Source organism: Tripterygium wilfordii, chromosome 18 (assembly GCF_013401445.1).
Source record: "Tripterygium wilfordii isolate XIE 37 chromosome 18, ASM1340144v1, whole genome shotgun sequence".
Lineage (NCBI taxonomy): Eukaryota > Viridiplantae > Streptophyta > Magnoliopsida > Celastrales > Celastraceae > Tripterygium > Tripterygium wilfordii.
In genome coordinates, this window is record NC_052249.1 from 2,463,237 (window position 1) to 2,569,597 (window position 106,361).

At 36.2% G+C, this 106,361-nt stretch overlaps 9 protein-coding genes and 2 long non-coding RNA genes across 47 annotated transcripts; 4 read left to right on the top strand and 7 right to left on the bottom strand.

Moving 5' to 3' along the window:
• Positions 1-1,385: 1,385 nt before the first annotated feature.
• On the bottom strand, positions 1,386-3,783 carry LOC119983290 (LOB domain-containing protein 19). Its single transcript, XM_038826951.1, has 2 exons — positions 3,466-3,783; positions 1,386-1,875 (listed from the first exon to the last, which is right to left on the bottom strand). The coding sequence occupies exons 1-2, from the start codon at positions 3,781-3,783 to the stop codon at positions 1,510-1,512; spliced, it is 684 nt and encodes a 227-aa protein (XP_038682879.1). The 3' UTR covers positions 1,386-1,509.
• A 1,582-nt stretch (positions 3,784-5,365) lies between these two features.
• Positions 5,366-8,618, bottom strand: LOC119983847. Of its 23 annotated transcripts, none has more exons than XR_005464745.1 (7): positions 8,259-8,618; positions 8,076-8,141; positions 7,132-7,244; positions 6,662-6,682; positions 6,323-6,382; positions 5,738-5,822; positions 5,366-5,660 (listed from the first exon to the last, which is right to left on the bottom strand). XR_005464745.1 is itself a non-coding variant. In XM_038827576.1 (6 exons), the coding sequence occupies exons 1-5, from the start codon at positions 8,337-8,339 to the stop codon at positions 5,738-5,740; spliced, it is 366 nt and encodes a 121-aa protein (XP_038683504.1). In that variant the 5' UTR covers positions 8,340-8,618; the 3' UTR covers positions 5,366-5,660. The 23 variants fall into 23 exon arrangements, 7 of the variants coding, with proteins under 7 accessions (XP_038683504.1, XP_038683505.1, XP_038683507.1 ...); XR_005464758.1 differs by having other exon boundaries at positions 6,662-6,824; XR_005464755.1 differs by having other exon boundaries at positions 6,662-6,824; positions 7,797-8,141.
• Positions 8,619-9,022: 404 nt separating this feature from the next.
• On the top strand, positions 9,023-11,799 carry LOC119983849. 4 transcript variants are annotated; one of them, XR_005464763.1, is made up of 6 exons: positions 9,023-9,231; positions 9,297-9,400; positions 9,685-9,790; positions 9,956-10,081; positions 10,479-10,728; positions 10,984-11,799. It is a non-coding gene; the product is annotated as an uncharacterized LOC119983849 (long non-coding RNA). The 4 variants fall into 4 exon arrangements; XR_005464761.1 differs by having other exon boundaries at positions 9,297-9,790; XR_005464762.1 differs by having other exon boundaries at positions 9,024-9,790; positions 10,984-11,020; positions 11,097-11,799.
• Positions 11,800-21,689: 9,890 nt separating this feature from the next.
• On the top strand, positions 21,690-24,793 carry LOC119984270 (LOB domain-containing protein 18-like). The gene is made up of 2 exons (XM_038828133.1): positions 21,690-22,203; positions 24,277-24,793. The coding sequence occupies exons 1-2, from the start codon at positions 21,862-21,864 to the stop codon at positions 24,640-24,642; spliced, it is 708 nt and encodes a 235-aa protein (XP_038684061.1). The 5' UTR covers positions 21,690-21,861; the 3' UTR covers positions 24,643-24,793.
• Positions 24,794-24,940: 147 nt separating this feature from the next.
• On the bottom strand, positions 24,941-28,251 carry LOC119984271. Of its 4 annotated transcripts, none has more exons than XR_005464845.1 (3): positions 27,697-28,251; positions 27,370-27,427; positions 26,864-27,232 (listed from the first exon to the last, which is right to left on the bottom strand). XR_005464845.1 is itself a non-coding variant. In XM_038828135.1 (2 exons), the coding sequence occupies exon 1, from the start codon at positions 28,178-28,180 to the stop codon at positions 27,710-27,712; it is 471 nt and encodes a 156-aa protein (XP_038684063.1). In that variant the 5' UTR covers positions 28,181-28,251; the 3' UTR covers positions 24,941-25,645; positions 27,697-27,709. The 4 variants fall into 4 exon arrangements, 2 of the variants coding, with proteins under 2 accessions (XP_038684063.1, XP_038684062.1); XR_005464846.1 differs by having other exon boundaries at positions 26,864-27,283; XM_038828135.1 differs by lacking the exons at positions 26,864-27,232; positions 27,370-27,427 and adding an exon at positions 24,941-25,645.
• Positions 28,252-35,380: 7,129 nt separating this feature from the next.
• Positions 35,381-36,792, top strand: LOC119984268 (AT-hook motif nuclear-localized protein 22-like). Its single transcript, XM_038828132.1, has one exon. It carries the CDS (start codon positions 35,788-35,790, stop codon positions 36,715-36,717), a length of 930 nt encoding a protein of 309 aa, XP_038684060.1. The 5' UTR covers positions 35,381-35,787; the 3' UTR covers positions 36,718-36,792.
• A 3,221-nt stretch (positions 36,793-40,013) lies between these two features.
• On the top strand, positions 40,014-44,384 carry LOC119984497 (4-hydroxy-tetrahydrodipicolinate synthase, chloroplastic-like). The gene is made up of 3 exons (XM_038828483.1): positions 40,014-40,400; positions 41,645-41,728; positions 43,153-44,384. The coding sequence occupies exons 1-3, from the start codon at positions 40,315-40,317 to the stop codon at positions 44,078-44,080; spliced, it is 1,098 nt and encodes a 365-aa protein (XP_038684411.1). The 5' UTR covers positions 40,014-40,314; the 3' UTR covers positions 44,081-44,384.
• A 4,876-nt stretch (positions 44,385-49,260) lies between these two features.
• Positions 49,261-58,947, bottom strand: LOC119984130 (myosin heavy chain, non-muscle). Of its 2 annotated transcripts, none has more exons than XM_038827941.1 (13): positions 58,561-58,947; positions 57,828-58,012; positions 57,620-57,723; positions 56,836-56,916; positions 55,671-55,774; positions 55,479-55,565; positions 54,970-55,172; positions 54,346-54,547; positions 54,196-54,246; positions 53,994-54,092; positions 53,803-53,862; positions 52,085-52,209; positions 49,261-51,359 (listed from the first exon to the last, which is right to left on the bottom strand). In XM_038827941.1, exons 1-13 carry the CDS (start codon positions 58,849-58,851, stop codon positions 50,201-50,203), a joined length of 2,751 nt encoding a protein of 916 aa, XP_038683869.1. In that variant the 5' UTR covers positions 58,852-58,947; the 3' UTR covers positions 49,261-50,200. The 2 variants fall into 2 exon arrangements, with proteins under 2 accessions (XP_038683869.1, XP_038683870.1); XM_038827942.1 differs by having other exon boundaries at positions 52,085-52,206; positions 58,561-58,946.
• Positions 58,948-61,590: 2,643 nt separating this feature from the next.
• Positions 61,591-67,395, bottom strand: LOC119984814 (ankyrin repeat and zinc finger domain-containing protein 1). The gene is made up of 7 exons (XM_038828930.1): positions 67,033-67,395; positions 65,903-66,363; positions 64,892-65,006; positions 63,854-64,522; positions 62,963-63,040; positions 62,310-62,423; positions 61,591-62,091 (listed from the first exon to the last, which is right to left on the bottom strand). The coding sequence occupies exons 1-7, from the start codon at positions 67,354-67,356 to the stop codon at positions 61,825-61,827; spliced, it is 2,028 nt and encodes a 675-aa protein (XP_038684858.1). The 5' UTR covers positions 67,357-67,395; the 3' UTR covers positions 61,591-61,824.
• A 1,093-nt stretch (positions 67,396-68,488) lies between these two features.
• LOC119983967 lies at positions 68,489-72,710 on the bottom strand. Of its 7 annotated transcripts, XR_005464812.1 has the most exons (8): positions 72,558-72,710; positions 71,421-72,107; positions 70,831-71,297; positions 70,603-70,676; positions 70,287-70,468; positions 69,267-69,351; positions 69,120-69,141; positions 68,748-69,031 (listed from the first exon to the last, which is right to left on the bottom strand). It is a non-coding gene; the product is annotated as an uncharacterized LOC119983967 (long non-coding RNA). The 7 variants fall into 7 exon arrangements; XR_005464810.1 differs by having other exon boundaries at positions 68,748-69,351; positions 71,421-71,476; positions 71,889-72,107; XR_005464809.1 differs by having other exon boundaries at positions 68,748-69,351; positions 70,831-70,955; positions 71,106-71,297.
• Positions 72,711-79,834: 7,124 nt separating this feature from the next.
• LOC119984122 (BEACH domain-containing protein C2) lies at positions 79,835-105,779 on the bottom strand. 2 transcript variants are annotated; one of them, XM_038827924.1, is made up of 32 exons: positions 105,625-105,779; positions 102,551-104,676; positions 101,347-102,134; positions 98,850-99,563; positions 98,158-98,292; positions 97,192-97,296; positions 96,956-97,054; positions 96,453-96,529; positions 93,267-93,348; positions 92,549-92,851; positions 91,603-92,225; positions 89,758-89,842; positions 89,357-89,551; positions 87,768-88,313; positions 87,525-87,668; positions 86,731-87,204; positions 85,678-85,817; positions 85,459-85,528; positions 85,242-85,325; positions 85,062-85,118; positions 84,872-84,940; positions 84,700-84,786; positions 84,503-84,619; positions 84,105-84,254; positions 83,850-83,934; positions 83,642-83,762; positions 83,345-83,441; positions 83,134-83,247; positions 82,651-83,020; positions 80,765-81,555; positions 80,430-80,552; positions 79,835-80,277 (listed from the first exon to the last, which is right to left on the bottom strand). In XM_038827924.1, the coding sequence occupies exons 2-32, from the start codon at positions 104,619-104,621 to the stop codon at positions 80,200-80,202; spliced, it is 8,994 nt and encodes a 2,997-aa protein (XP_038683852.1). In that variant the 5' UTR covers positions 104,622-104,676; positions 105,625-105,779; the 3' UTR covers positions 79,835-80,199. The 2 variants fall into 2 exon arrangements, with proteins under 2 accessions (XP_038683852.1, XP_038683851.1); XM_038827923.1 differs by having other exon boundaries at positions 92,549-92,854.
• Positions 105,780-106,361: the final 582 nt, after the last annotated feature.

Here is a 106,361-nt window from a genome sequence, read left to right on the forward strand (position 1 = left end):
GTTAAGTCTCAATGGTGGAGAACAGATAAAATATTGCCATGCCTTTAATTTTTTGTTATTCTTACTGATGTTATAATTTTTTTTTAGGTAAGTTTGTTAAGTTTGGTTATGGGGGGAAGTCGAGCCCCGCACCATAAGTGCTGGCAGTGAGGTGCCCAACCCCTCAACCGAAGGGGCTCCTCATTATTGATGTTATGATTACTAGTATTTGTAATATGTTCTGAAGCAGCAGATCATGGTGTGCTAATTTCTGAAGTATTCTTCTGACCGAAGAGTAGTACTAACCGTAAATGTCTGAACTACTCTGATCTGCCATGCAATTAAAAACCCTAGTAGAATGAGTTTTGTTTGTATTAAGGTATATCAATGATTAATTATGTGTATTATGCATCTGTCAGTTATCTATGAGCAAAGTCTCATTAATATTCTAAAATGTCTGAGCTCAGTCACAAGAAACTAGGTTTAGAAAAGAGTTTCAAGATGGTAAAGGTTGGTACTACTGTTTTGCTTAGGAGCATACGTTATTGGGTTTGTACCAAGCATTGCTTTGATTAGATAGACCGACTTTAGGGGATCTAGGGACTCCGCAATTCGTTTAAAATTGTAGAGTATACAATTTTAATCTAATGGTTTAGCAGATTTGACATATCACATCATATTTTTGTTTTTTTATTTTTAAAACTTGTCCAACTTTTTCTAAATCATTAGATGTGAATTGTAGACTCTCGGAAATTACGCAGTCACCAAATCCGACTTTAGGGAATATAGTTCAGTGATGCTAATGATCTGTCTTGTGTGGTGTCATGGCTTTCTGATTCAATCCTAGTAACTGCTTTTATGGTAAATGATGGTTTCTGATTAGGTGCTTGAGGATGACAGACTAATGAAAATGCTTGTCAAGTTTTTGAAGTTATGGGATCATCTGTTCATTGTATATACTTATATGTTCTGGGCGTGGTATACTTTTCTTTAACATACCTGGATGTGTGCAGCCATGGATAGACAGAGTCGTCAGGAGAATATTATTAAGGTTGTGTTTAGTATGTTTGTTTTTCATGTATTTTCTGTTTTCATTTTTCGGAAAACAGACAATAACCAAAAAAATCCTAAGATTTTTGAGTTTATTCTTTTATGCTCTATCTGAAATTGGATTAATTTTTTTAGTCGATTTTTCATGGTTTTTTGCAAGTTCAGATTTGACTGGATAGTGTCTTAGCTAGCAGGATGGGCTTGTTTCAACAAATTGTGGGGGTATGTAGAGTCTGGTTTTCTTAGTTTATATCCGCAAGGCCGAAATTGAAGAAGAGTCGGCCCCAACTCTATTGATGTTGAAAACACAATAACATAGATCAAATGCCTTGGCCTTGATATATATACTTGTTTGGTTAGACTGAAACAGAGAGAAAGGGTGCAGTTCCATTAGACTTGAGCAGAGCAATGCAAAATGAACTCTTAAGGATTCATAGAAATCAACAATTAATAGTTAAGTTAGGCATTAATCTAACTAAATTAGTGCGAACTAGAAGGCTTGAACATTACTCCTGGCAAGTACCTAGAGACGAATTGACGAGCCAAGGCTCGGAAATCTCCATCCACGAGTTCTTGATCTTCCATTAATGGCACTGTGCTACAAAAACTTGGTGCAGCTAGTTGTGTGGATGGTAGTTGGTGCTGTAGTAGTACTGGTGAAGGATCAAAATGCATAGGTATGCTAGAATTCAAGTCCGAAGTAGTAGATGCTGCTGTCTCTGAAGAAGTAACTGAATGAAGACTTGGTGGTGATGGTGTTTGATGATGCGGTGTTGGTGATGGGAGGCGTTGCAATGTTGAGAGCCGTGCCTGAACATAGGCGAATTCTGCCTGCAAACTCACCACCTAAAAAGGGTCCAATTACGCCTTTAATCTAGAGTTTAAGATTGTGACTAACAAATCCAATTCGCAGGTGGCAGATTATGTTTCATAAACTTAATCATAACATGCTTAATTAAGCTAGATTAAGCATGCATATGAATAATACAAGAAGTAATGACCACAAATCGTGCAAAGAGCTCATGCCGAGGTGGTTAAGGTATATATTCGAATCGAACTTACTCCCACTCACCTACCCAAAAAGAAAGTGCAAAGAGCCATGCATGTTTTAAATATATTGGAAAAAAAAGACCAAAAACTAGACTGACCGATTTTCATTAAATATAAATTACACCAAGATATCTAAGATCCATATGAGTTTCATTAATAAACATATAATGTTCCATACAATATTCATCCAACACATGGTAGGGAGTAGGGACACCCATTTTCCATTCAATGGAAGCGTCCATCGTTGGTCATATATATATATATGTATGTATGTACACACACATATACATACATGTGTGTGTGTGTCAAGATCATTACCAATGTTGCCTACTTGAGCACATTAGATAATAATACTCGGGAAGTAAAAAAAAAAAAAAAAGCCTTAGCATGTAATTTGCCAATAAAAATAGAGACTTATTCACTTAAACTGGTCAAACAAGCAACTCTATATAAATGTGGAAGGCTTGACCAACTAGACTTTTACGGTCACGAAAAAAGAAGGAAAGAAGAAGACTAAAAAAAATAAGTAACGTATTGCATACCAGGCGCATGTTAGCATCCCTTCATCATCAACTCCAGCTAGCTCACTCATTTATTTATTTGGATAATATTTAAAATAATTGTAAAAAACCCAGAAATTAAGCTCAACTTGATCTTAATTTGTTGAATGTGTCTTCTACACTTTCTCATACACATCATCAACACATTAATACAGTACTTCGCTTCGTACACAATTAATTGAAGCAAACATCTATATTCATATACTTTTCAAGTTTCATTTAATTTTTGTTTCGAACAAAAAATATATCGTTGAGTTCATAAAATTGATCAAAATACAAATATAAATTTTAAAAAATTTAAAAAAAATATTTGAACCCTAAAAGTGAATTCTAAAAGTTAGGACGCCATTTTAAGACCTCATAGGAGAATATATATATATATATATTCTTACATAAGGGTTTAATGTAAGGGTGTAAAATAAGGATTAGTTTTTAATGGTGTGGATGAATGAGATGACAAATGGGGTTCACTGTTTTGAGTCCCACATGTTTCAAATTAATGGTGTAAACATAGACCCTTATTTTATATCATTACATTAGACCCTTATGTAAGAAGATATTGTAATTTTTTTTTTTGATAAATCAGAGAAGATATTGTAATGATAAGTGATTATCCAACTTATCTGTTTCTTATTTACCCTAGACACCAAAAATAGGAAGTTCAAACCCACTTGAGATAGAAATTAACCAAAAAGAAAAGGCATACATGCACCAAAAAGGGGAAAAAAAGAAGAAGAAAGAAACCCTAAAAATGAGAACAACATCTCCCAGTTGCAGCACAAAACCCTTGAGAAGCAAACCCTAAACATTGGAATTAATTAATTACCTGTTGCTGGAGAGTGAAGATGTGACCAACACAACCATAAACAGGGTCTCGAACCCTAGCCAGAGCCTCATAACAAAGCGTGAGAACCGCATCGAGCCGCTTATGCGCGGGTATCCTCATCAGAAGCTTCGAAGCATTGCTTGCACCGAACACTTTGTGCACCGCGGCGAAGTGTGCCGTGCCTTGCTCCGCGTCAAAATACGGTGCAAATATGCATCCCTTCACACACTTCCTCCTTAAAAACTTGCACGCACCACAAGGCCCACCACCACCTCCACCTCCACCTCCACCTCCACCTCCGTTATTGTTGCTACTCATCTCTCTCTAAATCCCACTTCTCTCTGCTGCAGCGCAGGGTCTCGAGAGGAAAGAGAAGGATAAGCAATAGACACACATATGTATGCCTATTTATTTAGAGACTACTTCCAATGTCTTTGCAATTTATTTTTATTTTTCGTTTCTATTAGTTAATAATGTTGTTGAAAGAAAAAATTTATGCGTCAGCTATATAATCTACAATGATGTAAAATTTTGAGTGTTAGCCTACTAAGTGTTACATATCCAAAAAATTGCATATAGTACAAATATGAATGTTTCTTTGGATGTGTGGTCACACGAGAGAAAATAAAATGAGGAATGAGATATAATTGAAATTAAGGTAGCGGTAGCACCAATTGAAAATAAGTTATAAGAAAATCGTTTAAGTTATTATAAGCATGTACACCGTAGAGATAGCGGTGCACATGAAAATAATCAAGAGAAACGAATACACGTAATAGATTCATGTTTATTTTCTGGTACTGTTTCGTAGCTTATCCTAATTTGATTAACTAATAATGTTGGTACAAACTTCAAAGTCACGGCGGAGGAAGCAAGTAGCGTGAAGCAAACATACGTGCGGGTAAGTGACGGGCATGTTAATGTTTTATTAACTTCCAACGGTGGCAGTTGGAGCAAGCCCACGTGCGAACCTCCCCCCACGTGGGACAAACATCCTCAAACGTCAAAACCATTTTTTTCATTCATTCACGTCCCCCTACTATTTCACTCACCAGTGTATGTATCGTTCTCTGTTGGATTATTTAGAGTACCACACTAGTACTTGTGCTGCACCCTTTTACTGCCATTTTCCCCCTTAGTTTGTCGTTTTTGCAATTAATTCTACTTCTCTACCTTGCAACACGGTCATGTTAATTAGGATTAACTTTTGCCAATTAAAAGTTGTTTTTAAGTTCAACTTACACGTTAAATAAATTTCTTTCAAACCACCTCATGGGCCAAATGTAATGTAATTGTCTGGTGTGTGGGTGAAGCATTCACATTGGTATCAATTTGAAATACTACTTGAGATGATATTTTCTTTTATAAATTCAATATTAAATATTCACAATGGACACATTTTGACACTTTATAACATTTGAAAAATTTACAACTACTCCATATTTGGAGTATTTCTTACTTCATGAATAGTGAATATTGCGGGACCCGCACAACTAATAGGAGAAGTGAGAGATGACGAAAGGGATAGAGAGATGATGGAAAATAAAAGAGAATATGAAGGAAAATAATATGGAGTGTTGGTTCAAGTGTGTCTATTATGAGTGTATTGAAATGTATTACTTGTTAAATAAATATTTACACAAGAATTGAGGTGTTTGAAGTGTGGGTACTTGTGTGATCATTCTGGATGTTCACGTGTCTGGAGTTTATCACATAGGATGAAGTCCAATGTGAATGTGTCTTGCAGGAGTTATTTCTTGCTAAAAAAAAATAGAAAATAAAATTAGGTGATGATCAAATACCTTGATATTGATCACTTAGAAGATACATCTATATATATATACTAGTTACGGTGCCCGCGCGTTGCAGCGGGACTTATATTGTTATGGTTGGATAATAATTCATGTAAACTTCATATCTTTAGTTTATTCCACTCTGTTTATAACATATCATTATCTTTGTACTTGTACAATAATCGTAGTGAAAAATCTTTTAGAGTTTGTAAAGGATAACAATAATAAAAATGGAGGACTTAAACAATACCACAAAATGCGCTTTGAAATAGAGAACAAATAGAGAGGGAACTTATATTGAACTTTATCCTAGCCCCTTGTCAATTGGAAAATTGGTCAAACCATTCGGTTGTGTCCTGTAGTGGCCATTGAAAAGTTAACCTAGTCCTCAACGCAAGCCCCCTGTCAATTGAAGAACGACATCGTCAAAGTAAGAGCTTCAATATAAAACACAAACCGAGACATTGAACAGGGCAAACCTAAAATGTCAAAGGAAATGATAATTCAATTATGTGAGAGAAACCGATACGCCGCACTTGGTTGAATGAGAAGCTGCTGAGTTTCCTGTTGCACCACAAAAGAAACAGAGAACAGAAAATCAAATCAAGGGTTCATGAGCATCAATATAGACCAATTGTTGTGTAATTTTATTTGTTGGGTTCATGCCATAACTGGGCAACATGTCCTGACCTATAACTGCTACAATCCATCACCAGCATCAAGTGGCAGAAAATAAGCAGGAAAAAATCACCCAGTTTAGTATTTTTAAAATTTTTTGCTTCTATTTTCATCAATGACCGTTGCAAAGGAAAATAAAAGCACATCAACAATAAAGAACAAAGATGGAACCCAACGACAAACATATGAGAGAAAAGAAAATGTGATTAATAAGCACAAAAAAGAGTGTTTATTGGTAAGGTAATCACATACCTTCACACAAACCAAAAAGGAGAACAAAAAGAACACCATATGAATCTATACATCTGAAATAGCATCCTAATTACTGGCTTACAACTAAATTCAAGAAATGAGATCTAAATGAAATTAAGTTTCAACAGCATTACCACCACCAACATGAAAGCATAATGATCTTTGGAGATATTAGTTAGAGCTCTACTCCTTACCTGCGAAGAGTTTGAGAACCATAAGCCTGAACTCAAATGACCAAATATGCATGCCTTGAAACATCGCATTGACCAAACCATCAAAAAAGTGTAGAAAAAAAGTTCTTCCAAAGTCTTAGGACTCTTTGATCAAAGGCCATTAAAACCAATACTTGAAACAAAGAATTATCACATAATGATTTAAAGCTAACTGATGATTTAACACACCTAAGACAAACGAAGTTAAAGAACTCACAGTTGCAACCACATGATATTGAATTTTTCAAGTGTTAGGCTAACCTTCCTTTTCCCGACTGTATTCTGCTTCACAAATAGAAAGAGCATGATTGATAGTGCTATATTATAACTCTCTTCAGATAGTAATCCTTCTTCACTCAGTTGAATAGATCGTTTACATAAATCAGTGTAGCGTTGCACCCTTCTTCACTCCTCTTATTCACTTCTAACCAATCCAAGTATACAAACTATTAAATATTTACTGGTAGATTTAAAAATTGTGGAAAAATTACTGAAATTAGGAAGACAAAGTTGCAATACTAACCGAATGAGAAAGGTCTGTTTGCAGTCATATGAATTGAGAATAATAAGAAATGACCACTTCAATTGACCCAACTCAATGAATAGACAAAAATGGAAAAGCAAAATAATCAAACCTTAGAACCAATTAGATCCAGAGATTTCGGTAAGCTTTACATGAAATCTAATTCCCAAAAATTTAAAAATCAGGAAATTAAAGAGTGAGAAGAAACCTTGACAACGGACGAAATCGAAGGTACAATTCCATGGAACGCGGGAGAATCGACGGAGATCCGAGATATGCCTGAGTCAAATCAAGCTCGCATGTGCCCATGTAATCGATGACCTAGGAAAAAACCACAGAAACGCACCAGATGAGTGGATCTAATCACCCAACATGAAAAGAGCAAAGAATTGCAAAGATGAACGATGAACCCAAGAAGATCAACGATGGGTCGCTGAGTTGTATTGGGAGGGGAGAAGAAAGCAAGACTCCAATCCCCATGCATGAACCCAAGAAAAGCAAGGCCTCAGGCGAAGTAAAAGCAGGTGCATGCACCAGATTTCAGATGTTTACTACCCTTGCGTTGACACGTGCACAAACTGGGACCAAAAAAGACAAAACTATATAAACAAACAAATGAAAAGCAACTGCCCATCATAGCCATCTATTAGAAGAAAGAAAGCAATCCAACGGTACATTTGAAGATATATACATCCACACGCGAGAGTACAAAGTGAGGAGGGAACTTGCCACACGTGAGAGTACAAAGTGAGGAGGGAACTCGCCGCCAAATCACGCCTACACTTACAATTTTATAGATAGTAATAGATAGATAGATAGATAATAGATAATAGAAAGATAGATAGATAAGGGCAGAGTGTATCAAAGTTTTACTGAGGCAACGAAAGTTTGAAGCTCAGCAACAGCTTGGAAAGCCTTGTCGTTTTCAATCTTCTTCCTAGGCTTATTCTTATTGGCACCAACCATCGTAAATCACAAATAAAGAATTTCCAGATCATTCCTTCTGTTTTGCTCTGAAAGCAAAATAAAAGGACATTCAATAGTACACGATAAAACTGACTCCGGTCTCATTTACCAATTACTGAGAACTTGCCCTAACAAAGAAATAGATAACTGAAAAAGGTAGCAATCTATTGTGACTATAAACATAACTGAGCAAGTCGAAGATGAGTGTTGACACTTGTGTAGCGAGGTGTGGCTGTAAGGTTCTTGTTTTCCCTGCAATGGAAAATAAGATGAGTTTTCACACCAATTAGATGAAAGGCTGGCACCAAAAAGAAGTAATTAAGCCGCAGCTAATTTATATGTAAAACTCCACTATTAAGCTTAGGTCACCTTCCAATAAATGTCCCTCAATGCTGTGTGGAGCTCCGACATGTACTGGTGGTCCTCTTCTAGCCATCTTGCATATTCCATGTCAAATATTGCAGCCCCTACAAAATACTTAATAATAGTTTATAAAAATCATTGGAAAACATAAATGTATATATGTTATGCCAAAGATGTTGCTTTTTTGTATGGCAAAGCCCAACATACGTACTTCTAATATGTATTTGATCAGGGAAAACAACAAAAACCAACATTATTGTTAAATCATTGACAAATTATAGAAATCTCAAAATGTCAAAAAGTTTGTTAATTCAAGAAGCTGAAAGTGGGCTCTTAGGAGGTCTTGCTACAGCTGTGAAAGTCTATTTCAAAGCGCATTTTGTGGTATTGTTTAAGTCCTCCATTTTTATTATTGTTATCCTTTACAAACTCTAAAAGATTTTTCACTACGATTATTGTACAAGTACAAAGATAATGATATGTTATAAACAGAGTGGAATAAACTAAAGATATGAAGTTTACATGAATTATTATCCAACCATAACAATATAAGTCCCGCTGCAACGCGCGGGCACCGTAACTAGTATACTCTAAAACTGGAAAATTTGACGGAATTCCACGGCGAGTCCCAACGGTTTTTTCCTACTCGCGCGGCTGCGCTTTGTTGGTTCACTAACTATTGGCGCAAAACGACATCGTTTTGTGCTGTTTTCGACATCCTGCTGCACGTAAGAACGACGACAAAACGAGAAGCGGACAAAACGGAGGCTTCAAGTTCACGAGAAATCCATCTCTGGACAATTAGGTGCATGTACATGCTTTTTGATGTATCTCTACGGGTGATCGGCGTCGCTTCCAGAGAAATCCATCTCTGTACAATTAGGTGCATGTACCTGCCTTTTGATGTATCTCTATGGGTCATCAGTTTTTGTTCAAGCTCTCTCCTCTCTGTTCCCGTCTCTCTGTCTCTTTCGCTCAGGTAATCTCTCTGTCTCTACGCTCTCTTCTCTCCTTTCCTCTCACTTTCTTCTTTGGTCAGATCAGATCGTCAATTTTGAGGGTTGATGCACGAGTGTACGGTGGAGCTGGGCTTCATCATCGCGTCGGCTTCTCTCCTTCAAAGTGCAAAGAATGCTTTAAAAGCTATTGTGAGTTTGTGTCCAAATTATGGTGGTTCTTTTTTAATTAATTGAGAGGGAACCGTAGTGTAAGATAGAATAGCAGATCATGAAAACCCATAAATAAACTTCTTCGATTAAATCAATTTCTTTGATTATTTGATATTTTTCTTCGGTTTCTTTGATTATTTGATATTATGTTCTTGCTAATTTCCTGAGCTGGTGGAGCATCCTTCGTGCATCTTGCAAATCTGATGCTTTGAATTCTTTCTTCTTTTCCTTTCCACGATTGTGCTTTGAACGTACTTTGGCAGATCTCATGTACCGGCCTCTGAACATGAAGATCTGTTCAATTGAAAGCCCCAATTCAGATTTGGGTCTTTGAACATAAATATTTGAGGATCAAAGGCGCGATTCATTGTAAGTTTCTTACACCTTACATCTCTTTATTTAACTTTCTCTTTGATTTCATGATTAACGTTAAAATTTTCGTTTCACATGTGTTGGGATCAATCATGTTTAATGGCAACTATCTCGAATTCAGAGAAAGCTTCTTAATTGTTCTACTATTTTATTGTTGAACAGGTGGTTCTATATCATACCCAACTGAGTTCTATTCATACTTCCATTATCCTCGGTCGTTCAGTTTTGAAGATACACCAGACTATTCATATCTGAAAAGACTCTTTAGAGGTCTATTTATTCAAGAAGGTAATGATTTTTTTTTTCGTATGTAGATTTTATTGATGAATTTCACTGCTTATCAAAATTTTAAGTTAAAGTCATGCAGTTACAATTGTCTTAAATATTTCTTGATCAATGTTGTGTAGAGACATTATAATGATAGTGTTTCACTATCATATCAATGCTGCACAGGTACTTGAATAATTCATGTAAAAACTGTTCCATTTTTGTTCATCTTTCATTTTAGGCTTTGGATCTCAATTTTGAAAGCCAATCTCATTTCAGTATGTCTTTGATGTTCTTTAATCTTTACTTTGTTTTGCATCCTTAATGATGGTTCTTATTTGGTTTGATTGTGATCATAGATGGTGGTAAAAATCTCACATTCCATGAGAGATTTTAATTTTAATCACGCTGATTGCAGGGCTCAAAGTGCTGAATATTATGGCTTCGAACAGCAACATCGTCACTTTTGATGATTTCATTGGCAGTGGAAAGGAATTGTTTTCACCATTCTTTATTTGGATTGCGATCTTCTCGAGAAGAAGTTTATTGTCTAATTTGTATTGGTCTGTTCTTTGTGTTGCTGCTGCTGTTTGTAGGATTCGATTGCAAAAGGTACTTTCACAGGGCTATGATGACAGTGCTTCGCCAATTCAGAGTAGAACTGGCAGGTAAACTTGACTGCTACATATTTCTTGATGAGATTGTTATGAATGACAATAGCTTCAACTGTCTAGGTGCTTACCTATCTTCCATTACCGATTGACTTGAATCATGGAAAGTGAGAACCCTTCTGTTAGCATTCAGAACCTTCAGCCAATTCATTTAAAGTAGAAATTCGAACTACGACTCTTTTTGTATTCTTGCTCTGCCTAGACTTCATGCCTTCCGTTCTTCAATTAAATTTTCTTTCCTATTTGTTGCAGTAAAGCCTTGTAGGACTATTGTTTTGTTGGGATACAGGTATCATCATTTGATATGATTAATTCTTTGTTAATTGGAATATCTTTTTGTTGGCTAATTTGTTCTTTCTGATTAGGTGAAACCTCCTAAGTGAGATGTACGTGAGTTGTGAACTTCAAATTTGATAACATATAAGTTATGTTTCTGATTAGTTGGTTCCTGTAAGTCAGTTATGAACTTCATTACTTCTGTGATTGTCTCACATCTTTTCAGTAAGCTCTTTTGGTTTGTTTTTCATCTTTTTAGTAAGTTTTGGGGAGATGGCATATATGATGGATATGGTTTAAATTTGTTTTCCTCATTCACAATATGATGCTCATGTGAATATAATTGTATCTTTGAAATTCCCTTTATTAATGTTTCCATTTTTCTTCAGGCATATGTACAACAGCTACAGAACAGTTGACCAAAGCTGACCCAACTTGATCAAGAGATCCTGTGAGCTCGCTAGCAGGTTTTGTTTGGAATTATCTGTTCCATAATATTGCAGATGAGTGGACGTAGTCTTGCATTGTATTAATGTGCTTCCTTAAATTATATGATTTTCCATCCATGAGTGACCTTTTTTTCCTTGATTTCTTTTGAGCGAATGACGAGATTGAAAAGCTGCAGAAGAAGACCATGATTGGAGTCTTGGCGAGGATCAAACATGGACTACTACACATCATGTAGCTTTACATTGCTACCCTTTCTGTTTTCTAATTGCACGCTGCTTTTTAACATGTCATAATCTTATGTGCATTATATTTATTTAATCTTCCTTTATATCTAAGGTATAATCTGCTTTACCATACTGAAATTGATGAAGTGCCTTCCTACCCGAAATACAATTCAACACTTAACCCCAAACACAGTTCCCCACCCACAAAAACAAGCCCGCCGCAACGCGCGGGTACCATCTAGTATATATATATATGACCAACGATGGATGCTTCCATTGAATGGAAAATGGGTGTCCCTACCCCCTACCATGTGTTGGATGAATATTGTATTGAACATTATATGTTTAATGAAACTCATATGGATCTTAGATATCTTGGTGTAATTTATATTTAATGAAAATCAGTCGGTCTAGTTTTTGGTCTTTTTTTTTTTCCAATACATTTAAAACATGCGGCCTCTTTGCACTTTCTTTTTGGGTTGATAAGCAGGAGTGAGGCTTGAACTTGGATACCATCCAATTCGAGTATATTCCTTAACCACCTCGGCATTACCTCTTTGCAATTAGATTTAAAGGCCTAATTGGACCCTTTTTAGGTGGTGAGTTTGCAAGCAGAGTTCAAGTTTGTGTGCCTAATAAGACTAACATATGGCCTCCACCAAAATAAAACTTCATTCCCAATCTCCTGTTCTCCTGGATAGTTGAAGGAAACATAATTAAAAAGCATTTCAATTACAATCCAATAGAGGGTCACAGACATCCACAAAAAGAAATATGTAATACGAAGTTATAAGACTATTTGGAGCTCGTCTCAGATGCATGGCACTCATCTCAACAAAAAGCTTCCATTTATAATAGATTGGTGATTATAGATCCTAAAATTTGCTATCAATTTGTTATCGTCCATACAAGATCAAAGAAAGTCTTGACCGTGAAGCTTGGGCACCGGTGGGGTACCAACTGGGGAAGCTCGGACGGTCAAGTCAGTCAACGGGTGGGAAATATTTGTGAGAGAAGTGGATAGTTTTTAGAGAGAGGAAAAGAGATACCAGATAGTTCAGAGAGCCTCAATGAGGAGGAGGTCCTCCTCTATTTATAGCTTTCAACTCACGTGACTAACATGTGCTGACTGTATGGACGGGTTACGACATTTGGGCTTTGGTTGAGCCTCCGACCCAAAATGGGGCTTCCTTAGCATTATAGGCCTTGGGCCAGCTGTGTATATTCCTGCGCTTGCTCCAGTTACAAGCCTTTGTCCCATTTGGGCTTGAGTTCGCCCATCGTCGGCTTATCTTAGGACGGATGTCTGGTCCTACTTGACCCACGCCTTAGAGAGCCTTCATCGTGGGCTTAAGTATTTCGGGCAAATGATTTTTGGCCCATATGACATGCTTGTGTAGTTACCAACACCTGAACAATGGTTAATGAAAATATTTTTGAGAATTTCAGAAAAATAGATTTTTTGAAAGAACTCCGTCTACACGTGACATAATCCCTTGAAGAAGGAGTACGCAAGCTTGTGACAAGATATTTTTGATCTTTTGGAAATGAGTGATTTTTTAGAAACAACTCCTTGTACACGGTGACAGAATCTCTCGAAAAAAGAATATGCGAGTTTATGTAATTTTATTGAAAAAAAATCATCATAATTTTTTTTAGAAGAGAGTCAAAAATAATATTCGCAAAGTAATAAATGAAATGGATGTCCCACTTTTGAATTTTACGATAACCATTTCATGGGTTTAAGTCATTTTTTGCGAGTGGATGGTAAAGAAAGTCTTTATCTCGGGCCAACAACTCTCCCGATTTTTGAAATTAAAGAATACAATAAAATGAATGTTGGCCAAAAAACAATAAAAGTCCAAAATTTGAAGTTGGCTCAAAATGTGAAAGCCTAAAAAAATTATATGCTGGCCCAAAGGGAGAGAAAAAAAAATGTTGGATTACAACCTAAATATTGGCACAAAAGAAAGCATAAAAGCCCAAAAAAATACAAGTGATCAAAAAAAAATTTAGACCCAAACGTTGGAATTGGTCTAAAAAGTAAAGAAATCCAAGAATATAACTGGCCCCAAAAAAAAAAAGATTAAATCTCAAAAATTAGAAAAATGGTCCAAAAAGAATTAAACCTCAAAAATAAAAATGATCCAAATGGAAGTTAAATCCAATAACCAAAACGGGTCCCGAGCCCATGAGCCACAAACAAAGTCCATAACAGAAAAATAAGTTAAGCCCATGAACAAAAAAAATTCTAGCCCATGAACATAAAAAAAAATCCAGCCCATGAACCAAAACAGGTTTAGCTCATGAACAAAAACAAAGTCCAGGACAAAAAATAAGTCAAGCCCATGAACCAAAATAAGTTAAGCCCATGAGCAAAAATAAATTCAGCCCATGAGCCAAAACAGGTTTAGCCCATGAAAAAAAAGGGAATTTTATCTATACACTACAAAAACACTATCTTTACATCACTTTTTGAACATGATAACTACACCCTTGATTTGTAAAATATTATATTTTTTCTCTCTCCAGACCAGCAGCTCTTCTTCTTCCCTGCAATGGTGCAGTTCTGCTGGACCAATAAAAATGTTGGTTGGGTCCCACCTTTATTAAATAAAAAGTCAAGCCAAATATTTTTCTCAATATAATTAAATCAATAAAACACGTCTTTCAATACTGCCACATCAACAAAACATAAATTTCTATACATTATCCCCTCTCACCCAACATGGAGGCCAACAATGTTCCATGTCTCCATGTTGTCCACAACAAAACTACATCAAAACACAAAATCCCAATATAACCACATCAACAAAATACATTCCCCAAAATAGTCATATCAACAAAACATGTCTTCCTATACAATCACATTAACAAACATCTTTGTTGGCCCAACAACACTTTACCATTGCAAGTGCCCTTGCCTCGACATTGGGAGTCCAACAGCAACGACAGCGTCAGATTATCGAAACGATGCATGAATCAGTCGGATCGAAGATATTTTCCATTGGGTGGCTAGCATGCGTCGGTTTCTACTCCGATTTTTTATTTTAGAGTGTATTGATGCTGCTGGCAGGGGGTAATATCATAATACACGAAGTGGTTTAATCCGACTTAGCTAACCCTACCCAATCAGTATGAAACTAACCCAACTCAACCCAATCAGTGACGAATCCAGGAAATAGATTGAGAGGGGGTTTGGTTAGTGGTAAGGCTAAAACATTATAGGAGATGTGTAAAGGTTGACGAGGCTGCCCCCGAAATTTTTTTTGAAGACTATTTATTGAAAAATGACCCAGAATAAATAAATATCTATATAGTTATTAAAAAAATATCATGATAATAAAAAATAATCATTTAATTTGTGCTAGACAATTTTTCTTTGAATATAAATGATCTATCATCATGTACGAGTGTATATCAATTAATAATTATAATTTATATGTTAACCATTTATGTTATCAGAAAATATAAGTGTTTTTTTGTAATATATGCATTTTATATATAATGTATATAGAAAATTTTCAAAAACTTAAGTGACTAGTGACTTGTTAGGAGAAATGCATGTTTTTTTAGAAAGATGTATAGCTAATATCACATTATAAATATGGTATATACATTTCTATGTAGATTAAAGTTTTTTTTTTTAAAAAAAATTCCGTGCACCTTGAACTAGTGTGACTCTATTATTGTGTGTATATATATATATTAAGTAAAATTTTTCTAAAATTTTAGGGTGGGCTCTTGATGATAGTGTGGCTCCGCCACTAGACCCAACCCTACATAAATATGGTCAATTAAGGGTTGAAGAATCTTTACTTCAAACCTATGTAGGTCGGATGAGGTATTAGTCCAAAACCGACCCAATTTCATCCCTACTATGTTCCTAAACAACCAATCAGACGGCTACCAAGCAACAGTACATATACATACTTACTGCTAGTGCAGTGATAGGTATATAGCATGTATTCCCTTAATAATCAGTGTTTGAATTCCATAAGTGTTGGAATTTTCTTACTCCTTGCCTTGTAACCACGACCCAATGTTCAAAGATCCCAAATATATGTAAGGGATTCTTCATTCTTTATAAAGACAATTAAACAAGCACATCTTTAAAATAATCGATTGGGCCTTTTTCTAAGCTTAGTGACTTGAGCCTTCGCTCAGTTGTTTGCTGTTCGCTGAGGGTACTCCGATATATCCACGGGAATCGAAAATCGCAAAAAAAAATATAGTTGGTTGTTTGAGTATGGATTTCTGATACCTATATAGGAAAAAACAACATTGCACACAACTATAATTAATAAAAATAAAGTCAAATTTATTAGATATAAATTAAATCCTTTAAAGTCAAATTTGTTATCTAATTTATTGAAAGATGAATTGCATGCATATGCATCGAGTTTTAAACACTTGGAAAACTGAACATGTCCAACTGCTCACTCAATTAATAAATGGTCACATTGTAAAGACCATATAGATAAGTACTAAAGTAGCATTTGATCAAAGAAATAAATATTAAGTGATCAAAATACGTTAATTAATGCTACAAATTGATTTTTGGGTTTTTAAAATAGGCTCATAAGACCAACAATAAAGAACCAGCTTCCTGTTTGATATTGCTTTGAAGGAATTTGTTGATCATGTTGTCATGATTTGTCTTAAAATTCTTTGTGCATGGTTCATATTGATTGCTGAAAGTGTACCAGAGTTGAATTGAATGCTGGCTGATCATTTTTCATAGACTGATCCGTGTTTGGTTCTCAAGAAAATAGCGACAGAAAATCTCTCTCCCCTTTTTTCTTTTTTGCCCTTATAAGTAATTTTAGCGGGAAAACAATGCCCGATTGGAGTAACCAAGTAACGAGCATCTCACGTGATAAGCACGTGACATTAAATAAACTCACACACTCTACTGCCTTTGATAGATTAATTCCAACAAGTTTTAAACACTTGGAAAACTGCCTTTGATAGATTAATTCCAACAAGAGCTAATTTAATAATTTATGTGATCGATTTGACCGGGGTGCCAACAACACCTCAGTTGAGCTGGTGGTTAAGACATATATTCGATTTGGTCGTGTACAAATTCAAGTACCTCTCCCCATTTATTTAACAAAAAAAATTCAAACAATTTGACTAGCAACTTCAACTTGACTAACAATATATGTTATTCTATTAAAAAAAAAAAAATTTGAAGCTGGATTCTTTGAGGTCATGATTAGCCCAGTCCAAACCCATATCTTTGAATTCTATTATTTGTAAATAAGTTCTACCAAAGTACATATATACATTATTTCCTTGTGTTTCCTTAACTGATAAAATTAAGTTCTATCCTAGTTGGCTAGTCTTCCTACCTTAAGAACCACACATGATCAGACCTTGAGATCATAACTCATTTCTAGGGTTTGATCACACGAGCGGGGGGACTTGTGAGCTCAACATTAATTAAGATAATTAATTAATTAATTGGGTTGAAAGTATAGGGAAGCTTAACTAGGTTTTTAGGACACACACTTGCATATTAAGAGACAGTCCAAGTAAACAGACCATTTTTTTTAATCTTGTAGGGACATTTTTGTTGCTTAAGCGGCCAACAAGATGAACCCTAATTGTACAAAACTGTGTTATTCCATATTAATATATGCATTGAGTTCTTGTCCTTAGCAACATTGTTAAGAATTGATAGAGAATGATAGTGGGAGTGAAGAATTCCTGCTGGGATTGGCCTAACACACATCAAAAGGAAATTTTAAGGAATAGATTAGCTAATTAAATACTGAAAAGAAACTCCAACAAAGTGAGACCTATAGAGATGGAGAATGATTATTGTTTTGTTATTGTAATGGCAAAAAATAGCACAGGCCCAACAATTGTGAAAGCCCATCAAGGACCCAAGTCGGAATCAAACGGAGCAACTTGAGTTGAAGACTCGTGTCTTTGATTGTTGATGTCGGAGTCGGTTGCGACGTAATTTCTTCTTTTAAGAATTCCGTTGCCTTGGTCCCCTATCCTTCAATCTCTATAAATCCTTAGGGGTTTGCGACGAAGCAGCCAAATCAACCCATCTCTGACACAGGAAGATATCCTTTGTCTTTTCCCCTGACACGCAGTGGCAGAATAGAGGTAACCCCTGACACATGAAGCTATTTCACGTCCCATCACAGAGTGGCGTCAGAAAGGTTAGAGTGGATTTGAAGGAAAAGGTAATCTGTCTCTAATGGTAACCTGGCCCAAGATCCGACGGTCCCCACAGTTACACATATCCCAAAGATTGTAGAATAAATAGCAGAATCTCTCCAAAGGGAGGAATCTTTTTTCCTCGGGCTTGAACTCTCTCTATAGAACTATTCCCAACAGGCTCTCTTCAACAAAAGCTCTTCGACGCAGTCATTAACCTGACTATTCACTTCAACTCTGGATCATTACGACTTGTCACTTCAGTATTCGATTACTTACCATTAAAAGTCTTCGATTATCGTACTAACTTGAGCGTTGGAGTGCCTTTGACAGGTACCACACCGGTACTTGAATTTTACCCTAGTTCCTCTGTCCAGATCACAGGTTGCTGGTGACCCAATGATACAAATCTTTGATTGTAGATTTTACCCTCTATAGTTATCTATTCAATTGTATTGATTTGTTGTTAATTTGTATAAACGTGGCCTCAAACTTAAAAACGATGAGGTATTTACACAACCAAACTGGATTCATTTGCGGAGTCGGTTGGGAGATTCAAATTCAATTCAACTTTTCACATTAATTAAGGTGTGAGTGAAATTATCCAAGTATTTGAAACTTAACCCTAATTGTGTTGTATGGTTCAACTTGCAAGTACAACTCTCATGTCCAATAGTTTCGATATTATTTCTCACACGGGTTTCGGTCTAGTCTTTCTTGGAGCTAACTGGGTTGGCGGTCTGAGATCAAAGTTGATCTAACTGTCTGGTAGACATGTTGGTCTGGGGAATCTTGATTACCAAAAAAGATGTTGCATGTTGATTACCATTTACCCCTAATTAAAGAGTAGAAGAAGAATGAACTTAAGCTTGTTTTATTTTATAATCATCAAAGTACATATGATAAACTAGTATTCATCAGAGATCATGCGACCAAAAGGGATTTGTGCACTCCACCATTGCTTCCTCTTCACTACACATGGATTGGACAGGAGCCGGACGGCGCGGTGACTGGCCATTACTGTTTTTCTTTTAGGAGGTTGGTTGTGTTTTCTTTTAGGAGGTTGGGTTTGGGAACAGAAAGTGAGACTTTTCAACTTTCATGTGAGACGGAAGGGCCGTTACGTTCGGAAAAGGCCAACGACACACGTGGCAGCCACCTAGCTCTTGCTACTGCTCTGAACGTCAAACTTGGAGTCTTTGACCTTTTTCATTGGCCACGGCATGACCACTAGCTAAAGCTACCTAGCTGTTCCATTGCTTCCTCATTTAATCAAATCTCTTCTTTATTTCTTCGTCATCCCCTTCATTTTCGAAGATCAATCTCTTATATTGCACTCCTGAGATTCCGTGACATAGGTTTGAAAAAAGAAGCAGCTATATTTGGGATGATTAAGAGGTTTTCTTTTGTTTATAATTAATTTACATGAACATATACATTTTTTATGAACATAAATTTATTTCAATGTTTCTTAATAATTTTAGTGTGTGAGAAAATTCGAACCTTCAACTTGTTTAAAATCTTAAGCAGTGACTATCATCATTAGACCAAAAACGTTTTTTTTACATATACATACATACATACAATTGTGTGTTTAGCATGCTGTATACATTACATGCACATATACATACACACACAAGTGCTTGTTTAGTATATATTGCTTGGACGAGTAATATTGTGTGTGGATTTTGGGAAAGGAGAACTATTTTCGAGATAGAAAAAAACATATATCATATATATACACACACACACACAGTTAATTGATTTATAATATATATGTGACGAATTTGTGGTCAACTAACCGATCAATTTATTGTGGATTAATTACACAAGCAAGAAGAAAAAGAGGAGCAATGATTACTTCAATCATGCAGTGTCATTGTTGGTCTTAATCAACATCATATTCATCGTTCATAGGTAATTTCTTACAAGTTACTCAAAAGTAGTATTAATTTGATCGATAATTAGTGATGTATAAGTAAGAATTTAATTTTCTTGCTAGGTAGCTAGGTCAAAGTATATATGTCTAGCTTTACAACAGAAGAAGTAGATCTAGATTTGATATTTGCCTTTCTGTTGCAAAAAGTTGACATGAATGCTATAAAGAAGAGACAAATCCAATTTTCCCTACTTTTCACACCCCCTCTTGCTTTGAGGATTATTTCATGAGTTTGGCTGCTAATTTTGCACTACTAAATATGGACATATATATATATGTATTAATGTGAATAAAAACCAAAACAAAAGCTGTGGTCACTCATGTCATTCTCACTGGTTTTTTTTTTTGGCTTATTATATGTGTGTGTGTATATATATATATATATATATATATATATATATATATATAGAGAGAGAGAGAGAGAGAGAGAGAGAGAGAGATGGCGTCTTTTGGCATCTACGCAGCTTAAAACACGCATTGGCACCCCTTGACACGTTTCAAATCCCATTCTTGTATTCGCAAGCCAGAAGTGAACTTGTACAACAAATATTAATTAAAATATAATTAAAAGAGAAAGAGAAAGAGAACTACCCACTCATGATTGTTGCAATAAACATCCAATCTATTGTCATCTAAATCAGAGTTTATACAAAATCAAGAGAAAGCACCAAAAACAATAAAGAAAACTTAGAGAGAGAAACTAGATATACACTACTCCTATGGTGGCTTCATGTTGGAGAAGTTGAATTAATAATTCATTAAATCTCAACCTTGCAATATGTAGCCGTTGCACTTGCATTATTTTCCAAGTCTAGCTTTGCAAGATTTGAGTTGTCATGTGCACTTGCAGCCATCTTTGACCATTTGATTAAATTTGCACCAAATCTTGACCTTGGTATCTCCAACAATTTTGTCATCTTTGACCATTTGATCAAACTTGCACCAAATCTTGGCATTGGTATCTCCAACAATTTCCTTTTAAATGTGTAGCAACTTGCAGCCATCTTTGACTCCAAAAATCAAGTAAGATCTTCTTTTAAGTCAAAAATTGCAAGCAAGAATGTTGTCTTATGCACAACCATTGGATTCACCTTTAAATGATCATCTTAACCCTTCAAGTCTTGTTGTAATCTAATCCATTCATAATTCAAAACAATTCAATCTCGGCCATAGATTAGTGTACCGTTGGAGCTTGTAGTCTTCAAGAATATCTTCATAATCTAAGTCCCGACACCTCACAGCAAAAAGTGCCCAAAAAGTGCTCCAACTTGCCCAATTCAGTCATTTAAGCCCGATTTCCTGCAGAACCAACGGGAAACATGTATAAGGGTAAAATTACTTTATTTAAACACAAATGAATTACTATAAGCACTAGAACCTCCTAATTAGATAGTATTAGGACCTCAAAATAGAGGTCCAGTCAGTCACTCATGTCATTCTCACTGGTTTTTTTTTTTGGCTTATTATATGTGTGTGTGTGTATATATATATATATATATATATATATATATATATATATATAGAGAGAGAGAGAGAGAGAGAGAGAGAGAGAGAGAGATGGCGTCTTTTGGCATCTACGCAGCTTAAAACACGCATTGGCACCCCTTGACACGTTTCAAATCCCATTCTTGTATTCGCAAGCCAGAAGTGAACTTGTACAACAAATATTAATTAAAATATAATTAAAAGAGAAAGAGAAAGAGAGAGAAGAAGGAGTTGAAGCTTTTAGAGGTAGAAAGAGAAGCAAGAGCATGTGTTTTGTGTAATAGCTAGGCTTATCGCATGTTTGCTTCACGCAAGCAGCTTAGCTTAAATGGTGTTTTTTTTTTTTGTGGTTTGCTCTCTCTCGTGGCTTTATTGTCTCCATCTCAACCCTTTATAAAAAAAAACCCCCAAACCCAAAAGAAAAAAAGCAAAAAAGAAAAAGAAAATCCAACACACCCACCAAATTAAACCCTACACCATCCTCTCTCCCTCCCTCTCCTTGATCATCAACTATATACAAGCTTTCTACAAACAAACCCTAATTATGTCATATACCAAATTCAAAACCATCAATAAATGATGAGTAGTGGTGCAAACCCTAGCTGTAGCGGCAGCGGAGGAGGAGGAGGAGGAAGTGGTGGTGGTGGTGGAGCAGGGCCGTGTGGCGCGTGCAAGTTCTTGAGGAGGAAGTGTGTGGCTGGTTGCATATTTGCACCTTATTTTGATTCGGAACAAGGCGCGGCTCATTTTGCGGCGGTGCACAAAGTGTTTGGGGCAAGTAATGTGTCGAAGCTTCTTCTACACATTCCGGTTCACAAGAGGCTCGATGCGGTGGTCACTATTTGTTATGAGGCTCAGGCACGGCTGAGAGACCCCGTCTACGGTTGTGTTGCTCACATCTTTGCCCTCCAACAACAGGTAATTAAATAGTCAATTCCTTCTCGATCACCATATCGTCTGTGACACCCACCCTTAGAATTATTGATGATGGTTCTTACAATCTTGGCTGTTCAAGTAGAAATTCAGTTTTTGTTTGTTTGTTAGTGCTACATATTAGTCGGTCTGGTAATTACCTAGTGGTGCGTGTGGGAACAGAAGAAAAATTGGGAATTAATGGGGACAAATCTTGGACTACTTTTGTTTGAAAAAAAAAATGTTGTGGGTTGTATGAATTGTTGTTCTTGGAAATGTTTTCTTTCGTGTCTCTTCCACTGTATGATCTATTCAAAGGGTATGCCTACTAATCGTTGTTTTTGATTATCAAAAGAAAGACTATTTATTAATCTTGCTGATTGATTAAATCAATTAGGATGCGACCGTACACCTGAGCAACTAGTTGAAGTAGTAAGAATGATGTGTATCATCCTGATGATCAGGGTTCGAATCCTCCCTCCCTGTTTAAAAGAAAAAAGAAAAAAAGATGCGACCATGAAGAGAATGAAAGTACATAACTTGGTTAATCGATCATACCTCTTTGTTGTCAAATTAAATTATAAGCTTTGTAGAGAATGGAAAACAAGAAACATGGGTTATGCTTAGCTGTTTAGGGGGAAATGCAGTTCTTGGTTTGTGTTTTACTGAAATCCATCCAGAACTTTTGTTTTGTTTTAATTATTGGTTAATTTTAGTTCATTAATGAGATGGTCGGCGGTTACTACAATGGCATGAGCCTAACTTTATAGTCCAAATCGTGAATTTTGCTGTTATTAAGGAGATGGTCGGTTTTTCTTGATTATGTCTAAATTACCCAATATTTCACACACTCTATAACGGCTCACAGGGACAGTCTTGTCATTTCATGGTTCTTTAATAGACGTTTTTATTAAGCTAATTTGAGGAGTTGAACTCCATAAAATGATAAATAGAGCAGGACTTCTCTTTAACAGGGATTTTGTCTGCTTAATGACCACATTATTGGGTTCATAACTCATCGTAGGTTTCTTGTTCTTAAAAAAAATGATAAAAAATAAAAACACCACCCTTTTCTTCCTCTATTTTCTTTGTTATCCTCCTTAAATTCCTAACGGTGCTAGGTTGTTAGGTTATGTACTATTGATTGTACGTACGTGTCAAGCCTTCACTCATTTTTTAATTTCTTCAAATTATTGTAAGACTCATATCGCCATATGATTTTTTTTACCGAGAATGAAATCAAATAAATTCGTCATTTGAACAGTTAACATGGACCTAAACTCGAGTCGTCAGGCCCGTGCATACAAAAGTTTTTCATCTCATGAATAAGCTTGGCCACAAGGATATTGCTCATAGTGAGAATCGAACCAAATACCTCTTGAGTCCATATGATTTAGCTCTAGATAGATGAACCAACCATATGATTCCCTCTTATTGTTATTATCATTTATAAAATATAAACATGTTAGTGTTGAAATTCGCATTGATTTAAGTTAATTATAATTATTTTAATATATACATGTTACTAATTATTGAAATTTGGTCGTGACTAACTCTTTTGATCAATCAATAGCTTGATTCCAAACTTTACTTGCAATAATTAACGTAGAAGAAATTAGGTTTAACAAAGTTAGCAGCTAGTCAACATAAGTCGTGATTAAGAAAACTTTATTCATCCGTAACCCCCATGTTCTGATGCACACAGTTTTAGAACCCTTTCAGTATAAACAAAGACATATATATATATACAAGCCTTAAACTTGTCCAAAACATGTGTGTGTGTGTGTATATGTATACATACAAACGTATACATATATATAGACACACGCACACCTTGTAACGCATTTCTTGTTTGGTGTAAATTGTCTTGTTTGATCACTCCATGTTATATTAAGTTTGCTTGTTTTGTTGTTCTTGGTATTCCTCCTTTTTTATACAAATAAACATTGGATCAATGTCCAATAATGGGCATGTACTAACGTCAATTATATAACATTCGTAAGTGACATTAATATTGAGGCTTTAATCTTAAATTGTTAAGAAACCAAATTCTCTATTTTTGTCAAATTATGTGCATAGGTGGTGAATTTACAGGCGGAGGTCTCATACTTGCAAGCACATCTAGCAACACTGGAGCTGCCATCACCACCACCACCTCCAACGCTAATGATTCCACAACCTCTATCCATATCTGACCTCCCACAGATCTCCTCCATGCCCACCTCGTATGATCTATCCTTCCTTTTTGATCCATTAACGGTGCAACCTTCATGGACCATGCAGCAAAGGCAAATGGATTCACGTCAATATGGTGGCAGTGGTGGTGACGGCGGCGGTGGGGATTTACAAGCATTGGCTCGTGAACTCCTCCATAGACATAGTGGATCTCCTCCACATCATGCATGCAATGACCCTTCAACATCACCTTCTACTATGTCTAGATGAGTCTGCTGACCTGAAGTTTCGTATTGACATTGAGTACTTGCTTGGATGGATATGCTATGAAGGGAGCTTAATTATTTTTTATTTACGTTGTTTTAGTGAGCAAGTAATTTTAATTCCTGACTTTATTATCCTGCAATTATTGTTTCTTTTATACGTGTTTTATTCTTTTATTATCATCTTGTTAATCTATTTTAACTTGATCGTTGGAAGAATATTGGCTAGTACCCCACCGGTGTCCCAATTCACTGATAATCCTTTTGTGTTTACTTCGCAAATCATTAGTAGTCCTTCGAGATAATCTTGGATTGTGGAATTAGCCCCGACAATTTGTATGTATGAGAATATTAATATCGACTTACATGGTTTGTAATTAGCGCGAGGCAACGAGACGAAGTAACCAGAATACCTAGCTAGGAAGCAGGAACTCAACAAAAAATCCCCCCTGCAGCATATTCTCTCAAAACAAGCTCCACTTCCTTCACCTTTCCAAGTCTGCCAAACCATCTAGCCAGTACTTCTGAAGCTTCTTTTCCTACAATAATTTCCACTTCTCTCCAAAACCATTAGAAAGTCCAAGGCCCTGATCAGGAAGATATCGAAGCTAGAAAGATTCTGTACATTGGTTTCGAGCCAGCACTTCTGAAGCTTCTTTTCCTACAATAATTCCACATCTCCCCAAAACCATTAGAAAGTAGAAAGTCCAACGCACTTTTTGAAGGGGCTTCAATTGGTCCTTTGGTTCATTTGGCCATTGAAATTGACCCAAGCATTCTGATTACTGCGTTTGTGGGAACTGGGTTAGCCTCTGGTTGTTTCACAGTGGCAACCATGTTGGCAAAGCGTAGAGAGTACCTTTACCTTGGCACCTTGCTTTCATCGGGCCTATCGATGCTTTTGTGGTTGCACTTTGCCTCCTCTCTCTTTGGAGGTTCCGCAGCCATCTTTAATTTTGATCTTTACTTTGAACTCCATCCCCCAAACTTTGTCCATAAAATTTACAAAACTAGAGCAAGAAATCAAAGTAAGTCAGTACTAAAGCGAAAGAAGTATCAGCAAATATTTGAATTTGGAAAGAGATGCAATACCTCAAAATAACGAGGATGCTCCAACTTATTTACTTCCATAAGAAGAACCACAAGCCAATCTGCTCTTCTAGGCTTCATATATCTCACCCACGCAGCTAACAAATCCAGAAAAGTGCATTTCCAAGAATCGTAGCAGATGATCTGTATCATGAATGCCTAGCATCGCTTGGTCATATTTGGTGGGAGTTGAGATATGGCCTGCTTTTAGGCTTCTGTTGTAGAAGGGCCGACCTCAAGCCACCTATACCTTGGTTCATCTTTCCCTATTTCTGTCACCTCTCTTTCCTCTACATTATTCAAAACAGCTAGTGCAGGTATAAATTTTAGTTTACTGTTGAAAATATTGACTTTCCATGAATTAAAAATTAGTTCCCCCCAAAACTCATGGCAACCGAACCTTCCATTGTCAAAGGTTGATGGGGATAGTGAGTGTGAAAAAGAGAGAGCCACAACCATGGTCAGAAATCAAAATGCATAAACGACTTCCACTGGAAAAACGAATCAGGATTCATCTTTCTTCAGAAAATTAAACAAAATGTTACAAACACTTCAATAGTCGAAGAAACAAAGATTACTTCAATTCATCCAAATTGGGCATTAACTTGATTGAAATCCTACCTTGCACCATGTTCCATGCCATGTCTTGCATTGCCCTTCGGGGACCCAACTCTCAAACACCTCACAAAGTACTTCCACGTGCGAGGGATCCCTATGTTGGTCATCTTAGTCCAACTAGACCAAATTGCTACGATATTATGTCAAAAATCCACACCCCAAACAACCAATCATATTGTCCGCTCTAGGGTTTCAGTTCCCGTTGATACATCAAATTATCCTTACATGTTTGTTTCTCCTAAGCCCAGCAACTCAACCGAATCCCAAATCACTAAGCCCAAGAAAAGGTCTAGTTAATTGTTTGAAGGTGGGCTTTACATGTATACCACTCGGCATATAAGTGTCTTGCCGATGTGGAATTATATGTCCTAACAAAGAGGCCTCTTCAATTCCAATGATTAACAATAGTGATGCTTGCGACCTTCAAGTACTAGAGAGAATTCATGAAGGATGTTGCTTTGTTTGCAACAATGCAAGTAGACAGCCTACTATAATGCACTTAACCATGACAGTCCATCAGAGGAGGGCAAAACTTATCAAAATAAAGAGGAGAAAGGAACAGAGTCAAAACACATTATCTTTGCAGAGAACTCGTCCCATTTGTGGGAAGGACTACAAGTACCAATCAAGCCTTAGAATCTAACACATAAACATGTATTCTAATATACATTAAACAAAAAGAACCTGAAAGCAGAGCGCAGTTTAAGATTGAGTAATGGAGAACATGTATTCCGTTTTTCTTCTAAGTCATATATTCAGCCTCTTGAGGTGCCTGATTTTGAAGGGGAAGACACTATTCCTCCAGAATCATCCTCACTCAGACCTTGTTTCTTCTCTTGCAACATAAAGGAATAGTTGAAAGTCCTTGAAGCTTCACAAACAAATGCCAGCTGCGATGGGTATGGAATCATCGTTAAAAACATAAGTTTTGCCCCATGTATCTACACACCTAGTTTAGCATTAGAAAATCCTAATCCCTCTGCTTTCAATCTTATTAATATTATGGAACTTGGCACAATAGCACTACCTGGATTACACTAATTAGAATTTGAGCTTCTGTGCTAAGGTCTCTGGTTTGCAGGGATCTATATCAGAACAATCATACAACACAACAGAGTCATGCCATGAATTTATGTATCAAACCAATTAAAAATGTAAATCCGCAGTCTTATGTAACCCCCCGACCTTGTTTTACAAGCAACAAATTGACCTTATCTTACAAGCAACAATTTTGATCAATTTCCATGTACACTATCTATTCCTGAATTCATATGCAACAAAGCACAACCATTTGTAAGCAATTATCAGAAATTAAGAACAACCATAGAAAGAAGAAGAAAAATGACAAAATTACCCAAATCAGTCTATCAACGTTGATCTCCACCACCACGTTCCTTCTCAATCTGCTGCCTCTGCTTCTCGACGAGCTTATCTACGGCCGATTGCACTGCCTCACGACCTCCGATGAGTAACCGGGTCACGATCTCCGGATCCGTCTCGAACCGGGAATCCTCGAACTCCTTCCTCGCGTTCTCTCTCAATATATCTCGCCACAACACACCTCGCGAATCTGGCCACATAAAGAATCGGGTTGCTCGGAGGATATCTCGATAAAGACTCAGTGCCTCTCTTCGGCTGCTGGTGAGTTGTCGCCGTCTAAGCAACTCTTCCTCGTCGTCGTCCAAGGATTTCTCTTTCTTCACTACGTGGCGGTCTAATAACTCCTCTAAAGTGTCTGGGCCGTTGTGCAACAGGCGCAGAATAACTCCGGCGTGGTCTTTGACAACACGATTCGAAAGGATCGCCATATTTCGCCATTTTTGCAGGCTAGTGCTCATTTCAGTGGGTCTTCGTTTCTTCGAAGAGGGTCGCTTGAGTTACAGAAGCAGATGCAGACACGAAACTGACGATTGAGGAGGATAGATTTTATGCTTAATTGACATGGGCTTGAGTTAGGCTTGGTCCATGCTTCCAGCCCAATAAAAAAGTTGTTGGGCTTTAAGTTTGAATATCACTTCAGTTCATCCTAACGGATTCTCTGCATTATTGAGTTTTTAGAGCAACCACAATGACTTATTTTTTAGGGGGCATAGATGTATTTTGACTTTTGTTGTCTCTTTTAAGTTTTAACAGGCCATGGGAATAAAATAGCTCCATTGATGGTAATTTGTTAGTTTGTTGTGGACAACATAAGGGCATGAGATATGGTTGGTCTCCAAACATGAGCTTCACTTACACCACATTCACAATTATGTCAAAAATCAATACCGGACCTCACCTCTATTACACCAAAAACTAAGCCAATAGATTTACGTCATTATATCAATACATGTAACATTTCATTCTCATTCATATCCATCTCAGCAAAACACATCTCCCAAAATATTGACAAATACCACTATTTTTTATTTTACAAATTCTCTATCCAATCAACACTACATTAAATTATCTATCATATTCTCTTTTTTATTAAAATAATATTTTTTTTTCCCTTTCTTTGTTATTCTAACGTAAATTATATATTCTGAGTCTGGGTCCTAAGAAATAAGACTTTTTCCGTACGGGTCTTCTGCATAATTTTAAATAGCACAATAAGTCTTTCTCAAAATTATTTACCATCATGGCATTTGATGTTGTTTGCAATAGCGTCATTGAAATAAATTTTCACTAATGACACTGTTTGAAACGACGTTAATAACTAGAAATAAAAAAAAACACTAATGACGCTATTTAACACAGCGTCACTGTAAATCATACAATATTTTGCATAGCATCGTTGATATATTGAATTATTAGAAAAACAAAATAATAAAATTAAGAAAACAAAATCAGATTCATGCCGACGCTGTCTGGTTTTGATGGTTATCGTCAATGTAGATCTTCTTGCCTCGCAAAATCCTTAGCAAAGCGCCATGGCACCCTTCAAAAAAGTCTAACAGAGCTGTCAAAATTCCTCAAAAAGAGGATTTTCATCTCTATTTCTCCATGCCTTCTTCGAAATTAGGTCCTTCATCTCTCCCAATTCCTCAAAAAGAGGTGTCAAAATCCTCAATCTCCAACTCAGACGATTTCCTCGGTGTAGCGTCATTCAATTTTCTTAGAAAGCGTTGGTGACGTTGTTTGAAAAAACTTCAATGTAGATGACGTTTATTGTGGTATTTAAAATTGTACAGAAGACCCGTATGAAAAAAAAACTCAAGAAATAATGCAATCTTGCATCCCCTATAAATTTCATAATAAGAGCAACTCAAAAAGAGTATGCAAAGGAGATGCTCCACAAAAAATTCATTCCAACAAATATTCATTACAACAAAGTATATAAATGGGGATGTAAATTTATCCTCACATTCCGTTCCCAAATTTATGAACTAGAACTCAAGAGAGAGGATGTAAAAATTTTGGAGGGAACTAAACCACTGTTACATCAACAGAGAGCTTCACGAACTCAGAACATCATCATCTCCACCATTTTCTCTAAACGAGCCTCCTCCTTCGTATTGGATCCTCGGTTCCGATGTCACCATTGTAGTACGACATATTTTTATGGTCTTCAACTTGATTTTCCACCCTGTAGGTATCTGAGAAAAAAAATACTTTGGTAGATGTGATGTAATTTAGGGTCAATGGAGCCAAAGACATGAGCCGGATTCAGCGAGGAATGTCATGTGGTGACGCAATTCCGTTGATTAAGGGTCGATTTGGTAAAACATTTTTACCAACCTGTACCTAATATAAATGTTTTTCACATGCCAAACAATCATTTCGTGGTGCGAATTCTCAAACATTTTTGCTAGCATTTTAGTGTCAAATGCTATCTCGTGAGACTGATATGAGGCTGAAATTATGGTCTTAACTGTTCCTTTGCTAACTGATAGTCCTTAAAAGTAAAACAGGCCCACAATTGTCCGGCATAAAATATTGGGCTTTTTCTGGATCCATAGGCCCAAATCTGTGCAGCATAACAGATTGGGCCTTCGCTTGATCTGTTAAAGTTTAAAGTGGGAGAAATCTATAAATATATAAAAGTAAGCTTTATCATACCAAAAAAAAAAAAAGCTAGGGGCAATCCATAGACCATAGTGCAATAGATTGTCACAGTTCAAAAGATACAATATTAACTAGTGTTTCAAAGTTATCATGATTACAAGATCCTCGATACATTGTCCTTGGAAATTAACAATTCTAAGTACTAGACATATAAAAGTAGTAATGAGTGTTAACTACTTAACTACTATATTTTAAAACTAACTTGCTACTTTAAATTAATTATATATGTTTCTGTTGCTCCCAAATTCATAAAATTCTTTTGAAAGCCAAAAGAATCTAATAAATTAATTATGAGCACTCCCAAATATGTAGGAACACAATATATAATTAAAGTTATCTATGACTTACCAAAAAAATAAAAGTTTATCTATGAATATCAGCTGTACTTTGCCCGATATAAAACCTTATTTTGCTTGGATAGTGCTTTCCAATTGATTGATATAATTTAGTATCTAAAAAATATGAATTTCTAGAGGGTTAAATCGTATGATTTGTAAAGTCTTGAATTCGATTTTCACAGGAAGTAATATCCTTATAACCAAATATTGGTTTTTGACCCAACTTATCATTAGTTGTAAAATTTATGAGTTGAGTTTAGATCCACGTCGGATATTTAAAGGGCAAGCTTGTATTGTATCATCCTCGGTTACAAATTTTTTTTAAAAATATGGTCCAGTAAATCTAAAAAATGCAAACCCATTTCATATTAACCCAAATCTTACTCCATAGATTTCATATGATGCTGAAATGCATATTTACTTTGGGGAAATCTCAAATCATTTTAAATTAATGGGTCTATTTGAAAACTTGTTTGACCTTATCGACAAAGGTTTTTTCCAAGAAAATTAGAGCAAGAAAATAAGGTGGAAAGGATCGATCCATCGATTCAGTACACGACAACAATAGAGGCGAAAAATTAGGGTTTACGGGCAACAATCAAATGGGAAAAGAAATCTTTGACATTGTGCTAGCCCATTTGCACTAGCTTTTGATACAAAAGTTTGTTTAATCCTATTAATTAATTGATTAATTAGCTAAGCAGGTGGAGAGATGACTAAGGATTCCAAATCGATCACTATCATTCACATGGGAACCTGATCAGCTTGGTCGGCAGATCCATTATTCACTAGAATTAAATATTATCGTTGATCAATGCCCAATTTTTTTGATTAATTAAGTAGAAAGAGAGAGTTTTGGATTGGAGTTCCATGGAAGACATGAAGAAATGGGTACAACAATCTCAAACCACTATTAATGAAAAGTGAGTTACAATTAATTAAAAGAATTATCAGAAATCACAGTCCACTCAAATCTGTTTTGGATTTATCGGTTCACTATAAATATATTGAGTCTGCATGATTTTGTTTTTCTAGACTATCACAATTAACGGTACTTAAATCCAAGAAAAAAATTTATTGATGAAGAAAAGTTTGGACTTTCCTTATAAACCACATCATTTGGTGTGATTCGAAGACATAGGTGCCCTTCACATGGAAGTGTATATATGATAGTGTTTATTATGATGTGGTCCATATTGTCTATGGATTAGCTTTAGTTAATTTCAAAAAGATAATGGGATTGATTAGATGTTTGTTTATTAGAAAGGAAGTGTTGATTACTACGATAAAGTATTGACTAGTATATTGGTTAATTGTTGTAGCATTAGCATCAAAGCTGCATGGGTGTTTCCTAAAGCAAGCTTTTGGTCTAGTTTCTTCTCTCTAAAGGGAAGACTATGTTTTGGTTGAAAATCTAACTTATTAGCTTTCACCAAATTCAAAATTTTAGCAGTCAAGTTTGTTTGACCGACCCCAAAAAACTAAAGGTTGTCGCTTGATTAAGCTTTGATGACGTTAAAAACTATCTTCGGTGTTGATGAAATATCAGGCGGTAGGATTGACGTCAGATGTTATCCTCAGTACTGATGAGGATGACTTGCACAAAAGAACACGTTAGTTAGGGGCTCCCGAGAGTATGCTCTAGAGACCCAATATCCAAGTCAGTAAGTTATCAATTAAATGGGAGTGCTCGGTATTCAGGTTGTTTAATAAAGTGCAGGAGTACAAAAGTTAGGATCGTTTATCTGCAGCGGGGGTCTCCTTTTATATGAGTAAGATGAGATCCGGTTTTGATAGAAGTAGATCTCCTCTCCTTGATCTTAGGTGAATTTATAGGAAGGTGATTCCTATTTTGATTCGTTTCTTAAATGGGGTCGGTTTCCTCTCGAGCTCTTGATTTCCTAATGGTGTTTAATCACTAGGGTTACTAAGGTGCTATGCTCGGTATTACACCGAGGGGGCCTATCGGTCTTGTCGAGATGCTCTCTCCTCGGTTGCCATGCCTTATGTTGACTCTTCAGATTTCTTCTGCTCGGTTGGTGTCTTCAGTTTAACCTTGGTTAGTAACCAAAGAAGTACATTTTCTTGACTTGGTGAGAACATAATTTTACATGCCACGTGTCAAGATCTCAATGAAGGTTATTTTGATATTATCAAAAGCTAAACATATAGATTTGTGATCCCTAACCTTGGCAATTGAATTGACCATTCATTGATAATGTCAATCCTTCAAGAAGTTCAAAAGTACACAAATCCCTTGCAATACATGATCATGTTCAATATAGATTTCTCCTTTTCTGGTTCATTTTCTACGAATGTTATATCCATAATCCAAAAAAAAGGCATGTCAATTATGTCCTTTAAAAATTGATGATCCAAATCCTGTGTTTGTCATAAAAATATGTACATACATACATAAATTAATAAGTTCATGGAAGTCAATACCCAATTGGGACCTATATTCATACATATGAATAGTACAAGATATTAAGGGAAAAAAGAAAAGGGAAATCGTTTGGTGATGAAGAAGACTTTGGTATTTAATTTAGAAGACAAGTGGTGGGGGCATTAATTACAAGCGCTACAACGTTATAGAAAATGATGCGGTTTGTTGAATTATTGTGTATATATATATGTATGTATGTGTGTGTGTGCGCGCGCGCGTGTGTGGGTGTGTATGTAAGTCGTAACCATGAATTTTTGTTTTGATGTTATTATTCAATGGATAATACCTGTCTCTTATTTTGGTTTCTTATATATGCAATTGCACTACAAACACTAATTGTATTACAAAATATCATGTTGGTTGTCTTTGTTTGGTTGGGAGAGAGAGAGAGAGAGTGGGCCCCTCCTTCTCTCTTGATTCTTCTTCATCCAATCACCATCTTATTTTTCTTATTTATATATCTCTTTTTTTTTTCTTGGGTTAATCGATATTGCAAAATTAGTGTTATGCAAGCTGAGAATGTATATGTCTACATGATTTTGAAAGTAGAAAGCCGTCTGTTGTCCTACCTTTGATACTCATGATGTGACAACAAATAATCTTACCAACGAACTTAGACACATGATGTACTTACTACACAACTTATATTCAACTACATTGTTGAGAGGAATGAGATTCTTCAACCACACACAAGTGGATACATTCGAAACAGCACACACGTGGATCCAAAACCGGTGTGCATTTTGTTTCTAGAAATTGAATTCCAAACATGTTAAGGATATTGTCAGCTCCGAGTCATTGGTTTGTCCCAAATTTGTTCTTCATGGGTTGTCGCCATTTATTCGTACGCCTAGAAAACGAGACGCTTGTGTGAGAGATGATAAGACTTTACTTATATATATCACTCAGATTAGATTAAGCCAAACCGATATGAGATATAGTATTTACATTTGCCTCCTTCCATTCCCTACTACTAGTCTCTAAATTTGGTGGTGCTGGCTAACAGTGTTGAAACTGTCTAGCTACACATTATCTTTCAAAGTATGATGACAATAGTCGGTCTCATCAAATGCTGTATAATCAAATCTTAAGAAAAAACAAATTGATGATTAATTAATTGTCAAACAATTTGTGAAATCGGAACAAAGAAAGCATCAATTTGTTAATTAATTAATCCATGGCAAAGGAACAAAATTAAGAGTTGGTAGATCTGCCAATAACTGCAAAATTGAAATCATTTTTGTTGTGGAACAGATAAATATATTGGAAATCAATCGGATGGCTGCAGTGGGATTTCAAACCTAAATCTTGATCCAATAATTTGCATGCAATTATGATCACAAAGAACCTTTGATGAGTAGGAGACACAGTGACCTGGGTAAATGACACGTGTAAATGATAAGGGGAGAGTGGGACCAGAAAACATAAACATCACATCATGATCACATTGTATACGTTGATAAGAATGGAGAGAGAAGGGTCGCTCTCGTTTTCCGAGAATCCAGAGTCGCCCTTGAGACACGCCCTGACTCTCCTGCTATTTGTGCTGGTGGGGGTCCACTTGCTATTTCCCATGACGGGACCCACACATTGCACCCACTCCACCTCTCCATAAATGTCCCTGCTTCTTCCCCTTAATCACGTAAATGCCACTTCTCTCCATAATCTCCATGTTGTAACGCCCGCGCACCGGCTTCTTCTCTTCTGATGAGGAACCACCATCTTTTTCAGACCATCAGTTTCGTCTTTGTTTTTCTTACTCTTCAAACTCCAAAACATATGCACAAATCTAACTCAACTATACTCTATACTAGCTAACCATGCCTTGATTGGACAAGAGGCAAAACAATACACAAAGGGAGGCCTACCTTTAAGGTTTTCCATTTATTGGTTTGTTTGGTTTCTTTTTCATTAAGAAACTCAAGCTTCGAGAGAGAGTGAAAGAAGAGAAAAGGGAAGAAGTAGAGTAGTTTGATTTATATAAAGAAGAAATTAACAAGGGAAGAAATAAGAGAGAGAAGGGCACAACATGGGATGGTGCCATGGTGGTGTGTGTGAGTCTGTGAGAGACAAAAAAAGAAAATAAAAGGTAGGACCCACTTTTCACCATCCACACGCACGCTGGTTTGTCTTAGAGTTGTTACCAAAGTTAAATCCATTGAGCACTTTGACCCAACCCCAACCCCAACCCCAACCCCAACCCCAACCCCACATGATTTCCTCTTCTAGTTTTAGTTCTCTCCCTCTCTCTCTTCTTGCACTTCTTTCTCTTCCAGACTCTCAAGTCTTAACCACCAAACTTTTCATCTTCATAGCCAAAACCCAACTTAATTTTCCTACTACGCATCACATGAGTTTGTAGTAGTAGGGTGAAAAGAAAGATGATCACTTGTTTCATCTCTTTCACCTGAAAATTTGGTGACTGATGCTTATTAGACCCCTCTCTTTTTTAGTTGATATCTAGCTAGCTACTATATCCACCCAAAGAACAACAACCCAAAATTTCTCTCTCTCTTCTCTACTACTCTTTCAGTTCAATTCATACTTTCTTTTGTATGTAATTAGAAGTGATATTAACTTATTAGGGTTTCAGAGGAACCAAACAAGAAAAAAGATGGATCCAGTTACAGCACATGGTCGTCCTCTACCTCCTCCTTTCCATGCCAGAGATCTCCATCTACACCCTCACCACCAATTCCAACACCAAAATTTGAATTCCGAAGAGGAACAAATTGGCAATGGTAGCTTAAACCGCGGCCAGAAACGGGATCGCGAAGATATCAACATCACCAGCAACACAAGCATCTTTGATCAAGCCAAGGAATTAGTCCCTTCAGGAAGCGGTGGCAGCGGAGAAGGAGGAGGAGCTGGAGGAGGAGGAGAATTTACGCGAAGACCACGAGGAAGGCCGGCCGGGTCAAAGAACAAACCAAAACCACCAATCATAATCACAAGAGACAGCGCCAACTCCCTCCGATCCCACGTCATGGAGATCACCAACGGATGCGATGTAATGGAGAGTGTTTCAACTTTCGCAAGGAGAAGACAGAGAGGGGTTTGTATTTTGAGTGGCAATGGAACTGTCACTAATGTAACCCTAAGACAACCAGCTTCACCTGCTGCTGTTGTCTCCTTACAAGGTAGATTTGAGATTCTCTCACTTTCTGGATCCTTCTTGCCTCCTCCGGCTCCACCGGCCGCGTCCGGTTTGACAATCTATTTGGCCGGTGGACAAGGTCAGGTTGTGGGAGGGAGTGTGGTTGGGCCGTTACTGGCGTCCGGTCCGGTGGTTGTTATGGCAGCTTCGTTTGGTAATGCCGCCTACGAGCGGCTTCCATTGGAGGAGGATGAGGGGTCGGCGGTGCAGATTCCGGGGAGTAGTGGGCCCTTAGGTTCTCCGGGAATTCCTGGACAACAACAGCAACAGCAGCAGCTATTACAAGATCCGAATAGTGGTTCTTTACTTCATGGGTTGCCACCAAATCTTCTAAATTCTGTGCAAATGCCATCTGAGGCTTATTGGGCTCGTCCTCCTCCTTATTAATCAAACATAAACTATGTTTTTTTTTTCCTTCTTTTTCTTCATCATTTCTTTAAATCAATCACCGCTTCATTCTTCTTCTTCTTTTTCTTTTATATAAGGTAGTTTAATTTGTTGTTTAAATAACTCGAGAGATCGGTGTTCATCACAAATTGAGTTTGATTTGAAGAAGGATGTACAAAGTTTATGATGAGTTTTTTTGGTGGGGTTTTCTTGTTTTGCTTTGGTTTAGTTAGAATAAAAGATTTCTTGTTTTGCTTTGATTTAGTTAGAATGAAAGATGAAGCAGCTCTTTGTTTGTTGAAGTTTTGGTAAACTTTATGTGCGAAAATGATAAAGATATCAGCTGTTGAGATTCTTACCAGTACTGTCTCACTATAGGAGTTTAGAAAAAAGAGGTACCAATTATTTGTTTTCTTTAATTTTTAGCTAGTACTCTTATATAATATTTGTAAGTAATAGAGTTGATTTCATGAAATTTATTTTATTTTTTCAAGTCTTTTAAGTTTTTCATATTGAGAGCTAGCTAGCTGGCTAGCTTATTATAGTTGGTTCATTTTAAGTGAGTAATTGTTTCTAATGTTGGTGGGGGTTGTGAATGATGATGAGTTGAAAGAAGGAAGTATGTATATGATATGGGAGGTTATGGGCATTAGGGCTCACTCTATGTAGTTTTTTTCTTTTAAAGTCTGAGTTGGTTCTAGGGTTTTGTGAATTAATGTGGAAAGCAGTGGCAGTGCCTGCCTGCAAAGACGAATGAATGAAGATTGGGTGGTGCTGGGTTACACGTGCATGCATTAGCTGCCTCTGCAGGAAGTTCCTTTCCGAGGCAAAAAACTTCCCTTTGCATATTAAAGGGTAACTCCAAACTGCACCAAACCTGCAGGCCAGACAAACAGACCTCAAGCGTTAAAGTTAAGTCTTTCAAAACTGTCATTCCAGCCACCTTCAGAGAAAGTAGAAGTTGAAACAGTAAATCAACAAGCAAAGCAAAGGTAAGTTATTATTACCTTAAGACAGTTGAAACCCTAGCTGTGCTTCTCTTTCTCAAGTACTCAACTGCAATACCTTCCTTCTTCCTTTCTTTCCTTCTTTAAAGAATATTTGTGGATTCTAATACTCTCCAATGTTTCTTTTCTCCAACTAGAGTTTCAAGAGATCTTTCTCAGTCATGAAAAATTAAGTTTCTTTAATCCTAGATTGTGTCGGATTTTGATGGCTTCAATTCAATTCATTATTCTTGGATTTTAGGGCTGTCATCAATGATTTAGTAAATTTATCTTCTTCCTGATCGTAATACTTGTTCCAATTAGCCTTATATGAATACGTACTATTTTTGTGCATATATATTCATTATTTTCTTTTGTATTACAACTCCTCTCATTTCTTTGTAGTTATATGTCTTGAATAAGTAAATCTCTAAGTTGGAAACACAATTCATCTCTATTCATTCCCTGATCTAGAGACAGTCATTATCATCATCATTCTTGTACTAAATTATTTAGGGTTGGCTCTAAGGGAGAAATAACCCTTTCTAGCTAGAGACAATAAATTCCCTAATTGATTACATTTCGTTGGAACCCTTTTTCTTGTTCATATACTCTGTGATTAATTACCTAGTTGTTGTTGTTGTTTTTTTTTAAAAAAAATATGGAGCTTGTGATACAATCATATCATGCTTTCCCCTTCTTTTTTTTAAGTAAGTGGTGAGGGACTCAAATTTGCGTACCATCAAATCGAGCATATGTCTGAACAACTTTGGTTAAGGGGTTGTTGGCTATATCATGCTTTCACCTCACATAGCTTGGTCCTTTACAAGTTTCTGATTCTATAAATAGGCCTTTATATATTAGCTGTTAAATAAAGTAGATCATATTAGAAGAATTACTTTACACCTAAAAACTCTAAAAAAAGGGAGCTCCCTCGCTATGGTATGGTATTACTAATGAGTGTTGGTTATTTTAGTATGGAGGTATAATTATATTTTTTGGGTACCAAAGTAGTCGACTATAAATGAAAAACCCTAGCTCCATCAATTGTACGCATTGAATTTCTCATAATGAAAATAAGCTATAGACTCCATGGATGTAGACACTTTCATCGAACCACATAAAATCTCGTGTTGTTGTTGTTTCTATATGTTTTTGATTGCTATGTTTTATTTTACTCTGTATTTGTCTGCGAAGCTTCTATTTTCAACAACTTTAAATTTTGATGTGAGTTTTGGTGGACCATATATCTTTTGTACTTTGATATAATGCCATTCTGGTTCTTTCATGATTAGCACCCCTCTCTCTCTCTCTCAGTCTTTGGACTCCACTTCAATGATTAAGGGTACAAACATATAAAATTATTCAGATTCCGTGCTTATTATTATGTTTTGCCCCATCTTGTCCAGCTTTATTTTGGTACTTTGTACATCTTATGAAGTCAAGTGCTTCGTATCAAATTAATGATATATCTCTTTTTAGCTTATGGAACCCCCCACATTCATAGTTCCTGGTTCATATCATAACTGGAAAATAAAACCCTCTTCACACTTTTTTTTTCCCCTTCTTATGCATCATCTTTAATTCTTCCTTTGTGGTTTTGTACTTGATTGTTTAGATTCTTGTTAGGTATGGCGTAGCCCTTTTAGTTATCATCACTAGTTATGTTTTTTGACCATTTCTATATCTATTTTTTTTTTCTCTAAACGTAGAGCTTTTTAAAAAGTCTAATTATTTTGACAAGTGTATTTTTTTATTTCAATTTATCCAATATATGAAGTTCTATTTAATTGAAATGCAATTTTTAATACTCAAAATATAAATGATTTCTCTTCCTTTTTTTTTTACGCTCTCCTTCTTGGGTGGTTTTTTTTTTCCTTTTAAATAATTAAACATTTCAAAATTTGATGCATGAAACTAGATAAATAAGAATGTTTATAAATATTTTATAATATTTCTTCATTTTTATAAATAAGAAAAATAAGAAATCCATGTTAAGGTGGGCATAGTTGGAATATCAGTAATAAAGTGGGGATATTTCAGGTAATTAGTGGTCAAAATATCCAAATGCTATTAAAATGAACAATTTGAAAATGTTATACCAAATGATACTAAAATGCTGGTTTGGATGCTATTTCCAAATGAGCGTGTGGTTGCTAGCATAATATACGTATGCTCTATCCAATCAAGCCCTCACTTAGATTGGGCCTACATCTCGAAGCCCATTATTTAACTCAGGAGGCCATATTTTGATGGGCCGTGGCCTGATTGTCCTAATTGAATTACCGAAACCCTAAAACTCTACAGCCACCTCATCGGGTCCTCTAGCTCCGGAGGCCCCTTTACGTTTTCAGTCTCCGAATTTCTTCGCTGACATTATGGCCAGTCAGAGCCGCCGAAGCACCGTCCTCCTCTCCCGTCTCCCAACCCCCTCCATTACGATTACTACTACCAGTATTATCACGATTGTCACCTCGACCATTTACTGAAAAGTCTCGATTTTGCTAATACGTTTGGTCCGTTTTGGACTGAATTTGTGTTACTGAAGCAACTGGTATCAAAAGTCTGATTTCGTTAGGTTTGCGAGTTTTGGCTTCATTGAAGATAAGAGATGGGGACGCTGAGGAGCTTTGGTCCGTGCTTGAGGGAATCCGCTCCCCATTTTCCTCGTCCTAATTGCGGAGACAATTACAAGAGGTTACTTTGATTCCCTTCTCAATTAATTTATTGATTAACATTAATTTAAACTGAATACTATATAATCTTTTATAGTTTATTTGAATTTGTAATTGGTTACATCATTCTTTATTTTTTTATTTTTGTTCTCTCATGTCTCTGCTGAATGTTGAGAATAAGTTCATTACTTGCATATTCTTATCCTGGGTTTCTTACTTTCTTTGATTTTAATTGAATTATTTTATTTTACACCTGTTAATTTTCAGACTTTGAGCCCCTTAGTAATAAGGATTCAATGACTGTTATACTTTTCATCATTCTTATCGAGTGAAGAAGTCTTTTTCTTATTGAGATTAGTGTGTCGAATTTTTTTCCAATTAGTTTGAAATATTGTACTTTTCCATATGGTTAGGCATTCTTTAGCTTTTTTCTTGGCTGTTACATGGTTATGTTTCTCATAAATTTATGACATGATTTACTCAAAGAAATCTTCGTACATTGTTGAAGGCATATGAATCTTGGGCTATTGATAGCGACCTAGAATCATGTTTGGAATTTGTATATGTTGTCATATTACTAGTTTAGGTGATGGTGAAAACGAAGCTAATGTCTAAATTGATGTTAAGATGAACTGATGAAGTATGTTTTACCTTATTTATTTAGTTAGTGTTGTTCAGTATGAGCAGTTTTTTCCCCATCAAGGTATAGGCAGGCTAATGCATCCCTCTGGACCTTTTGTACTTGAAAGCTAATATTCTTACATAAGTCCAGTGCTGTTTGATTTCTAGTTGTGAAGGTAATTGGACTTGATTTTTCAAGACATCATATTGTTGATTTCTTACTTTCATGTAAATTTTTGTATTTTATACTTGCTCTGAAGATGCAGATATTCCATTTTTGAATTGAAAGGTTTTGAGTCTAGATTGATAATTTCTGCCAATTTGATGTCCATATAAGTATTTTTACGTACTACTCCTGCAATTTTTCCCGAACATTGTATCCTGCCCTGATGCTACATTTTCAAGAATTTGTTGGTTTCTTTAGTTATGTTTGAACCATTAATTCCTTTATATCTCTTCTTCTAAGAAAATGGATATTCAATTTTCATGGAATGAGGGATTGTAGTGTGAAGTCCTGCACTTCAATTTAAGGTGACTTCTAGTTTTGGTAAGCAGATTAGAAAAAGATACTAAATGTTTTCCTCGACTTCCTTTTCTGCTTGAACTGCTGGATTTGCTAATGCCAGTACTCTCTGTGTGAAACAGGACGAATTCTAAATGGAGATCTCTGCAAGCAGCTGTTATACCTAATTTCCATCTCCCAATGCGTAGTTTTGAGGTAAAAAATAGGTAAGTTAATGTATTATCTAGATCTGCTTGAGATACTAGTTTCATTTTTAGAATATTTAGATTGTGAACACTTTGGTGGTGTTGTTATTCTGTTCTGGTTCAGCCTGCATATCTCTGTGTGTAATGCATGCATACACATAAATATGCATGCACATGTACACTTGTCACTTTCTTGATTAGTATTTCAATGTTTCAATAATGCATGCATGATAGGAGTTTGGTATTGGAGGGCACTCACCCTTGAGGTGCATAAAGAAAAAAGGGTTGAAATGGGTGTCATAGTTGTTGCATTTGTCTTCCACAATATTCCTTAAATATTTGCTCCCGCACATCGTCCTGAAGAACAATAACTACATTTTAAATTCAATGAAAGGAGAGGATACATTTGATGCAGCTTCCATACACATCAATAACATTTTGAGTTTCCTTTATTTTGCAAATGTGGGGAAGCATGAGTGCACATGAAAATGGTAAATAAAGCGTCTTTCCGACATTATTTCATTTTTAGGACTCACAGTGATACCTCAGTTGGTGTCACAATATGTTCTACGTGCAGCAATGTGTTGAAAGGTTTTGATTCTCACTTTAGTGTCAATGCGTATGAAGCATGTTGTCAATAGTCTGCACATTGTCCGATCCTCAAATGGGCGCTACCATAGATATTCCAACCTGTCAAACAATATGATATGTCACAGCGTTTACCCTTGTTAAGATTAGTTACTTTGTCATTCAACCCAATAAGTTAACTCGTTGGGTTGGGGCATTTCGCATCATTTATACATATTCTAACTTTCCCCCTCACGTGTGGGATGGACAATATGACGGCCCAACACATGCATAACAAATGAAGCCCAACACTAGGGTACTCTCACACAAGGCCCTCACTTGGGGCAACAACAAACACACACAAAGGCTCACACTTGGGCCAACAACAAATGAGAGTTTTTAAATTATGGATGCTAAGGCTTGAACCCAAGACCTCTCGCTCTGATACCATGTCGCGATTAGTTACTTTGCCCCAACCCTAACAAGTTTTGTTTCAAACCCAGATATATAAGCAGTGATTTCAAATCCAGATATTAATCGTACTGGCAAAGTTTTTTTGGGGGTGATAGTGGAAAAGTTGACAGAGAAGTCACCCTTACTGTAGACTTTAACCGTGGGTGGATCTATTATATACATAGCCTTACTGTAGACTTTAACCGTGGGTGGTTCTATTATATACATACGGCATACCTTTGAACAATAAGAACGTCTTTTGATTGTGCAAAATGAGACCCATTTCTTCTTCTTTTTTTTTCTTTTTTTTGAACCATGCAGACGTGCCGTTGTTTATGTGTTTTGGGTTTCTTTTAAATTTCTTTAGCTGAAAACTTTACTGCCTTGTATAATTGTTATGATTATGTTGCCTACTGTGCTTGTAGGACATCAACAGAGGATATAAAGTCTCTCAGGCTGATAACTGCCTTCAAAACCCCATATTTGCCTGATGGGAGATTTGATTTGGAAGCATACGATGACCTGATGAATAAACAGATTGAACATGGTGCTGAAGGTGTTATTGTTGGTGGCACAACTGGTGAAGGCCAACTCATGAGTTGGGATGAACATATAATGCTTATAGGCCACACTGTGAACTGTTTTGGGGGATCGATCAAGGTTATTGGGAACACAGGAAGCAACTCCACAAGAGAAGCCATTCATGCCACTGAACAAGGTTTTGCTGTTGGAATGCATGCTGCTCTTCACATCAATCCTTACTATGGCAAAACCTCTTTGGAAGGCTTGGTTTCTCACTTTGACAGTGTGCTGCCAATGGGCCCTACTATCATATACAATGTGCCATCACGAACTGGCCAAGATATCCCTCCACGCGTGATTCATACTTTAGCACAAAGTCCTAACTTGGCAGGCATCAAGGAATGTGTTGGAAATGATAGGATCGAAGAGTACACAAACAAGGGATTTGTGGTGTGGAGTGGAAATGATGATCAGTGCCATGATGCAAGATGGGATTATGGAGCGACTGGTGTGATTTCCGTCACTAGCAACTTAGTTCCTGGTTTAATCCGAGAACTCATGTTTTCGGGAAAGAACCCTTCCCTTAATGCAAAGCTTTTGCCTCTTATTGAGTGGCTTTTCCAGGAGCCAAATCCCATTGGGTTGAATACTGCTCTTGCGCAACTAGGTGTCGTGAGGCCAGTTTTCAGATTACCATATGTACCTCTTCCTTTGGCAAAGAGGATGGAGTTTGTGAATTTAGTGAACCAAATTGGGCGGGAGCATTTTGTTGGAGAAAAAGACGTCCAGGTCCTCGATGATGATAAGTTCGTCTTGATTGGTCGATATTGATGATGATGAGTTTGTCTTGATTCGTCGATATCAGTCACCTTTCATGTTTAGGAACCAAATTCCAATGTCCAGTTTGAACTTGCCTTTGTTGGTTATATATGTTTCAAAGAAATGTTCGTTAAGTAAATCTCCTGTTTTCAGTTCTGAGTGAAAAATAAAGCTAGTTGAACCGACTATCAGTGAGTGTTATGCTCATGGATGTTTTGAGATGATGATCTTTTTGTAGCAATTTTTCTTGATTGGATTTGCCTGTTTGAATATATAGTGAACTACTGGTTCTGGTTTTTCACTAAATTTTATGAGACAGTAAAGGATTCTGGTTCTGGTTTTTCACTAACCTAAGTTTGCAGACAAAAGACTCCATAGGTTTCAGAGATGGTGCAATTATATAATATTATCATTTTGAAATCAAAGGATGTTTGATTTCGTTATTGACCAACTTCATCACATTGTATGGAAATAATAATACAAGAAAAATAGTCAGGCCTAGCATTGTGGTGTCCTTGTCCTAATCGAATACCTCAACAGAGATGACATGTTCAAAATATCATGATGGAGAAAGAAGATTTACATGTTTTGGAATAAAGCAAGTAAACTCACATGGTGATATCTTAATTGGTGAATTTTTCTATGGTTAAATCGCATGGAATCAGGAGGTCTTAAGTTAACTTTCACTACAAGTAATACCCTTGTGTCTGAGCTTAGACACATCAAATGTCCAAAATGATAAACTTGTATGATATCGTTCTCGGATAAAAACAAATTAAAATATAAGACTTACCCACAAGTCTTAGATTCTCAATCTTATGTTACATAATGTTATTTATATTATTTCAAATAATTATTCAACACCATCCATCCAGTCCAGTCCATTATGGGCTGGCAAGCTAGCTAAATGTTCAATTGGCCACATAAAAGAAAAGGGACCATGTGGAGTGGTTCAGACGAAGTTGGACAAGGAACTCCACTATCATTATCATATTCTACCATCTTATGGAAGAGTTAGAGAGAGAGAGTGTGAGAGGTGATGATGATGAGGGAGAAGAAGAAGAAAGAAGAATCCAAAATGGGGTTGGGTTTCATTTTCCAAATAAATGAGGGTGGGTTTTGGTACTCAATTACACCAAGAAAATGGACAAAACAAGCAGAACAACCTAACCACATTGACTGCCTTCATATATTCACTCCATTCACCACCCTTAAACCCTATCATTCCTATCTACTCTTTCTTCCAGGTCCTACTCATTCCCCCCACCCACCCCATTTGGCCCACTATGAGTAGATAGATACACGTGAACCTCCATGTTAATAAACATTATTAGTACTGTGAATTCTAGGCCTATAGAATGCATGCATGATATGCATGTTAGAAGGAAATGTGTTTAAATTTCAATTTCCTTTTTTTTTCTTTTTGAAAATTAATTTAAACCTTTTTTTTATTACTTTGAATTCTAGGCCTATAGAATGCATGCATGTTAGAAGGAAATGTGTTTAAATTTCAATTTCCTTTTTCTTTTTCTTTTTCTTTTTGAAAATTAATTTAAACCTAAGTTTCATGTATGCTACTTTGTAACCAAACGCCTTATTTGAAATAGCATAAATGTGAAATTTTTTGGAGCATTCCGAAGATAGCATTTCGATAGCAATTCATGATTTTAATTTTTAACCCCCAAATATTCTGAATACCCCACTTTTTTAAGTCATGTTCCAAATAATATCCTAAATCAATTCAATTTTAACATAACACGATTTTATTTGTCCGACAATTTTTAATTTTTGTTTAACTTTTTAAATATATAATAATTAATATTTTTATTTTTTAGTATTAATCATGGCTTTTGATTGGATATGTTCGTAAATCCCTTAAAATATGAAATAATTTAATAATTGACTTGCTTTTGTTATTTTGGTGAATTGGAAATGCCCTTGTATATATGCAATTTGTCACATAATTTTGAACAGCATAAATGCTATCAACAAAAATTGAACCAAATAATCACAACATTTTAAATAACATATATGTTAGTATTTAAAATATACCAACATATATAGGAATCCTCATGTGCGAAGTTAAAATGCTGACACCTTTTGAGAGTGTTGAAAAGTGGAATGACAAGTAATAATGTCCATTACTTTGGATCGCACATGTATGTTCCAAATCAACCACGAAAATAAAGGTCCGTATTTTAAATCCACATAAAAGAATTCCTTCCAATATATATAAACCAACCCTGACCATGCATTCTAGCATTTACCTCTTACCCTAAAGGCTAGTACAATTAGGGGTGGAAGTTCGGTTTGACGGTTCGGTTTGGAACCGGAAACCACAAAACCGAGCAGACCGTTTAATCTGTACAACCCGTTTTAAACCGGACCGAAAAATTCAGTTTGGTTTTCGGTTTTGTCGGTTTAAACCGGATAATTATTTAGTTATTTAGTCATTTAGATATTAGACTATTAGTTATTTAGTTATGTACTTACGTGACTTATGTCTAGATTAGATGATGATTAATTACTTAATTAGATTATATTAGCATATAAAAGTATATTACATATTAATTTGTATATATTATTACTTATATAAAACTATAAGAATATTATTAAACCTAAAATACTATTCGGTTTTCGGTTTGAGACCGAATTATAATTTTTGAGACCGGACCGTAAACCGAAAACCGATTAACTTGTATTTTCTAACCCGAAACCGGACCATAAACCGAGAAACCGGACCAAATGATTATTTTCGGTTTGGTTTACGGTTTGGATTACGGTGTGGTTTGATTTTTTACACTCCTGTACAATACTACATGGAGTCAAAATTAGAAGAGTTTTGATTTTACACACTTTCAACTTGGAGGGTTGCAGACGTATTCTATGGGATATTCTCATACAAAAAAGCAAAAAAAGAAACCGTTATGATCAATTTGTGTATACTTTTCAGAGTCTTGAAAGAAATCTTTTTGTGTGAATATCTCTTTTGACGACCATGCATGTATGTGACATGACATGTACATATTCTCTAGTGAAGTTGTTATGTTCAAATTGTGATTTGTTAAGACTAATCACCATCTTTGACTCTTGAACATTGATAATATGTAGCTAATTAATAGGCGTATATATGTTCCAAACATCATTAAAAGTGTGTCTTTGAATGGGATTAGGTGGTGGGGTTGGATGTCTTAAGCAGGGTCTACTGTGGGGGATCAAGGTTTTGATAAGTTTATAAAGAAGAAACAAAAAGTCTTTGACTTTGGAGGCCCACTAATTATGAATGGATGAACCCCATAAAGCTTAAATACTTTGACTAATTTGCTTTACTTGGCTCATGGCTGTTTCTGTCAAACATGCACTGCTGCCATTGATAAGGAGATTTATTTATCTTTTTCTTTAGGTGTGTATATATATATATATATATATATATATATATATTGTATGGTTATATATATATATTAAAAGCCATGAAAAAAAACACATCATGGAACCTCGTGAACCCTTTTAGGTTCTGCTATTTGTTGGACTTAATTTCTTTGGTTTCACATCCATAGTAGTTTAAACGTATCTAGTTAGTTATAAACTTGTCAAACATTGGACCTCACAAGTAAACAATTTCATGATCCGATCCACAGTGATGAAATCATTTAAATCTATTGTATATATTGAGCAAAATATACTAGACTTCCAGGAAAAAAAAATATATCAAGCCCCGAATGAAAAAAATATAACAGGCGCCATAAAAAAATGTATTAGGCCAACGTATCAGATCGGGTGTCATAAAAATGTATCAAGCCCCATAGGCTCATAAGAAAAATGTCCATCTTGACTCTCATCTCTGTCGGTGTCTTTCACTCCTTCTCTATCTAGGGTTTTGATATGTAATTTCCTATCAATATTTTAAACGTGCTCAACACACATTCAAGAAAAATAAAGTCATATTTCAGGATTCGTTTGCTGGTTTGGGTTTTCGTTCTGATTATTATGTCCCAATTGGCTAATACGCTTTTTTTTTTCATTAAAAAAGGTGTGCATGAACTCCCGGATTATTATGTCCCTAAAAAACATTTCAAATGTGAATGCAATTCATAACCAAATGACGGCACCTAACATTTTCTTCTTGCCCCAAATATGAACCCTGGAGCAAATGCAACGAAGCTAGCAATGTTTGAATTTTTGTACAATTTAGAGTAAAATTCCACGGCAATGATGTCAAGAAAATGATTACACCCCACATGATAGTCTTTAACTCTTGTGGTTTACCCAATTGGGATCTCATTCATCAAGTACGTTCCTTGGAACTGAAAGAGAAACTTCTAACTACCATTTTCAATATTTGGGGTCCTTTTCTGTGAGTCCCCTCCCAACTTAAACTTGATGAGAGTTAAGACTTGAGACATCATGTGCAATCAAAAAGGCCAAAGAAACAACAAGGCAAGACACCAACTCCTTTTTGTTTTTCTTCTGCAATTTTTTCATCTATTGCTGCCCATTGTAATCATGACACTCTGTTTTCATCATTACCATGAAAAGCCTCTCTCTCTCTCTCTTTCTCTTGCAGATACAAACACAATATCTCCAGCTATATAACTTGCATCTTACCAATCCAAAAAATCCCAGTAATCCCATCTTCATTGATAATAGAATTCTCCCTCTTCTGCTCTCTTTTCTGCTCTCCCTCTCTCTCAATCTCTCTTATATATATACACACACGAATATATATATATACACCCAAAACAAGTAGATAGCAAGATGTGCAATAACATTTCAACATCACCTCCATTGTACTTTGCTCTTGGAAATCCATCAAAGCGAAAAACTGTTCAAGTTTACTGCCTCAGAAGGTTGGTTTCTTCATAACTCTCTGTTTTTACTCTCTGTTTTACTGTCTCTGTTTTTTAACATGGAAAAGCTGTTGCATAGCAGGAGGAGACGCTTAACAAGAGAAGCAAGAGAGAAGGGAATGGTTGGGGAGAGGACAAGGATGGAAATAAAGAATTTAAAGCTGTACAAGGAGAACCAGAGCATCATGAGAGAGAATGAGAAGCTGAGGGAAAAAGCTCTTCTTCTCCACCAAGAGAACCAAGAGTTGTTATCTCAGCTAGAAAACAAGTACTCTGTTCCTTCAATCTCGTTTTCTTAATGTTTTTCTTTCAATAAATTCGAGGATAGTAGGAATAAAGGATGGGTTTTTTTTTTTTGGGGAAAGGAAAAGTAAGGTTATCTTGGTGTTCATGTATGAAATCTAATATTAGAGTGAGAATGTTTATGTACAATTGACAAAAGGTTATAATATTGGCTGGCAATACAAGAATATTATTTGGTATTTATTTAGTTAGTCTCAAATGCAACAATGGATACAAACCTACCATCGGATGTAAAAAAGATTGAGCAAATGACTATGTGGGGGGTGATAATGATCCCTCCATCCATGGTCATGAGTTTGAATCTCCCAAATCCCACTTACCAAGAAAAAAAGGAACAAACCGCTACAATCTAACGATGTCTTTCGGACAGTTAAGTAGACCCAAAGTAAGACAAGTCCATAAAATCAAGATTCCATAAGAAAATATCTCAGTTGATTAGTTCAAATTCTTGACCCCCGACATCGTACGTTCCATGTCTAGAGAGATAACCAACTAAGTTAACGACAAGTGTTTACTAAAAGCACTGCTAATACTTGAAAATCTTCATCAATGATCAAACACCCTTGTGCTTTCACGGCATTTGTTATATCCTTTCTGGCCCTCACTCCTAGCACTTCTATTTTCTGCAATTGAACGACACAAATACAATACCAGAAAAAGGAAAAAAAAAACCCTTACATGATTCAGAAAACGTTTCTTTCCCAGTAAATTGTCACAAGCAGACATCATCCAACACTTTGTGGGCAAAGGAGATGACATAAACACTAAGTAAACAATGGGGAAGAGAAGGAAACAAAAGACTTAAGAGAGTCTAAATGAGAAATTGCCAACAAGCCCTACTATTTACAGTTCCAGTATTCTTCTTCTATACACAACCGCACCTCCAAGAAATCAGAAAACAAAATCACCTCTTTATAGACTAGGAGAAACAGAAGAAAATATAATAAACAATAGCAGATTTATGCAAGCATTGAAATGCTTGCTATCCAAGAGAATCTTCTTGTGTAGCATCATCGTCTTCATTCATTGCATCATGATTTGTATCATCTTCAGCTTCATGACTATCCTGGGTCCCTGCATTTCGAAGTGATCCACCTCTAGCATATCCACCATCATCATCACTGTCAGCACAACCTTCGGTGTCCGAGTCTGATGAAGAACCCTGGTTTTCCCTCCTTTGATCACTATCATCCACAACACCACCAAACTGCTCCTTTAAATCAGGAGCAACAATACCAATCATCTCACTCAATGCTCGACGCTCTTGATTCCATCGGGTGGCAGTGGGATCAGATTGGGGGGCAGTCTGAGACTCTGACACTTGACAATTTAAGTCATGTAGAATTGTAGCAGCACCTTCTTCCTCATTGTCTTTACTTGGAGATTCATTCTCTCCATGGACAGAAGGGGCAGTGCTGCATGCCCAACTCCCAGCAACTTCAGAAGCTAAAAGATCTGCTGTTCTGATTGTGCCTCCTGTTTCTGTATCTTCCACAGTTCTTTGATTTTCGAGGGGGGTTGACTGGGAGTGATTCAGATTTTCACAAACACCTTTTCGGGCTTGCTCGTCACTTTCATGTACAGGGGTTTCATCATCGAGCTGCATTGTGTCCTCAACCAAAGTGTCAGACTTGTTAAGATCAATATTACGTTCATCATCAATTCCAGGGCTTTCAGTTTGAAGAACTAGCTCAGTTCCAATCGTCTCAGCTTCCAGAAGGGGTGCTGTGCCAACACCGTCTAAGTCAGAACCAAAACCACCCTTAACAACATGTTCTTTGCTTGTATAATCTGCATCCTGTGTATTTTGGCATTCTTCTTGACTTCTAATATCACAGTCATGCTTCTCCGTGACGCTAGCTTCATCACTAGAAGTGACTGCTTGATTTCTGTCAAACCTCTGAGCAGAAGTAGCATAACCTGCCTTTGTGTTGGTACAACACCCATTTGTCTCATTTTCTCGGACCAAGGTTCCGTTTATATTCATGTAAGTTGCGTTAATATCAATATCAAGTGATGTGTTCTCATAGTTTTCCTCATCTTCCAATGTCCTCTGCATTGCCTTCAATTGTTCCTGCTGCTTACCAAACAACAGTGAAATCTCCTCTGTGGTGGTATAAAATGCCCTAAGTTGCGTTTCCCTGGAAAATGTTCACGTTTATATAGACCATTACTGCAAGATTTACTAGCATATTTGGAATGCAAGACTGGACATATTGCATGTGAATATTTATGCAACTCATTGAAGGAGTAGAAAAACATTCCCAACATATAAGAGATTACGGATTTTTTTTGAGTAAAAGATAGCTGAATTTATTGCGAACGACAAAAGATGTGCCATCAAACAATAAGAGTATCTAACAATATAGTAGTAATACAAGGGTTCTCCGTTGATATCTATATAAAACAAATGGAATGCTAGATGTGTCACCAAAAGAAAAACCAATGTACAGCAGATATATTTGAGGACTTATTTGCATGCTTGTTACAGTATGAGACCTCATAATCACATTCTCGAGGCAACGAAGTACTGATTTACAACTTACAAGACAGGAATAAGAGATATTCAATAGCAGAGTGCCAACATTCAATAGTGCATAAACTACAGCCATCTAAGCTAGAACTAAACAAATGTGAAATACATAATTTTGAGTCGCCACAGAGCAAGCACAAATGGATGACATATTTAAGAGCTTTCAACATTAACAGCATATTGGAATTGTGATCAGAACTAGAGCACTGCTACAGTGAGAATAAAAATCCTATTCAAAACAAACATCACATATAGAAGAGCATGGACCAACATTATGCATGATACAGTAACCAAATCCAAAATGCATGATGTTCATGGCTTCATATTTCTCACCTTAACATAATCCTTTCCCTAGCAGCTCTTAATCTCCGCCTCTCAAAATCAAGGTCACGCATTGCAGCATTTATTTCAAGTTCTAAGGAAGAAACTTTAGCCCAAGCCTCTTCTCGGGCAGCCTGCTATCAACAGTGTGCAAACCCTCAGCTTAAGAATATCATCAATAGCATGCATAACCTCAGTTTACGAATGAAATGGGTCAGAGAGATACAAACTGGGAAACAAAGGAGAAAGAGCTGATTATTGTTGATTTTTTTTGAGTTTCTTCCCTGCACATCATCGTAAATATTTTCTTTCGTACATGGGTGGCACCATTAACAACTTTTACCTTCTTTGAAAAAAAGAAAAACTGACAATTGTTGTCACCCAACCCACACCCTCGAAAAAAGGTTGGCACATTTGTAAGGACTGCATTAGCTTGACGTATTGACAGCAGTCAATAGACAAATAATTAGTTACTTCAGCTTGGTTAAGGTATTGGCAGAACTTCTTTTACAGCAAATTTCTATAAACAGTTTCAGGATTTATGTAATCATCAACAAGATCATGTGCAGGCATAAAACAAGACGAAGAATGACAATCAGCTAGTAATCAAAACATTTTTAGATCCAACTGGGTTAATTGAAGGACTTGTGGGCATACAAAAAACTACATGCTGCCACCTCCTTGGTCTTTATAATAAAGGAACTTCAATCATTTGGGGAACTAGGTGTTGTCGAACAGTCTATGGGGAAGTACACAAGAAAGAACTTGGATTCAAATATGGAATCTTTCAACACTTGTTTTACTTTGTTTATACATTTTTTATACTTCTTGGGAAGAAGCAGCATTTGGATGAAGAGAAAAGGTTGGCATCCATTAGCTGCGGAAACAATCTTCAATTCACAGGAACAACAAACACCACCTTCTTGCGCTTCCAACATAAATCAAGAATCAGATGTTGGAATCTTGTGGCTAAAGTTGATAATGGAATTATTATTAATTTTTTTTCTTGATGGATATGAAAGTCGACAAAGTAATAGAACAGATGATAGAGATCACATTGACAAAAAGAACAATACCATGACTTATATGACAGAACCATCAAGGCATCATCCACACAGGTTTTTTTCCACTGCTTCTTTTCCTACTCTAAAATAACAACATCAATAAACATTGAGCATTACCTTTGAATCCAAGCAAAGGAAAATTGCATATACAACTCTCTCTTCTGAGTGCTAAATTAGAAAACAGAACGAGACTTCACGTATTATATTTTAATCCAAGCAGAGAAAAGAAAGCGTTGACAACTACTCACATCCAACTATCCATGCAATGCTAAATTCTCACTGTTTCTTCCAGATATGTGGCACTGCTCGAAAATGGATTTTCACCTCCTAATTGAACTCAAGCTAAAATACGTAAGAGAATCCACCTCAAAAAATGGTTGAACTTCTACTTTAAGAGTTGTCAAAACACAACTTATAATAATGCCTTAAAGTCTTAAGGGTATGGATGTCAGGCTGTGGTTCTAATTTCCAGTTGGGTGTCGCAGTTACTAATAAAAAAGAAGTCCTGCCTCTAATCTACTCCCAAGAAATTCATCTAGATCATATTTCCCAATCTTGTAGAGCTAGGAGAAAGGGCAAAAGAGGGGGGAGGGGGAAGAACATTTTCCTAAAGATGTTATGGAGTGATAACTTGTGTTAGATGATAAAGATAACATCCACATATACCTTTTCACTCTCAAGTTCTTTCCTCAAGCTTTCAAGTTCATGCTCAAGTCCTTCAGCTCTCTGTTCCAAAAAGGCACAATTGCACAATAAAGTAAGTCACAGTGTTATTGTAGATAGTACACATAAATAAAAATCAGAGAATCTATCACTATATAGATAGTTCCTAAATTAGGCACAAAAGAACAAATTACTTTTCTCTCACTTGCAGAAGCCACTTGCCCTTCAGAAACTTGCTTTTCTAGCTGACGGACATTATTGTCCGACATGACCAATTTTAGCCTTGTTTCTTCCTGCAGCAGAGAATGAAATCAAGACACAATCCTCTACACATTCAATTGATAGAGCATGAATCAAACATTTTCTTCCCTACTATTAAGATAACTCCAATCTTACCAGTTTGGGCTTTAAAATGTCTACTTGTAAACACCATTCTTTCTCACTTTCCTGGATCATATGGAAGCCGTTTATTTCTTCCTCAATCTTGTAAGACAGAAACTGCAAGAAATAAAGCTGTTCCTACAATCAAAGCCCCAGAAATATCACCTGAAGCTTCTTAATTACATCTTGCAGCTCTCTTTCCTGTTTTAAAGCAGCATCAGAATGTCGTTTAAGCTCCTCTTGAGCCTCAGACTGAGCTCTATGTACTGCTCCTTTCAAATCAATAGCAGCCTTGTCTCTTTCTTTTTTTCTCTGGTCACGCTCTTCATCTAGTTGTGCCTTGAGCTCAACAATAGATGCTTTCTGACTGGCAAGTTTAAAAGAAAATGCTATTACTGTGTCTTCCATTCAACTATTGCATACATTATTGTGCAAATGATATAAACAGCACAAGCACCATTCTTCTGCAATGTCAAGACACAATGAGGCCAGAAAAGATAAAGCCATTTTAACATTGAGTTCAAAAGTGGCGAATTTTTTTTTTTTTGTACAAATGAACACATCATGTCATGCTAAATAAAAGCCACTTATCATTGAAAACATCACATTAAGAGTAAAAGAAACTCATCAGTCAAAGAATATTTGCATTACCTAGTGCATAATACATAAAGCTCCAAACGCCAATACAGGGAAGGGACGGAATTTCGTCCCTCAAGTAAGTAAGTGCATTTCTTATGTTAATAAAATGCTTCAATAGGTAGAAGCAAACCAAAATACACAATTCCTTACCTCTTCATTATTTCATTTGATTCATTACACGATTGAGCTGAAACATTGAGTCTTTCTCTTAGGTCCTCTATAGCATGTTTTTGTACGGCCAATACTCTATTTAGTTCCACCAATTCCTTCTGTTTAACATCCAACATATCACGCAACTCTTTGAGTTGGTCAAGATATGGCCGTGTAACTGATTCTTTCATCGCTTTGATTTCCTGCCAAATCAAACAGCAAACTTTGTTGACGAAACGGTTGAGATAGCATGGGATAGTTAAATAAATAATCATTCTTTAAGCACATGTATGTAACATGCCTGTGTTTCTAATACACATATTGGTCATTTTAAAGGGGGAACTCTTTACACAAGCAGCGCTCAAATTTACTTTACTCTAATCATTACCACCACATTTTTGTCATCCTCACTTCGGGCGAAAAAAGATATACTGGACCAAAAACCATATTGAAGTACTCCGCTATGATCAAATAGTAATTAAGAAAGTTATTTCTTTTCATGAGCATACATTTATGTGAAGTTCGCTGTTTGCTCGATTCTCATTGCTCAACTTTTCGATTGTGGCAACTTGATTTTCCAGCTGTTTCCTTAGTTGCTGCACTTGCAATATAAATGATATAATAAACCTTCCATTGAAAATAATATAGCATCTATTTCATAAGAGACTATGCAAGTTATCAGTCACTAGGGTCAGATATACCATGTTTGACCGTTGAAGACTTCGAAAGTCATCAAGAGATATAGGGCCTTCAGGAGCACCAATGCCAATGCCTTTTAGTCTCTTGCCTTCTGAAGCAATATCTTCTGTTGGGGGAGAAAAGAGGAACCATTAGTTTATTGGAAACTATAAATTCAACTAATCTAAAGAAAAAGTCGAGTAATTCTAACGAGTAGGCAGAAAATAAAATAAGATGTCCAGTAATCACTGGAAAGAAAGACAATGATAGAAGATATGTTCTAAATAGATCAACATGGCATAAAAGAATTCATTTTAGGAAGCAACATTTAGTTGGAAAGAAAGATTAGCGAAGCTGAACGTTGCCAAAGGTACATGCATAGTTATGTAATAAGGGCTTTCACTTTGGAGCTTGTGATCTAAATAGTTTCTTTGTGGTTTGGCAATATAGAAAGAATACTCCAAACAACTCAAACTGTCTTTGGCTACAACTGAATCAAACCTTTTGGGAGCCATTTCGATCTAGCACTGGCTTTGGCTCTGGCTCTGGCTCTGGCTCAGGCTCGATTAGAATAAGATCTGAATGAGCTCAATTTGAGTTTGAATACATGGATTCAATTTAAACTAACACACACACACACACACACACACTCTCTCTCTCACACTTTTAGACAAGGCAAAAAAACAACACATGCAAAACTTCAACTTCACTTGGCTAGACTACATATTCCACGGTTAAACAGCTTAGAAAAATGTTCCCACTTCCTTGATTATTAGGAGTCAATCTTCAGCAAGACATATATTATCTAAATTTTTTTATTCAAAAAAAATAATTTCATTACACGTCGATAGAAATAGGTATACCGAATAAGAGAATGTATTAACTTTTCTATCATTATCAACAAGAGGCTATAATATAATACAACCCTCAATCAAATATTTAGACCAGCATCTAAGAAACCCCTCACTCAAGTATTTAGACCTATCATCAAACAACAACCATTGAGAAATATAATACATCTTTGATTAATACTTTTGACATCCTAAAACTAAAAAACATAATAGCATATGTTCATATCCAGATTGTACCAATTTGATGAATGCAAGACCACAAAAGAACCAAAAGAAAAAAAAAATAATGAAAAAGCAAAGGCAATTTGAGTATGACGTGAGTTTCCAATGGACATACCTCCTTTTCTTTTTGCAACTGTACCATCTATCACGGGAGTAGATCTAAGAACGTCTCGATAGACAAAAGCAATTGCACGTTCTGAAGCCAGGCAGTATATAAGAAACATTAATTTTTCTTATCATGATTTTTATAATCTTACCAGCAAAAATATATTGACTTTTATAAACACTTAGCTATTTAGGCTATAAGCCTATAACAATATAACAAGCAGCATAGCATACCTTTTTTCCCTCCCTAATTTACAACTCATTAAATATCCAATGAGATCAATTCTTTGAAACTCAAATGTCAATTATATGAAATAAGAAATATTTCATAAAAGTGTCACCATGCTCTCAAACGGGCTTAGTTTTCTAATAATCCCCACCCATGAGTTCCATGTAATTTCATATGATCCCCTTCCATTAAGGAACAAAGATTAAGTTTGAATCAGCTATTTACATAAAGTTACTACAATAAATTGCATACTTCTAATAGCAATACATTATTATGTTTTTGAATTTTGAATGTAAACACAAATTTTATTGCATATGCACCAAGAACACACTATCACATTTCACCTGAGAAAAGAAATATGTCTCTTACTCAGATTTCTTTTCTTTTTTATTTTTAATGAAATGTCACTAACTCAGAATAAAATGAAAAATTGATCAACTAGTAATATTGCAACCTTGACAATTACAAGGGCAGTAACGTGAATAGACAGAGATCCTGCCAAGGAAAAATCACATTCTTATGAGACAGTGGTTGGTGGAGGGATGGAAAAAGGAGTAAGTATTACCATGGTCAGGAGCGGCCACAACTGATATGATATCTCCATCATTAACTTGAACTTCATGTCCATTTTTCGTCAACTTCTCCCAATTAAGATATGTTCCATTTGTACTGCAATAACCCATAACCCAAAAAATAAATATATAGATGAAAAAAACCACATTAACATGTAAAAATTAAATCTTTATATTTCTAACTCTATTAGAGAAAACAACCTAGTATCTTTTAAGAAGACAGACGTGTAATGGCTTGATGTTTGCGATGAATCTTCACTTGCAACTTTCTTACGATATATCAGACAATGAGTCGCACTGACTGCAGCATATGGAAGTCGGAAATTCATATCCTCTACTACTCGACCAAAGCAATGCTCATCCGAGGTCAAAAGTATATTGATTCCCTAATTTGCAACCACTTATCAGCATAACAGAAGAGATGCATAAATAAATTCTGACACAATGTGAAAATGTATGAAAACAGGAAAAACCCACAAAAATATACATTCAGCTTTGTATTCAATTACTTATAGATTCCTCAAAGGCTGAGAAAGTGAGAATAAAATGCAACTTCGGTTCAATGATTTCAAAAGGGCTAAGTAATGTGGTCCAATGGTAGAGTTGCAAAGGTACAACCAAGAGATGACGGTTGAACTCCTGGATACAGTGACTTCACATATTATGTGGGATAAGGTCTGCCTGTCTGACCTCCCACTGCGATAGAGTTGTGCACGGAATTGTTTACCTTTATTAAGAGCAACGTAGTTCTTCTAAATTGGTGAAGGTAGTCAACTGATGGTGGTGACAAAATATTTTAAGATGGTCACATCATTTAAATAAAGTTCCAAGTTTTACCTATAGATTGATCCAAGTTATTATCTAAACCTTCGAAAATATTCAGAACAAAATCAGAAAAAAATTAATGAAAAGAAATCAGACACTGTAAGAGAACCTGACGGCGATTGCGGGCAATTTTGGAGATGGCAGTCAGTACACCCCAGACATTGGGGTCATCATGGGTTAGGGGCTGAGAGCAGTACATGGCTGCCACCGATAGGATGAATTCTCTGGGACCGAATGGCTTGTTGGCTGTGGGATAACGTAGTTTTCTTGGTTTCTGAACGCTAAGAGCATTCGGGGTTTCTGGGTTAGGCTGAGAAGGCGAAGAGCTAGCCTGTGATTTACAGCTCGGGCTCGGTTCCTTAGCCGCTGCGTTTCCTTGGTTTTCCTCTTCCATGGCCATCGATGGAAGGGAAAGAAATTGGCGGGGATTTGGAAAACCCTAACGATTAATTTCGTCTCTTTTGCGAGTGAGTGAGGTGAGTATGCAGGGGCGTGTGTAGACTCTGATTAGTGGAGATGAAAAGTTAATATAATTGGACCATCCGAACATTCAAAGCCGAAGTGTGTGTTTGGCAAGGCTTTTGCATGCAAGTTTAAAAGCTAACGATCCCGTTAACGATACAAGCTTTACCAAATAGATCAAATAAGCTAGCGGTATCGTTATATTATCGTCAGTTTTATCGCTCTGGAAAAGAAGCTCTAGGGATGAGCTTTTTGCTGAGCTCTTTAAAGCTTATTTTATTTAATAGCGGGTCCCACGTTTTGATTATTATAAAATTTATGAGTTCTTTAATTTTTTTATAAAAAATATGGTGGGATCCACTTTTGTGGCTTATTAATAGATGGTATTTTTTTAAAAAAATGAGATCAGCCAACCTTCGATTTTTTATTTTTTATCTATTATATTTTACTTTAAGTCATTTTTGTATTAATTATAATATTAGTTCTAGACTTCTAGTATTATAATTTATAAACTAATGAAATAAAATAATTAATAATAAATTTAAAAATGCCATATAAATTTAATATTCATATTAATACTTATAATAATTTATATTATATTGAAATAAAATAATTAAAATTAAAAAATTACAAATAAAATATATTTTAGACAACATAACCGCTAACAATAGTTAACAGTTCTACTAAACACCTCACGGCTTATTTTACAACTTTAAGCTCAGCTTTTTTTTCATAGCTTAACAGCTAACATTGAAAATCAATAGGACCGCTCAACCAAACGGAGCCTAAGTGTCATAGTGACAAAAACATATGCACTTTTGTTTTTTTGTCTACCGTGCCTTTTTTTTTTTTTTTAATACCACACATATATCTAACTTAAACGATTATCAATCGAATAGTCTCTGATTGATGTCTACCATGCCTTTAATCAAAAGACATTTATTTATCAAAAAATAAAATGATTTGATGTGAGAATAACCAAAGTTGTGATCTATCAATTTAAATTATACCATCGAAAACAAACTGGTTTCGCAAAGTTGTGGGAGAGGAGGAGCTGCCTCCTCTCCCATAAATAGACATCTTTTGACACATTCAAAATTTTCATAAATTTAACTCATGCTCCATATTTGGAGTAGCTCTAGGGAGAGAAAAGTGGATGTTGCGGGACCCACATAATCAATAGGGGAGGAGAGAGAACGTGTATTTTCATATGTAATTTCAGCATATCTAAAACATATATAATATTAGCATATACAAAACAGATATTTAGAGCACCTGCATCATTAGTTTCCTTAACAGATTCTCTAAAATACAGACAAAATGTCACTTTCCTATCAGATTACCTATCATATTATCTAATGCATTAAGATAATATTTCTGTCTCTTTCCTTTATTCTATTAATATAAATTATTTCTATTTAAAATAATAAATTAATTCCATTTAAAACAATAGATTAATTATATTTAATATTAATCAATTAATGTTATTTAAAATAATAAATTAATGTCATTAAAAATTGAAGAAGTTTAACTATTTCTTTTGGTTTAATTCCATGATTTGAAGAAGAATAGATGTTGTCGGAGAGAGAGAGGAAGAGAAAAAAAAGTGAGGAGAAAGAGAAAAAGTGAGGGGAGAGAGAGGAGGGAAAAAAAATGAGGAGCGAGGAGAGAGAGAAAAATAATAAAAAATATTATTTTATGTTTAGGAAACCATTATTCATGTTCTGTAAAATATGGAACATCTAAGTTATCTAATGAAGAGTTCTATTTTGACAAGTTCTATTTAATCATTCCTTATTTTACAGATAGATCCATGTTTAAATAATATGATGTGGATGCTCTAATATCAAATATGCTTATGATAATCGAATGAATGCCTTTTCATTTTCGTTCTCTATTTCTCTCTCTATATCAAAAGCTCTGCTTTGAAGATTTGTCTCCATTGCAAGCGAAGGAAGAACTTCAGAAGCCCCAATGTCAATCGCAAGGAAGAAGAAGAAGAATAAGCGACGATCAAGGAAGAAGCGAGAAGAAGCAGCAAACGAAGAATAGAGAAGACTATAATTTTTGAGTTTATATCCAACCGTCTATAGTTATTGTGCCTCATCATTGAATTTGATTTTTATTTAAAAAAAAAACTATAACTATGAATTCGTAACATTAAATACCACAAATATATAATTTTTTCAAAAATTTTCGACTTTTTTTGATGCATCGGTTATGGGAGGTCCTCCACCAATCCTGTTTTTCTTCGTTCCAAAAATCACAAGGAACCTATTTGAAGAAAACCTATTCTTTTCCCTCGGATACTGACTAAAGTAGCAGACCAGAGTGCTTCCTCATTTAGCTGGTTATGTAATTACACTGTAAAACTTTATTATTAAATATTTAAAAGTATGAGAAGAATTTGCAACTTTATTATCCCACACAAGTTCAAATTCACAACTTGAATATATTTTCCAGACTCGAATCAATCTCGAGCTTATAGTAATGTCGATGGAGCAAAGCCTGAAGATACCAGACGTCAGCTTGGCTTATAGGCCGATTACCCCTAGCACCGAAACCCTGTTATGTGTAGGTTTAACATCTCTGCCCCAAAATATCATAAGACAATGCCGATATCAAGACCCATAAAAGTACCAGTTACGATGGCTAATGACTTGGTACATTTGGATCAGCAAATTGTTCTCAAATCTTTTCCAAACTGATCCACGTCTCTGCCCCAAAATAGGGTAAAAAATATGTGGATAATTTTGTCCATCAAATGCGAGACAAAGCCTTAGAGAACGAGCATAACGCAGAACAAGGACATACGATGATACAATGTGGGCGGAGATATGAACCCTATCGGAATATGAACCCTACGCTTCAAATAAATTAAGAATTACACAAGAAAATTTGAATAATATAGTTATTCATCCTCCAGGTGCTCTTTATGAACATACATGCAAGATGTACTGCAGTATTTATAATTATACCTGTGAAACGGAACTTTACCAGCCAATGATGCACCACAGCAAGAGCAATTTAAGTCGGTTGCTGCCCCACTTTTGGGTTGTGAAGGGCTAGGATCACTAGTTGTGCTATTGTGTTGGGCATTAAGGGTTGCAGCTAGTCTCTTCTCAGCTGCAGCAGCTCTCTTTTCCCTCTCAACAGCCTGTGCTTGCTTTCTTTCCTCCTAGATGAGAATAACAAAAGGACAGTCAGAACAATACATATAAATAAATGGGTAATTTTGCAGGGAAGAAACGGAAAAATGAAATATAAAAGGACCAAAGTCTTGCCACTGATCAAAATGAGGTCAAGGAAAGAAATTCAAAAGCAGAGAAACTATAATCCAAAAGGGATCACAGATAGCGTCCAGTGTCCTTTTTTTTTCCTTTAAAAAACCCCTACCTCCATTGACATCCTTGATCCTCCACTAGATTGAGACGGTCCCCTGGAAACTGAAGGTGAAGCAGGCTGATTCTTGACATCAGGTTTAGCATTTTGGGATGCAGCAGCCTGTTCCTGCATTGGCACATCACATAATAGGAAATATAAGATGGAATGTTCTCAAGCTACCAGCAACATCAATCACCTTACAGGTTTGATGTACCTTAAATCACTTTCAAACACAAGCAAAATGTCTGAACCATTTTTATGATTATCCATGGAACTCATAGGCTGTTTAAAACATGAAAAATAGCATGTTTACCGTTAGGTAAGTCAATTATTCCATCACAGCTAATAAGAATTTACGTCATTTTGCCACCCTCAACCCCAGAAAGAGCAAAGATTTAAACCATTATAGTTGCTCCATAGTTATAAGCTATGCCAGGGCAGAGTTCAGATCCTATCCTGAACCAATTTTACCAGTAAAGCTAGTGCAACAAATAATGCCTAAATCAACCAGAGCAAAATCTGATGGGATCTTTCAAATTCCTCAAAGCAAACCATTGGTAAACCTAGAATCAAAGTTCTTTCGACAAGAGAAAGTAATATAAAGAGAAGCAAGAATTTCCATTAATATCTCTAGGCAATGAAAAAATATAACTGACCAAACTTACCTGAGCCTTCTTCTCTTTCGCTTTACGTAATTTCTTTAATTCCTTCGCTCTTGCTTTCCTCTTTGCGTCTTTCTCTGCCTGAACCATCACAATGAAGATAAACGATCAGTTTAAATACTTCATGTTGAATAAACATAATCATCAAATGAACCGGTGCATATAATAAAAAATTACATCCAATGATTATTGGACATTTGCATGCAATATGGAATTTCATAAGATAGAACTTTAAACTGTGAGATCACTTCAATGCCATCAGTTCAGAACATATTCCTATTCTGTAACAACTTAAAAGGAAAATAGCACCCGGACCTCCTAAACTATTGATCAATGGCAAACAACCCACTGAACTTTCAAAAACAAAATATAACCCCTCAAACCATGGTTTACAAGCGAACACCCCCTCCATCTCCCCTCCTGTTAGTTTCGATGGAAAAAGTCTCACGTTAATAAAAGTTGAAGTGAAGAATGCAACAGGTAAATAGTTTGGGGGTTCCCAGTGTAATTTTCCCAACATTTTTTCAAGGATTACATCACACTAGTTTCCTGTCAGTTTTAACAGAGAGATCAAAGGGAGGGAAGGTTTGCTTCTAAGACACAAGTTTGAGGGGTTAGTTTACGTCTTTGGAAGTTGAGATAGAAAAGGCCAATGGCCAATAGTTTAAGGGGTCCCCGTGCTTCGTTCCCTCATTAGTGAGATGGGCAGGGCACCAAGGTTCTCAACTAAAAGTCTAAAACACATATTGACACTATTTTATGAATACTATCAATATTTTGTCTAAGCAATCCGAGTGTATAATACCAAAGAGAGGGGAGGAGGAAATAAAAAAAGGTTAACTTAGAACTATCAATGCCCAGAGCAGAGAAAGACAGAAAATATACTACAATTACCTGCTTAGCAGCCTGAGATTCCTCCATTTCTTTTGTTAACGCACTAGGCACATTTGCAGCATGCCAATCCCACTTATCAAGGTTTAAAGCCATAAAACGCCTGAAAGTATTCCTGACTTCTTTCTCACTTGCCACCATATAAGGGGTCTGCCCATTTTCGTTCTTGATGCAAGGATCCAAACCCTGTTCTAGGAGTTCCAAAACCTTGGGAACATTTCCCGATTGTGCAGCTTCATGCAAAGGTGTCGACGTACAGACTGATTCACTGTCACTTTCACTGGATCTAGAAGGCTCATCAGGATATTTAAGACTTGAAAAAGCTTCAACGGTTTCTCCATGAATAATTTTTTTCCTGGAGTCCACTTTCATAGACTCCAGGTTGCCATTGCTTATAGTGCTTGTGGTTAGTGGGGGTTCCTCTTTAATACCAATGTCCTTGTCATCTACCTCATAGGCCACTTGTGTCAACTGGTTGTATATACGCTTGGCTTCCTTGAAGGTAGGCCTCCGAACAGTCAATGGAACATTACAAATAACACAGTGCTGATGACTAAAGTATGGCTTTTCTCCGTTATAAAGTAGCTGGCGATTGGTTGATGGAGCATGAATGAAAATGCAGGAGCAAGCTTCAAAATAAGGTTTCCACAAAGCAAGTAGTTCTTGAATATCCTAAAAATAAGAATGTGACAAAAATTAGTTAGCCTTAAGAGAAGTTATAGCACAAGTAATTTAAATGAATACATACAGAGACAACTGAAGCACCAGAAAATTTAAAGCATGGAAAAAGTGTAAATAGGGCAAATGGAGATAACATACTGATGATACACTACATTCACCCCTTGGCTGGTTTATCATATAAAATTCTGGTACCATGAATATTTTTTTCCTGATATTATCATTATCTATATCCTACGTCAGTGCTAAGACCAGTCACACAACATTGTAAAATCAAAACATATTAAGCGTACACAAACAGAAAAACATAGTTCATAGAATTTTAATGTACTGATAGTCGTTACTGCAGCATCCACTACCTACCTTCTTCAAAGCTAGTTCATTGTAACGCCGAAGTGCAGCTCCAGCGGAATTCGCCGCCTTGCCAGTCGCATCTTTCGATGACTGTGTCCTCCCGGACTTGGCTCTTACAACATATCTACAATAAGGAGAGAATTCAATCATCTTTAGACAGAGCATAGTTGGCACTTCTCATGCCTTTCTGAGTAACGGTGTGCGACAAAAACTCAGATAAATGTTCTGTATCCATTATTTTTAATAATTAGCAAATGACAACGCAATTAGTGTACAAAACTATAACTAATATTTTGACTAAGAGCCTAAATATAACTTAGTTCAGCAACTCTAGTACTATACATATAAAATGTCTACAAGCATGTATGTCTCTGTAAGCATGGAGAGAGAGAGAGAGAGAGCGTGTTTGTGTGTTATAAAAAAAAAGATGTCTCATTTAATTTCTGACCCTCAATAGATAGGAACCGGAAGCACAAGCAGCAATAAATTCCAAATAAGTTCCTTCTACACAAGAAAATTTAAGTTTCTTCTAACACGATTTAAACACTGAAAGAAATAACTATTTATCAGAGAAGCATACCCAAGAGCATCCGAAGATCCAATCCAATAATAAAGATGCATACGAGCTTGAAAACACCATCAGACATCAAAAACCATGGCATGAGGGCAAAGAAGGTCATCATAGCGGTAATGTATACAATAAATATATACATCTCACACATTAAGGATTGGTTTGTAACTAGCCTTAGGGAGATGCATAAGGAAAAGATCAGTCCAAACAAGGACGGCCCTAACATTTGAGTTCTACCTAATGTTTAAATCTCACCAAAGGTCTTACTCATACACCACGTGTCTAAAGTCTAAACACATACTGACATACTAAAGAAAAATGATAGCAAAGATTCCTTCACACTTCATGCAGCGAGAGTGAAGTTAATCGAACAGACAATAACAGAAATGAAGTTCCAATTCACTTAGGATATTGATTAAAGAAGATAATAACATAAAAAATATGGTAACCTGTGGAATGTTTTGTGGGTCACAACCAGGCTACCATCGAAGACACAGCCAGCAAAGTGCCCACCACTTGCAAGCAAAACAATCCTCAATTGACTATTATCCCTAGGCTCATGTGTCAAAAATCTCAATCTCGCGAGCACTTCACTTTTTGTCAAGTGTGGCGTGATCCTGCTATTATCGGCAGAGATTCCTGTGTCATTCTCGTATGAAATACTTTCTGATTCATTCAGAAGTAAACACTTCCAGATTGAAACCCTCTCTCGAGTCTGGAGATGAATAAATAGCTTCTGCCTAATTTCAGTTGATCCTTTACGCAGATCAATGCGAGTCAAGGAGCCCTTTTCAGCTTCATCTTCCGATCCTGATATACTTGATACGTCATAGTCCTTGAAAGAATCAGAGGTCAACTCATCAAAATCTTCCTCCTTCACAATATCCTTCCCAGCAAGGCTTAGCTTTACCTATAATCACATAGAAAAAGTTAAACACAGTTCTAGATGAATCTTGAAATTGAAATTTAGAAAAATCTGATTGCCAAAGAGGTGCTCTAAAGTTTGAAACAACATCTAATCAAGCTTGCAAGTTTGATGGGGTATGCCCCAATGCTTTTTCTCCCTAATTTCTCTTCTAGGGTTTCAGTCCTAAGAAACTGAGTTCATCTACCACGAAAACAACATTTATAACACTAGTTTTGAAAAAGCAGGAACTAGTGATAATTCCTAACCCATTAAGAACCATCAGAAATTCTAAAAATTTTCAGCTTTAACATGCTATACAATCTGAAGATCAGTGAAACCATTCAATCAACAAAAAATCCAAAATTTTCTCATTGAATTTGGTTAAGAACTAATGGAACTAAAATACTAAAACTTTGAATTGCCGTTTGTCCTCGTATCCAGTGAATCCATCCAGCAAATTCGCTCAACTGAACTAATCTTTGACCATCCAATTTTGACTATTATCTGAGTAGAACGGATTAATTCATTGATCTTGAACATACCAAGAACGAAAAAGTAAAAGAGTAGATAAAAACAGTAGCAACGGAACAAATTCGGAGGAACAATTCCGATTTCTCTATATCATACAAAATAGTCAACAAATACAGACGGTTCAATAGTATAGAGATTTACGTTAAAGCGATGAATATCAGATTTGAAGTGCGACCGCTGGTCCTGAAGAGAGTCAAACTCGCCCTTGCAAGTGTTGCAGGTCCATCTGGACGGCACAACATCGTGTCTGGGAGCTTTTTCGGGTTTATCAACGGCGTCATCTAAGTCGTAAGCGAGAATTGAAGTCCCGGAGATGGAAAGTGGCTCCGGTACCGTAGTTGCAGCAGGCGATATTAAGCGACATCCGTCGAAGAAGGTAGAAGGAACCTCAAAAATCGAACGATGCCGTTTCTCTTGCGGAGAGGCGGTCGTGTTCATGGTAGGAGGAGAAGGCTCGGTAGCCATGAGTGCTGCCCGTGATTTCCTGGTATTGAAAAGGGTCAAATACTTCCCTATATAATTTATTTATTTTTTTCTCTAAAATAAGTTTCGTATGTTAGTATTTCATTCAAACGAGCTCGTCTTTTTAATGACATGAATTTTATTTTATATATGTTTAAATAAAATATAAGCTAAATGGTTAATTTATCCTTTTTTATATAGAAAAAATGGTTAATTTATCTTCAAATGTAGAGATTTGGTTAAATTTATAAATGTGTTTATGGATTAGCTTTTAGGAGACTTTTAATCTTAAGTGACATAGCTAGTTACCAATGAACGATGGCTTGGTTAGCACTCGACCGATAAGGTATACGTGTTCAAAGTTCGATTCCACTGAGAAGTAATTTTCTCAATGATATTAAAAAAAAAAAATTAACATAACTAGTTTACTCTTATCACTTATAACTAGAGTTTGAACTCGTGCAATGCACGAATAATAAAAAAATTATAATTTACTAAAATACTTGATTATAAAAGATCCAACACTTTCTTTTATTTATTTATAAATTTTAATTAGATGTTTTGAATAACTTTTTTTTAATATATTTTTACTTAATTAAACATGCAATGAATCACAATTTCTTCTTTATAAATTTTTACTTAATTAAACATCTAAGATGCAACGAATTAAAAAAAATTAATTAAATATTCTTTTAAAAAATGATATTGTTTTAATGAAATATTCAATGTATAATGAATTCACTTCTTTAATTTTATGTTGTATAAAATTCAGATTACATTTGAAGATAATGATTTGAATGCATGAGAATGCTCTAAAGTTTCTCCAAGCTTACACTATTTTTTAAAATTATTTATAGAAGGAGGGTTTCCCCTAAACATGAGCGTAATGCATTTGTAGGAAAATTTCTTGGAAGGATGTAGGTGATCATATATGAAATATTTCATAAGATCCATGAAAAAGTAAGAGGTAAATATCATGGTATTGCTTGGCATAACATTTAACTCGTCAAAGCCATACTAATGATTGTTATTGAGCCACTCTGTTATGTTTTGTTTTAGTTAAAAACTGTTTTATTTTTGTCCATTATTTTATGATGTCGATTGTATTCCACCTATATGATGACCCGAGTGCCTATAATGGCCTCCATCTCTTTTACTCACGAACTAAGCATATGAATATATATCCGGTCCCTTGACCTTTTTTTAAAAAAAAAAAACACATTTACAGGGAGACCACCTATTGCAAACTCTTGCAAAAGCTATAGGTCAAACTAAAAAAAAAAAAAAATGAAGTTAAGAGTGTTCTTATGGACAGTTTGCTATCGACAGAGCAAGTATTTTCTTTGGTTTCTTCGACTTTCCCCCACCTGAAAAGCACAGAAATAAAAATTATATTTAAAAACAAATGTAAGCATAATTCGTGTACTACCTGAGCCATCTGCATGTTCCAGGAACATTTAATCTTGACGCCAAAAAAAATATGAAAAATAAAATATAGAGGATCAACAACTCTATTAAAAAACATCTAACAATTATCTGTCCTGAGAATCTAGGCAATTGCAGACTTAAATCTAGGTGTCTAAAAAACTTAGGGAGGGGTTAGTGAGATCTCGGCTTAATCGCGGGTTTGTGTGCTCTTTTGGGTGCCTGTTCGTCGTTTCTTTGGTGATTGTTTCCTCTGCACAAAGATGCCCAATGAGATAAGTATGTTTTCATTGGATTCAATATCTAAAAGACACAGAAATTCTTAGACGAATATGGCTTACTTGGAAAGCTCTTGCGGTAATGCTTTTGTAGTTCAATTTTCAGAAAATATAAAAGAGACAGAATGAGAAACATTTGTAGCATAAACTTTAAATGAGCAAATTGACACCCTTTGCTGGAGCCAATGCATAGTATGCACTGGCATTTACCTTAACAATAAAATTGAAAGGTGTGCTTCCTGCAGGTTCAAAGTTGTAGTCCCATGAAATTGTTTCGAGATTCTTATTCTGATCTCTGTGTAAATGCAGGCACCCAGTGTATCAACATATCTAACAGAAAATTAACCCATAAATTGCCAAGGAACAAATTCCATGCATGTAGAGTATAATATAGAAAATGTTAAGAAAATAATTTTGAATTCACCATATCTCAAATGCATGCATATTGCATAACCTTTTTTATTTGGTTCATGACATTGTTTTTTTCCTCGCAATCTGACATAAATATTTATCCTAACCTATCGAGGGCATCCACTATCAGTCGCAATTTAACTAAACCTAATCCAACACACCTCAGCACATCTGAGGTTGATTGGTAGATTATTGATCATGTTCTTGCAATCAACCTCAAACAACTGATTATTATAGATGTTTTTACTTAGAATCCTCTATGATTCCTCTTCTTAACAAAGATCTTTTCACAAAATACTTTTCCGAAAAAGCAGCAACGTACATTAACTCCAGATGTCCCCATTTTAAAAGTCTTATTTTTCCATGGAAAATACCTCATGCAAAAACAAATGGCGCCTTAAGAGTACCAAGAAAAATATAGATTAGTGAAGGAAAAAAGGCTAGCATAAGCAAGAATTGAAAGATCTACTGAAATAGCCCATATTTATTCCCACAACTTTCTCACTTCTCAGAAAAATCACTTTCCAAGTACGAATTTCTCTGGAATCCAACATTAGCAAAACTTATAGCAAGACTTTCTCAGATGGCTGACTTCGAGAACTTTAAACAGGTACAGGTTAGATATGAAGCATACAAAGAAATATAATCAACAAATATCAAATTTTTTTCAAAAAGTTCATTTGTGTGCATAGATACGTTTGTGGGTGCAGCCCACACATTGTCAAAATGCTAGCGAGTAGCAAGTAGGCTCGACTAAATTTCCATTCAACAGTTATGATCAAAATTTTAGTTGTCCTAATTCAAAGAAGGGGCATATACCAGAGCTGTGTACCAACTGATGAAGTGGTACATCGTTTGTGCAAGGTTAGCTTGCTGATAGGAGGGAGGACATCGAATGCATCACATGCCAAAAGAATCACATTCTTTGGGTGGGGACTGACACATGGTATCTTTGCATTAGGAATGTGCTCAATGGGATAAGATGCTCGAGTATTCTCTCTCTGCAAAATAGTAAGCAAAATAGCACAACATGAGTACATCTCTACAGCTTACTGACAAACTGATATAAAAGTAATTCTCCAGACTAAATAAAAGTAAATGCAGTTAGTTCGACTCATAACGACTCATAATTTACCTGTGATAGATCTATCAACATAATCAACTTCTCGTGTATGCTCATTGAAGTAACGAACACCACATTCTCCAACACTGCCAACCACAGTCAATCTTATCATACTCATATATATGTTGACATGCCAAAACAAAATTGAACGTACAAATTACAATATCAAACAAAACACTAGCCTCTCCATCCTAAATTTTTTTACTTTATTATATAAAACTAAAGGGACTGAAACATTACCAGTTCCAAATTTAATGGCATTCCAGATGTCAGGCTCTTTTTCCCTCGATAGATCAATGCATTTGGCATAGCATCCCCTTTCGATATTTGAGACACCATTATCACTCCAACAATGTTCATCATCTCTGATTAGACATCTATTGTGATCAGTAGACAGAGTTGTACAATATCAAACTAAACACCATAGCTTCTCCATCCTAAAATTTTAATTTTTTAAATATAAAACTAAAATGAACCCTAAACCCTAAGCAAGATGAATTCTCCATATTAGGGACCTTCTCACTCATTTCTCTAGTTTTATCCTTCAACTTCCTGAAAGAAGCTCTAAGTGACATTTGATGACTGACTGACTGACTGTCAAGGCCTGTGATGGTTTGATGCAATTCTTTGACTTTAGCATCAATGTCCTGAACAAATGATAACTCCCTCTCTCTTGCTTAGTAATAGTCCAAAATATCTGCATTTAGCTACAAAAAAATCATTGTAAATTGTTGCTCAGTTGACAACTATCGCCATCATCAAAGCTTTTGTAAACAGTTTGGAGTTAGCATGATGCTCAGACAACAATGTCAAAAAAATCCTTTAAATACCTGGGAATTCTTTGCCTCCCACTCTTTTCGCTGCCCATCAAGAAGGGTCGAATCCTCTGAAATTGGCCTCAAATCATTCATTTTGGAGTTCGTGAGGTTGGCAAAGCTGATTACAAACTAATAACTAAAAAAAATCCATTGCGGAGAGATCTGAACTAAATTCCTACACTTTTTTTTCAATAAAACTAGTAGAGACCAAGATAATAGAGAATCCTCCTCATCAGAGTTGATAGACAATTCAATCCCGTAAATGCATGTTGGTCAATTTCTTAATTACCCACACAATTCCATCATTAAATACACCCAAAACACATGAAACATATAACACAAAACCAGCTCACCATCAATGAAAAAGTTTTTGTCTATATTGTTCCCATATTTCCAATCAGATCTCAATGCAATGGCAAATAATTGCCACCACTTTCCCTAAACTTAATGCAGAGTGGTGCCCAAGTTGAGGGAGCTTACTTGTAATTGTAGAGACAGAAATTTAGAATTGTACGGAGGAAAAATAAATTTGCATCAGGCCTAATCAAATATTTCTGGATAAATTTCACGGGGCAATCCACTGAGGACACCGCCTCTTTTATCCTGTTGCATAAATTCATAAGCCGGACTGAGTCTACATGGTAGTCTGGGTTTTCGAGCTGATCCAAAGCTGCAGACTCAACTTGCCCTTGATCTTCTCTGCAGAAGTCACAAATCCAACACAGTAAGTTTTATAGAGAATCTAAAAGTTTCGCAGAAAGTACCCAGGCATTTTTTATTTCATTACTTGTACCCTCCCCCATTACCATCTCAAAAATGAGGACCGATGGTGTAAAAACAGAGGGAAAAAAACCCTAATGCCTAATGTACGTTAAATTGTAAAACAATGAAGCATATAAGTTAACTTTATTTCGAGGAAGAGGAAAAAATGAACGCAACAAAGAAGGTATGCAACTAATTGACAGCTCTGTAGACTCATTTAGTGTTCTTTCCAACAAAAAATGTTCCGAAAAGTTTTTATCAGAAAAATATACTTATTCTACAGCTATAATAATTCAGTAGTGTAAAACGTTGTATAAATTCATAGCATTTAGAGCTCTGTAAGGTACAAAACAGAGAATTAGGGTTTCTGAGAAGAGAGATACGTACTTGTGGAGAATGTCGAAATTTGAAATGAAATCTGAGCTTGGGTTCTTGAGATCATTCTCTATGATTTTTGCAACCCGTGATTCTCTCAATATCGTCACCATCTCTGTGCGCGATAGCTTCGGGTTTTCAAACTTTTACCTCAATCGATCGAGATAAATGATAATGAAAATGGTTCTTACCTTTATGCTAGACGATTTTAGAAAGAGAAAATTTTATTAGTTAATATCTCTATTATATTCCATTATCCTCTATATATTTGATTTGATTTAAAAATATTTGAATCTATTAAAAGGTTTATGGCTTAGATGAATTTTGGAGGAAAAAATTGTTAGTTAATAGTCTCTATTATATTTTAATATCCTATATATATTTGATTTGAAAATATTTGAATGTTGGTTGGAAATAAATTAATAGGATAAAAATTTTGCAATTTAGGATGGAAAAGAAGATGAATTGTATTCTATTTTTATAGATTTTAATTTAAAATTATCAATTTATGATTTAAATAGTAATAAATTATATTTATGTTATAATTTAGTAGAGATAAATGATAATTATTAAATTATAAAATTGAAGTTTACATAGTGATAAAGGATAATTTAAATGGTTGTTGGAAGATTAAACAAATAGAAAATCAAATGTGTTTATGATTATGACTAAACAACTAAAACATAATAAAAATAAAAATAAAAATATCTTAAAAATAATAAGAATTATAAAATATAAAAAAATCTTAGAAGTTTGGGAGGGGAAAAGTGGATGAAGTGTTTCTACTTTTTTTTGTATGTATATATATATATATATATATATATGCAATGGATGGATTATATAAAATATATATATATATTTTTTTTATATATATATATATATACAAAAATTCTCCTATGTGGATCAAAAGTGTGGACCAAGTTTGTGGACTTGTTTTTCAACCATAGATGTGGTGGGCCTCATAATAAATGTGTGGCCCCCACTTATGTTGTGATTGATTACAATCATTGGATTTTGGTCCACACTTTTGGTCCACATAGGAGAATTCCTGTATATATATATACATATACATATATATATATATATGCAATGGATGGATTATATAAAAAAAATTGAATTGTTTCTAATTTTATATGTTGTATTTATATTTAATCCTAATTAAAAAGAAGTTGTGAGTTGTTTGAAATTTGGATATGATTTGAACTTTTCAATATAAATATTTAAAATAATTTATTAATTAATATTTAAAATTTGAAAAAGGTTATAAAATTATCTATAAGGATAAAGATAATCATAAAGGTTGTTGTGTAGAATAAAAGAAAAAAAACTATTATAATTAAAGATTAAAATATGATTAATTAAGTATTAAAATAACTAAACATGTGGATTAAGAAGTTGAAAGTTTGGGAGGAAAAAAAATGTTAAGTTGTATTATACTTTTTGTATATATATAGATAGTACTTTTGAAACTTAACCTAACATAAACTATTAGCTAGCCCATATAATGGTAGCTCATGGAATCCCATAAAACTTTTGAAACTTAAAAAAAAGAGTTAACATAATTGCTAGGTAGCTCATGGGAGCCCACCTCTCTTAAATGAAATTTTAAAACATTTTAACTCTCAAAATACATGTTAGATTTTTTTAAAAAATTACATATTCAGAATCAACACATAAAATTATTTCTAATTATATCCATTGTCGATAAATTTTATTGGGTAAATCTTAATTTCATTATTTTTTTCAATTGAATTTCTTAATTTCATTGTTTTTTTCAATAGAATTTCAAAAACAAATGAATTCAGAACTAAAACAATGAATTCTATATTGTGCTTTAAAAAATAATAGAATCTATATTAAAATAATACATTTTTGATAATGAATTCTATGATAAAAGAGTGGAAATAAAATTATTCAATTGATTAAATTAATGGAATAAACCTGTTGGACTCCCATGGGCTAGGTTACACTAAAGTATCAAAAAAAGAAAAGAAAAGAGTTAACATAACTAGTTTACTCTTATCACCTATCATAGAACTTTTGAAACTTTCATTGTTAGGGTCCCCTGAAATAAATTTGTAAGGCATTTTGAGTAAGGTTGCAAAACTTCTTGGGCTTGATCTTTAACTTCAATATGTCAATTTAATTTTTGCTTTCTTGATGATATTATGGTAATTAATTTAGGGTTTTGTCATTTCTTTCTCGTTGATCAAGAACATTATGGAATTAACACTAACACACTAAGAGACATAAAACATAACAATCTTTTAGATGTGTTACACATGCATCATCCATTCATCTACTATGGGTGCGTTTCGTAAAGTAGTTGGATTGATTTTCAATACTAACGGGAAAGCCGTGGAGTAAAAATTATTTTGTGCAGGGTTGCAACACTTCTTGGCTTGATTTTTAACTTCAATGATATGTCAATTTATTTTTTGCTTTCTTGATAATACTATGATAATTAATTTAGGGTTTTGTCATCTCTTTATGGTTGATTAGGACCATTATGCAATTAACACACTAAGAGAGATAAAACATAGCAACCTTTTGGATGTGTTACACATGTATCATCCATTCATCTATCATGAGTGCGTTTGGTTGCAGGAAAATATTACAAACATGATAAAATAATCAGGCCCATGTTATTTTAAAAGATAAAAAACACAAAAGCATTCATGATTACAGTTATTTAAATTTCTTAAAAAAGGGTGCACCCTAAACGCATAAAAAATAAGCTCTTTCAAGCAGAAGTGTTCGATGGAGCGGACCCGCTCCCGATTCCGCTCCATCAAACACAACCCATGAGTTGTCGGTAGTGATTGTTGATTTCTATGATTGTTATTGGTCGTGCAAAACAAAAACAAGTTTATTTGTGTCTAAACATTGTAGTTGGAATGGGAATTATACCATGACCTACAAGTTTCGAAATTTTCGAAATGTGTCAAAAGGAATATTTGTGTTTGTTTTTAAAAAAATTAATTATTATTCTTATTTTTACAATATTTTGTATGCTGCGATATTTGTTTACTCAAAATGTATGCACTAAACAAGTGTGGGAAAAACATGATGTTAAGATTTGGAACGGACAACCAAAATTAAAGGTTCTAATTGGCCAAATTGTTGTCCTAGATGAATGATTTGTAGATTTTTGTCTATTGGCTCGTTAGATTAGAGTAGTTAATCCAACTAGCATAGATGAATTAGATTATTTTTGTTGATACACTTAAAAGGTATTACAACTTTGTGAGTGTTCTTGTTAGACTTCTTTTTTTGAAGTAGAGATGTTTGACAGAGCGAACCCCCTCCCAGTTCCGCCCCACCAAACACAACCCATGAGCTACCGGTGAGTTTGTTGATTTTAGTGATTGGTTGTCGATCGTACAAAACATGCTTATTTGTGTTTGAATATTGTAATTGGAATAAGAATTATTTCATGATCTACAAGTTTCAATTTTCAGAGGAGGTGTTAAAGGTGATGTTTGAGTTTTTATTTTTTAAGAATTAATTATTCTTATTATCATTATTCTGATCTTTAAAAATATTTTCACACTCTTAACCTTACTGCTGTAATATTTGCTTAGTCATAATGTATGCACTAGACAAATGTAAGAAAAAAATGATAACCATACTGCTGCAATATTTGCTTACTCATAATGTATGCACTAGACAAATGTAAGAAAAAAATGATGTTAATATTTGGAACAGACAACCAAAGTTAAATGTTCTAATTGGCCAAATTGTTGAACAAGATGAAGGACTTGTAGATTTTTGTCGATTGGCTCATTGGATTAGATTCGTTAACCCAACTACAATAGATGACTTAAATAATTTTGTTGACGCACTTAAAAAATATTAAAACTTTGGGAGTGCTCTTGTTAGAGTTCATTTTTTGTTAGGTTGTTATTCTTTGCTTTATTTTTGTGTTTTTTTTTTTTTTGGTGCATAAAACTCTATAGCGGGATTGAAAAACACCTCATTTTGATGAGTCATAGAGAGAGAAATGATTTTGTTTTTGTTTTCTCGCTAGCGAAACAAATCTAAACTGACATGAATAATCTTAAACTATTTCTTAATTGGAAGAAAATGAGAGCCCTGCAAAGCATACTTCAACTATTTATCGCTTCGATAATTTGGATTCTTCGAACACTTTTGACTAAGTACATGGGGAATGTGAGGGTACACCTTGTAAAGGACACGGGACAAATGGTAATGCTATTCTTGGTTTCTTTTTCATACATCAAGATGAATTCTTTGGTAAGTACTCTTTCATTTTTTCATTTATGCATTTTTGATGGGCGATACTTGTAAACTGGGGTTGTTTCAGATATTGAATTGATCATTGGTTTTATTTTTTCTTTTAATATGTAGCTCAGTTGATCCACTTGTTCCCTTGTGGTGTTTGATGGAGCGGACCCGCTCCCAATTTTGTCCCACCATAACCCATGAGCTGCTGGTGGGGATTATTGATTTCAGTGAATGGTTGTCGCTCGTACAAAACAGGTTTATTGTGTCTGAATATTGTAGTTGGAATGTGAATTATACCATGACCTATAGTTTTCTTGATCAAAGTTTTCAAAATGTGTTAAAGGTGATGTTTGTGTTTTCTTTGAGAATTAATTATTGTTCTTATTGTTATTTTTATTTTTTAAAAATATTTTCTAGGCCTTAACCAAATTGTTGCAATATTTGCATAATGCATTAAATAAGTGTGGGGAAAAAAATGATGTTAAGATTTACAATGAACAAACAAAGTTAAAGGTTCTAATTGGCCGAATTATATACATACATCTGACCAACGAGAGATTGCTCTTCACATGGGTGGTTCTATTATATACATATATTCGACCAACAAGAGATGACTTATTTGACAATCGATTGGGTTATTAGGCATACGTGTGCCCAAGGTTCGATTTCAACCACAAACATATTTCTTTTCGGTATTTCAAAAAACAAAAAAAACACACATACATACATTCGTGTGATAATTCTGCAAATTACATACTCATGGACAAACAGTTGAGACCCATTACTTTTTGTTGTTTTTGTGTGCACCTTTCCGTGTGTACATTCCTTGCTAATAACTAACAAGATCTTTTATTTTGCCATTTGAATGGTGTTAGATTTGGGTTTCTTTAAAATTTCTTTATCCTTGTTTATTTATTATGATTATGTTATCTATTGTGGGATATAAAGTTATGGTTGTCAAAATCCCGATATAGATTGTAAGCTTGTATGATCTTACGTACGATTTTAGATCAACAAAACGATTCTGATCAATTCAAAATCACAAAATTGCTAGGGTTAGGGTTTGGGGTCTTATCGCTGATTCGATCACCAATATAAGAAGAGAAGAATTTCAGTCTGGTTATGAAACCTAACTTGATGGGGTGCTCATTACTCGGTACTGGTATGGTATGTATTCAGGCCGGTACATGGTCCATTGGGCTAAGATTAAGTTGACAATTTAGGCCCATTTTTTCTGAATATAAAAAATAATTGGAAAGTTAGTTGCATATAATAAAATTTCTTAAGGAGAAAACTTCACTGCCTTATATACTCATTTTGAGTCTGTTTGGGAGTTTGTTGTGTTTTCAGCTGCTGTGGTGCTCTGGTGTCTGCTCTGAAATAAGTGTTTGGCGCGTCAATAAAAAACCTGTGTTTAGGTGAGGCGATATGTAGTTTGGTGCTTGACAATTACAAATTACGTTAAATTGTGGTGAGAGACAAATTTTTTTTTTAATTATACATTGGAATAAATAAATCGTTATATTTAATTTAACACTATTATATTTTAATGTGTCTAATAATGCTTTCATGTGACATATCTGCTATTAAAATTGTTCAGTATTGCTATTAAAATTGTCCAGCATTTCTGTCATCACCATTTCTACTGGCATATTTATTACTTTCAAAATGTTTTATCAAACTAGGCCTATAAATAGAAGAAAAAATAGTCTTTAATTGAACATATATATATATTAAGACATATTGTAGTTTCAATTACATTAAACTTATATTCCAAATAATTTTATTGCAATCATATCTCGTAAAGTCGTCGTTTCAATATCTTCAAATCCCTGGACATCGACATCATTTGCATAAGCCATCAGTAGCATTGATGTCGACTAATTCGTCATTGTACATCATAAAATCTTCATCCTCACGTCTGTGCAAGCATATGAAATTGTGTAGTGCCATATAAGCCACTACAATATTCACTTGAGTTTGAATAGAATATGAGGGCATTCGTCATAAGATCAACCACATTTTTTTTAAACCCAAAAGCCTGCTCAATAACACTCCTAAGCGACGAATGAGCACGGTTGAATGCCTCACGGGGACCTTGAGGCTCCGAACCATTTTGAAAAACTTCAAGGCGATATCTTTGCCCCTTATATCGCCCAAGATATCCTCGTTGATTACCTACATTAAATTTTAAATACATTAAACTAGTAAAATAAATATAAATTCAATTAGTTCTACAATGACACTAGAGTGAGAATAAATTACCTTCTAGAGGCTGAGGAAAATTACTATTATCCTTGCCAAGTATCTCGTGACATATACGAGAATCATTGCCAAGTATCTCATGAAATATACGAGAATCATGTGCAGAACCTTCTCATCCTGGGCATATGAATGTGAATAACATAACGAAGTCACAAGCAACCATGACATTCTGAGTGGTCACCCCTTCCTTCTAATAGATGACACTCGTGCGAAACTGCAGATATATGCCTCCATGTTTTGACCTATTAAGAGATGTTGAAGTTTGTGCAAGTTAAGGATTATGCTAGCTGTTTCTGTATGTAAGATATGCTAAACCTCTTGGGCCTAATGCACATATTGGTAAATGTATGCACAAGTTTCGAAATGTAATGTGTAGATTTTCTAAGATCCAATGTACTCATGAAAACTTCTGAACCGTTATAATGAAACATACGCTTTGAGATATAATAAATGTGCAACAATGGATTATGATTGAGATGGTGAACTTGGTCATTGCAGGATCTTCCATGCGACCTAAGATTTACTAATCAGTTGTCTGATGGACAATTAGGTAGATCGACAACCAACGTAAAATTTTGCCAAACATATGAACAAGAGTCTAAAGGTAATCGAATGACTATAAGCAAAAAAAAAGAAGCAGCAAATACATTGAACATGATGACAATATTTCCAAACCAAGATTATAAACGACAGTATTGTCATTTCTAATTTATTTCACAAATAGATTGAAGTAACAATATCTGGTTCTTGTAAATGATCTGATCTGCAATAATTAATTTCGCCTTAAAAGTCAGCTTTGTCACAAAATGCAGAGTAGATATTAGCAAGGATATTATCTTCATGTACAAGAACAAAATGGACAAAAATGAGCCGTGCAACCCTAGAAGCCTCACCTATCAATGTAAGTGTCAGTAATCTTACAAATCTGTTGAAACAAAAACTGCAGAACAACCCCGCAGTAAATCTAATAACAGTGTAATGGATACAAGGATTATACAACTAGATAAATACATACACATGATACACGCAAAATATATCTCTTTGATGCCAATTTCTGCAATCTTGTCATTCTTACGGTATTCTAAAATTTTGGTGGTTTCTATAATTCTTCCTCAACCGACAAAACTTCAATGGCCTAAAACTATGATTTTATGAGGGGGCTCAGCCCATCACCTTCCCAACCAAGCTTGAGCATGTGATCCACCACTTTCAAGCTTAACTGCAAGCAACAATTGGTAGTCACAATCAGGTCTGATTATCTGTTGGCAGGGTCTTTTGTAATTCTTAACTACAGAGCTCATTTTCATTTAATAATACACACCAGTAACAAAAAAATATGCACAAATAACACATATGTATAAAACAACTTACAGCAGGATCGGTGAAGATCATCAACTGTTTATCCAAAGTTGAAACCAGCAGGTTTGTGTTATCTTTGTTTAAAGCTAGAGCCGTGATATCCTGCCCTTCCGCCAGCCTCACCACATGAAATACCTGTGGAGTAAAGATTGGAATTATATGCCTAATAGGAAGCAGGAGCTTTGCAGTCATGTGCATTTTCTCTACATTTATGAGTCAACTCACTATAGCACATTATTCAACAAAACTTCAGTCAGCCTAGTTTCCTTTAAAAAAAGAATAAGTGAGGGTAACACTAACAGCACGCTAACCAACCACCACATCAAGTTTCTGAACTTTTCCCCTACCTTTAAAGAGTGCAGATTTAGAAAACAAATTGAAGGAGATGGCACTTGCAATCGATTGTTTTCCTCGACTTCATTTGATTCCATATTGTAATCTTCAGCGCCTAGCTTCACTGAATTCAAGCTCTGGATTTTATTTCCGATTTCATCATTTCCCAAACACGAGCTCACTCCAATCAAAGCACTCTCACCATCCATCGAAATTTCAATGCAACTGACACTGCCAGAGAAAGAGAGTTCTGCTCTAGCAATTAGTACCCCGTTGAGAGTAAAGGTACTAAGGGTATGTTGCAAGCTGTTCCAAGTCATCACAACCCCCTCAGATGATATGCAAACAGCATGGGCATCCACACCAACCAGCCTTCTCACCATGCGACCCCTTCTGATAGAATGCAACAAAACATCTGATGAATGCGAGCAAGAAACAATAATTCCTAGGTCTGAGCTGACAGAACAACAAAGTATTTCGCTGTTATGACCTCGAAGGACATGTATGGGACCCTCAATACGGCGCTTCCTGTTTTTGTCAGCCAAAATGTTTGCTAGAGCATTACTACTGGTTGAAGTTGGTGTACTGGTGCTTACTGAAGCCTCTACAATGTTACTTGAGTGGGAAGTAAATGCCCTGTGTATCTTCCAAAGCAAAACTGTAGTGTCCCGAGAGCCGGTCACAAGGAACTTGCTATCTGGTGAGAGAGCAAGGCAAGTGACAGGAGCACAGTGTCCAGCAGCTGTTTCTAATGTTTTTGCTCCATCTGAAGATAATATCTTAACGCTGTTGTCCGCATGCCCACCTAGTTACAATCAAAAGGAGAATGGAAACATTAGTTTATTATAATGTTAAGAATGCAAGCACAATATAGATTGATGCCAATGTCAACATGAAGAAAACAGCTGAAGTTCACTTTAAAAGCAAGAGGCAGTAAAGTTCAATAATCTTCCTAAGATATGAATGTCGCAGAAGCTCACGTCATAATGAAATAGAATTGCCTGGGGGGGGGCACAAAAAGATCAACAAAAATTGTCGGACACAATATCAGACATACCACCTGAGACCTGTTCTATTTGAGATGGCCTAAAAAATACCCACATACTAATCGCATGAGATTTCTTGGAAGCATCCTTCGTTTATTGGATCCTTTCTGTTTAACTGCAGATTACTATTCATGCTAAATAACCTTGTGTTTTTGTTCAAGTCACCATTCACAACCACCATGGCAGCATTACTTTTATTGTCACTATTCACAACAACAGTCGTCAATGAGATCTAATTAGTTAGCTGTGCACATCTGTATAGTTAATAGCATATATCTCACATATTTAGATAGATGCATTAGCTGGCTAATAGCTGCAAATCAGGCATGTATAGCTCTCGGTTTCCATGCATAGCCCTGCAGCATTCTTTTGAATGATGATAGATCTCAAATGGTAATGTAATTTGACACAACTGACAACAGTAATGGCCCATAAATCTATCAACTTTCTAACCTGATTTAACCGATCTTAAACCATAAATCTTTCTCATATCTTCTTAACCCTAAATGCTCATTTCCCCTAAAAGCAGAAGCAATTATAGAAGAAAAAATGTAAATTATGCCACGTATCTCTGTCAAATCAAAATAAAATTTCATTTTATAAATGTGGTAAAATTCATAAATGGAATGCTTTTGTGACCTAACTAATATCTCAACAGGAAAAAAAATCTGAATGCTCATTTTGCCCTCTTGGCCATCTAATATTATATGCTGATGCATCTATCTAAATATGTGAGATATATGCTAAAAAGATTCTTTTTAAGTATCAGAATTGGAAAAGAAGCTGATAAAAGAAATTACACTTACAACAAAGCCAAAGAAGGCAAATATCAATCAACCACAATGGATTCTTACCAGTGATAACTTCTTTGTCACATGTGATGGCAACAATCGCTGAGTTTCTAACACCAGACGCAGGAAATGCTACAGCTTGGGGGAACTGCCACTCATCGGTGCCAGAGCCACCTGGCCCTTTGAACATGCGCATCAATGTTCCTGTGGTAGAAGTTGCTATGGCCTTTCCATGTTGAAAGAGGAAAGGGGTGCCCTGCCCATCTGGGGTATTGGGTTGCCACTTGTGCTGAGCAATATGTGCTGCAGGTGGATTTATATCAACAATTACGACAGCATCTGCAGATGCATGAATGGCAGCAGCAGGAAGGTTGCAGCGTTCAGGACCAGGAACAGCATAAGGCTTGACTTCTTTTGGGTTCCTAAAGATAGTCTGCCATGAGAAATTCCAATCAGGTCGGGATAATTTGCTTATAGAAAGTCCATAACATAAACGTATGCTGGAACTCAATAAACCAATTCGAGTTCGAAGAAAGATCTAGTTACCTGCAAATGAAGAACATCTGTTCTTGGCATCCTCTTCAAATGAGGAACAGTCAGGAGTTGGGATGGGGTTTGTCCAAAGTAGGCAATCTGGTCTTGTGTAGCACGTTGTTGCACCTTCATTGATACAGTTTGGGGGGAGGGGGAAGGAATAATATTAAGGACAGACAGACGTAAGATTGTAAGATATCATAGCACAAGAGAGTGGACTTACTGGATCAGAGATTTTATCAACATCAATTGTCCCTTCATAGGTGATATAAAAGAAAACATTATTTGCCATAATAGCCTCTCTGCCTCTTTGCTTATACCTGAACATTCCAGTGTAAACAACAATCACAAAGTTAAAGGATTGTGGTAATATAACAAGACAAGTTATTTCTAGTGAAGCAGTTGCTACAGACATGGAAAGATTAAAAAAAATAGAAATGCAAAACATGATAGAAATAACAGGAAAAAGAGGTTTTATTAACCTCCTCTCTCCGTCTATCTTCCTAAACGAGAAACCTACCCAAATATGAGATCAATCCATTCATGCAACCGTGCAGAAACATGCTCGCTCTCGAGAGCCATCCGATGCTTATAAATGAAATCAACTGGATTGTCAGCCCAAGGAGGAAGTTTGACAGAATCTGTTATGTGAAATGTGATTTAGAATAGAAACATTCCAAACTTCCTTGCAACCATGACTATCTAAAAGAGCACTTTTAAGTACATACCAAGCTTTCCTCCTAATTGTGTAGTACCAAAATCAATTGAATTTTCATTGGTTAAGATCTCGGGGAGATAAAACATCTCTGGAACCTAAGAAAAGTAGGATCAGAGACAAAAAAAGAAAGAGCTCTGTCAGATACAGATAAATATGAATGAAAATGTGACGTATAGAATCTTGAAAGTTAATTTCATGGGAAAGAAAGCAACCATCACGACAGCAAAAAGGAAACAATGGTTGCCTTTTCCAAATGAACACGTACCAATTCCTTAACATCACTCATGTCCTCAAGAACTCCAGCCCAAGTAGCACCAATATTTGAAAACATTCTATCTGCATGATCAAATTTTCCACCTTGTAGTTGAATCGAAAGAGTTGTAAATGGTTCAACTCTAACAAGATAATAAAGCACCTGTAAGAGAGAAACAAGCAAGAACAACGTGTCAACATAAAAGCTGCATAACATATCTCTAAAATGACGCAAAGGAATACAGCCAACTGACACCAAATTAAATAATCCAGAAAAGACTAGTTCACAATGTTGAGAAACTAGAAGGACCAATGATCTCCATGAGCTAGATTACAAAGTCAATACAGATCCAATCCAACCAACAAAGAAGAAGCACCAAATGTGAAAGATGAGATGCACAAGGAACCTACTGTTCCAGCGCTTGAGTAATGTGAACCATAATGAAATTTGGGGATGACAGGATCATCAAAGCTAGAATATCTCTCCTGGAACTTCTGTAGCCGATCAGGATTCAGTGCACCAACAGGCTACAAGTATATGTTGGGATTAGCGACAGCAGAAAGTAAAAATCCTATAGCAACTGAAAGAAAAAGTCCAAATATACCACCTTCGAAAGATCTCTGTAAGAAGAAGGATTTGTAAGATCCAAATCCTCTGAACTGTAATCAGAAAGAATCCACGGGAAAACTGGATACTGCAAGGAAATACAAGAAAATATAGGAAGAGAAGAGATACACAAGATTTGCCTACATAAGAGGAATGAAGATCAAGGCTCTAACCTGAGTGATGTCATTATAACCACGTCCAGCCAATGTATTGAGTTGCATTAAATACTCAAAATTGCTGATCTGCATAGTGGTTTTGAATTCCACTAGTTATTCTTTCAGAGTATGAGGAAGAATGGAAAACACCAAAAGTACACTTGCAAATAAGATTTGCAATATATCTCAAGTTTGTTCAAAGACATACCTCCCACCTCGCCCAACGCTCCATCAGTTGAGTTCTCTTTAGAAGTTGTTCCGGTCTCTAGAGCAGGGGAAAAAAACATGTTAAATTTGTCAAAAAAAGGAGAAAGACCTTTATTTAATATTACCCGAGCATTCACATGCAAATACGTACATGATCAGTTCAGACATAGAAAGTGCAAACCTGCGTAGCAAGATAAATATTGTTCAAATAAGGTGGTCGGGCTTGAACAATAGCTCGATAAGCATTTTTTCGCCCCTCAGCACTCTGAGAAGACAATTTAAAACAGTAGAGAAAGAGTAAACTTATGAGAATAAAACTTCAAGAATGAGAAGCACTATAACCATAACGCTTCCTTTTATTTCTAAAAAATCAAAATAAAGGCCAAAAGCCAACATACCCCAAAATCAAAGAAGAAGTTTGAGCGATCAACCATAAAAAGTTCCAAGGCACTTCTTCTTAGGAGATACCTGAGGCAAAAGAAACCAGTCTGAAGATGACAAAGCAATTTGTTTTACTGCATGAGCAGAAAAAATGTTTTCTTGGGGGAGGGGGTGTGACTTGCAGATATAATGAGCGATGTACAGCAAGGATTAAACAAAGATACAAACAATCATACCTTCGGCTATAAATTTGATGAAGAGAGGACATTAACCAGCTGCGATTCTTCTCACTGTCTTTGAAGTCAGATGATTCCAACTCATCCATGGCATCACCCTCACTGTTATCAACTATAAAGTTTATTCTCCTGGTCGTTACCTGAGAAGAAACATGAATGATGAATCCCACGCTTAGTGAAAAAAAAATAAAAATATATCTATATATATGAATCCCATGCTTTGTTTTATATCCAACGATTCAAGATTATCATGCACTTTTCATGTTGAATTTTCTTATTGTTTCGAACAAAAATTATGTCATTGGGTTCGTAAGACTGATCAAAATACAAATATATTTTTAAAAAAATTTTAAAACAATGTTTTGATCCCTAAAAGTTAGGACCTCATTTTAAGAACTCACTTTAGGATCTCATGAGAGAATTCCTCTCTCTCTCTCTCTCTCTCTCTATATATATATATATATATATATATATATATATATATATATAATTGCACAATACAGATAGATGTCCTAAGAATGTGTTAGTGGTGACTAGTTGTTCAACAAAAAATGGATAACAAGACTTTCTTATGTTTGAAAGGCAATAGAAGAAAAAGAACGCTGTCACAAATGAAGATAAATAAAAAAGAAAAACTTTTGCCCATTCAGACCATAAAAGACAGGATTACAGTAAACTGCAACCTAGTCAAATGCAGACAGCATTATGACCAGCCAATGCCACTTATTGAAGACATTGGCGCTTTTGTAGCACCCTCTCAATATCAGACATGGCTAAGTAATCACCACATTTCATAACTCCACTCATAAGCCAGCACTGGTATTAAACATCAAAATCATGTTTATACATTGTGATCAGGTGACAATAAGACTAACAATTTACACGTCCATTCACTTGTAAGTTGTAACACGTTAAAACCAACTATTGCTCCTTTGGGCCCAGAGGAAGGGGTTCGAAAGATAAATCCCAGCAGCCTTCCAAAACTTTGTATCACACAATAAATCATACGTTGAATTTTTGAAAGTAGGACTGGTATGGGTTAGTAAGGCATACCTGAAAGGTTCCCCGTATAACCCTCAGTGGCCGGACCATAGATGAAGAAACCTCGAGAACAACTCTTCCATCCAGTTCACTTGGAACATATCCAGGGGCAGCTGGTGATGAACTATTGTCAAAGCTTTCATCAATTTGAGTATTCCCAGTATGTGAAGAAGCCTCCACATTTTGATCAGTTGATCCAGACTGCATTTGTAGGCTCTCCCCACTTTGCTCCATATCATATCCTCCAGCATCTATAAGATCGATCTCTGCATGTTCATCATCTTCATTTACTGCCTCCATTGAGATAGCTTCCGCTGCCAGAATTGGAGCATTTGACGGACTGACAACATTCTCTTGAGTACTTTGCACCTCATTTTGATCCTCATAGTTGGCAGCAGCACCAAAATGGTCAGACCCTCTATAGTTTCGCCTCAAACACCTTCTCATCCTTGATGAACTTTCTGAGAAGTCCAGCTTCCAGAAAACCTACAAATTCATAGGAACTCAGATCAGGCTTCTTCACCACTCCGGCACAATATAAGAATTAAACAATTCCCATGCACCAAGCCCCCGCAATGGATGGGGTCAAGGACATGTTGAATGTACGAAGACCTTACTACACAAAATATGGATGTTAGGTCAAAATATTTCGTATCCACAATAAACTTAATAGCCTAATATCATCGTCATCAAAGTCTTGACCCCAAATGCTTTGGTTTTGACTACATGAATTTATAATGAAAATGTAGTTCAACATGTGGAAAAAGTCATACTATAATATGACAGAAAAATTCATCCCAACATACACGTTCTGGAGTGGATAACTGGTCTCCAAATGGACTGCAAAGGCATTTCATCTCTATCAGGCAATAAAGAAGTCTCCTCCATGCGCGAATTCCAGTGGACAAACAATGCCGAGCTATTACATCAACTTGAGCACGCCTCTCAGCCTAAAGAGGGAAAAATATATATATATATATAATTAATATTTGATTGTCCCAATGTACCTCAACAAGCACTGACAACCACATTTTCAAGCACTATCAAACCTCTGATCGTTGCATGTTTCTTGCCAAAGCGAAACTAGCAACAAGTACACCGATAAACTTATAAGAGAGAGCATTGAAGTCTTTCCCATAAACTGATCTTGTATCAACTGGTTGGAGACATTCCATCCAGGCAACACCCATGGCTTCAGAAATGTTCCATCTCTTAACACGTTCTGTATCACTTAAATTCCTTCGTTGTGCAGATGTAGCCATTGCAACAGCACTTAGACCTCTTCCAGCACCGATCTTGGCACTGCGTTCAAGATCACGAGCCGCTGCCAAGGCGGCTGCTTTTGCAGCAGCCTTGTCCTTTGGAAGTGCAGGTGCTTTATTAGGGACCTCTAACGGTTTCTGAAAACTCGAAAAGGTTTGCAGCCTAGTAGCTTTCCGCTCAAGCAACGAAGAGTCGCGCTTAAGGTGTGAAGTTGACACAGGCGGTGGGGTTTCTCCACCAGAGGCACCAGCAGCAATCATTGCCAATGCCATTGCAGCCGGAGGTGATGCAAAAGCAGCAGCCCAGGCGGGGGATATCATGGAAAGAGCAGCCTATATAAATTGTAAACAGGAAACATGTTATAAGAGAGAAATCACACTAAAAGTCAATAGAATTACATGAAAAGGAAGTAGCATATGTCAAACATAGCCACGGTAGTCGGAAAAGCACACAACAATGTTGTCTAACGAACCATTTGCTGGAAAATGGAACAAAGAAGTGAAATGAAAAAATCTGTCGTTAATTTCCTGTCATCCACATAGGACTAGGTACAAATAATTCATAACCAAAAGGAATCTTTAAAGAATAAGAGGAGCTCAGATGATTAAAAGAGAGTGAGGTGCTACAATTCACTAGTGCCAAGATTCATAAAACTAAAAATAACTTTACTGTAGAGATACTATGTTACTGACTAAAACAATGGAAAGGAAGATCGCATTACTGATTGCACATTCAAAATTGTAAATTTTTTTTTCTTTGAATATTTGCTGCCTTCAACACCAGATTTATAAGTTGGGCGGCAAACTGCACCCAAAATCAATTTATCTACCTAATCATACTACCACAGATGTAGAGCAGGAATTTCATAAGGTGTGGATTGTCAATGTTCAAATAATGATTAGTTCACTTAATAGGAACAATGAGTGCCACAAAAAATGTCATGTGAAAGTTGATAGGCAAACAGCAATTAATACTTCTATCAACTATGCTGAGGCATGGACTCCAAAGATTGGTGGGAAAAAGCCTTAGCCAATGAAAAAGTGAGGAACCCCAATTGACAAATGACCCTCAAGCAAGCATCCCAAACACAACAGGTGTAGCAAAGTCAGAGCAAGAGCATGATCCTACCTCAGGCAATGAGTTAACTTGCATGCAATAAAACCTACGAAACAAAGTATTAGATATTTTGTGCCGATTCCATGGACTACAAAATTTAAGCCCTGGAGATAACATTTTCATCACACAAAGAGTATCTATCCACAGGAAAGACATTGACTATTAGAGTGGCCTTAGCAAAAGCCAAAACATTAACGTGGCACAAGGAGAGAGATAGCTGGAAAGAACTGAAAGCCAAGAGAGAGGTCATAGTCAGGACCTCGACGGGCAGTGCATCAGCAGCTAATGCACGGTCATCAACCACCAGAGGATTCAAGCCATCAGCTGTAGCCAGTTCATGAATTCCAGCCAAAAGAGGCCGCCACCTTCTCAACACAGCAACAAATGGCAGTAAAATGGCTTCAAGGTACTGCTTGCGTAGAGGATTTTTGTCCTGTCCAACAGCATGCCATACCTGCAATATACATCTTATTTTCAATTTTTTTTGTCCCATAAGAACCAAACTAATGTTACTAAGAAATTCTCAAAAACATCCGCAGAACCCACTGTGCGTGAAGAACTCAAGAAGAAAAGCAACATGAAATCTTTCAATTGACATTATAGGATTGAATGAAGATGAGAATCTTTAGATCATCAAAGCCAATTCCAAACAGAACTAACCTCGGAATAAAGAACACAAGATGCGACCAACACTCTCTGTCTCTTGGAGTCAGAAATTGGCATGTTAAGAACAGGTGAAAGGACACTGCAAGCCAGTAAGACGGACAATTTTTATCATCTAATATTATTTCAGAAAATGAAAGGGAATGACATGCAGAAAAAGAAAAGCCATGAAATACAAACAGTACGAGCATTTCATATGATCTAAACAATTGTAGGAAAGATTCCGAGAACACTATTTATATTCTTGCAAAAGCCAATATGAGAAAAAAAAGGGTAAATTAATTAAAAAATGAGCAAATACATGCATAAAGTGGATGGTCGTGATACGGCATCATCATCCATGAAGGCTACATTTTCATGTGTTGGAGTGTGCTTAAATGAATATATATACCCTCACCTAGAAAAGTTACCGATACCCAGGAATGGTAGTTTAACATGGACTCAGAGCTAAAGGTCTCATGTTTGGTTCTTGCTTTTGCTATCCACATCAACCGTGTTCAACCAATTTCCACATGCATTGGGCCACCGAGATTCCAGCTCACGATTGTGAGCTCTCAATGGATGTGGGATGTCCCATCTCCAGGTGTGAGCTTCAAATTAAATATTCACATGTTGGGCCTCCCATTGTTAAGGGACAGTTCGGGCCCACATGAGAGCGAAGAGTTGCTGTGTGCTTAAGTGAACGTATGTATCCTCAACTAAAGGGTTAACCAATCGAGTTGAAGTGAGAGTTTAACTTTTTGGAAAAAAAAATCATAGGACTTACTTTTGCAAGCCAATCATTTACGTTATCAACAAACAAGAAAAGCATGACAAAATAGATTAGGGAATAAACATAACAATCTCTAAATGGCGTATCATTTTAAGCAAGAGTGTTCACACACTAACCAAAATCTATCAATTACCAAAGAAGCTGCTGCTTGAGGAAATGCAAGTAAATTCTATCTAATTGAAAACATTCTCGAAAAAGAGGAAAATAAAATACAGGAACAGAAAACTAAAATATTTTGGTCAATTTACTTCCTTCTTGAAAATAATATCGACAAGTAAAAATTGGGAGATGAAGGGTAAGAGGATGAGTCTGTATTTGTGTAAATAATGTGCTGCCAGATGAAGCAACTTCAGGCAAGCCTTGACAGCTACCCAAGAACTGAATTTTCAGAGCTATGTCAGAAGATATAACAAAAAAAACAGCTCAATCAGTTGCTAACATTGGAAAACTAGTCCACAGGATAGTTTTTATGTGTGCTTATCTGAAAATTGAAGAAAATAATATTTGAATGAGTTGACAAGTAAAATCATTATCAGAGATTTATTAACATATACAGTTACGCATCCAAATTATGTTTTACCCAAACTCCGAAAGACATGCAGAACCAGTAGCTTTGGTGGTTTATTAACTCTCAGAAGCTGATAGAGTGAGCATAAACCATATTGGAAGTCATTTATATATAATATTTTTGTCCCATCATGAGAGCAATTCACCATTTCATACCAAACTGTTGTGTAGCTTGGCTTCAAATAGAAAAACCCAGGGGCACCTAGACATCTTCTAAAACTAAACTTAGGAGCTTTTTTCATAAGTAAAACCAACCACTTTAAATCTGGGTTGGGTGACTTGAATTCAATTATAGAATGAGGGAAGAGACAGATATATGTGTACCAGCAGCAACACTGGGAAAATTTTGAGATTTGCTACTCTTACTCTGTCCCAGAGTCAGAAGAATAAATTATCTCGCCTCATGGAACTTAATTTCACAATTTTCGTTCATGCGAAAGATACATAACAAGTTAAAAGATGTTAAAGGGAACTCAAAGAAAGAAATATTTTGGTTAATATACCTCCACAACAATGCTGATCGTGATTGTCGCATTGACATTCGAGCAGTGCTATCCATGGACAGGCCACTGGCTACTTGTCCGTGCAATCCTTCCGAGATGCCTTCTCCCATGCTTGCATTCCTCATGAGCATATTGTCTTCCCCAGTGTCTTCTTCCCTCATTGACAAAAGTACCATTCGAAGCATGCAGAGGAATGGTTGGTCACTGTCCAATAACTGGTAAAGAGCTGCCATTCCACCCATACCAGTACCTGATCCTCCCCCTATTCCAAGACCACCACCAAGCCCAGACTCATCTAATAATAAGGCTTGGAGCATAGAAACAGACTTTTTAACCAAAGGAAGCTCGATCCAGTTTCCGTTTGCATCTTTTTCTAAAGCAGACTTCCAAGAATCCCAACCACTGCCACCACCACCATAGACGTCTTCCTTAGATGGGATACCAACACCATACCACAATCGGCTCCTATACTTCCAGCCTTCAGCTAAATCCTTCGTACAACTCCCATATGACACAAAAGCACAGGAAACTGATTCATAAGGCTCAGCTGCTGCTGCAGCAGTAAGACGTTCCATTACTGCAGCAGAAACTTGCCCATTTGCGTCAGCCATTGAAGCGAGGACCTAATAGAACTTAGTGTCAGTGACAGAAGAATGACTCCAATAAAAAGAAAGTCCCTTAATGGAAAGCAAGAAATATGAGAACAAACATTATAGAGAACAGGACAACAAGATTTAATTCCGTATGATAACCAATACAATGCTCAAGCCCAAAAAGAAGTAGTTAGAATTGGCAGAAAAATATCTCAGAAAAAAATGAAGAACTCATAATTTTGAAGACACACTCATGCAAAAAAATATCAATTTATTTCGTAACTAATAACTCCATAAGAACACAAAAAATATCCTCATTTTTTGGATATGGCTTGATATATTTATCCACTTACATCAAGAGGTAGTCCCTCCGAGCCACCAGATGAAGCTTCTAGCGATTCTCCAACAGTTAAATTTGACCAATTTCGAAGGGGAGATACCAGAGACAGGGGAGATGCAGAACCTTCTACCATACGTGATGCGGAAGAGAGTTTACTCTGTAATCGCAAATGATCCTCCACAAGCATTAGAATCACAATAGCATTTTCCACTAATGCCACCGAAAGCTGAGCTGCATTGTCAGCTTCTGCCTTAGCCTCCTTTGGTGACAGACCCTCTGCTGCAACGCCAGCTGCTGCTGCAGCAATTACTTGGGTCTGCTGGAAAAGAAAAACTGGATGTAGATATCATTCAAATTGAATCTGAACTAATCAACTGGAAACAGTAAGAGAAGACGATCAAACTGGTTCTTGTAAAGGATAACATTAGTGATATAGTAGTCAGTAACATCTAGAAGTAAGTCAAGAAGAAATGAACAATACAAGAAGGATTAGAAAAAAGCAAAAAAAAATGTTTCAGAGGCTAGGAAAAAGTATTTTTTCCAGACATTCAGGGTTGTCAATTGCTATTACATGAATATGATTGTCAACCAGCATTGTTCTAGCCAGCTCTTTCAGCTTTCCTCTCATTCAATACAATATTTCCAATATAACTATAAATGGATAAGTAAAGCCCTCCTTTCAAATTTAAATTTCCAATATCCCCAGGACATGCTTAAGACACCAAAGTTACCTGATCCTGCAGTTCTCTGGCAGCAAAGTCTAGCAAGTCGCCCAAGAGCTTTCTTTTGAAAATAGGCAAAGATTCTTCACGTCTTGAAAAAAATATATATAAGAAAAAGAAAAAAAAAGTGTAATGAGATCGTTGCATCAATCAGCAATTGTCTTTTGATCGCAAGATGAGCGAAATTTGAAGGATAACGAAGATAAATGCAAAAAAATTTCTATTACATGTTTATGAAAATGGGGGAAAAGGACAAAAACATGATCTACAAAGCGGAATAAGTGAAAAACATCAAAATCCAAGAGCATAATTTTTCTGCCTAAATGGACTCCTTGGACTTTATTAGTAACCTTTTAGTCACAATGTCATGGATATTGTTACACAACCAGTCAGTGGGATGTACTTATCATCCTATTGGTCAAAATGTACGAATACATGTTTTATGGCCAACTGTGGATAAGGAAACACTTCAATATTGATGTCTTATGTTTATTTGCATTGGAAATGCTTAAATAGACCAATGGCTACATCAAATCCAAATGTAAACACGATGTTGCATTCGGAAGAAAGAATTCCGAATAACTTTTTGTCCTGAACCTACTTGAGTATGAACAAATAGTATTAAGCTCCTCTTTACTGCCTTTATCTTTCACAGTCCCACACAACTCAAACTTCAAAAACTCACATTTGCAAAGCCAACATGGGAGGTAGAAAAAAGAAAGCATCAAACTCTCATTCACTGCCATGTATCATCCAGTGCAATAAAGCCTACCAGTAAACCATGTTTCAGAAAAGCATTATATATACATATTCAACATTTTCCAAAAAAGTTTGCAGCAAAGGTATCACGAATGTTTAGAGAAGGGAAACGGGTACTGATAACCACAAGGAGTACAGAGTAAGGTTCTGTTAGTTGCTGTAGAACTAAACAGATTTTCAAAACAAAAATGCAAATGAAAATAGGTAGAAGCATGAACAGAGAGAGTTTCATGGAGGAGTGTCAATCATGTGAGCACAAGACTGGACACAACATCTAAACCCTGGCAGTTGAATGTTAAACAGGCCCAAACTTGATCCCACCTCCCTGGCTCAAGGAGGCAAGCTGGAGTTCTGATCCAAGCTCAATTACAGAATCCTGGATAAAGAACATTGGCATTGCTAGCTTGTAAGTCAGCTGGTCTATGGGCAGGTAACTCTAAAACAACAAAGATGTATTTATTCATAGACATTTGAGATTCATGTGTCCTGAATGTGAGATTCCACTAGTATAGCCATCACTATCCTTGTTGACATTACAGTTTTGATCAGGCCTCACATGGAAAAGCTCATCTGTCAAGTAGTGTTACTGCTATTGGCCACTCTCTTCTTGAGTTGACAAGTTGCCAGACGTATGCCCTTTGCTAAAGGCTTTATAGCAAGTGTGTGATACTTATACGAAGCTCGTGAGCACATTAAGCAGGTTATAGGCTGAGTTCACTCAAACGTGAGTTGATCTCATGCTTTAATTATATTCACCCGTGTGCACAAGGCACCCAGCCGCCCATAGAGGACATGGGAAAGCATAGACACCACATCCTTAGTATTTTTTTTTTGAATGAAAAATTTTTATTAAAGCACCAAGAAAGTGCAACCCAGAAAACTACAGGGAGGATAACTTCATAAGATCAAAAATGTTCCCTGAGAAAGAAAAACACCATGATTTAAGGCAGTCAAACCAGCAGTCTATGAAACTATCTAAATTAGTTTCGATGTTGTTGAAAATCCTATTATTTCTTTCGATCCAGATCAGCCACATCACAGACATCGGGATCAGCTGAACAAAGCTCCTTTGATGCTTGTCAGTGCCTATAGAGATCCAAGCTAAGAACTCTTTGTCCACAGAGGAGTGTGAGACCCAGCAGATGCCTAATAACGACAGGGCATTAGCCCAAACCTTCCACATCCTTAGTATGAAAAGGTAATAAATAATTTTTCCATTACAAAGCCCACACATGTTTACACCTGTGCAATTCTGCATGTATATTGTTGAATATATGATTCAATGAGTGTATAGCTAGTGTATAATTTCCTTTGTTTTTATTTAGTCCCACATTGTATAACTAGCATTACCTAGCTCTCCTTGATTGGTATATATATAAACAGGAATTCTCCTATGAGTTCCTAAATTGAGGTTCCTAAAAGGAGGTTCTAACATACACTCAAACATATTCACTCAAACAAGGGTCTCTCTCTCTCTCGGTTCCCTTTTCACATGGTATTGGAGCCAAGTGAGAAACCTAATTTCTACGTCCTTCCGCCTCTGTGCAATCGCCAGTGGTGTGTCCATCCTTAGTTCGGCCGTGCATCAACTCCGGCAAACTTTTCCGGTTACATGTTTTCCAATGACCTCCCACTCCTTGGACAGCCACAGCCCACTCACTTTTTTTGGGCTCCCATCACTCAAAAAGTGACCCAACCTTCAGATAAGTAACTATGGCTGCCAAAAATGCTACTTTTACTTTTGTAATCTCTGGACCTCCTCTTATCACGTCTGAGCAATTGATTTGCAGTGAAAATTATTTGTCTTGGTCTGCTTCTATGGAATTATGGTTTATGGGTAAAAGTTATGAGGATTGAGAACCATCTTGTTAAGAAAGAGAAAATGTTTCTGCTACAGAAAAGGTGCAATAGAGACAGATTGATGCACAACTATGCAACCTATTATGGCAATCTGTGGATCCCAAAATCCTGCATCACTTTCGTGCTTATAAAAGATGTTTCAAAATTTGGACCCTGGCCAAAGGTTTATTCACGAATGATATTCAGCGGTTTTATAAAGTTGTTACTGACATTGTTCATGTAAGACAGCAGGACATGGACCTTTCTACTTATATTGGAAGGATTGTGTCCCCCAAAGAGGACTTCTAATCACATGCTGTTACTTTAGCTAACGGTTCCAAAATTGTGGCTAAAGACATTGGTTTGGCTCATCCCCTTCCTACTCTTCCTCTCACTTATGTTCTTTATGTTCCTGAGTGTCCTTTATCTTATTTCCATAAGCAAAATAACCCGCACTCTTAGTTTGCCGTCATATTTGGGTGTCAAATGTCAACCAACCATTGACTCTGGATACTAAACAAAGCACTCTAATTTATTCATGTAAATAAATACAAAAGTGGTAACTCTATGAAAGTGGGCCATAGCATTTTAAAATACCTTATCCGCTGATCCCCAGTGCTAGATCCACCCACTATAGAAAGCCATTCAGCACAATGAATTGTAGCTTCAATATCCTGTAAAAGAAAGTGATAACTAAACTATATAAAATTAAATCGGCACACCAAAAGATTAAAGGAAGGAACTTCTAAACACTACCAAATTAACACAGGTAAAGGTGGGATAGGCAGAAAAACACTGAGTGCATTCAAATATTTCCTTATGTCACTGAAAACATAATGAAATTGATCAACAAGCCAATCAATTTATTCACACCCATAAATTCAAGGATTAGAGAGTTGCCACAAAATTCTCAGTGTTCATAATTCCAATTCTTCAGTTATATATTCATATCCCCATCTTAGGTGTGCCAGTAAGCTTTACAAGAAAATTACAGTTTAATACAAAAGGAAGTATATACATGCTGAAAATATGGAAAGCACATTTTCTCACTAGGAAAAAAAGGTAATATGATAGCATGGGAAAGGTCAATGAATTTCAACCTTCCATCCATCCTTGTGGCGCATTGAGTGCTGTAACATTATAATCAGGAAACTATTTATGTAATCCTCTACATCACCAGAATCTTTGCCTGCACCTCTCTGCACAAATTTACCCGACAAATCAGATGGTAAAAATATAAGCATCCGTAGCCTAAAGAAATGTCGAGTTCCCACTTTCTCTGCTTTAAATATAACGGAAAAAGATTTATACCAATGCTGACGTTGGATGATATTACCTCGTAATTAGAGATGAGAACCTCCAAAATCCACTCAGGCCATTCCTCCATTTTTGTCAAACTGCTCCTATTTTCTGGATGACTGCAAGCCAAAAACAGAAGATCCTGAAATCATACAGAAAGAAGCAGCTCAGAAACTAAAATCAAACTGGCAGGGGGATTGTATTCGAAAATAGACAGAAATTATAAATCATGATGATAAATTATTGCCTTATTGCTTTAAAACAAAACTTTAAACTGCAGACAAATTGCAGGGAAACAGCAATTTTGGCAGCTGGAGCTGCATCATACACTTCCTCTAAACAATTGGCTTCAAGCACTGATATATGAAAAAAATTGTGTAACCACATTAATGAAAAGGATCATTAAACAAGTAAGTGTTCTCATGCATCCAATCGACTCGAGATGACTGTCATCCATTAAGTAAAGGCTCTGGGAAAAACTCTTTCAGAATTTTTAGTAAATAACGACGGACAATTCAAAGCTTCACACAGGCCTTTATTCATCAATTTTGAGAAGATAAAAACAAAGTTCATATAAATTATGGCCCCTCTTGACTGAAAACTTATCAGTCGATATTCAGAAAGATGAAGATTGGTATATTGGCTTAGTAATGACTGGAAAACAGTTCCCAAATATGAACATTTATATTCTGCTTGAAGTTTCTAGAAGTCTCTACAAATTATTTACAAAAATGGTCTTTCAATGACCATAACTCAAGCCAAGCTCTGGAAGATAGCAATCAAAGCAAAATTCAAATCTGTGCAGGCACTAATACACAAGTAACTAATTGTTACTGCAACAAAGAACAAATCCCACTTTATGAACTATTGAGAAATCAAGACAGGAGATTTAAGAAAAAGATTCTGCAAAAATAAAATATATATTTATACATAAAGAGAGATGGAGAGAGAGACTACTGTTCGGCAAAGTCAGACTACAGAACAAGAAACACGAGGGTATTACCTGTAGTGCTCGACTTTGAAAAGCCTTGGAAGCATATGGCAGCGAACGTAAAAGAACCAATAGAAGTTGTAAATGTTCAAAGCGATGACCCGAATCATAAAAGTTCAATCCATCCTCCGTTGAAGAAGCATTAATCTGGAACAAAAATAATAAATAATTATCTTCCCATATGATGCCGACAAGTACGAAATATCTAGATGCAACACATTAAAAAGTTTCTGGGCATAATGGTAAACATGCAGCCTTGACATAAATCAATTAATTTCACATAATGTATGAGCCTTGACCATTTATTATAAGACATAAGTTTATGACTCTATATGCATATGCGCAAGGGACCGAGAGATGGACAATAAATGGAAAATTAGATATGAATATTTGCTGTGTAACACCCTCCCTAATGCTGTTAATATTACTTACAGAATTGAACCAGTAATGCATGAATTCATATGACTCCCCATGCCCTACACCATCCAAAAACATACATCTCGCAACCTCTTAACGACAAATACTAACTTGCATATCCAGACACAGGGACGATAAAGTCCACAACAGTACTAGTAAATCCCATTCAATAAGACAAATAGAGAAACGTTTGCATGAATTTTGCATGGATCACTATTTACCTTGATAAAGCATGCACGTGAACCAGCAAAGAAGCAAAAATTAAATTTGGAAGGAACAAGCCATACCGAGGCGCCCAATAAAGCAGTATAGACATTGTTAGTCATGAGCCTCTTAGGAGCAGCTTGGAAAGCCTTCTGTAAGGCAAAAAGTAAAAGAGAAACTTTGTCGTCAAACATGGAACCACCTCCATCATGCATCACACCACCAAACAGGTTGCTCGTCATATCTGATGATGCATGCGAACCAAATTTAAAATGCCCAGATGACACTAAAGCCCCAATTAGTCCAATGATCCTAACAACAACACCATCACTTTTGTCATCATTGTAAACATTATTTCTAGCATTGTCAGCACTGATCTCAAGACTTATCCCACCCAAATTTTTAGTAAAAGGATTTTCAGAAACCGATGACATCCGTTCAATTTTCATGCAAGGAGAAGTAGCAGCAGCAATGCCAAAACCAGTGAACAGTTGAGATTCGCCATCCTTCTCAGGTGAGACCAAATCTTTTTCCTTAGGGAGTCCGGCCTCATCATCTAGAACTCCTTCTTGAATCTCAGTAGCACAATCACACTGATTTTCCTGGACAGACAAATTATCATCAGTTTCCATTGTGGATTCCGGAATGTTATCATCACCAGCTTTAGCTTCTCGCTGCAGCAAAACAAGAAGTGTTTCCACTCCACCACATGAAATGAAGGCTTCTGCAAATGTCTTGGCTCTAGCTGTATTTGGCTGTACCACCAGCCTGTATATCAGATGCAACACCCTAGCAACCTGGAAATATTTTACAGAAATTTTGAGTGGAGTTGTAACTTGTAAGTAAGAAGCGCATATTTACATTTAAATATGTTCCTGAAAAGGCTTCAAAATACTTAATTGGTTCCTGATCATTGTCTAATAATAATTGACATAGAGATACAAAAGAAGCATGACACATAAAATCTTCCTCAGAAATTGTTGCACATCAAAGAGAAAAATATGTTATTGTGTTCCCAGTAACCTATGACAAGTTGGCTCTCAGAGCTTAAGCTTTGGTCGATTAGTACTTGTTCTAATATTTTCAAGTACTTTAAGATTATGTAATCTTTTTTGTTCTTGGGTTGCACCCCCTTGGTGCCGTTAATAAATCTTTTTCGTTCAAAAAAAAAGTAACCTATTACAAGTTAATATGTGCCAGTAGAACTTCGGCCCAAGAACTTTGACGTAAAAGTAATTAATTATAGGTCTGTTACACAAACACATACTTTCTTATTCACCCAGAAAAAAAAAAAAAAAAAACAAAAGCAAAATAGAAAATTGATGAAGAAACAATTGAAATAACCTATAATTTATATTTCTACTTTATAGCACAAACTGCTAGTTGCTGTATATTCAGAGAGAGTGTGAGAGATGGAGAGGTTTTTCTCCAACTTAAGTAAAGATGGTACTTTCTCAGTTCCTCCATTTTCAGCAGTTAAACCTAAACCTTCAGAGAGCTACTCTAATTTATACACAGAATAAGACTCATGCTATAGTTGTCTGTAATCAGCTGGCACCCCCTTGGTGCCTTATTCCTTCTTTTGTTGGCTTGTTGCTCAATCTGATGTTTTAATATCAAATTTCAGGAAGACCAGTATAGATGCATTGGGTCACATAATTATGTCATGTTTCTTTTCACCTCCATTTCCATATAATTTTTCTGTCACAAAAGTTGTCAAAGGCACGCCTGATGCACTCCCTGAGGCTCCAGCTGAGGGGTCTGCACCTTCCCTAGCCTTCGGTGCATGCCCGTCGGTGAGGCGTGACTAAGTGTACGCTTCACACCAGGCTCAAGGCACGCCTTTTCACCTAGGTTTATTCTTTTATATACAGATTAGGCAATATTTTTTATTGGGCTTATAGTTATCCACGTGCATTACTCAACAAAGCCAAGACCAAGTGTTTTTGAAATTAGCTTTTATCGCCAATGAGTTGAATCAACAGATTGGAGTAATAAATAGAAAGACAAAAACCTTATAGTCTAGACAAGCATGACTGACCAACTTGCAAAGGACGAACAAAGATGCAAACTACTAAAGTCTAGATAAGCTTAGCCTTGATTTCCATACTTGAATTATAATTATTTGATTAATGATTTATTTTCTTTATTTTGCCCCTTACTTTGCTCAGGCGTGCCTCAAGTGCGCCTTCTGCCTTACGCTTTGACAACTATGAACTTCATAAACAACCATGACATTTGCTAAAATTCAATAATCTTCGCCTCTAAAAGCTCTATCAATTTGTTGCTGTACATAATCTTAAGGGAAAACAGAAGCAGTGCTCAAGTAATTTTCAAAGGCAGTAAAATATATCATAACATAACCAGTACCAGCATACGTAGACAGACATGATCATGGATACATCTAAATGTCATTACAAACTCTATTACATATGCTCCCAAATGGCTAAATTCTTTCAGATTGAAGATAGCCATGCAACTGAAAATCACGGTTGAACAAATAAAGAAATGAGCATCAAATAGTGCACCTATAGCATCAATAATGCATAAGAAAGCTTTTCTTCCACAAAGTTACTGTACCTGATTGGGCTGAGGGCAGTCGACCATAAATCGAAGTAAACAACGAACATCTTCTGCTGAAATTGAAGTAGGTGCTGCTCCTATGAGAAGTTCAATGATCACTAAGAGTTCATCAACTAATGCATTAATTTCCCCAACCGGACGTTTTGCCTCATCCAACGAAAAGGTATCTACAGAATCCTTTTCGCGAATAGTCCAATAACATCTTCTGCAGCCATCAAGAAGCATCTGAATAGCATTGGCATCTCGCATAACCAAAGACTCTGAGAAAACCATGTCTGCTAGTGATGACAAAAGTTTCTTTTGTAAACCATAATTGCATAAGCTCCAAATTTTCAGATCCAACAACAGCGTACTGAAAAGGTTCACCTTGAGTGCATGATTATGCTTTTGAGATTGACATAGGGAGACCACAGCCGCCACAAGTTCCTCATCTCCTACCTCATAAGGCTTCCCAACATTAATTGAAGAAAATGTTTTGAGAAGATAGTTCAAGATTTTCGACAAAATCTCAGGTCCACTGGTTCGACACAATTCTTCATCGTTCCCTGGGTGTTGAATAGCCATGGAAAATATACGAAATATAGGAGCAGCCAAAGAAGCTGTGGCCAAGCACATAGGAAGATTTCCAAGTCGTGGTTCGAGACTATCTTTATCCACATCACTCACTGCCAGAGGAAGTAAAGATAGAGGGCCTCCATACCCCAAGGCCCACAAAGCTTCTACCGGTCGCATTCGTGTAGCAACATGGACTTGTCCGAGAACCTCAGCTGGTCGCCGTACTATACCTGAATCATTAGGAGGAAGAGATAGGTATGCTACTTAATTACTTATTGTCAACTGTACGGAAAAGGTAAATTATGGAAAACTCACAATTTTAACCAAATTATAATTGTATTTTGGAAAAGGAAAAAAGAATCCCTTGGATCCATCTAAATGCCCTAACAAAAATTGGATCATTTTATATCGAACTCCGAAAGGTGTCACGCAAGTAAGAAAGAAGATGAAAGACAGTTGAAAGGACAATGTTGCAAGTTCTTTTTCTTGTACTATTTTTACATTCTACTTTCTTCTTCTTTTTTAGTTGGAAGAGAAGAAACCAAAAGGCATATCCTGACAAGCATAGCCGTATAAAACCTACTTTGTGATGCGAATATACTCAAAGTTACTGGAAAAAGCACTGAAACGAAAGCAATCAAAACACCTGCAGCACCAGAAGGGGAAGCATCTGGACAGAATCTCCCACTAAGCAAGCTGGGGTGATATAGAAGGTGAATGCACCCTCCGACCTCTCCATTCAAGAGAGAACTTTCCTCCGCCATAGTTTTTATATGGTCATTTGTCCCTAGCCAAGGCAGCCCCGCTCCATTACCAAAGGATGGCAGAGCATCTCCTCCTCTAGAAGCCAAACGTGCCATCCTTTCTGCACCAATTGGTTCCTTGAAGATATAAATGGGTCCCATCTCAGCAAACAAAGGACATTGGCGACGACGACGTTGTAAACCAGCCATTGTAGGAGGAGGGTTTGTCCCAATGCAGCAAAATGCAAGTGGCTTGGAGATCCGAGGGAACTCCAACGGACGACTTTCATATAAGGATCCATCAATGTACAATCTCACTTCACTTTCTGCTTTCCCAATAATTCCATGCTTGCAGATATGCTCCACGCCCACAAAATACCAGCATTGAGGCTTGAATGCATGAGTAAAGTGCAAAGAAGCCTTCTTTCCTTTCCCACTACCACTTTCGACAACCAAAAACTGTGCATGGAAGTACGCCTCCACTCCCTGGTTATCAGGAGACAAAAAACTAAATAATCGAGGCATGTGTGCCGTGCCTTCACCAGCAAGTGCACTGGCAGCAGCTGCAGCCGACATCGCTGATGATTTTCCAGACTTGGCTGCAGCAGCAGCAGCAATGGCAGCAGCAGCAGTTGCTGTGTTTAATGTGTCAGCAAATGATTCAATGTAGATCCAAGTTGCAAATGCATAACCATTCATAAATGGCCAACGGCTCTCCCCTGGACCAAGCAAACCAGAGCTTTCACCATCAAACTCAAAAGTACATGCCGGTCCCCTCGACTCCTTTCCACCCACTGCCTTCTCCAATGCAAGCATCAAGCGAGTTGCCCATTCAGTGGTAAGTGTCCGTGTAATGACTTGAAACCATCTATGCAAATCAATGACACTAAGTGAGTGGCCGGCCATATATTGTATGCAGTAGCATAGAGGAGTTCCATCCCATCTCATCTGATCTGTTGAACCAACACCCTGGAGGACAAAAAGCTTCTCTGCTGATCCCAACAGAACCCCTAGTAACCCAGCCGTAGAGCACATTGCTCGGTTCCTTGTGCAAGCCCGTAATATGGCCAGTAATCCCCTAACCATCCGTGTCCTAGGGGACATTAAGATCTCGCTATCACCAACCCAAGGAAGCCAAGGAATAAGCTCACCTGCCACAATGGCAGCCCGAGAATTTAGCATCACACTAGGAGGATTATTGTCCTCATCCTCCTCAAAACTCTCAACCCCACCCATTGTGGCAAGAAGCGAATCAACAACTGAGAAAGCAATGGTCTCCATTTCCACTGTACCACTTCCAAAACTTTCAGTGCCACTAACAATATTCTTCAACTTGTCCAAACTTTCAGGCTTCCCCATAATAGCAGAATCCACCAAATGCAGTAACTCTGGGGACACATTTGGTACGACAGTCTTTGGCCTAAATTTTTGAGGTGAGCCAATGGGAGAGTATCCAGCATCCCAATAGTTGGGAGAATCAAGACTAGATGATGACATTGATTGTTTATGACCTGATTGTCTCTCAGGTCCAAGACTTGAACTGGAGAGAATTTCAACAACTGAGGGAGAATCACCATCAGCCACACGTCTTTCAGATGCATAACTAGGGGGTTCTTGGAACCCACCAGATGAAACTCTCCCATTGTCTGAATTTGAAGAATGTTCTGAGTCAAGATGAAACCCATCCTCATACTCGCGACCTGCCTTCTCTTGATCTTTCAGTGAAACCTGTTCAAAATGCTCTTCGTCCACAGCTGTGGATACGGAATCTACCTCTTGCAAACCTACATCGCTATTTACATCAATATTCCCAGTTTCACCGATATTGGTAGCGTAGGTACCTCCTTGATGAAATGGCCCCACACTATCTTGATAAGGTGTCCCTACACTGTCCCCAGAAACACTAGCCACTTCAGGAATACCTGACTCCTCGTAAGTATTTTTAAACTCCAAAGTTTCTTCGTCTTCTTCCATTATACTCTTGTTTCATAGACGACTACTCATTCAAATAATTTACACTCTCAGACACCTACAAATAAATCAGAACAATAAAAAAAACAAAAAATCAGGCGAAATACAAAATTATCATATTCAACTGAAATTGGGAAAATAAATGGCATAACTTAAACACAAGAAAGTCACCCATTTGAGCCTGAGTTATGAAAAGTCAGCTCCAACTAGTGAAAATTGCTTATTCCTCAAAAGTATTAACATTCAATGCCTCACAAAGGAACAAAATAAATAAATACCTCAGTAATAACAACGAAACAAAACGGACATTGATATGAGACAGGCGTCACCTTTATTCATAAGGTGTAACCAGAAACAACGCAAAATAAAGGTTTAAGACACAAAACTGCACTAACTGAAGAACCTCTACAACAGTGCAAGCATTAACATAACTCCCACTCAACTGAGCTAACCAGATTCTCAACTAACCAATGGCACATCCCTCCCATTCCTTTTTATCGTCATCTTTCTAATTGTTCATTGCAAAAAGCCACCTGAAACCTAAAATTCAAACTATATTTCCTAGTCCCTGGAATCCTCAGCAACCAAGCAGGGGTTTAGCAACTTTAATCGAGTGTGACAGCCTCAAAACCATAAAGACAACGAATTTGAACTTGAGACTGCAAAAACATTGAAATTTAAAAATGGAATACTATATTTCTAAGAAAGTAACAGATGCCTCTAGCGAGAAGCAAAGCTACACAAGCATGTAAAGAAAAAAACTACACATACCACACACAATCTTTCCAACAGTCAATCATCCACATCACCAGATCGATCGTCGCAGCAGATCAATCAAGTGAATCAGGAAATGGCATTTATCTACACCGATGCAAGTATATCTGATAAAAAGACAACTGATCCGAGCGGATACGATAGTAAATGCTAGTGGATACGCAATCAAAATTTCCAATGGCTTTCATACAACACCACGAAGAGTAAAACCACGATAATGCCTCAAACCTACCTTCACAAAATCGATCAGTCTCGATTGAATCTGAATCTCCGACGATCGCACCAAGAGAGAGAAGGATCAAGATTGGAAATGTCGAGCAGAGAGAATCGGAGAAGACGAGAGATACCGATTTGGGCGCGCGAGAGATGGTGGATTTAGCAAACTAAGAGCACTTGCAATGGTGTTATTTTGTCTGGGCCAACAAATATGTATGGGGTTTTGTGTTTTGCTGATGTGGCTGTATTGGGTTTTGTGTTTTGCTGATGTGGCTATATTGGGAGATGTGTTTTATATTGAAAGATTGTGTTTTGGTGTAGTTTTATTGGGGACAACATGAAGGGAATGGGAATTTGTTGGCCACTATGTTGGGTGGGAAGGAAAATGTATAGGAATATGTGTTTTGTTGGTGTGGTTATATTGGGAGATGTGTTTTGTTGGTGTGATTGTATTGAGAGACGTGTTTGCCTTGACTTTTTATGTAATAGAAGTGGGACCCAATATAAATTTTTGCTGGCCCAGCAAATTTACACCACTGAAGTTGCTCTAATAGGCCTTCGTTTTGGTTGCCCAGTCAAAAAACAAAACCTTTAGAGCAACTGCAATAGTCTTAATTTGCTAACCCATCAAAAATCTATATTGGGTCCCACTTCTATTACATAAAAAGTCAAAGCAAACACGTCTCTCAATACAATAATATTAACAAAACACATCTTCCAATATAACCACATCAACAAAACACAAATTCATAT

What these genes read in the sequence shown, in the direction of transcription:
- LOC119983290 (XM_038826951.1), bottom strand. Translation starts at nt 3,783, where the DNA reads ATGAGTAGCAACAATAACGGAGGTGGAGGTGGAGGTGGAGGTGGAGGT. An exon ending in TCTTCACTCTCCAGCAACAG is followed by an intron (nt 1,876 to 3,465) that starts GTAATTAATTAA and finishes GACCCTTTTTAG; the next exon opens with GTGGTGAGTTTGCAGGCAGA.
- LOC119983847 (XM_038827573.1), bottom strand. Translation starts at nt 8,339, where the DNA reads ATGGAATATGCAAGATGGCTAGAAGAGGACCACCAGTACATGTCGGAG. An exon ending in TGAGGGACATTTATTGGAAG is followed by an intron (nt 8,142 to 8,258) that starts GTGACCTAAGCT and finishes TTTCCATTGCAG; the next exon opens with GGAAAACAAGAACCTTACAG. An exon ending in TTCAAACTTTCGTTGCCTCA is followed by an intron (nt 7,701 to 7,796) that starts GTAAAACTTTGA and finishes TTGTAAGTGTAG; the next exon opens with GCGTGATTTGGCGGCGAGTT.
- LOC119984270 (XM_038828133.1), top strand. Translation starts at nt 21,862, where the DNA reads ATGATGAGTAGTGGTGCAAACCCTAGCTGTAGCGGCAGCGGAGGAGGA. An exon ending in TCTTTGCCCTCCAACAACAG is followed by an intron (nt 22,204 to 24,276) that starts GTAATTAAATAG and finishes TTATGTGCATAG; the next exon opens with GTGGTGAATTTACAGGCGGA.
- LOC119984271 (XM_038828135.1), bottom strand. Translation starts at nt 28,180, where the DNA reads ATGAGCACTAGCCTGCAAAAATGGCGAAATATGGCGATCCTTTCGAAT.
- LOC119984268 (XM_038828132.1), top strand. Translation starts at nt 35,788, where the DNA reads ATGGATCCAGTTACAGCACATGGTCGTCCTCTACCTCCTCCTTTCCAT.
- LOC119984497 (XM_038828483.1), top strand. Translation starts at nt 40,315, where the DNA reads ATGGGGACGCTGAGGAGCTTTGGTCCGTGCTTGAGGGAATCCGCTCCC. An exon ending in TGCGGAGACAATTACAAGAG is followed by an intron (nt 40,401 to 41,644) that starts GTTACTTTGATT and finishes TGTGTGAAACAG; the next exon opens with GACGAATTCTAAATGGAGAT. An exon ending in AGTTTTGAGGTAAAAAATAG is followed by an intron (nt 41,729 to 43,152) that starts GTAAGTTAATGT and finishes CTGTGCTTGTAG; the next exon opens with GACATCAACAGAGGATATAA.
- LOC119984130 (XM_038827941.1), bottom strand. Translation starts at nt 58,851, where the DNA reads ATGGCCATGGAAGAGGAAAACCAAGGAAACGCAGCGGCTAAGGAACCG. An exon ending in TGTGGCCGCTCCTGACCATG is followed by an intron (nt 56,917 to 57,619) that starts GTAATACTTACT and finishes GCCTGGCTTCAG; the next exon opens with AACGTGCAATTGCTTTTGTC. An exon ending in GTCTTCAACGGTCAAACATG is followed by an intron (nt 55,566 to 55,670) that starts GTATATCTGACC and finishes TTGCAAGTGCAG; the next exon opens with CAACTAAGGAAACAGCTGGA.
- LOC119984814 (XM_038828930.1), bottom strand. Translation starts at nt 67,356, where the DNA reads ATGGCTACCGAGCCTTCTCCTCCTACCATGAACACGACCGCCTCTCCG. An exon ending in ATGAACTAGCTTTGAAGAAG is followed by an intron (nt 64,523 to 64,891) that starts GTAGGTAGTGGA and finishes TCTTATTTTTAG; the next exon opens with GATATTCAAGAACTACTTGC. An exon ending in GATCAAGGATGTCAATGGAG is followed by an intron (nt 62,092 to 62,309) that starts GTAGGGGTTTTT and finishes ATTCTCATCTAG; the next exon opens with GAGGAAAGAAAGCAAGCACA.
- LOC119984122 (XM_038827923.1), bottom strand. Translation starts at nt 104,621, where the DNA reads ATGGAAGAAGACGAAGAAACTTTGGAGTTTAAAAATACTTACGAGGAG. An exon ending in ACTGGGGATCAGCGGATAAG is followed by an intron (nt 93,349 to 96,452) that starts GTATTTTAAAAT and finishes ATTTTTTTCAAG; the next exon opens with ACGTGAAGAATCTTTGCCTA. An exon ending in CGATCAGCATTGTTGTGGAG is followed by an intron (nt 89,843 to 91,602) that starts GTATATTAACCA and finishes ACTGGCTTGCAG; the next exon opens with TGTCCTTTCACCTGTTCTTA.